Here is a 121,381-nt window from a genome sequence, read left to right on the forward strand (position 1 = left end):
TCCCCCCCACTTTTCGAGGAGGGGGGATGGCCTGTACAAACATCCCCCCCCCCCCCCACTTTTTACGAAAGAAATGAAAAAAAAAATCACAAGAGATAATTGTTTTATTGGTGAAAATTCTTCCTGAAATACCGCTTAACAAATAAAACAATATTATTGAATAATAAAATGCAAATAAAGAGCCAGTTCACCATTTCCAAACGAAATACTTATGTCCTTATTATAACATTGAAGAGAAACTCCCGTTTCTTCCAATTCATCAATGTCGGGGTCTATGGGAAGGGATCAAGATGGAATGTCAATTCTTTTTTAATGTAATCTCTAATAAAACCATTAAACCATCATGAGGTAAAAAAGATAATAATATTCGAGGGGTATTTGCCATATGGACATACAGTGGCGTAACTACGGGGGGGGGGGGGGGACATGGGGGGCACGTGCCCCCCCCCCCCCATCGGCTGACCAAAAAAAAAACGGGGAAAAGGGGAAAAGGAGAAAAGAGGGAGAAAGGAAGAGAAGCGTATAGTGGGAAAGAAGAAAATATTATTCATTATAATGTTATATTATAATTATGTTATGTTACATTACATAAGAAACATTTTTATCATGACTTCATGAAACATAATTTGCCCAGGGCCTGGTGCTTGCATTGTCTGTTAACGAGATAAATATTCTGTTGTACTGAAACATCCCGTTTTCAAGTCAATATAAACCAAATATATTTCCTAGCACTTGAGTTATCATTGTTTTATGAAGTGACATATGCTTCTTTTTCATGACTCAAAAAGTGATTGCCCCATGTTAAGGTCTTCGTATATATGAAACATTTTACTGTCCGTGATTACGTTCGCTATAGTGGATTGGTGAGATATGTCTGCTCTTCATGAATTCCTTTAATCGGTCCTTAAAATGTCCTTTCTTCTGATCTGAATATCAAAAATTTTCAGCTCGCGCTTCGCGCTCGCATCATTTGGATATTGAAATACGTATGGTCCTAGTTTAATAATTCCCACAAAGAAACCTTAGAATGCCCCACTTCAGGTCTGAATTATCTAAATGTTCAGCTCGCGCTTCGCGCTCGCAATATTTTATTAGTGAGATGCGTATGATAATCATGATTGCAAAGACTACAAAAAGTGTTTCATGTGTTCAGATGTAATTCTTATAAACCGGCAAGCGCTTGGCACTCGCATTAGATGACTATGGTGAGATATGCATACTCTTAATGGATTCCTAAAATATATTCCTCAAAATCTCGCTGTTTGGGGTCAAAATATACGAAAACTTCAGCTCGCGCTTCGCGCTCGTATTGTTTAGCGAGACGGTACCTATCATGATTACACAAATTTGATTATAATGTCTCTTTTTAGGTGTGAATATTAAAAAAATTCAGCTCGCGCTTCGCGCTCGCATTATTTGATCAGTGAGATGCATATCCGTTTAATGACATTGTCCAGAAAATGTCTCTATTAGGTCAGTATAACTGGCAACTGAGTGCGCTCACTCGGTGATTCAAACATTTTGCTGGTGCCCCCCTCCCCAATGCCGTGACTCACGGTACGCCACTGTGGACATATCAATGACAATTCCTTGCATATCTAAAAACATGATTGCAAAAAAAAGCCAAAATATTTCAGTCATCCCCCCCACCCATCAACACGGATTTACGCCAGTGACCTGGCGTGTGCCTAGCGTGTAGTCATAGGGCATATAAGTGGATCCGGCACCAACTCCTCATCACTTCTCCTCCAGCCCTCGAAAGAACCACCTCGGAAGATGGATGATCCTGACACTCAATTGAAATATAAAATTGCAATTCTCCAACATCAGCATAACCTAATGGCACTGACTATTCACCAACTACAAGTCTCCAGAAGGAGAAAGGAAAACAAGTCAACGAAGATACTGGGTCTGACCCTGGATCGGAAGGAGAAGACAGTTTGGCTTGTAATAATAATAATAATAATAATAATAATATGCAACATTTATATAGCGCTTAATACAAACGATCGGATGATCGGGCGCTCGAGCATTAAAGGAATTCCTTCCTACCGGGTACCCATGTATGATCAACTTCTTGTAGAACTCCGTAACGAAGACCAGGCAGCCTTCAAAAATTGTATGCGAATGCCACCAGAGATGTTCGACGAACTGCTACCAAGAGGTGGCCCGAGTGTCACCAAACAGAATACAACCTACAGAGATGCCCTCGATCCTGGCCTGAAGCTTGCTCTCATCCTTCGACATCTTGCGTCTGGGACCAAGTATCGCTCAATGTCCTATGGATGGAGAATCCCTCACAATACTATACCCCTGCTCATCCCAGAAGTGTGCCAGACCATCATCGAAGAGTACAAGGGTGAGATGATGAAGTGTCCCACCACTCCCGATGAGTGGCGTGCCATATATCTGACCAGTTCATTGAGAAGTGGAACTTCCCCCATACCTGTGGTGCACTCGATGGAAAGCATGTCAGCTGCAATTGTCCTCCAAACAGTGGTTCTCTTTAATATAACTACACAGGATTCTACTCCGTTGTCCTCATGGCGCTCGTGGATGCTGATTATCGCTTCATCTGGGTAGACATTGGTGGTATGGGATCGGCATCAGACGCTCAGATCTACAATGCTTCTGAGCTGAGATAATGTGTTGAAGATGGCAGTTTAGGCCTCCCGGATCCCGATCCTCTTCCCAACGACAACCAGGATGTACCATACTTTTTCGTCGGCTACAATGCATTCGCTCTACGTCCTAATAATTATGAAGCCGTACAGTCTTAGAGGTATGACGCAGTCGCAGCGCATTTTCAATTATCGGCTTTCCCGAGCCAGAAGGGTTGTCGAAAATGCCTTCGGCATTCTGTCTAGCAGGTTTCAAGTTCTCCTGACCACGATGCAGCAGCAGCCAGCTACCGTCAAGCTCATTGTCATCATCCTCCACAACTAGATGAGGACAAGGTACCCAGGTGTGCAGAACCAGCAGCTTGACCGTGCCGAGAACCTTGGTCATGACTAGGTCCCAGGAGCATGGAGATCAGGCCTTAACATGCAAGACACCATCTCTGTCGCTGGCAGCAATACCTCCAGCAGGGAAGGAAAAAAGCAGAGGAATCTTATCAAGCACTGGGTCAACTCCAAAGCCGGTGCCGTTCCATGGCAGGACAGAATGATATAGACAACATTTATGTGAACAGTTCGGGCAGCTATAATTATACAGAGATTGTGATTGGATGATGGTTGATTAATGCTTTGTACTATTTCATTCCATTCTTTATATACTGTTTATTTGACAAGCATTCACTTGCAAACATACATAATTATACACACGCACACACACACCCTCTCGCTAACAACGCAAATACATTTGAACACAAATCCACACACACTTTTCTCCTACATGTGTCTATTCTGAGCTTTTTTCATATTTCCCTTTCTTTACTTTTTGACTCTTATTTGTAAAGTATTAAAAATATTATGTCTAGTGATAATATTCAAATCTGCCGGCAACTTTTTTTTCAAAAAATAACTTGTGTTTTCCCTGCCTGATAAATTGACACTGATTTAAACATAAAATATTTTCAAACTATTTTTCTTTGGTAGTGTAAGTAACATAATATATTTTCTTAATAACATAGTATTATTTCTACAAATGTATACATTGGTTTATATATTTTTTTAATGGAAGTTTTCGGTCGCGGGCTGCGCGTTGAACGCGCAGTGCATGCGCTAGCCCAGCGCTAGCCATTCGTTCAACACGCTCGCAATACGTGATGCATTCGTTGGGAGGTTTTGTATATGCGCTCTGTGTACGGTCAATATGCGCCCAGTATACGCGCAGCGCGTTAGCAATATGTTATGTATTCGATGCAAGTTCGCTAGCCTTTCAGAAATTCTGACAGGAGTTGAGCGCACAACGACGCACTGGTCCTATTTTCCAATTTTAAATGCGTGGGTCGTGCGTCGGGCTATATGTGACCGGGCCTTTACGGATAACAAAAAGCTAAGAATAATTCAAAATAAAATTGTGAGATACATAAATGTTTTAGGACCAAGAGCACATGTCGGATGTAAAGAACTTGAAAATGCAGGATTACTTCATGTAGATCACAGATCACAACAATTAGTATTACACCACGTGCATAAAATATTCTATTCGGATACATTAGATCATTATATAGCAAATAATTTCACCCGTGTATCAAATATCCATAGGTACGGTACTCGAAATAGTAATTTTAATTTTGTATTACCAAAACGTGAAGGACATATAGGGAACACTTTTTATTATAATGGCATCCAATCTTGGAATGCTCTTCCCAATCAAGTAAAAGCAGTTAAAATATTTTCTCAATTTAAGAGTGCATTAAAGAAGCACCTAAAACTGGAAGCTACCCGAGAGCAATATGACCAGTAAAAATCAAACATTTTGTACAGGTGGTTTCTAGTATTGTAGATAATGTAGGGTATGTTGAAATATAATCTTGTTTCATATATTAGGAGGATTGTTGTTTGCTTCAGATGTTTGCATATTTTTTGACTGATGGATATGTATTTCATTATTATTGTTTTAAAACCATATTCCAGTACTTGTCGTAGTTTATACTTTTCGTTACAATATGTTAATGTTTTATACTAACTATAGGACCCCATTGGAAATAAGCCTTTCGGCTTTCATGGGCTATCCTGTCAAGGTATTCTTCAATTTTATTGTAATCTCCTGTGATATTCTTGACGACTAAAATCAATCAATCAATCAATCAAGTACGACAGTGCAGCAAGAAAGGATCAAACCTGTCCCTGTATAGAAAAGTGTAAATACTTATTCAACAAATAGATGAAAAACTGTCTAGAATTGGTGTACAGATCTTTTTTTTACTTAACAGGGAAAATGAACGAAACTTTTTTTTCAAAGCTCGCAATCGTTGATGTTCCATATTCCCAACAACTGTAGTTGGTTATACATTTTTTGATTGTATGATTACGCTGTTTTTGAAGATTCTAGACTCAGCAAATATACGCCTATACCTCTTTTTATAGCGACTGATCCATCATTGGTTGCTATTTTAATGTTACCTTGATTCGTTTCGATAATCTTTACATTTATGTATGTACGTGTATTGTAGATAGAATATATTATAGCAAACTGAAAGTGCATCTCAATGTTCTTTTGGGCGTTCAAATGAACTTTTGAAGAAAAAAAAACATTTTTTGTGCATTATAATTTCTGTTCGGCTGTTGGTTATCTTTTGTAGAGTTTACGACCAAGACCCTGATACATTTGAAGGATGTCTATGGGGACTGTTTCAGAAGAGGAAAGGTGGTCCAGATCAACCCTACAGAGAAGACAGTCAGTCTGGAAGATGGCATCAAGATCTCCTATGATTACCTGATCATAGCCACCGGAAGCAGTAATCCGTTCCCAGGAAAGATCACCGATGACACGTCCAACCAAGAATGCCATGATCTCTACAAAGATGCATTTGAGAAGGTACGCACCCCTTTCCCTATACCCACACCCCCCAAAACAAAAATTGAAACGGGGGGGAAAAAAAAGCAGGGGAAAAGGTGAATTTATTTGTATCCATGTGTCAATCAAAATTTGTCCTTAGAACAATGTGAATAATTATTCATTCACACCGATCGCTACCGTAGCAAGAATAACCACGGTTGGGAGATTCATATTTATAATAAACAAAAAGGGCTTGCCATATTCCAGTGCTTGCAATTACACACTGGTCATCTTTCTAAAGGGTAGGGCATAATGGATCAATAATACAATTAATACAAATGAGGGAACGGTTAAGCGACCGAAATAATTCCAAAGGGATTTCTCCCCGGATTTTTCTATTCAACTTTCCGTTAATTTCCGTTGTAAAAATGTGCAATAAAATTATAGATTTTTAAAGTAATCTGGACCATCCCCTCCCCGTTAGATACGGCCAGAAATCATTAAATGAATAATAATTCAAAAGTTGAGTGGGCAGTAACATATTTATTTCATATTCATTTGTGTATAGGTTAAAGCAGCTCAGAGGATCACCGTCATAGGTGGAGGAGCGAGTGGTGTGGAGCTCGCTGGTGAGATTGCTACTGACTTTCCCGAGAAAGATGTCACTTTGATCCACTCCAGAGATACCTTACTTGAAACAGCCGTGAGTCTGAAGCTTAGAAATATGGTGAAGAAGCAGCTTCTTGATCTGAAAGTCAATCTCGTCATGGGTAAGCGTTGAAGGTTTCTGTTTCATTTTTAGTTGGACGGTTGAAATTGCAATCATGATTAGTGTCTAGTGTCTCGTATACAGTGACTGCACAAAAGGGGGAGGAGCCCCCAGTTAGAATCGCCCCCCCCCCCCAAAAAAAAAAAAAAAAAAAAAAAAAAAAAAAAAACTGAAAACTGAAAAAAAAATATACAGTAAATGCTATCATAATCATCCTAATCAAGCTGTTAAGTGCTCCAAAACAGCATATTCACTCTTCAAATTTGATAATGTTCTCATCCAGTCACTGTTAGTTCCCAACAATATTAGTCACTAACAAATCTTTCCGGCCATTATATAAAAATCCAAATTTTGCTCGCGCTTCGCGCTCACAGTGACTGTTGATCTGTTCAATAGGATATCATGTGGCGTAACAATCCAGTGTTGTAGTAAAAAAGCACAAATTATTCTTCTCGTGATTCGATTTTCCATAATTTGTTTTTAGCGAGATACGCATTCTGCATGTTCGTAAGTTTAGAAAAAAGTGCTAAATTTTAAAAATTTTCAGCTCGCGCTCGCATCAATTGTTTTGTTAGATACACATTCTATTCATGATAACAAAGCTTAAATAACGTAAAGTTATCATCTCGGGATATATTTTTTTTAGCTCGCGCTTCGCGCTCGCATTATTTATTTGGTGAGATACAGTCTTTACGAGTCACTGCAAACATCCCTTAACAGGTTCGTTTTCTAGTCAGTATGACCTAAGAAAAAAGAATTAGCTCGCGCTTTGCGCTCGATTTTGTGAAATGCGTAGAAAAAATATGTGTCCACATTTGCCCCCTCCAAATGTTCTCTAAATATAAGGTTTAATCTGAGAAATTTGAATTCGCACCGGTCTCAGATGACCATCTCAGGTTTATCATTATTTGTTTGGTTGTTTTTACAAAGTTCGAAAGGGAATGGGAACCGTCATCGCGGACCACGCTGCTCGTTATTATGATACATACAGCTAGAACATACTCAGACCTTAAAAACTTACTTACCACATGGCCGTACACGGATTTCCTGGATACAGTACATGTAAAATTTCCGATGAAACTCAAAAGCGAGAAACCTAAACGACCGAACTAGTCATTTGGGCGCATTTGTATTTTCTTAAGTGAAATTGAAACATTTTGTGCACACTTTTAGTGAATTTTGTATTAAAAAAACCCTGTAAAAATATGTAAGTTTAAACATTCTGGATAGTAATTGCCCCTCCCCACTGCGTGTACGGCAATGACTTTCCTATTTATATTCTTAATGTATACTTATTTTTAAATAGGCGAGAAGGTATTAGACCTTGCTGAAATACCCACAGACCTATCAGGAGGATTTCGTGAAGTTAAGACTGATAAAGGAACGGTTGTACCTGCTGACCTTGTCTTCATCTGTATTGGGATGACTGTTAACAAGATGGCATACGCCGACAGTTTAGGTAATGTTAGAGCACTCAAGCCGGTGCGCGGGAATTGGAGACGATCGAGGATTGAAAAGGAAGAATAATACAATAATACTTAAATATATTATGTTAAAACGATTCAGTCGTGGTTAAATTTTAAGGAGGAAATAATTTTCACCAAAGACAATATTCATCCACTCTGTAACGTTTTTCATGTAACCCCACCCCCCCCCCATCCCCCGACCTCCATGCCACAGGCTTACGACGATAAGAGTCACTGGCGTAAAACCAAGCAGTGAAGCTATTGTCCAGGGGCGAACTATTGTTTCAACCCCTTGAATTATATGACGTCATTGATTTACGCCAATGAAAAGTGGATAAAAAGGCCCTTCGTCGAAATAATTGAATTTTGAAAATTTCATTTCTATTCCCAATTCAAGACGTGGTGACGATTTTATATCTCAATCACAGGCAGATCCAGGGGGGGCACAGTCGGCCGTGCCCCTTTTGAGAGGCACAATTAAAATTTGTAATGTAAAAATACCGTTAGAACAGAAGTGTGCCCCCCCCCCCTTTCGAAAGTGAAGACTTTTTTTTTTTGGGGGGGGGGGCTTGTCAAATTTTTCTTGGACGCAATCCCCTCTTAATTTTTGGCTGAAAACCTTTTTTTTTGCTTGTCAAATTTTTCCTCGGGAAAATGTGCCCCCCTTTTCGAAAAATGCTGGATCCGCCCCTGATCTCGATATAACATTGGTGAGGAGAATAAGAAAGGGAAATAATCAGGGTTTGAGAATCTTTTGTACCTTTACGACTGACAATTATTTTAACGATTACTGTTTTTGTTGGTTTGGTTCAAGCTTTCGGGTATGTTGGCCTAGAATTATCGGAGGCCAGTCCTATGACAATTTATTATGTACATGCCAAAGTTAAGTTGCATTACCATACAAAGGAAAGGCCCTGTAGATGTATATTTTTCTAACAAAGTTTGTATTTTTTGGTTCAAATTTCCAGCCAGTGCAATGGATGAACGAGGTGCGCTTCGCGTGAATCCGTACTTTCAAGTTGAAGGGTATGATGACATCTTTGCGATAGGAGACTGCTGTACAGCAAACCTCCAGAAGATGGCTAATAAAGCTAAGGCACATGGTGAATCAATTGCAAGAAATATACCAATGAATGCTGATGGCAAAGCAATGAAACCTTACAAATCACGTGAGTACCGATTTCATTATGTATCAGCACTTATGACTTTCCAAAAAATTGTCAATTTTTCTCGTTTTAGCATAGCATTCTTTTCCTTGCCTTTTGCTTTTCAAAGGATAATAGGAAAAGGGAATAGAGCTGAATTTATAGAGACAGAAAAATATATAGGTTTTATTTTATCTTTGTGAAAATAGAAATCTAATTTGAAAACTTATTCATCGTGCTTTACTCATTCAGTATTATGGTAAATGGTACCAATGGTAGATTGGTACCATTTACAATAATGACATAATAGGTAGATACCAATTGGTACCAATCATCATGATCATATCATTGCTCTGATTTATAAATATCGTACTGTTTTTTTTTTTAATAGAAAATAATGAATATTTTAGGAAGTTTCTCGTTCCATGACTTCGAAGCAAAGCAAGAAGCTAACAATTTTTCTGGGTTTGCAAACATGAAATCCGAGCAAACAATGAAACGAATTCATCAATGCAGATGCAATTTTTGGATTTTAATCAAAACGAAGAACCTTGCCGTTTGTAAATCGTTTCATATACCGTTCCCTTCTTGAAAGAACACAGTATCACACCCTGTGTTCACAGTGTGTCCACCAAGGGCACTGTGTGACGAATGTGATTCAAAGCTAAAGCTAAAGTGAAAAAGATTTCACACTGTGAAAGGTTGGGGCTGAAGCCCCCAGCCCCCCCCCCCCTCTTCCGCGGCCCCTTGAGTTATTCCAAAATATTTCGTTTTTAAATTGATGTACTGTATATTGATGGCTCTATCCTTTATCCCTCCGTTCCATCTATATTTTTCTCCTATTTTCATCAATAGCCGGTGTCATATACGCTGTCTCTGTTGGTCGCAATAAGGGAGCAATCCAACTCGGCAACACTGTCATCGGCTCTTGGTTTGTCAAGCGAATGAAAGGCAAGGATATGTTTGCGAGTAGGCTATGGAATGAGGTTGGATTAACTGTTCCCAAATTATAAATTTATATATAATTTAAGTGTATATCAGTGTAAAATATTATATAATGCACTATGTATATATACGGTTTGATTTAGTGTCTTTTGGAAGATACAGGCAAAATATTCTGCAAAAACTGAAGTTTCCCTTCCATCGGTTTTATTCACTTTGCAGTTGATCATGACTCTACCGCAGATATTCAATTGGCATTTTCCATGAAAGTATCGTTAGAATTAATCACGGAGGGATGTGGAATCATCCTCACATTTCAATAAAAGTAGACAATAGTTTGTTTAGAGCCATTAAAAACAGCATCCCTTTGATCATGTCGATAGCATAGTTGAGGCCCGAACTACTTCGATGATGATAGCATCATGTTGGCGTAATCGTTTGTGAACGTGCATCTTCATTATAAGAAAGCAATAATTTATAGTTTAATTATCAATCACTTCAAAAAGCCATAATATTTTGTGAAAACAATGACAAGGCACGGTAGATATACAGAAGTGACAGTAAAGTGATCTACCAGATAGAAATAGAAGTGTTTTATTCTTATTTCGTAATTAACAGTTCCAAACGAATTACTATAATTATACAAAGCTCAAATTAGTTTAAATATGATGTACGTCATGCATAAGTTTTGCTTATACACTGTATTACTTAGTCTACAATTTATTACTGAAATATTATATTTAACGATCAAAATGATTGAACATTTCATTATTTTGATCCCTTATGGTAAGAAATTATATTATAAGTATTGTGTTACATAGCACAGCTGGCACATTCATATATATAAAAAATATATATTTATTTGCCAGAGAGTGGAGGAAATATTGAAAGACATTTAATTTTTGTATGTTCTATTGTATTTTATTCTTACATCTGCATTATCGTCTAGGCCTATGAGGCATTTTATTGGTGTTGTGTTTGAATATTGCTCCTCGTGGGCGGTAGTTTGTAAAACATTAAGCTTTTCAAGAGTTTCATACAGGGTAGCTATTGTCAAGACCTTAGATTATTCCAAAGAAATATTTATAAGTTGCCGAGATTCAAAAGGTGAATTTATTGAACTATTTTCAGGAGCTAACATAATGATAACATAACAGCAAGAAAGCAGAGTTTCCCGTACAATATTCTATGGATACTGTAAGTTCCATCATGGCCCATCATATTTAAAAAGGTATATTATTTTGTGGTGTCCAGTTTGTGAATGTGGTTGTTCCTGAGATCATGTTCTATTTTGTTAATTGACTTTGTTACGTGTTTCTTTTCTAATTTAGTGAAAAATAAATGTGATCCGGGTAAGAGAATGCGATTTTTATTTCACATTACCTTATATTCTAGACTTTATTTTCAAAACGGATTTTAAATGACTTCTTATTTATTGTGTATTCTTTTGTTCCCAATATACCCCTTTTGGGAAAAAAAAAGTATGAATTATTACTCAAGAAGCAATGACATCCTTGACCTGTTAATTGACTGTATATTCCAACCTGTCTCACAAGCAGGATGACTTTAACATGATTATTGTTTTTTTAGTAACCACAATCCAGGTTACCACGACCATGCAGACTTGTGGTAAAGTAGAAGATATTAAATACGATCAAGCACTTGTTGCTGAAAATGAAACGGTTTAAAGTAACCTTCGACTGGAAGATCAAAGCAGCATGGCCATATACACGGGCAACACAGGCCAAGCTGTTTTGAATGTATAAATACTTAGGACATTACAGGGTATAGGACCTATTAGTCAAACCTAATGGTTTTGTTTGAAAAAAAAATCCATCAATAAATGGCAAACAAGTTGAAGTGAAATGGTCAGTGCTTAATCAGTGATTATTTACAAAGTGTTTTGTTTTCAAGGGAGACGCGAAAATAATTGCGAATCGAAAGGCGAGAATGCCGAAATAATGGCAAAGTTCAAATTTCTAGCGGCAATCGCGTCCTAAGTACACAACGTTTGTGCAGTTCGTGCGTGTGAAGCATTGATAAACTACAGACTGGCATCATACAAGAACAGGTGACCAAAAAGAGAATGTGAATTTTCAGTGAAATAAAATATATCTATAATTATATTCTTATTCTATTCGCAAGTCCTGTCCAGTCAATGGTACGATCGCATCAACTTCGGGACTCTTGAAAAACTTTCTTAATATCGCTAGGAATTTAAGAATTAATTCCAACTGGTGGCATTGAATTTGAACTTGATCGAAGCTCACCAACACACAAACCGCGCACACTTAAAATGGTGGGCAACATACTGTCCACTGTGTTGGGTAATGTATGTTGGTAAAAACTATATATATTCTGGGCAATTATTATCCAATTGAGCAAGTTTATTACCCAATTATTAGTTTTTATTACCCAATTTGGACAGATTTTATCCAATACTTGTGTGGACAGTATGTTGCCCAGTGATGGTTACAAAATTTGGCCTTTTTTGTCCAACCTTTTTAAGAGTGTGAAGGTGACTAACATTGAATTGACCAAATTCATGACCTAATTTTGAATAAAATTTTCAATCCCTTCTGAAATTTCCGATATTTAAATGTATAAATGAAGGGATTCACGCACATATTGAGAAAGGCAATATAGACGGTAAATGAAAACAACTCGCCATTGAAGTCCAAAGCCCCGCCCAAGTTGAAATACAAGTAAGTGACTTGATTTGGTGCCCAGCAGACAGCGTATGTCACGCAGACGATAAAAAACGTTTTAATGACGTTTTTACGCGCCTTTTCTCGATAGTTTGGTGCAACTGGCTGATCACCGGCGTTGTTTCCGTTGTTGACAGTGCTTTCTGCAGTGGCCGATGGCATAGTCGTCGAGTGGTTGATGTCCGCGATTCGTAGACGAAGTGACTTTCCGATATTGATGTACACAAATGCCATAACAGCTATCGGTAAGAGGAATTCAACGGTGAATGTCAGGCAACCGGTAAACTTCTGGACGACGGTGCTGGCGTAGTGAATATTGCATTGACCGTCATCATATCGGTTGGCCGCAGCCCAGTGACCTTCGTAACCGAAGCCTATGATCCAAGGAGAAACAGCCACGACAGCGGCAAGACGGTAGCTGAATTTGCTACGGTAGACAACGGGGTGGATGACAGCCAAATAGCGCTCAATCGACATCATCACAAGATTATAGGTGGATGAGATGATTGTACCCCAGAACAAATAGCCAGAATTCCAGATGGAACAGACGAACCTCCCAGACCATTCACGATTTGGCAAAGGTAGTGGTGGAGCGATGTAATTCGCAAAGAGGAAAAGCGAAGCAATCATGTCCAGGATGGATTGGTTAACGATGAAGAGGTTGGTAATGTTGCGAAGTTCTTTCACCGAGATCAACACGATGAGAACCAAAGAATTCCCTACTACTCCAACAGACCCTAAAAAAGAGTACACCACGGTCGATACGATCTTCAAAGTGCTCGTCCCCGCGATCGTAGAATTCATTGCCGCATCCATGATGCATTCATCTGATCCAAATCACGCCCGTTATGGATTCGCAGTATTAGCTGATCGATGTATTACTTTTAAAAAATTATCTTCAGATCAGCTTACTGACGAGTGGCTTCGTAATCTGTATATATATAGGGAGATATTTGGCTCCTATATTCCCGATTTGAGATTGATATCAACACAAACCCCCAACAAGATTGTCAAAAAAGTAAACTGTGAATTCGGTTTTCTTGGAGTTGTAGAATAGCAAGCAAATCGAATTTTGTTAAATTATAAATAGAACGAGGAAAGTGGAAGAAAGTCGGAGGTTGTCTTTTTACCACGCTTTTATCAATACCTCTCACTGTAGGTAGTCAATAGATTTCATATCAATAGAACTATCAATGCGAATGCAGAGCTTAAAGATTTGGTATGAACATTATCTTTCATTGGGAGACTTTCTCCCAAATAAAGTAACCCTTTATTTTCTCACGTCATTGTCCCCATTCGATACTCCGATCGTCTCTCCAGTCAATACTCCTTTATTATTTTGTATTTTTTAAACGAGAGCCTCCATTTCCCCCTACCATCAGTCGACTTACGAATTGCGTATATCCGTCAGAAAACCAGTTAAATTGATATTTGATATGAAATTTACCATGAGAAGCCTTGATAGACGTCGAGCTCAATTCAACATCCTTCGTTCAACATTAAGAACACATTTCGTGTTCGACTGTAACTGGTGGATGATTCACTCATAATTAAATTGAAGGGCCTTGTGTTGATCTATATAAAAAACAACTATTATCATATGTAGTGCCCTTGTCCCCGCCCCCTACTTCATCATCACACTACGAAAGATGTTCTATATACTTTGAAGGAACTACTAAATGCAATTTATGAAGGTACATGAAGAGTAAAAATATCAACCTATTGATTTCCCCTCGCCTACTAAATACATTACCACTATGTAATTGCAATTGGTAATTTCGATCATTCGATTTTCTAAATTGAGCTCGAAATAATTATTTCTTTCTAATATACAGTGCGTATCAAAAAAAAGTTTACACTTTGTAAAATTATTCATTTGTAATATCCTGAAGATTTTTCCACATTTTAACACTGGTACAGATCCATTTAAGCAAATGGCGATATAACTGGTGAAAAATATTTCCACTTGAGTAAGCACAACTTACTTTTGAAAAGTTAGTGAAAAATGATTTGCGCAGAACTTTGAAATAGTTATGCGAATAAAGGAAGACCTTAATCATGAAGAACACATGGAATTTAGATAGTAAAATTGATTTGAAGATATCTGTTACCTTTTTAAACTTTTTTCCTTGCCCAAAACACTTCGAAGAGTGGATTGTGCCCCACCATACCCCCAGGCTCCTAGGCCATCGTGACGATATTTGCGTTACACTGAACTGTGATTTACATGACATGGCTTAGGCTTGATTTTCATTTTGTTAATCATTGTCAAGCTTGGGAAAAGTGTGGAGAAACAAGTATTAAATGAAAAATGAAATGTAAACCCTCTTTAAATGATAAAAACTTAGTGAAAAATGGAGATGTCTGATATAAACTTTTGAAAGTAAAAAAGGGGCCTAAGCTTTCGATCCTAGCGGAATCTTCGTCGGAGGCAAAATGACAAACATATAAAGTGGAACAACCATAATATAGACCACAAACAAGCTACAGCAACACTAGAAACAATGAGACAAAAGGGGCATTAGTGAGTAGAGAAGACCAATCAGGTTAGTGAAGGGGATGAAAGAAAAGGAGTAGGCAGACACAAAGGGAAGTGTAAGTAAGGCCAAGAGGCCTATGTATATGTATCTAAAAGTGATAATATGTATATAAATATATCCAAAAAAGAAATGTATATGAAAAAATATAAATAAATACACATATGGTGTAACTGATATTGTAATCCGCTAGTTGTGACGGAAAAAAAAACCATAAGACTATACAGTAGGAAAAAAATAAAATAAAAATAAATAAATAAACTTTTGTTTAGGTTCAGTTATGTCCTCAGATCCAGCTGGCACAAAAATGGTAAAGGTTGTGCTTACTAAGTGTTGAAATTTGGGTGGCAAAATTGTTACAAAATGCTTGAATGTATCCGTTTTATTTTAATCGACTAAAAGTGCAAGGGAAATGAATGAGAAATGTCTCGCAGGGTAAGTTTGATTTCGCAATTTCCCCTTGACACAGCGTGAAAACGAGCATTTCTGCGCAAACAGATTTCTGCGAGCTTTAATACAAAAATGGACAGTGCTCACTCAAGTGTAACATTCTGTCAAAACTTTAACTTTTATTGGATAGCTAAGACCCAAATCCAAGAATATATGTGAAAAAATTACCCACATGTATATAGTTTTAATTCCCATGGCTTTTTCAAAGTGTAAACTTTTTTTGATACGCACTGTACAGGGGCCGCGGAACGGTTTTCAAAGTGTGAGGGGGGGGGGCTAAGCCAAAAGTGGGGGGGGGGGTTGACCATGCAAAAAATCACAATCATAATATGGTCATTTTTCAGTTTTTTGTAAACTGTTTTTGAAAAACAGTGGGGGCTGAAGCCTCCCCCCCCCCCCGGCTTCAGCGGCCCCTGATATAGGCAAGAGTTATGGGGCGTTCTTACAAAACAGCGGTCAATATTGAAAAACAAGATATTGCAAGATATTCTTTATATCCAATATTTCAAATATTCATTCCATTTTCTTTTTATGTTGCTTGTTTCATTAAAGAATAAAGTCGAAAGGAACGTTTAAAAATGTAACGAAAATATTGCTCTGAGCGTATTTCACCAACTTTGATTATTTTCATTTAAGTTTCATTTTCTTTACTTTCCCACCAACAAACACTGACGCAAACTGACTGATAACAAGTCATGTAAAACAAACGTAATATCTTTGATTGGTCTGAGTTTGGTTGTAAAATTGAGGGACTTCGTAAGCAATTTCGTTATAACATAAATATAAGATAACAAAAGTTTTAACATAAATTTGAACTGGCGACATAATTTCTTTTAAATCATATTGAAATTTTAGGGAAGAGAAAATTTATGCATATTAGGCAAATGATTTTGACAAGTAATAAAAGATTTATCGCTGCCGTAAAAAAGTGCTTGATTGTCGCTAATTTTGATTTTATTACAAAGAAAAAAGATTCTCGGCAAGAGTGCATGGGGAAAAAAAATCCGCCTTCATTCTAAAAGGGGGTGGCGAAGAGGAAAGACGCTAATGGCTCTACTAATCGTAGGTTACTAACTGTACCACTTTGAACCAAGGGGGCACACATGCTTCCCCACGATCCATTAAAGGTAATAATCAAGAGAAGGGGGTGGTCTGGTATATACCGCAACCCTATTCCTTATTGTATACCCTACAGTTATCAATTCACTTAAAAATAGATATCCACGCTGGCTGCGTCACGTGGGGGCATGGACCGACGTCTGTCCTTCAGATTTCGCCAAGAAAAAAATAGGGAAAAAAGAGGAAGGTGAAGTAAAAGGAATTAAGGGGGACGAAATGGAAGAAAAAAGACAAGAGTATCAAAGAGGTCATGGCATGTCATGACACACGCTATATAGGGGAAGGGGGCATTTAGGCTGCGGTCCCGCCACCACTATCTGGTGCCGCCCCTGAATTTCCCACTTTTGATTAATTGTGACATGGAGGTCATCATATTCGTCATCATGCAAGTCGATTTTACGTTTGATTTATTTGATAAATTTACCCAATCATTATTTGTAAAGTCATTTTTTTTTTCACTGAGGACCTAATGTAAAAGAATCAAATGTGAAAACTGTAATCCACCAATCTAAATTAGCCAGGGCTTATTCATGTATGAAAATCGTAACAATTTGCACTGGCGTTTTTATATTCCCGACCTTTCGTTGGAGAACGCGAACGCTTATTTGCGACGGTAGTTGATTTTGGAAGAGACTTTTGGGCCCGTCGTCATGGTCGTAAAACTCTGTCCTGCAATGCAAATTGTGTGACATGAGATTTTTTTTCGTTTCGCATCTGGAACGGAAACATTCAATCTGCGTTTCGTGTGCAAAATTCTGGTTGCTACTATGGTAACAGCGATATTATCCGATTTAGGACGACTTTCCAAAGCCACATTTGGTTCCTCCCAGAGCTCGAGAGGCGTTTCCGTTTTACACCCTGGCGAAGGCATTTTCCGCAAAAATAGCCACAAAGCGACTAGTGAAGAGTCTACACACGTCGCTGGTTGCAGCGTGCGACACACCACCGCATGCAATCAGATCCAGAGCACAGAGTTCCTCGGCATTTCATGTACAGAGAGCAGTCATATGAGTGAAATCCGAACATGCTTTTGCAGTTACGTTTTTTTTAATGAAAGTTAATGACAGACAAAATCAAAATAAACAGATACCTATAATAGAAAGACAAATTGAAGTTTGATGGATTGATACACATAGATGCCGAAAGATAGATATATAGAAGACTGATAAATAGATAGAGACATAGATAGATAGATAGATAGATAGATAGATAGAAATAGAGAGTGAGAGAAAGACATGCAGAGAGATGGATGAATATAGATAGATGGGGGAGAGAACTTGAGAGAGGGGGAGAGAGATGTTATAGATAGATAGATAGATGTATGGACGGATAAAGAGAGATAGAGAAAGAGAGAAAAAAGACAGATGGATAGATAGATAGAGAGAGGGGGAGAGAGAGAGCATTAGAGAGATAGATAGATGTTATATAGATAGGTAAAGAATGAGAGAGACATAGAAGATAGACAAATTAAAAGATAGATAGATAGATAGATAATGTAGTTACATAAATAGAGAGAAATGCAGACAGACAGATAGATAGATAGATAGATAGATAGAGGGGGAGAGAGAGAGATGAATTTGAGAGATAGGTAGATGTTAGATAGATAGATAGATAAAGAGGGAGAGAGACAGAGAAGATTAACAGATAGATAGATACTGTAGTTACATAGATAAATAGAAGATAGATAGATAGATGGGGAGAGAACTTGAGAGATGGAGAGATGTTAAAGATAGATAGATATATATATGGACGGAAAAAGAGAAAGAGATAAAAAAAAAAGACAGACAGATGGATAGATAGATAGATAGAGGGGGAGAGAGGAGATAGATAGATAGATAGATATAAGATAAAGAATGAGAGAGACAGAGAAGATAGACAAATTAACACATAGATAGATATTGTAGTTACATAGATAGATAGATAGATAGATAGAGGGAGAGAGAGAGAGATAGATAGAAAATTTGAGAGATAGATAGATAAAGAATGAGAGAGACAGAGAAAAAAAGACAGACAGATTGATAGATAGATAGATATATAGATACTGTAGTTACATAGATAGATAAATAGATAGAAGATAGATAGATGGGGGAGAGAACTTGAGAGATGGAGAGATATGTTATAGATAGATAGATATATGGACGGAAAAAAGAGAAAGAGAGGAGAGAACAAAAGACAGACAGATGGATAGATAGATAGATAGAGGGAGATATCTAGAGAATTTGAGAGATAGATGTTCTGCGGATATCTTCGGTGCGGACTTTTGGATCGCGCGCCCAGCTGATTATGTAAACAAACGTAGACGTAGACTCTTCACTAGTCGCTTTGTGGCTATTTTTGCGGAAAATGCCTTCGCCAGGGTGTAAAACGGAAACGCGCGCCCGGGGGCCCACTTCCATTGAAGAGTGGATACCAGGCGCGACCACGCGTAAAAAGGGAAAGAGTGGGCAAGTACGTTACGTATAGGCCTATGTAACGTTATAAGGGTGTCAAAAACGATGTTTAAAATACTGAAAAGGAGGATATGTTTTCAATACTTGTAGGGTTTCACAAGCTAAATACTTGTTAAGAGATGCATTTTCATAATCTGGAAAAGCCTTGCTTCCCTTGTTTAGGGCGCTTTTCGAAACCGCATGGTCGTGCCTGGTATCCACACATCAATGGAAGTGGTCCCCTCGGGAATTCGAATCTAATCCCCCATTTATGGGGAAAGTAAAACATAATGCCCATTACATTGTGTGCTAGAGGCATATCGTTTGTGTAGGAGTAAACAAAAGAAATTTCGGCTGGTACGTGTTCAGACCAAGGTAACTCCTTGTTCAGACGTATACATGCTGTGTACATAATCAACGCATGCGAAATGGTTTCTGCTGGAGAGGTGATGTGACCCATTGAATCAATTGCCAGAGATCCACCAATAATCCACATTAAATGCAATATCGATTCGATGGACTGTAATGATCTATATCTAAGCCTTAATTCAGAAACTTTTTCCTCACTCAATATGTACTCGATTTGTTTGAAAAACCACTTTCTTATCCATGTCATAATCTATTGTAGGTCCTGCATTTCGAATATCTCCAGCCATCAGTCGTAATGTACATCATGCATGTATGGTGCGGGTGTCGCGGGAAAGAATTTTGCACACGAAAAGCAGATCTGTATAGGGCCTGTAACCCCCTGTAACACAAAGCTTAGCATTGATTGTAGAGCAGTTTTCTACGTTTGATTCTATTGACTATAATGTACAATCAATCTAAAAAATCAAGTGTATGATTAAGAGTTAAATTTTGTGTTAGGGGACCCTAATATTAGCGTCCGTGAGGTTTGCGAAAGGCCCCAATTAACCCGTTCACGACGGAGCTCATGCCATAAACTTTGGGCGTCCCCAAGAGCCGTACGTAGATCCATGGGTCGAGGAGACGAGTAAGTAGGCTAACATCTGGCGGGGGAAAAAAACTCGAAAGCGAAAGAGTGCCGAAGTCACCCAGCTTAATTATCCTGATGGCACTTCTTCATATTCGATAGTGAAATTAGATGATTTTGGTTTACAATTTTAATGAATTTTTATAAAACATTCAGCATAAAAACGGTGTAAGCTTTCACTGCCCCCGCCCCTACCAACGCAGAGTACGCTGGCATTGAAGAAATCTTGCCACATACATATCTTTTTTAATTCAAAAGTATTTTGTAATGATCCTGCAAAAAAACACACAAAAAGTGCATGTTTCAAGTTACCCGTGATTCTCGGTATGTCTTTTTTTTTCTCCAAAAATAAGAAAAATAGGATTTCAGGCTTGAACAGTAGGATAAAAAGGAATAAATTAAAGAATGTGATTTTTTTGGCACAATTACGGTTGGCAGCTCTAGCCGAGTCATGATATTACAATAATCCAGGGATGCTAGCTGAATTCAGACTCATTGGGCATGTTGGGCAGTCGGTCATGTATGGTTTTTAATAGTCTGCAGGCACAGACCGCGATTGGAACTTTGATCAACAAGTGTGCCTCCACGCAAAGACTAGCACATACGAGCTAGAGAGCCTCGATCCAGTACACAAGGCATGAGTAGGCTGCACATCCAGACCCTTAACTCGAGTGAAGGGTTTGCCCAGCAGACTAGGATTTGACATTTGACCTCTGTGGTAGTGGTGACACTCGTGACAGTATAGTCAAAGGCTAGCTATAAATAATTTAAAGATGAAAATGAAAGAAAAAAATAGTGGCCCAGTGACACCTTCAGACTCGAACCGCGGCCATCGATCACCAAAGAGGGAAAAGATAAATAGAATAAAAAGGATTGGGTCTCACTATGTTGAACGGGCTGCAAGCCGCCGCCTATTCACAGGCGCTATCCCACTACTGCTCCACACGGGGACTTTTGCCTGCTGCGTTTCCGCCCTGGGCCAGTACGTCCCTCCTTAGACGACCTGGTTGCCCGATCTTCCGATCAAGTAACCATATCGATGCCGAGCTTAGCGCGGACGCCCGATCGCCATAGAACGACGACATACAGGACTCCCGCTCTCAAACGATCCACCAACCCCGACCTCCAAGTAGCTGGATTACAGGCGCACGCCACAACGCCCGGTCGAAGTAAAAGAGTCAAAATAGCGATATATCAGTGTTAAATGAATATGCATGATCTGGATGTAATTATTCAGGTTTGATAATACGGCAGCTATTTTCCTGTATGATGCGGTAAGAGTTTCACAGAGTTGTACAACTGACAATAGGTTGTAATAAAAGCAGCTTTATAGAAAATATTGGTGAAGGTTTGAGAAAATCCATCAGAAAATAATTAATTTATAAATGTTAACATTTTAATTATCATGGGACGTCATATGCGAGCAGCTCCCCCATAGGCATAGTGCCTACATAAATTTCATGAATTAATTTTTTTGTATTCTTGTAGAAAACAGCTGTGATGTGTCTCAGGAGCGGCTGGGGGGAAGCACGCGTAAAACTTTTGGAAAAAACTTGAAAGCGAGGGAGCGAAGCAACGGAGCTTATCACTGATTAGACCAAAAGCTTCAGTCTCTGTATTTTGGTTGTTCCGCTGAACTACGTTGGCTCCTTGAAATGTCAGAAATTGTTAAGGAAATCCCCAGAAACGACGGTTATTCCTGTCTAATCACTGATGTGCTTTTGCATTTGTGAAATTTATGGATTTCGTGCATACATTTGCAGGAAAACAATGTGAGTTTTCATTTTTTTTTTTTTTTTTTTTTTTTTTTTTGGGGGGGGGGGGGCTCCCCCGCTGCGTGCGGCCATGACCCTAAAACAAAGAAGAAATGACTTATCTACCCCACTCACATGACTCGTGAAACTTAAGGCACTTAGGATTATTTTCACGAGTTTTTTCATTCATTATGCACTTGCAGAAGGAATTAAGCAGACTGGCGCTTAAAGAAACCGCGGGCGCTCCTCGAGCACAAAAAAGTGGTTTTTCAGGACAACTTATCTGATATGAAGAACAGGCACCTATGAGAAGGGAAAGGGGCACTCGTTAACACACGGTACTTCGCAATTGAAAGGGGCACAGACTCACGTTCGTGAGGGCACTTTTCATGGGTGAAAAGGGTCACTGATACGAGAAAGGGCACCTAAAAGATGGCAACAGGCCCCGCAACAGGCTCACAGGGCACTAGCTTGCTAACAGCATAAAACGGATCCTTCTCACCGCAGGTGAAAGGGGCACAGGACGTTCGTGAGGGGCACTTGTCATGGGTGAAAAGGGGCACTGATTCGAGAAAGGGCACTTACAAGAAGGCAATGAAGCTCTTGACATAAAACGGGCCCTTCTCAGGTGAAAGTGACACAGAACACGTACTTTGTGAGGGTGATTTTTTGTTAAAATTTGGCACTTATGCGAAATTTGCCACTTACAGACTTGCTAACATGGGTTGAGTCAGGTGAAAAGGGCACAGAACACGTACGTCCGTGAGGGGCATTTTTTTTTTTTTTTGGGGGGGGGGATTGGCACTTATACGAGAAACGGCAATTGGTAACACCCAAAACGGGTCCTCTAATTCCGATGAAAAGGGCACAGTACACGTTCGTGAGGGGGCATTTTCTTGAGTAAAAAAGGGCACTTTTCAGGTTTTGCCAGCCGTTACCAAGTATCATTTTGTTTCACTAACTGACCAACCTGCTCTCTAGTTTTATCACTCGGAAGCCCCCCCCCCCCCCCCAAAAAAAAAAGAAACATGTACAAATGTTTCATTCCCGATGCATGCACAATAATGATTCTTCAATCGCTCCTTTCTGAAAAAAAAGGAAGAGAAAACATGCACAAAATTTCTATTCCATAGGCCTATTGTTTCAATTCAGTTCAATTCAATAGAAACGTAATTGGCTTACATGAAACAAAGTGCACACAATATTAGTAAGAATTTCTTGTACCAACATGACCAATTGGCAAGTGCGAGATCAGGCAAGGACTTTCAACTGCTGCAACTTTGTAATTATAGCATGATGGCAACTAACATGGTAACAGATATCAGCAGCCAATAATCAAGGTTTCTATGGTAGTTGCCATAATTTCAAATTTACAACAGTTGCAAGTCCTATATGAAACGGAGTCATGCAGCTTAATATAGCATATAGTCCTGACGTGCAGACCATATGTGTTTCCGTAACTGATATTAAAGTCCAAAATCCTTCATTGAATTCTCAGCTGCACTGTCTGAGGACCGTCTATCTTAATTGGCCCTTCATTTTCAAAAACTCAATTTTTAATACCTCAGTCACATTTCCTCTCCGGCGGCCGTACGGCGAGTCGAAAATAACCATTTTATTCATTGGTATTCAAACAACCTTATGTAGCTGGACAAAATAACTTTAAAAACGTGTGTCGATTCGCCGTACGGCCACCGCGTGGCGGCGTGCCGTAGGGGAAATGTGACTGAGCTGTACGGTTCAGCTTCAGGGCCATCAAAACCGAGTGCACCCCCCGGCCCCCCCTCCCCCCCCCCCCCCCCCCGCCGTACTGCACTGGTGCGATCTGCTTGTATGTGACGTCACAAATAAAAAAAAATCACTCTCCACTTTTTTCGGCTTTTGATAAAACTAACTCAATGTCAGGGTGAACTCGACCCCCGTTAATATGATATTTTATCTGACATGTCCGGATGTTTTATCCGACATTTACCACAATCAAAACCAAGGATAGTTGTCGGCGTGGCGGCGTGCCGTAGGGGAAATGTGACTGAGCTGTACGGTTCAGCTTCAGGGCCATCAAAACCGAGTGCACCCCCCGGCCCCCCCGCCGTACTGCACTGGTGCGATCTGCTTGTATGTGACGTCACAAATAAAAAAAAATCACTCTCCACTTTTTTCGGCTTTTGATAAAACTAACTCAATGTCAGGGTGAACTCGACCCCCGTTAATATGATATTTTATCTGACATGTCCGGATGTTTTATCCGACATTTACCACAATCAAAACCAAGGATAATTGTCAGATCCAACTCCAAGATCCCTATAATATAGATCCGACAACTTGGGCCCGTTGCATAAAACTTTTTACCTGAGAAAACTCAGGTTGTTTTTACCGGAGTTTTTGCCCTGTGTTAAAGTCAATGGCAGAAATCAGACTTACCTTAGTTTTCAGTTTTTACCAGAGTTTTCTCAGGTAAAAAGTTTTCATAATCCTTGCTAACCGTGAGAGAAAATGTCTGCCGTATGCTAACTAAATTTGCATAATTAGTTTTATCTTTTTTTTTTGAGTATTACAAATATTGGTTTGAGGTTGCAATTGTTTAATATTACCTGTAAATACTAAATTTTGGTGAAAATCATTTTTATTTAATGTTTCAAAAAAATTAGAATAATAAAATTTAGCACTTTAATTTCATTGCTAAGTTATATTTCGCCGCATATCGGGTCTGGTCGATCGGAAGTTAAGTATCGGTAGTTCGAGTATCTAAATCCGTGAGATCTAACTTCACAACTACGGAAATTTTTTGTTTTACCCATGTTTCCCAGCTTGTAAGTATGTTTTTTTTTTGTTATAAACGTCAGTATCAATGTCTTACAGGATTTTATAATTACTTTCGAATTATGTAATGAGGACTAGGACTAGCTAGAAAGGTAGGGATTGATTTATTGAATTGAGCTGAGCCGGAGCCTGAGGCCGTCACCTGTGGGAATTCGGTCCCATACCTTGTGAATCGTGTCGTGTTTATAATTATAGAGCTAGACCCACTCTCACCCGGTCAGGAAGCGGGCCGGAGCCCGCCCATGGGTTCATATCAGCTCGCGTGCGAAGGAATAACAGTCATATTCACGCGACACACACGACACATCCAAAATATACTGGGCTTTTGCCCACATAAAATATCACGCATAATCTGGTATTTCACATTCTGCTAGGCCTATGTCTATGTCATGAGTATGAGTATGACTATGTATGACACTTACCGAATCATTTGATTTACTCATCCTTCCGTGACTTCTCCTTGAAGTTGAACTTAGTTAGTTTCTTTTTAAAAATATGTAGGCCTAGGCCTATATATTTTCTTGATCTTTAGTGAAGATTTCATGGAGATAAAAATTGGTTAGTGTGGATATCAATTTTCTCCTAAAGAGGGCGCGCGATTTATATTCATATCAAAGACACGACAAGGCACGCGAGGGAAAGACTAGGCACCTAGCCTACACTATTTTACACGCAAATCGACGCAAGGGCAAGGGCAGGCATTACGCGAAGTCCGTAAAGTGTCCAATCTTTTCATTGTATAGACTATAGACTTTGGTATACCGTATTATTGACGTTCGTTAAAGCTTGTACTGCTGGTTTTGTTCCAGGCATGTGTATTTTTTTCAATTTTTTTTTATTAGTCATCGTTTTAAATTAATTGCAAAAAAGTGTTTAATATCATCGCCAATAGTAATCTTGAATTTTGCTCTTTTTATAATGAAATTATTTCAAAATCATATGTATAATTTTGTTATGTATTGCTACTTACCGGAAAGAGCCCCGGTGCGTAGCGAGAAGGAGTTTCGGCAAATATTACTTCAGCAATGAAGCGATGTTTGCCGACTACTTCGAAATCCAGGGTCAAACACGGTCCCTTGTATTAGTGTGAGTGGCCGGAGCCCAGGCCAGGACTCGACCGTGCAAAACGAGGGAGACACTGGGGTAGATTGGGGTCTCAATAGTAATCTTAATAAAATGTGGAAACAGAAATTATGCACTTACCACGATTACCGTATATGGTCCTATGGATAAAGGTCTATCATTACTGACATTAGCGAGTTCGATGAAACGGCAGTTTCGTAATTTATATCTGTTTGTACACGAAAACTGATGTTGCAAACATTGATAAAACTTTCTAATTGATCTTTTACCTTTCTAAAGACATCTATGTGTAGAGGAAAAGTTTCTTGTTCTTTTGATACCGTTTATTTGACTAGTATAATCTCTGGAAAAGTGGAAAATTCTGAGTTTTGAAATCCATTGACTTCGGAACACTACGCGATCGTGTATTCATTGGAGGCCGCCATTTTGTTAAAATTTCTGACTGACCTCTGCACTCTGATACTACTTCTGGGGCACTAAACTTGCAGAAGGCCATTGTCGGCGGTGATTATACGCTGCGGGAGATTCTAAGCTTTCATTTGATACCAAGATTGTTGAGGTTTAGACTAGAGCATTTTTCCTGGTGTTCAAAGCCAGAGAACAATAAGTCTTATTTTTTGTCTATATTTTCAGGTATTTTCTTGATGAAAAACATGTAAAAAGAGCATTAGGGAGGGGGAGAAACCTAGTACATGAAGTACATGTAGAAACCCATATTTTCTGAAAGTTTGAAGTTTTCTGAATGAATTAATGGTATACAATGTTAATGCATTCATACAATTGCATGGAATCGCATACGCTTGAAAAAAAAAGCACACATGGAAAATGGGGAATCTCGTCGACCTCGTTTTTACTCATTACGTAATAATTATATTAGTGCTGCCACCAAACGGATATCCGAACGGTTTCCGCCCGCGTGGACGGATAACGGTTTTCATTTTTCGGGTTCGGGTATCCGTGGACACTGATTCACCACTTTCCTGTCACAAAAACTCATTTAATTTAGTAAGACTCACCAACAAAATTTATAAGTTTTAGTCGCCAATATGATCGCCAATATCAATTAATCTTCTACGGTAATATATTCCCGCTGAAAACCATCGTTTTTTATATCAGTTTTGAAACATGACCTTATATCAGTTTTGGAGCATGACCGTCCGTGAATGGAGTAAAGTTCCGTTCTGACAACGATGGCGATTTTACTATGGTGTCACTTGAGATCGTTTTTCTTTCCCGTCTTATGTTTTGATGATTTCAAATGCGTAACTCATCGTATATTAAACTTTAAACGATAGTTGTTAGAATGAAGGGATTAAATCATTAAAGTAGATTGAACATTTAAACAGCGTTATTTTTAAGTTAAAAGTATGGAGGAAAACTTGAGAACGTATTTCCCTCCTATCAAAATATCCTTGACTGGCAAGAAGTTGACCTACATGTACATGTAGAAATAAATTCTAAAATGCCTGTTAATCGAGGCATCTGTTCAGCTCACCAACTCAATTTCATTTTGACTTCTGTTTTAATGTGTACTGTCAATTATTATGATACTGATTTACTGATTGATAATGGCGGACTTTGTGATGAATGATAATGAGAGTGAAACTGAAATAAATGACGATGATGATGAGTGATGGCTAGTGAAAATGATTATCAAGATTGGTGAAGATGATAGCGATGAATAATGATGAGAATTATGAAAGAATGATAATTGTCAATTGAAAATCTCTTTCATGAATTAATATTTAATATATAAATTACAAAACACACATTTTCCTTTATTTCAGTTTAAATGGCATATCCACTATAAATTTTGATATCCATCATCACGTAAACAACAATACTTAAAATCGTGTCAGAAAGGTTTATGATGTGCGCCTGCTGAGTATGTGGTCGGTTGTGAATCGACGTGTTTTGCAGTAAAACTTTCTGGTGATGAATGTAAGTGATTAGTTACTGTTACTGTGATTAAATCTTGTCTTGAATCTTTGTTAGAAGTGTGATTATGTTTCAGAAGTTCAGAAATGAGAAGCTGGGCTATAATTTGGGGAATGGGGAGAAACCCGACATGAAAATGAAAATATTCCAAGTACGATCCCATTTGAAGGTGTAGCGAGTGTAATGTGACCAAATATATATCGGACGATTTGCTCCAGACACGTCCAGACAGGACAGCACGTGCATGAGCTGAATGATGTAGGCCTGTCTGGTTTTAGACTTTTAGTAATAGTAGACTCGCACTTACATAACAGAGACCGAAGCTTTTGGTCTAGTGTGGAAGTATCGACAGCGATAACGATATCCAGTCACATTGTCTACGCTGTGAATGGTCTTGGTTCTTGATCGGATCGCTCCAGTATCGATCGAAAATTATCGAGACTCACCAATTTCATGCACATTCACGCGACGCTCCGGAAATCAATTGACTTTGTGCATGTTGCGATAGATTCTACAAACGGCAACGAACACGATGCAATATCGACACTAGCTAGCAGTGAATGCGATGTTATCTGTTCTATACAGTTTGCCACTGTGCATGTAGATCTAAAGTGTACGTGCATGCATGAAATATTTACATGTACAATGAGATTATGAGAACAAACTCCATGCTCATATATTGTACCTTTTTTCCTCCTTCTATATGCAGGGGATTACATAAAAACTTCATCTGAGAAAAAAAGAAGGAAGATGTCAGAGGAAAGTGAGGTGAAACAAGAACAGGTCCCTCCCTCTGATAGTTTATCGGTAGCATCGACCTCAAGCTCCACATCAAGTGAGACATCTTCATTTACCACAGTAACAACAACTGCATCCACAGCAGCTGCTCCAGGGAGTTCTGAACCCACTACGGTAACATCAAGCACTGATTCAACAACATCAACGACAGTAACATCGACACAAAATCAACCCAGCCCTTCAGCTGGGCTTATCATCACAAGGAGTGGTAAGCTTTGTAACATTATAATATGAACTTCATTTGCTCTTCGGTGTATTAAAGGGAAATTCAAATGAATTGTAATTTTGTTCTGATTTTTCAGATTATAAAGGAAAAGTTTGGAGGACAGATAACTGTAAATGAAAGTTTGATAGTAATAACCTTTAAAAAAATTGTAATCACTACTGTATCTTAAGCCCAGTGCACCACACTGCTGCGATGCAACTTCAGTAAGATCCAATTGCAACAATCCCATCTCAGTGCAATCGCATTGCGGGCCAGCGCACAGCAAATTGGCCTTGACGTCGTCATCTAGGACAAATCTGATTTGCTGAAAATGGCAAATTCACAGAAAAATCGCAGAAAGATTTGATATGTAAAATGTCTGAGATTTGGTCTGCAAAAGCGGGTCACAGTTGCACATTTTACATGTAGGATTGTGCAGAGTATGTGATTTTGTTGCAATCTGATCTTGGTGCAGTCACATCGCACAGTGTTCGCTGGGCTTTAGGAATCATTTAATATTGTGATTTAGGGTAGCGACTGCTCAGATTTGTTTTTGATTTACCAAATGACTGAAATATCATATTTTCAGTTTTTCCAATGCATTATTTATATAATTATGTCACATTAAATACATGTAGGAGAATGCCAACATGAGTGTTCTGCCCCCTTTAAGAAAATCCTTGGTTTACAGGGATTAATTTTATAAAAATTTACTTAAAAAATACTATTCATTTCGTTAACATAGGATAGAAAGCCTTTTACACAGTATGTATGTTTTTTTTATATTACTGCTTTTGGAGAGGAAAATCTCATTTTCAAAACGGCCATAACTTCACCAGCACCCCCTAAATTTAACATTCCTACTTTCTTATTCCTTGTCTCATTTCTTTCAAATACTCCCGATTGATTTTTTTTTTTAAAGTTGAAATGCACTTGAGGTGTGAAGAAAGGATTAAGAAATTTATATTAGAGTGATGTTTATAGTTCAGATACAATGTATGTACCCGACTTGTTTTTTTGGAATGCTGATGTTGTGTGGTCAGTAAAGTTACATGTATATGTCCATGTACTGTATGTTAAACCTAACCAGGAAGATGGTCTCTCCTTGTTTCCTTCCCTTGTCATCCCTACAAAAACTCCTTTTCTTCTCACTCCTCATTCTTCTCTCCTCTCTTCTCTTTTTTCTCTTCTCCCCTCCCTCTCTCTGTCTCTTTTCATCTCTCTCCTCCCCTGTGGTGCACATTATCATTAATTATTTTCTCCAATAAGTAAATTTCAGTTTAAATCTTTCAATTTCATGTTCCACTCTGATTTTAAATAATATTCCCTTTAAAATTCTGGAGTAAAAACATTCTTGTAATGAGAAGTCTATTTGTCCTTTCTAGCAATTGTTCACAACCTTAGACCTCACAAACCGAGGAGCTACAGGTTTTTAACAAGAAAGCAGCGGAGCTCCAAGAAACGAATGCTGAAGGAGGACAGCCAGTTGAGAAAGACCACCAGTCTAGGACTAAAGTATACAACTTTGAAATCCTATAGTCATCTAGGATTGCCAAGCGCCATCAAGTGGCGATCCCCTCCTAGATTCCCACCCTCTACTGATTTGATAGTCTTGGTTGTTGGAGGAAAACGTCTATCACGTAGGGACTTCTTGGAGTTGTAACTTGCTGGCTGTTTTGTTTCAGAATTTGTTTTCCTTTTATTCTGACATTCGTTTTTAAGTATGTTAACTTGAATTTATATCCGTTTGTATGTGCTTGGCTACCGTTTTTGTAGGTGGTTTCATCCAATGTTAATTGAGAGACTTTCTTCATGAAATGTTTCATGAACAGGTTACATCTGTATTTCCTATATTAACTAACAACAATTATTAAGATGAAAAATAACTTGTTCTATTTCAAAAGTTACACATTGCATGACATTGTTTATCTTGACCACCATTTTTGTCTGAGAAAACGATTGCTCTGTTTCAGCCTACAATCCTATTTGTAAATGTAATAAGTTTTAACATTTGAAATCTTGCTTGTAATATTATATTCCGATAATCTTTTTTTTTAATCATTGTTTGCATGCAGAATTGAATTTTTCTGGATTCGTTATTTAAAGGAATATTCTGAATGTTTCTGTTTTTATTATTTATTTTGATGACATACTGATATTTGGTTTCAAATAGCAAAGTTAGAAACAGTGTTCTTCACTGGAAATGAATTATGTAGTGTCAAGGAGAAGGGGAATGAAAAGAAGAAGGAGGTGGAGGAGGAGGAGGAGAAGAAGGAGAAGGAGGAGGAGGAGAAGGAGGAAGAGAAGGGGGGGGGGGGAGGGAGGGAGAAAGAAGGAGTTGAAGTTAAAAAGAAAAATGATGAGATGTGTTGTTTTTAAGTACAGAGCTATATATGTAATTTTTGCATGTAGAATTTCTTTCTGTCCATGTTCAATCGTTTGTTGCATTTAGAGAAAGCAGAGTATAATTTGTTAAGAAAGTACTCTTTTGGTTTACTTTAATGTAATCTAGTTATTAATGAATTGTAGTGTGATTTCTAATTTAAAGCCTTGCTCTGCTTAACATTAATATACAACCTATTTAAAAATTCAAATTTGAATATATATGGTGAGGAATGGCATTATTTTTTAGTAGGCTTATATTACTCAAATGTGTACTTTTGTCTTTCATAGCTACCATAAAACCAGATGTAACCCTGCTACCAGACTCTGAAGAAGGCATGGATACTACCAAATCAGAAGCATCCTCCATTACTAAAACTACACCGAGCTCTGGGTCACTTACAAGGACCTCATCCCGTGAACCTTCTGTGCCAACACCAACCATGAAGACGAGAACCAGTGGGTTAGGAGGAGGTAATGGTGCCTCAAACCCCAGTTCATCTGCACCAAGCACTCCCACCATGAAGACCAGACATTCCAACAGGGTGACAACCCCAAAGTCTCTTGGTAACACAACCAGTTTGACCGTTGGTGGGAGGGCAATGTCCACTCCAAGTACACCGGTCACCCTGCAGTCTCAAGAGGATAGTCTGATTAAACGCCGAAGCTCGTCGAGATCAATCAAGAGGAAGAAGTTTGATGATGAGCTCGTGGAGAGCAGTCTGGTGAAGTCAACCCGTGGTGGCAAGGTTCCCCCATCACCTTTGACACCAGGGTCGATGCCATCCACAACCACTCAGCATCATTCACCAACACCATCCAAACCATCACCTGAACCACAGAGTACACCCAAGCCTCAACCAGCACCTCCATCACCGCAGCCTGTAAAAGAAGAAGTAGTGAAGGTGGTGGAGGAAAAGAAGGTAGAAAATTTGAGTATTCCGGAGACAAGTTGTTTTGCACAAATTTCATAGAAGGCTAAAATTACTCTTGATTTATATGACATCTAAATATTCCATTAATTAGAATTCTATGTTTGAAAATAATCCTTAAACACGAAATGTTCTTTAGAGAGCCGGGTCTAAAAATATTTGCACCAGCAACCACCATCGCCGGATGACCACCGATGGACAGTCGGGTTTGACTCGGGCCTGTCAAGATTATGATTTTGCAGGACATGAATTTTGTCATCATAAGCCTTTAGTAAATTATATTCTGAGTTGTAATTAATCTTTGAAAATCTCATGTCTATAAATTTTAATTTCATGGAGTTGTTCATCATTATTTCTTCATAACCAGTGTACTTCTTTCTCTTTTTGGCTGTTCACAGGAAAAAGCTCCACCAAAGGCAGTAGAAATGAGTAAGCCATCCCCTCCACCACCACCACCTCCCAAGAAAACAGAAGTCCATGTCCCCAAGAAGCCCAAAATAGAGACAGCTGTAACCCCTAAACCTAAACCTACACCCTCAGCACCAAGACAGTCGAAGACAGAGACATTACGCCCAGCTCCAGAGAAAAGGAAGGGAAAAGCACTTGTAAGTACAGAATTCTCAACATAGACATCAAACTCTTGGTTTCTTTTCTGACTTTTTATAAATTTAGTATGAGATATCTGTTTACAACATGCAGCAAATTTTTTTTTTCTTTGGACTATTTTTTTTTAACACCACGTGACATGTGTACACCTTGGCCATAGAAAACTATTTTGGAACATTAAAAGTTTGTCACTATTAAAACACGCAATGACAAGACATGGATCGTGTGGTCTAGTGGTTAGAGCATTGGACTCCTAATCGCCAGGTCGTGAGTTTGAATCCCCATTCTGCCATTGTCTCCTCTTTGATAAAAAAGGCCCAAGAGTAATATCTGTCGTCTATAAGGTCAGCCGCTATGACTGATTAAACCTAGACTAAAATGTTTCCTAGGTAATTGGTTAACAGCTTTGCGTTTATCAGCAAAACTGCTGTCCTGCCGAGTTCCTACGGGAGTTACCATAAACAGAAACGGATTACAACAAGATACAATTTGCTGAGATGTAGGATGACAATACTGCATTCAATTAAATGCATTTTAATTTTTTTAAACTACATGGCTGCATATTTGTTGTATTAATCCATAGGTTGGATCGATAACCAAGTGTGACAGTGAGCTGGGTAGGAATCAAGAATCTACCCCCACGCACTTACGTTCCTCACGCAAATATTGCGCTCGCAAATTTGAGGCAGCTGCGAGGAAGGCTCGCGCAGGCCGTGTACTAATGAATGAGGGAAAAAAAGATTGTTCAAACTCCATGAAGGTAGGATAATGAGCGCAAGAATCTCATGCTGAGCTGTGCTACATGTATTTGCCAATTTGCGTAATGTCGTAACAGTAATAAAAAAACGATAAAAAACGAGTACTATTTTGGATATTTTATTTGCAAATCTAATTATCCATTTTAACAGATTGAGAACATCTACAAGATGGCGACTTCCATGGCTTTGTTGAAGGCGGTGTAAACTTTCAATAAAATGTCTTTTCATTCTCATTCAAAGTGTAATGTTGGGCTTTCTTTGTAATGAATGACCCATAGACACTGTTATTTAAGTATATTCTGCATTTGAATTTTTATAGCAGAAATTTATAAGGACAATAGCCAGTCCCCCCCCCCCCCCGTTATTTTTTTCCCCCTGACAACAATATGTTGGCAGAGGCGAGATTGGAATACCTGAGAATATAGTCATCGGGAAAGATAACATTTAAAATTATACATATGAAGTTGGAAATATGATCATTGATAACTTGAGGTAGACTGATATTATTTAGGTTTGAATTGTGTGTGCCAGAAAATTATACGTTCAGATGGAAATTCAGTTGATATGTATTGAAAGAGATACTAGGAAATTATGAATATGCCGATCAGTGTAAGTCATTATCCTGTGTAAAGCTTTAACATTTTACTGAAAAAAATATAATGTATTTCAATTCAATACATTCTTGTAATTCAAGCATTTCACCCTTCTACAATTTATTTTTTTCTTCCAGCCTTCCAAATCCAGTTCATCAAAGTCCAGTCGCTCCAAGAAAACAAAGTCCATAGTCCCTTTAGCTAGAGAGACCAGCCGTTGGACAGCTGAAGATGATTTAGCATTGATCACTGCTATCCATCAGGTACTGTATGCCACTTTCGTTTTTTGTATGGAATATTCAAAATGTTTATATGAACTATTTCTCATACTCAACTCTTGATTTTTCTCATTTTAAAAAGAAAAATCACCTATCAATATCAGTCGACTAGAGTATGTATTGAAATCCTGTCCGTTCTCACTCTTTATTTAAGGAAAAAAAACTTCACCAATTCTGATTGAATTAAATCCACTAGCATAAATTGCATTTTGCAGATTTTTCACCACCCTTGCACTTAATTTTATTAAATATTAAACTCTGCATTTTATTACACTAGTATGCACTGATAGACATGTTCAATCTTGGGATTTTCTTTTTAACTCAAACATCTGATCCCAAGCTATATGGCCATTGTTCACTCTCTGATCAAAGAAAATGGATTAATCAAATGAAGTGAAATTATATTAGGTCAAGTATTCTTTATAAACTTGCAGTAGCATCCAATGCCATTAAAAATAAGGAGCCGTAGATACTTAATAATTAGATATCATAGTTTATTGGGATAGTTTTATACTTTAGCACATTCACTATAATCCACATGGAATAGTGTAACCAGGAAGTCAATTTGAAGACAGAGGGAAAAAAACTCTATAAACCTCCATAATGGGACATTACCCAGGATATAATGTTCATTGTTGGGTGGTATGAGTCATGGCATCTCAATGAATGAAGACACCAGGGCCAAGTTCAAAGATAATCCCTGTTCTTTATTTCCATTGTACGTTTTTTATCTGATTTCAAAGTTTTGGTGAGAAATAGAAGCCTTTACAACTATTTGTATAGGTTAAAGTAATAAAAAACATGAATGACACTGGCTGGCTCAGTAACCAAAGTAGAAAACGTTGGTTGATAAAGGTCAGAGAAATGTATTTAGAAAAATAAGTTTTGCTGAAATACGCACAATATTATACACTGTACCCTTACAAATTTTGCATCATTGCAAAGTAATACTCTCCACCCCAAATAACATTTTTCAAAGATAAATTTAGACACATTTGACTCTAGCAAATGTTTTTGTTGGCCATGGGTATGAATCACTTTTGAAAACGCAAATGTGATATGCAGAAAAAAAAATTCCTTCTTTTAAACCTGAAAAACTACTGTTCAAAATTGTTTGAAGACAGCTGTTATCTTTGTCATGATTCTATGATTGCCTTATTCAATTGTGGCCTGCTCCCAGTTTAGACATGGATTTTGTACACCTTGTGTTGATGTATATCCTGCGTCAAACTCTACAGCGTGTTGTGTATAGTGTCATGTCTCTTGAATATGGCAGGGAATAATTTCCTGGTATTGCATCGCGATTTACTCCACATTATTTAATGATTGCAACACAAAATTTCCCTTTTTGAAGCAATTTTTTTTTTTTACATAAGACTGAACAGAAGCAGAAATGCTAATCAAATTTGAGAAGAAAAAATTATTCCTTGTGAGGGAGGATCAACTTTGATGACAAATTTCTCAAATGCTTTTCCATAGTCATGTCAGTAACTGAGTCCAAAGGTTAACTCTGGTTTAGTCCCTGCTGAGTAGATTTACCTCACATTCACAGCAATTGCCCTTTGCCGCTCCCTTTAATTTGATGATTCAATGCATCTTTCATCCTCAAACCAACCCTCCCCATAGATTGTAATTTTTGTTGTCATTTTGATTTGTATTTCTGTGGCCAATGAAATGATTTTTATCCAATTATTGTTACAGACCAATGATCTTGAGCAGGTTTTTCAGGGTGTGAAGTTCTCTCATCGATTCTCCATGAAAGAGCTAGAGGAGAGGTGGTATGCGTTGCTCTATGATCCTATAGCATCCAAGTGAGTATCAAACCCTTTCTGCCTCGTGTGAAATAGAAAAACAAAGGAAAATTCACATTTGGAAATACTTTAAAAGATGGATTTTTAGACTGATTCAAAGTTTCTATTTTGCTATAAATCTAAGTGACTATTTAACCATTCTGCTTCTCATAAATTTTTTTTTTTTAGAATTTCATGTATTCAAATTTGGAAATTCTCTGAAAGATTGATTTGAGACCATTTCAAATCAACTATACAAGCTCGACTGATCGCTGGATATGATCCATGCATGCATGGTAAATTCCTGGATCACATATCCTGTGGTGAAGAACTCCCAGGAGGGAAAGACTTGCTAAAGGACACTTTACCAATGTACAGTAGCAACCCTATAATGGGGGCATGTTCCTTGTTGTCAGAGAAGTTGTCCTTCCGGAGAATAGTTCTAGAACTTATAGGTTATCATCTGTCTGCTGTAGTACAGAACGTTTCCAATCAGTCTTTAAAAATAAGAATGGTTTGAGCAAAGTTTGATTTGTGAGTAAATGCTTTTTGAATGCCCCACTCTCTATTTCTCTCTTCCTCTTTATCTTACTCTTTCCCCTTTTTTCTTTCACTGCTTTCCCTCTTTCTTGATGATAATAGAGCTTCCCAAACAGCCATGAGGTTACTAAATCCAGACATTAAGATTGCTATCATGTCGCAAGCTCTCTACTCAGAAGAGGAAGAAAAGGTTGTCGGAACTATTACTTCAGTAAGTTGTATTCTTGCCTTTTCTCAAGTTTAAACAAAACAATATTCTAGAAGTCCTTATGTTTTAATAAGTACAAAAGTATAATGCAATGTCCAATGAAAGTGGTCGGCAGAGGAATTGTTATTGTCTTGTCTGGGTTTTTTTAATACTAATTTTCAGTTCTTGTTTTTAGTCTAGATGCATGGAACTAGCAATTATTTTGCAATTTAAAGAAGATAGTATCTGGAAACATATGAGGACTGCTTGTTATTATCAAACGTGATGTCCATAATGTAGTAAGTGGAGGTGCCGTGGCTGAGTGGTCTATGGCACTTGGCTATACACAGAAAGTCTGAGGTTCAATCGCTGGCCGCGGCACAAGTATGCCCGTGAGCAAGGTATTTAATCAACAATGCTATTTTATCCTGCATTCAAATAAATAAAAATGCTATACACATTCTTGGTAACTAGGTGTGCACTTGTGTTTATTAAAAAAAAATGGATGTACATAATGTTATGATCAATTAATTTCTCCCCAACTTTCTTTCTCTCTTCCTGTTTGTCTACTCTGTCTTTCTTTCTCTCTGTCTCCCTATTTCTATTTCATACTATCTGTCTCTGCGTCTCCCTTTTTCTCTCTGCCACAGACCTCCCTACCTACCGTGGACACATTCCAGGAACTCATCAACAAGAATGGTACAATCTTCAATCCAATGAGAATGGCTAAAGGTCTACAGACACATTGGATGACAATGAAACAGTATCACTTGCTTCCAGACCAAACAGGTGAAATACCCTGGACATTGTAGATTAATATGGGGAGTTTTTCATGAAGCAATTGATTTTCATTAACTAGTTTGTTCTCAGCCAATCAGATGAAAGGATTTCAGGAGCTTATGATAATTGACAATGAAAGTCACTGGCAATGGATTTCATGAAATACTCCACTGACGTGTAAACCAATGCTTTGCATACATAGAACGGTGTGTTGGCTCAGTTGGTAGAGCGTCCATCTCACAACGGGGAGGTCTTGAGTTCAAACCCCGGCTACATCAGACCAAATTACGTTAATAAAAGATGGGAGTTGCTACTACCCTGTTTGGTGTTCAATGATTAAAGGGATAGAGCCTCGTCGATCTGGCACTGCACAGCGACTGCCGGGCCCACGATCAATTGGGCAAAGCAAATTTTTAGAATATTTCATTTTGTGTCTATTTCGAACAATAAAATATGGATTTTCATTCATTTTTTCATATATTTCCACTATTCATGATGAATGTTCACAAGTTATCACATTTTACATTTGTGATTTGGTGTTTCATGTAGTCATTCATAAAATGCAACATAGGAATAGGCTAAAATGGAATTTGTTGATGTTGGACTCAGAAAAGTAGCAAAAAGAAATGAATAAGCTCATACAGTGTCAGTGTGACACTCATGCATCTAATATGCAGTTTGACTAGTAAGGAGGTCGTTATTATGAAATTGTCATCTTTTCTAGGATAAGATATTTAGAAGAGGGATACATTTATTGACCAAGCTAAGATAATGCTGTAAAATATGAAGATGAGTATTTGCACATTCTTGGCATTGTCAGTATATGTGATGAACCCTCAAAAGTTGCCTGGTCAATATGGGTGGAATGTGGCCACTGTAAAATAATTCTGCTGCTAGTTTCTTTATTTCATTCCTCTGGTTTTTTGTTCTTGTTTTTTTTTTATATAGTTCAACCAATGCCCAGAGGTGACCATGTATTAAACTTCTCTGATGCTGAAGACATGATGGACGACTCGCAACTACAGTGAGTAAAAGAAAATTGCAATTTTATTTATATTACCGTCTACCTGGTGCTAAATAGGGCAATCTCGAAAGATTTGTTGTAATGGCCTGTGTGGGGGGGGGGGTGGTAAGACAACCCTCTCCCACTGGTTACTGTACGAAATTGACAATTTCTAGGGACAAAAGGATGAATAAAAACTTGTAAATTCACAAAACCAATAAAGCAACCTGAGATTAGATGTTTGAAGGTAGTACAATTACCATAGTATCAGATATTTAAGGGAGTTGGGTGATAAGTAGTACAGCCACATTAAGCCTTGTTCAGATATGGTCAGACAAAACTCAGCAACATTTTTTCAGGGTGACAGTTATGGTGAGATAATCTCCTCACTCATGATAATAAATGTGCACTTTATGCTTCAAAAGTGATCCAAAACTTTGCTGACATATTTGTGACATAAGGAAGCAATTTTAATGCCGTGAGCTACAGCATAGGATGTCATGATTTTATTATGTTTTCGTGAATTTGTCAAGTGCAACTCTATACAGAATAATTTGCACTAAATTATGAAAAAGAAATTGATTGGTACTCAGTATTTGCTGCCTTGTGACAATAGTATGGTTACTTGCCTCTGCAATTTTTTTACGTCTCACATCCCATTGACTTTGTACATAAATAGTGGTTGCTGAGGTTTGAAGTGAATGAGCCTGTAGTGTCTTCTTTTGTTTTGTATTTCATTTTAGCATCCTTTAGCATTTCAAATTTGCACATGTATCTGAATTTAATTCAATGGAAATCCATCCCCTTAGTTTTGAAATGGTATGAACTTCAAGGGTGCAAATAAGTACATTTTTATTGCATAATGTAATACATGTAGATTTCTGCTTACATAAATTATTTCTATTTCACTTGAAACAGAGATCCAAGGGATGAAATCTTGGAGCATGGTGAGTATTTTATTTGAATTTGAAGTTTGATTTGAAGAAACTGAAAAGTATCATTGACATGAAGTAAAAGTAACTAAAATATTTGCATCTGAATGGCAAAAAGCAAATTTGTCGATGAAAACCACTGACAAGGTGCTTCATGAATGACCCCCCCCCCCCTAGTCATATTGTAAGCTACTTTTTGTTTGATACATTTGACTGAATGTGAAGAATTTATGTAGATTTTTTTAACTAGAGCCTTTATTACAAAATAAGAACACAAGAATTATTTTCTTTGTTGATAATGATATGTAGACTACAAATTACTCTCATATTTTACTCTTTAGATTAGAAAGCGATTTTACTGACATATCTTTAGCTCATCATTACTTGCTATTAAACTTATGTTATAATTGTGTTACTTGCAAATCATTGATTCAATTCCATCTGTTTTAATTGAGAAAAATGCCTGTTAAAAGAGGCCTATTATTTACTCGTCAATATGTGTTTAAACTGCTACTTACAAATCATCATTCATTTTATTGTTCTTTTGATTTATAGAGCTTGCAGCCTTTGACAGGAGGCAGAAAAGACAAATCAGACATCTTGAAGATGAGATTCCCAAATGGCAGGTCCTGGTTGAAAATGTCACAGGTATGATCAATCTTTTTTAATTCGAATTATTTTACTTTTTCCAGTCTGAAAAATCAGGGAATTTGATTTAAAAAATAACTCAAATCAGGGAAAAATGCCTTAAATGAGGGAAAATCAGGGAATTTTGATTTGCCCAAAAGTTGAAAGCACGATAGTCAGTCAGACTCTGTTATGTTTTGTTGCTTATCAAATCAACATCCATTGAATGACTGGTTATGGGGTATGGAGGATGGCTGTATGGGGAGAAGGGAGGCCATTATCATACCTGTCTAATAGCACTAATTAGTTTTACATTATTGTTTTTATACTGAAAATAAATGTAATTCACTGCAAAAACTTTTAAAAACATGCAAAATTGGGAATGGGTTTGAATAATTATCAGGGAATTTTAAACTTTATCAGGGAAAAATCAGGGAATTTTGTTTTCTTGAAAAGCTGGGAACCCTGAAATGGCAATCCCCTGTTTATTGGAGACCTGTAGATGGGACCTGAGCATGGACAGGAATATGCAGAAGCATGACATGCTTGCTCTGTTTCTATGATTCTGTTCTATAAGATTTGAATTTTTAATTTGATTATTGTGAGAAGCTCAAATTTAAAATTCCAGTAGTATTGTTGTTTTATTAGCATCACATTTTTCTGCTGACATTTGTTTCATTAGAACTTTGAAATGGATGCCTAATGTCTGACCCATTGTCTTTCATGTACATGTAGTATCGCTCCGATCATATTTGAGTTTGTGACTTAGGATTTATTGCAAGAAACTCGCAATTGATTGAAAACCAAATTTAGGTTTTGATATCTTAAGACTTACATGGGCCCCGTTGCATAAAAGTTACCATTATGGTAACTTTGCCATTCAATGGTAACTCGTCTGGAATCCTTGATTTTGATTGGTTGGTGATCAACGTTACCATGGTAGTTACCATTGGATGGCAAAGTTACCATAATAGTAAATTTTATGCAACAGGGCCCTGTACTAATTAGACTTGTACCTCAATTCAACAAAGTGAACACAATAACACTTTTCTCTCATCTTTATTTTCTGAAATGCATAGACATATTTACATTATTTGGTATTTTTTATATAAAAACTTACTATTGTTTTAAGTATTGCAATTTCATGTGATTGGAAATTTGCTTTTGATTGTTGGTCTACTTTGCAAAATACAAAGGTTTAATTGATGAGCTGTAACTGCAATTGATGCATCAATTACAATTTTGCAATGGATACTTCTAGTTCATTGCAAATAGTGTCTAGCTATTTTAGTTGTATGCTGTTGGGTTGTATATTGGGAGCGTTGTGGTCCAGTGGATTAGTCTCCGGACTTTGAAACAGAGGGTCATGGGTTCAAATCCCAGCCATGGCATAGTTTCCTTCAGCAAGAAATGTATCCACATTGTGCTGCACTCAACCCAGGTGAAGTGAATGGGTACCTGGCAGGAATTTATTCCTTGAAATGCCGAGCGCTGGAAGCTAGCTGCTTGAGCTACAGCCGGGGTAATAATATCTAAGTCCTTTGGAAGCGCATAGAGATCTCATGGGCTTTACCTTTTCATACAGTTATCCACTTTAGATAATTTTCATATCTTGAAATCTTTTGATTTTTTTTTGTTTTGTACTTGTAGGAATGCCATCCCAGGAGTTTGATAGTCAAACTTTAGCTGTTCTTAGAGGACGTCTGGTCAGGTACCTAATGAGGTCTAAGGAGGTAAGTTATCTTGTTCCATCATAACAGACATATCATTCAATTGCATTTTGGGATTGCAAATGGCATTATTTAAAATCACATTTACTTAATTAAAAAGGTTAATTATTGTTGCATTTATAATTTTAATTTTGTGTATTTTTTAAAGCAGATTTCAAACCAAATTTGATAAAATCATCACCCAAGCTTTTGTATTGATTGATGAAAATATGTGTGAATTCATTCCAATAGAAGTGAAATAATCTCTGAGTAATTAGCAAAACAAGCTTGGCAGTCGTTTGATCTTTTTCTATGAAATAGAAATACATATACCCATTTGTTCTTATCTGTGTTGGTGATTTTCAGTGTACTTCATTTTAGTTTAGACTGCATCATATTCACAGCAATGTGGAGTATGTAATCTAAGCCAGAACCTTGACCCATATTCATGCTAACGATTATGAAATCAAAATTTTGATCACTGCCATTACTCAAGTTTAACTTTGAATACAATGGATTTTTTTTTTTGGGGGGGGGGTGTTCCATCAGTTGTGCAGTCTACTCTTAAAAGGATACTATGGCTTTAAATTTCATCTTTAGCAATGAATAGATACAAGATATTTATTTATTTATACAAGATACAAGATATTTATCTTCGCAAACATGATTACAAAGAAATTCGTTTTCCACTGGTGTAATATTACATTAGACATGCATGAACAAAATAAAACAAAGAAACAAATAAGTTACTCAGGTATGAAGCAGATACAATAAAACATTTACAAAAGTTTGAGTCGTCCAGAATACTTATCATAATTATTATCATTCAAATATTGTAATAATTATTAACATTATTATTATTATCATCACTACTATTACTTTTATGTGATTATTATTATTATCATGAAACTTTCCGGGATATCAGTACATCAGTGTCATCATTTCGCTGGGAACAGAAGTTTATTTTGAATTTAATTTGTGGATAGAGTCGGGTATGAATGAATTTCTAAAACGGGATAGGCGGGTTGGAGTGGGACAAAGTCTTATGCCAGAACGATAGAATGAGTAGTAATGATTGAGTGGATGAGAAGTGTCTTTCATGATTGAGCTGACTTTTCCTAGTTTCATCTTGTCCTCTTTTGAGAGATTGCCAAATACACATAACACATTGAAGAGAAGGACACTTTTAATGACTACTTAAAGAGAAGAGACTGTTAATTTATCTATTACTGGATTAAAGACAAAGCGTCACAACCAATTTAAATAGCATCAGCTCAATCAAGTTGACATTGTGTATATTGTATAGTAGCGTTATTAAGGTGAAACATTTCCATCTCAGTCACTCATAAGTACCCTTGTTTAAATTTTTCAGATCACAATTGGTAGATCAAGCAAAGACAACACCATAGACGTAGATCTTTCTCTAGAGGGGCCAGCATGGAAGGTCTCTCGGAAACAAGGAATCATCAAACTCAGAAACAACGGGGAATTCTATCTAGCTAACGAGGGCAAGAGGGCCGTTCACATCGATGGGAAACCGGTGCTCAAAGGACAGAAGTGGAAACTCACCAATAACTCAGTAGTAGAGGTAAAGACATCAATCATGATTGATTCCTTGTTTAGACTGATGTTCAAGGGGAAGGGCAGTCCCTCTCTATCTTTTATCCGTATTTGACTGACCATTAGCACCTGTGACTCTTTAAGCCATGAGTAATATCCACATTTTGCATGTTGGGGTCGTGCAGAGCTATAATTGCTATATCCATGCACTCCATTACTCACGCACATATTTTCATTGAAAACAACTGTACCTCACAATTTCGCGCCCGAGGTCGCTCTCTCAAAATCTTCATTTCTGAACACCTTTAGTAGCGTGAGCGTGAAGAGAATTTCCATGACTGTTCACATTACACAATTAGAGTAGAATTTTCCCGGCATACTTTGGAAGCCATGCAGTTTGTAAATGAAACTGAGAAAAGTCTTTTAAAATAGAGGTTGATTGTTGTCTGAAAACAATCTATGTTGGAATATTTGTCCTGATTATTTCAACCCATTGATATAAATGGTGCCTTTAGGATTTTTAGGTCAGTTTATCATTAAGCAATCTAGGCTACCTTTAATCTTATTAAGGATAGTGGGGGTATGGCGTATTCCTCCTGTATGTATATGGCAAAGCGAATGTAAAGTGCAATGTGCCAACTCTAGAATTTGTGAAAGCATTTTATGAAAGGCATGTTTTAAGCTCACTTCAGGCTTTTATGGAACAAGGAAACTTGAATAATTACTTTTCGAGTAATAAAGACAGTAAGCTATATGTGACGTTATTAAAATAGATTCTTTTTTTGGTGGTAAACATCACCTGTTACTGGGTAAACACCGAGTAATATCTATTTAACCATGAGAGTAGAGCAGTTTGGTTGGCCCTTGATAGATGGAAGCTACCTACCCCAAAGCCAACATAGAGGGACACTCACAAGAAGTCTCCAAACCCAGTGCCAATTCACCCTAGCACCTATCTTCAGTTGGCTTTAGATAAGTTATCTTCCCTTGTACAGGGGCAAAATTCAGATAGTTTGAGAGCTTACAAATCAATCAAGCCTCAGCTTCTGAATTGTATCTTTGATATAGATATTGATCATATTTCTAATTTATATTTTTGCAGATTGCTGGATTAAGGTTCATCTTTCTTGTCAACCAAGATGTAATCAGCACATTAAGAACAGAACCAATGGCCGTCAAATGATCGCCTAGCTCACGTTGCAGAGATGGAGGAGAATTGTATCCTTAAGATATACCACACCTTGCTACATGAAACTCATAACAATGCTAATATTCCCTGCAATAACAGAAAGAAACAGGTGTCATGTTTACCAAATTTGCATTGATAGATGTTTGTATTGTAACCTACTGTGCTTTACTTTGGCTGTTTGGTGTAGAAATTACGACCTTGTTAACTTTGCCATTGTAGTATTTTTATTGGCTGCTAAGCCCTGTAACCATGGGAAAGTTACCATAGTTGTAAATTCTTTATGAAAATGGGCCCCTGGGTGAAATTAACATTGGTTTCTTTGAAGACATCAATTGCCTTTGACATCATCATATTGTATGTGGGGGTGACATGGCCAAGTGGTTATGACTCTCGTCATGCTATCAGAGGGACTTGAGTGAGGTTATTGTTTACTTTTTATTGATAGTTTTTAAAGTTTATTAAAAACACTCAAGAATAAACTTGGGAATACATTTACATCAAATTTGGAGGGGGGGTCGTGTATACATTTTCTTAATGGTATTGCCTCAGAGTTTGAATTAAACCTTAGTTAAGAATGTGGCCTATGATGTTAGTATAAACACCATGAAACCACTTATGAAGTAATCTGGCTTGCCATATCACATGCACAAATAATGTTTTACTTGAATTATTTTGCGAATTTGATCATTGTTCTGATCAGTGTTTGTCATTTCATCATTTTTCTACCAACTTTGTCAATATTTAAAGAATATTTGATCTTGTGAATCACAATTATTCTAGCTGTGGAAAATAATCAGAATAAATGAAAGTCTTATTTGATTATTAAAAAACATAGAATGATCACTTTCATTGCAGAAGGTGGTCATTAAATTCACATTTGACTGTTCAGGTTATGATATAAAATATGAGATACTAAATTGAGTTAAAACAGTTTTATTCATTCTGTACAATTTTCTATTCAATTCTCTCTGTCTCTATGCGAGTATCTCTCTTTTCCCCCTGCCTTTGTGTCTCTTCATTTCTAAGTCTCTCTCTTCCCCCTTCTCTCTCTATCATATCGACTTTTTTCTCGTTTTTTTAATTTCTCTTCCTCATCTTATGTCATTTTGTCAAATTTCTGGTGTTCATATTTATATCTTGTATTTCTCACTCTGTCCTATTTTCATGCCAATCACCCCCTGAGTGATCCCAGCAATCCCATCTAGCCTTTCAATGTTAACCAAATGCTGCCTTTTGCTGTGGTAGAATTGTTATTTGTAAGAGAATGCGACAATTTTCAATCATGTTCCAGACTTTTTCTTGTGTGTATCCAGTATTCGAAATGCCTTCTCATATTTGGCATATTTGATATCAAGTACAGTGTTTGGCGTTAGTGTCTAGATTGTGAATCAGATTGAGCTCCAAATCCAAAGTATTATAGCTCAACAATGAGTAGTGTTGATAAAACACCAGCTTTGCCTCTCGTTTGGTGTTGTATTGTGTTCAATGTTGTGACTGATGTCTGCTTTTCCCATTCACTTACACTAGCATTAAACACTGTACTTGAATTATCATGTTCAGTGATTTTACTGTTTGTAAATTGTATATTTGACATTTTGAGATATTGTTTCAATTGAAATAAAACATGTTGACATGTTACCTTTTTCAAAATTCTTTTTGTCCATGTAAGAATTCTTTTAGACTTTTTAATATTTAGTATCTACATGATACCATTTTAGGATTCTTAGTTTAGACAAAAAGATCACTGGGCATATTGATAAAATATAGTTTTATTGGAAGAAAATCTGTGCAACAGCAAAATGTACACATGTATATATTGCATCGGTAAATCACTCCCAGTGATTCACTCAACACATTTACTATAGAATAAGGCTGAGAGAGTTCAAAATATACTAATTATAAAGAACAGTTAGGTTTAACGTAATCCATGGTTGGGCTGTGTACAATAACAGAAGTACAGCTTAAAGAATAAAGATAAGTCAATTTAAATGAGATTTTATGAATAAAAAAATCAAGATACAAGAGCAGTCTATTTCAGGAATTTGGATACATGCCTTTGCTCCCTTACAAGAATTATTACCTTTAAAATGATGAGAGATAAATCTGATATACACATTACTGAGATAAGAAAATACCACCCAAGTAATTTGTTCTAAAATATATGATTTGATCAGTATTTTTATGAATACCCCTACCTCCTGATAATCAGTGACAACACCTGAATGAAAAGAGGAGATTCATCAGTTGTTAATTCTTATTTTGAAAGAGATGGATCAAAATAGAAGGGCTAACATTAACAAATCAATTTTGATTGGTACCTAATGCAAATTTTGCAGTCTTTTGAGTTCACATGCAGATGAAATAACATCAGCCAATGGGGCTTTATCTTCATACACAGATGAAGATTATGGCCCTTAGCTTCTTTGTAAGATACATTTTGATGGTTTAGGCAAAGTTTGCATCAAGGAATAGAGATACCACAGTTGTACCAACTGACTATAATCTTGCCAGTCCAAGTATTCATGCCACCTCCTATATCACCAAACGTGACGCCTTGTCCCCAGTGGCTGCGATAGTATCCTGGTATGAAAATAAAAACAGATAATTATTTATAGAATATTTATAATCAATTCCTTATGATCTTACTAAAAACAAATTTTTCTTCTGAGTACATTATATGAATAATTATACTATCACAGTACATCTCTCCATTCTGTAAGAATTAAGGTAAATCTCCCCATCAATCTCCTTGATCACATAGATCATATTGCCCTTCCCACCTCCTACCCCCCCCCCCATTTTTTTTCTTACCCTCTCTCTCTCTCTCCCCCCCCTCCCCTCCCCATTCTTCTCTTCCCCCACCCTTCTCTACTAAAGAGTACTCCCCAATTCTGTCCCTCTTCCTCTTTTTTTAATCTCTCTTCATTATCTTGTCGCTCTTTCTCCTCTTCACTTTCTTAATCATTTTCTTATTTCCCACTCCCTCTCAACTCTCCCTCTTCTCTCGGCCTTCCTGATGTGCTCCCCCTCTATTCTTTCTTTGTCCTTTATCACATCTTTAACCCCCTTCTAGTTTTCCTACCTTTTCCCTCCACTTTTCCCTTCCTCTGTCAACCACCCCCATTCCCCTTCCTTTCTTCCCATCCATTCTCTCCTTTATCTACCTGATATTGCTGGCATGATCATCCAGTCCTGTGATGTCCTAACTAGACTTTGGTTTTGTGGATTCCCTCCAACAAACTCACAGTGATCCTCCCCTCCTCCACTCTGATCACCAATGTTCCTGTACCACAAATAAAGAAAGTGAAATAAGATCAGCCGGTTTGGTATTTTAAAGAATATTTTGGAGACTCTCAGATACTGACTGTTTTCCTGGATGTATCCACTTTCTACCTATTTGAGCTCTATATACACAATGTCTCACAAGATTAAGAAAATGATCATTAATGAATATATGATTTATCCAAACCAAATCGCAAATATTAATTAATAAATGACTCGTATTTGTAGAGCTTATATCCACTTCTTTCATTTACTGTAATGGTTATGCATTTCATATTTTAGTGAATAAAATAGATTCAGGAAAGTGTACCAAAGAAAGGTCATTTTACGGACAGTATCTGAATTTTGTCTTTTTTCTGCTCTTTGATACAACTTCATCAACAATATGATGCATGAATCAGTTAAAATGAGCAAGGAATAACACATTTCTGTTTTGTTTAATTTAATGCGATGATTTTCAAAATTTTATGTAGCAATTTTTTTTTCAATGGCTGTCTGCTGTCTTTTAAAGCCAACAAAAATGCATGGCTGATTATCAACAAAATATAGTCATAGAATCAACATACTGGAACGTTCCCTGAGGATCGTCAGCCAGGAAGATCTTGTAATGATACGGTGTCCTGCACAGCACAACCCCGACATATCGGACATTATAGAAGTCGGAATCTTCCGGTCCACCCAATTTTTTGACGTACTGATCGCCATGGCAAGCAGAGAATGAGGCATCGTAACAGAATTCTTGTCGCGTCCATTCCGTGCGGGATATGGTGGATTCCACTGAGGATGGAAAAAAAGTAATAATTCACCAAAACATTTTATTTGTATTTGTAGGTGTGACGAGATAATAATAGGCTTAAGTCTGGGGAGAGACTAGAAAAAAGGTGAACAACGGACTGGTACAATCGGAGTCGTCATGTATATATGTTTGTATATAAACTGTTTTAAACGATTTGACATGGCGTGGCTTGTTGCTTATTCATGAGTGCATGTCTGAATGGAGATTCAGGAGGTTTACGTTGGAGTTAATTGTCCAGGACAGGTAACAGTAACTGAGTAAGAGCTTGTATGGACCAGCAAACGTAACAGTAGGATTTTGTATTCATACATTCTGGAGGGCATTATTCTCCTGGACAAAATGAGATTATTGCAATGACTGTGTTAACTAAAATATTCATGAGACCAAATTAGCAACAATCACCAAATATTAAACCATTTATATGTTCTTTCTGTAAACATCTGGGTGGTATTTTGTAAAGCTGGAAAGAATCATGTTTTGATGGGAACTATCATAAATGATATGGAAATGGCAGATATAGGGTTGAGATTTTAATTGTAGCCTTGATATTGTATGTTTATATTGATTTGAAAAGACCAGCTGAAACTTTCATTTGACCACTGAAAGAGTCAGATTTTTCTTTTGAATTTTATTTAATTGAAATGGATGTTGGATCACGGCCCAATATATACCAAATTTGTTGAAGCTGCTTTGTAAGTAAGCGTTAGACATCTATTTGTAAATAGTAGAGGGCGAACTGGTATATGATTGGTGCTAGCATGTTGGAGGTTATTCATTACTTCACTAAACAGGACAGAAACCTTCATGACCTGAGTCTGAGAACAGTTGCATGTGACGCACTCCACATTCTTAGTTTTTTATGATTCATACAGAATGTTTTATGATCAGAGCCAATGCCACGACCTATAAGGGTAATTTGAGTGCAGGGGAATTTGCCAGTTTTGTATTTGGGTACTGTTTGGGATTTGATTCCCATTGTTCTCAGACTCGGTGTCCAGAACTTTGCCATCCTGCTTTGTAAAAGTCCAGTCTCTTTAAAGCCGAACTTTCCATCATACCTCTTGCCATTGGAATAAGTGGTAACGGAAGTCCCATTGAATCAACAATCGGAGGTTCTCCCGGAACAGTCAGAACCCATCTGTCAGCCCGTTGGGTACCTGAGAAAGACCCAACTTCACCATAGGTGTTCTGGACATACTTGAGGAACTCTGCAGTGTGTAGGACGCCATCACCGTCAGTGCCATACCCGAAGGGGATGCGACTGACTGTCACAACCGTAATGTTTGTGTGGGAGAGTGAGTCGACTTCAACGCTACTCAGGTCAAGATAGTAACCAGTCTGTAGATTGAAATGAAAGCTAGAGGGGTAATGAGAGGCACACACATAGCACAGATATGCTCTCTTTTTATCCATGGTTTCAAATTTTACTTGGAACATTGTTAGTATGCAGTCCGGACTGGGCTCTATTATCAATCCCTCTAATTTAGATTATTAATCATTTCAGATCAGAGTTGCAATCTATTACATTGTGCCATTTTTAAATATACTCTTCAGAATAAGAGATCTGACATTCGCGGTTCTCAAATAGGCCTACTGCTTACTTCCTGATGTTTAAAGAAAACTGAACCTACTCATTCTCACTGAATTGAATTCAATTGAAAGAATAACCAAATATCTTACCAACACAAATTTATCAACAACGATGCCTTCATCGATAGAGACAATCCACCGGACAGGTTCATACGAACTAAACACGATAGTGATCGGGCCCTGATCTCCTCCAGTAACTCGAACGTGAACATCACCAGGAGAAGCTGGTCTGGTGTGAACGGGACCTTCATAGACACTGATGACATGCACGTTAGATTCAGGGTTTCCTTCACACGCGTAGGTATCTGCTGTCCTCGAGTCATCTCGGAATGTTGCCGTTGCTAAGGCATAGGAGTTGTTGCGATAGATGCGGCATGGACCTACAATCGCTGGATTATATTGAAAAAAAATGAGGTGACGAATATCAAGGTGATTGTACAATATTTAGTTTAAGAAGAAAGCAGACTCCAGCGTCTACATACATGATACAATGGCTTTCCTTTCAATCGCCTTGTACAATATACATATTTATTTTTGTTAGAATATATGACTAACAATAGCTTCCACAAGGATGAAAAAATGGTACATGTACGAAAGTAAGGAACAGAAGTAAGACAGAAGGAAACGGAGAAAGAAAGAAAATGCATGAAAGAGTAAAATAAGGCTAGAAAGAATCAGAGAAAAAATAAAAGGAAAACAGAAGTGAAAAATGTTAAATGAATTGAGAGAGAAAATTGCAACAATCAGAGATGAAGAGAAAAAGAAAAGAAAGAAATATACGATTTAACAAATAGATGTTTAACACCACTAAACTCATTTTCAAATTCATACGAGTTCAATGCTGAATAAAGTGAGTTTGTATCATATTAGAAAATACATATTTACGTAGGCATGATATCCTTGAATAGTTAGGAGAATCACATATACAGTATCCTCCATGGCAACGAGCGAGGCTACTGACATGCCAACACATATTATGACGGCATGGGACGGCATCCTCTTGGATAGGAGCTCTCGTAGTCGACGGTCTCGTCTCGGTGACCACTGGGATGTTTGTCGTTGTTGAAGCGATCGTTGACGGCGGTGTGGTGGATGTCGGGACGGCATCGGGACAGTCGAAAGCTTCGATGCGTTCTGGTGAGAGATGTAGTATTGGGTATATTGTTTAGGAAATTTATCGGATTTATTTCGCTGTTCTTAAGAATAACCACATGAGATAAGTATTCCACTGTATGATGTATAGCTATGGACGTTATGGGCGTCTTAATAGTAATCTTGAATGAACAGATGAGCACTGACATGGATTAAGTTGATATAAATGACGTAATCGTGCAGATATTGAAATGAAAGTATATCGGAACGACTTTTTCATACAGTCCATATAGAGCCCATTCCCATCCTGCATTAAGAGACTTACAATATTGCATTGCTTCCAAAGTGCATTTTGTATGTACTTTATAAAGTCACCAGAAATAATCAAATGGAATTTAAAAAAATTGTTTTGACACCAAAATTGTCGAAGACCATCATATATTCTAATAATTTAAAAAAAACTATGATTCACAGTATAGGAAAAGACTAAAAGAACTTTGTACTAAAATGTTGATTTCCTACCATAAAGACCAAACATTTCTTCATCTCTTCTATCGAGTTCTTCTTGGAGGTATTCAATGGCACGCTGTTGCTCCTGGTTTAAAAGACGAAGATTGTTGGATTCTTTGATCGAGGCACGAAGGTCTTCACCTAACTCGAATGAAGATTCTAAATGATAAAATGTTGGGATGAAACGGGGAAGAAATGTGTTATTGGGTTATATGCTGATAATACATGTAACGTGAATAGACATTGAGGGGGGGGGGCAAGGGCACATGCCACCAATTTTTGTACAAGACGAATATAGAGTGATTAAAATAGGGCATTTACTTCTCTTTCTTGTTTTTTTTGGGGGGGATATGGAGTTATGAACCTTTTTTTATTCGTTGCTTGTCGATTTGGGGGGAAAATTTATTTTTAATGATTGAAATTAAACATCACACTTCACATAATTAGCAGAGGAACATATTGCATTCAGAATGCCTTTGACATTCATGATATTTCCCAGTGGCCTTATATTTGTTAAATAAACGAAAAAATAATTGGGAACATATTAACCTTCACATGTCTGCATATCCTGCTGTACGAGATCCATGATCCACTGTCTGAAACGATGCACCCTTGTATATACTCCAGGGTATCCTGGACGGGCACAGCCTACTCCCCAGCTCACTATACCGAGAAGATACCATCGGTTGTTATCCTGGGTAAAAACATCACAAATTAAATAATTGTAACATATTCATATTGGATGTATACAGTAGAAGAAAATATAAAGAGAGAGAAAAGAAAAAAAACGATCGCCCGCCTATGACCACGATAAGCTAAACACCAAATCAACTTAGAATATCAGAATCATATGAATCAGTAAAGAGAATTCTGTAAGGCACTGAAGAGCAGGAAATCCTTAACGGCGAATAAAATATCAAGTAACTTCTTTTTCCATCATTATTCTGGTGATGTATAACCGAGCGAATATGCCTACTAATTTCGATAGAATGTTTTTTAAGTAACTAAAGTTTGCACATTTTTATGAGAATAACAGAGTTTGAATTTTAGATCTGTCGCGAGGAAAAAAAACCCCCACAAAATGATATAAAAATTATCCCGATGACAACTGTTACCTTGGTAACAAAGGGACCACCGCTATCTCCTTGGCAGGCATCACGCTCATCTGCCTTGCGCCCTCCATCTGCGCAGAACATGTTATTCGTGATGATGTCAATATGGCTTCTGCCACAGTCCTGCATACTGGCGATCGTCAAACGGACCTTCAAATTGATTTAAAAAATGTAATTTTGCATGTGATTAAAAAAAATAGTCTGATTTAAAGAAAAAAAATCAATGTAGAATACGTGTATTCTTTATTTGTCAAGTTGCGTTTAGACGAATACCTACCTAACATTTGAATAAGATAATCCGAAACAGACTAATCATTATATATATATATATATATATAAATAGATGTCTATTCTAAATCGAGTTAATAAGTTTTCAAAACGTGAAAACTAGATCTAGCGCCTTTTCATATAAATAAAACCAATTTATCAGATGCGATTCATTCAAAAGAAAAAAAAAATGGGAGAGAAACAGATTGGTGAATTACAGATGGTGATTCCACGACTTCACGAGACATTTTTTTTTTCTTCGCTTCTTCAGATATTTTTGATAATTCAGAGGCGCCTCATCAGACCCGCCCCTCTCATCAGGGTATAATTCTAATTTATATGTAAAAAGTCAAAATGATATCAGTTCGCCATATTCTGCAGGATTGGTAATGAAATATTTGACAAAATTGAAACTATACCCTCTGTCAGAATGAACAGTGTTAGATCTTACCCTCCTGAGGTATCGAGAGTAATCACCGGCTTCTTCAGTATTACCCCATCCAGTAACAAAACCTCTGGTACCCGCTTTCAAAAGTTCTTCAGCTCTCAGCTCACTAGGCAAACAAACTGAACAAAATTATATTAATGATAAACTTCAACTATTGTTATCATTGAGGGTGTACTGTAGGGGTGGAAAGGGTGAACACTTTCATATAAAGACTTGAGATTTCATGGTTAATGCATATAATATCAGCCATTTTCAACCCGACATTTCAACCCAACAGGAACTAAAAAACTAAACGAAACTCGACAGTTATAAACTCACGTGGAATGATGTAATCGGTATACGTAACCGGCTGCTGGAGTTTGATGAGAGCAATGTCTGAGTCATATGTCTGTTCGTTGAAGTTTGGATGCTTGATGATCTGTTCAGCTCGGAACGTCCGTTCGTTGTTAGAGATACTCTCAATATCATGCTCACCAAGTCGAATCTGATGAGGAAAATCAGGAAACAACCAGGGGCATTGATCCAGGTTTCGGAGAAGGGGGGAGGCGGGGGAAAAATTGGAAAACAAATTTTCCAAAAAAAATTGCGCGCTCTCTTTTGGCCAAATTGCGTCCGCGTAGCTCGCCGAAAAAAAATTACAATTTGTATAAAATAGTATTTTCATGACAAGTTAAATGGTTTAATAGAACTTTCCCATTTTTAAAAAATACATTTGCAATGCATATTATTAATTGTTCCAAGTTTTCAAAATTACGGGGACAAATCGATATGTTCCACCCCCCCTCCCCTCTCTGCTAAAGTTGGGGTAATAATAGTAACGCTTTTTATCCTCTGGCAAAGAACCACTATTCATCCAGGTAATATTATCATCATCATCGTCGTCATCATTATTAAAGTTATACAGTTCAAAATCACTAGGTATTTAATCATCAATATTCAGCTACAGTTCGAAGTACATGAAGATTCAGATATCATATGAGACGATGATTATAAAATAATTTAGAAGTATCAGATTGAGATTCGGAGTGAAGTTAAATTAATATTCGATGGACGTCTAAGTCTTGAAGTCAGTCAGTCTATCTGGATGAGTGTTGGTCTAGTATTCTATCGTTGAATTCTATTCCAATAATCAAGAAGTCTTATTTATATCATTAGTTTTGGGGGTGTAACGATTTAAGGTGGGAGTGATCTAAACTTGATCTGATTGGTCTACAGGTAACTGTCTATCAAACTTTCTCTGGTATAAGGGGTGTGGTGATGCTCTGTGCAAGTGACTTGGGCTGGAAGTATGAGTCATACTTCTTCCTTGAAGTTAGCTGACGTCACTGAGGGTTGGTCTTTTTATGGTCAAGGTTTAGGAGTTAAATGGTATTGGGGGTTTAGGAATTCTTAGATGACATTGGGAGAGTTTGTAAACAAGTGAAGGTGAATGACTGAAAAGATAACAGGAAGTTAGATACATACTACATAACAGAAAGACACAACACAACTTTTCGTAAGGTGCCGTCGTCACACCAACGAAACCGACCGATCATACGTCATTAAAAAAACGTTTTTATAAGTTTGATTGGTCTGTGGTCGGTTTCTTCGGTGTGACAACAAGTGGATAATGAGGTGGCCTTAACCACCTCCTTAGCCACCGCATTATCGTGTCGTTACGAGTTGCGACCCGATTTTGAATAAAACGTAATAAAATTTGAGGTAATATTGAGACATGGAACATCTTATTGTGCATAGTTCTAAATCATCGTTCAAATACTCAAAGTTAAAATATGAGTCTATGCTGCAATCCTTATTAGAATAAAAGTGAATTGAATATGTAGTCGTAATGTCGTCATATCAATCGTACGATTCGCTACGATTTAAAACCAATTTGGTCTTTAAAATAAATGTCTGCAATCATCCATATTTGTTATATTAGTATTCTTACAGCTAATTTGAACCTCAAATAAAAAGATTAAAAGGTAATTTTCATTTACATTTTCAGAAAAAGAGCAAAATGCGATATGTCCTAAAATCGGATCGTGGATCAGTCGTTAGGTGTGCGGTGGCCTTAATCACTTACCTCAAATTCATCAATTGAAAGACCAGAGAGGGAGAAACAATGTGATGCAGTCACTACCCATCTTCGGTTGAGTAAGACACCCCCACAGAGTGGTTTACCTTCATTGGTGTTCCATAGCAGAACTGTCCAAGGAGACTGACCCTCGTTGGAGACCTTGCCACCAACTACTTTCCCTCGGACTCTACAGTAACCACACTGAACTGAAGAAAGAAATTTGAAGCAGATGAGTTGTAAGACCTTTCTCGATTCTTTTCTTGAGAATAATCAAACTTTCAAATCTTTTCTGCAAATCCCTTGCTATTTAAGGTCATAATAATGTTGAAGTTTTCTAAATTTTCCAGAATATGCCCGGATACCTTTCAAATTCTTCATAAAACTTGGTCCACTAGTTTTATTTTCCAACTTTTTTTCTGGAATGTGCCAAAACACCTACAGATGTTACGATAACGATGATGGCGAGTGTGTGATTGTGACAATGATGAACGTTGGTCCTGTTTTGTAACAAGCACAACATTTATAACCGAATCCCTTGCGTTTTCGGCCCAAAAGTTACAATTTTCCTTACTTTCTGAAAAACACCGAAACGACCATCAAATGGCAAATCGGGATTAATCATGAAATTCCACGAGAGTGGACATTCAATTGAACAGATTTAAAAATGCAAGCATTGCCACTTTGTACTTGTTATTTTCTTGAGCTAAGTCCTTCTTATTCATGTCATTAAAGAAAAAAGTGAGTTTTTTCCATTTGCATTTCGACTTTTTTTAATGCAATTTTCTCGATTTCCTGAATATGCCAAAGCACCCTTTTGTCATTATCCTAATGAGGAGTATGGCCAAATTTCCAGAAATAGCTTGACTCCCTACCACTAGTGCCAAATGTGACAGCCTTCTTTATTTTCCTTAATATGAATAACATAATTATATGAATACCAAATAGAATTGATTTATTTCAGCTGAGCTTGCCTAACATCAAAAGAAGGGCAATAGATTCTTAGAACATGAAAACATTTAAGAATCGACATAGTATTAACGAATTCAATATTGGCCATTTTATATTAAGAATGATTTCAGTGATATTCCGATGTGTCGAAATTCCCCTTGGAAAATACGAGAGAGAGAGAATTTTTTTTATATAGTCATGAGTTCATCCGTTGCCATTTTGGCAAAAAGTTGCAATTTTGTACAATTTGTTTTCTGAACGAAATGACACTAGAGAAAGAGAGGATATGCCTAGAGGAATACCATGGTTCATCATGCATATGTGTAAAGGTTTATTAGTCACTTAACTTTCTAAATCTACTCACATGCGCTATTACTGTCTACATCTGAATCAGTTGGTGGTGCTATGTCAAGCCAGAATCGATGTGTGATGATCTGAGAATCTTGCGTGAGGATAAGACAGGAATACATGCCTCGATCCCATAGTTCGGAGTTCAAAATCACCATACCTTCCTTTTGATCGAGAAATATACGACCATCTCTGATAAAGCGAGAGAGAGAGAGAGAGAGAGAAAGAGAGAGAAAGAGAGGGGTGGGGGAGGGGGGAATGGAGGATGGAAGAGACCAACCAAAACTTTATTTTACGAAACATTCATAATTATTAACGGAGCCGATGACATAAGAAGGGTTAGATGAAAAAGGAAACAATCTTAATAATCTCGTCAGTCTCTTCACTGGTTCCAGATTAAAAATATTGTCTTTTTTTTTTCAGGCTTTCTTGTATTTTGATTATAGACGAACTACTGATTTTCATCTAGTTTTCCTGACCGCACGAGTCTCCGTCCGTCATCTTCAGCAAGTCAACGTCTTTCGTCTTTTACATTTTGTTTTCTCTTTGTTGTGTCTAGATAATACGTATCAAGTGTAATTTGAATGTTACATAATATATCTTCTCGTAGTATTACGGTGATATAATTTACAAGTAGCGGAGTGGCCCTTGGGATTTTTATTTGTTAGGCAACTCTTTAAAATATCTTCTGTGTAGTCCTGCATAATCCAAGTCCCATTTGTAACTATTCATATTTCACTTAACTGCTCAGATAGAACATGTAAAATCATTATCATTTGAGAACATTTTACCTTTATTTATGAACGAGAAAATATGTGCAAAGCATATAGCAAATGTCCCAGTTTATACAGAGTCGTTTTGTCGGACGGACGTAAATGTTGTCTTTTTAAATGGGCTCATTTATTCATATTTCATAGACTAATTTAAGATGATATCACATGAAATACCTGTAAGCATCAGTAATCTGTACGACGTCGTTATCTTTATTCCAACTGATCAAGATGGCTACTCCATCAGGCGGTTCACAGTCGAGTAAAACATCATCACCAGCTGATGCGGTGATGTTGCGAATATCTGGATCACTTACTACAAAGCCAAAACACAGAACATGAATATTACTCTCAATTTAATTCATATATTCATTCATTCATTCATTAAAATAAACAATTATTTTCTTCAATTTTATAAAAATATAATTTTTCGACATTAGCTCATTAAGAACAAATAGTATAAAAGATTATCGATTAAACAATGCGTTAAAAATAGAATGCCTAACACCTCCTACAGCAAAAGCTTTGTTACGGGATTTATGCCTGATTCATTTTATTCTTATCAGCATAAAAACAATACACCAGACAATGTATGAGACAATTAAAAATTTGAAATAATTTAGGGTAATTAATCACTCTCTTCTTAGGAATGCTGAATCTTGGTTGAGGAAAAACTCTTTTGAAGTCGGCGTTCAGTGGTGAACAAACTGTATGCGATGTATACTGGGGTTGGCACTAGACTTTTTCTTTCTCAATGAAAACAAAAATTAAGGAGTACTAGTATATTATATATATTTACATGACCCAAGAATTTATGTCAATAATCTACGGTTTATATTTCATCGCTTGAAAATTGGCTTCCAACTGCCCCCCTCACTCCTCGGTACTGTCACGGGCACCGTCCCTGTATGCCACAACCGGGTTGACTCTTTCCTTCCTATATGCAAACAATTGCCATATCATTATACAAATCCATTATACTTTATGACTTCCTTTGTTTGTATGTTTGCCCTGTCTGTCTTAAAGTGTGTAATAAAATCTGATATTAAATAATCTAATTTCAAACATTGATAAGGCCTTTATCTCCGGTCTCCATTTTATTGCTCTTTTCACATTTATTTTAAAGTTCCCATCCCACAAAGACTTTAACTTTATCTTTATGAAAAAAAATGAATTAACTTTATACTATATATTGAAAATTGAAAATAATGTTTAGCTAAATGGAAAACCAAGTGGGTATAATACAGAAGAAAACACTACTAAACAACATCATTTAGTGAATTCGTAGTTGAATAAATAACAATAAGTTGAAAAATACATAATGGATGTATAAATTTATGATAAAGCAATAAATCGATAATGAAATAGATAATAAGCAAATAAATGGACATAATTAAATAATGTCGAGATTGATGAGCCTTATGCTAAAGTATTTCAATCAACTTACACTGTGCCTGAGAAATTGACGATAACCAGCATATCACCACGAAGACGACCGGTGTAACCCAGGAGTGCATGGTGACGACTTGATTTAAAAAAATATATACAGAAACTTTAATGACTTTGTAATAAGATTTTATATTGATTTTTTTAAGAAAAACATGTTGCTTTGTTTTGACTCATTATCGAACTGAATTTTCATCGTATAGGCCTACACCTGCTGCTGCTACTACTATTTCTACTACTACTACTACTACTACTACTACTACTACTACTACTACTACTACTACTACTACTACTACTACTACCAATACTACTACTACTACCAATACTACTACTACTACTACTACTACTACTACTACTATACTACTACTACTACTTCTACTGAAGATAATGATACTCTTTTCATGCTACTTCTTTCACCTCTACAGCATCTACCATAACAACCACTATAACCCTGCCCCAAACTCCCATTTGATGCAATACAAATTGGACGTCAAATTTTATAAATGAAGGATTGCATATAACATGCAATATATCATCTATTTTGTACAGAAATTAAACTGGAAACAAATTTGTAATATCATTAAAGCAAATAATAGTTGCGTTCTGTTTCTATTGTAACCCTTGTAGAGTGGTGACGAAACAAAATGTAATCACTTCTAGTACTAGTATATTATTATGATTAGGCCTATTGTCGTCTAAATCCATCAGAGAAATTTAACTCTTCGCCTGCCAACGTCGCAAAGTGACAAATAGACAGCAATTTGTATCTCAAGTTAAGAGTTAAAGGAATATTTCAACTTACCAAGGTTTGTCTTCTCCAATATTCGTCTTTATCGGTAGTAATAACTTGTGAACATTCACATTGCGTCCTAGCGGCAAGACAATGCATTTGGTTCGGTTTGTTCAAATTATTTCCTTTACATGTACAGCCTGTCTAAACAAATTAACGACATCTCAAATTTTTACTCATAGGCTTATAACATGGCATCCTCTCTTATTGCCCATGTCCGTGATATCAATTCTCCGATAACGGGATTCATGTCATTGATATGCCGTAAATATGTATATTTTATTTGACTTAAAAGTTTGAAATATGTTTTATTTTTATTTTGATTAATTAATTTAACCTTTATGCTAAAATCACTACCTGGCTGTCAACTGAGATATGAGTTTAAGAATGAATTAAACCGAACAGGCTGACCTATACAGCACAGAAAGCCTCTATCCTCATATTATCTTTAAATAGGCATATTTCCCTCTACGAATAAGAACATGGAAACTGTACCAACTCCTACTACGATTGCTACCGTTATACACTGTTATATTTAGATAATACGTACAGTTTCAAATGACTTTTATTGTCTTCTCTATTTTGATACTTTTCCCATTCAGAATAGCCCATTGTGCGTTTTGCTGTAAATATTGAACAAACCCATTCTTATCAAAACGGCTATTCCTTTCTTTGGCGACTCAAGTCAGAAACAAATTATTTTCTTTCTCCCCATAAAGACATTTGATTCCATGTCGGGAAGTCGTATTGAAATGTTATATAGCGGAATGACATAGCTTGCCACTCATCCGAATCGATAAAACTCATTTGGTAAACAAAAGCAAATATACAAACAATAGAATAGAAATGCATTCCTGCTCTAGCTGTCTCTCTTTATATTTTTTATTTGGACAGAGTGTACTGGTATTCTCTCATACTCTTTCAAACACCGGAAGTGGACAAGGAAGATGGGAAGGAAATGCTCTTAGAGTTTGAACTCGAGACCAGAAAATACAAACAGACGGTGGATTGGGACCCGTTGGGTAGATCACGTACCTTCAGTCCGTTCTTTGAACTTAAAAAGAATTCGATTACTCTTCCACGAAAAACTACTTTCACTTTAGCGAATTTAAGTTTGGTCAAAAATTGAAACAGTCGTGTGAACACAGTATCAGATAAATGCTGGATGTAAGAATATTAGTGCACTTGCTCTCACTTCCATGATATATTTCTATAGAGAGCAAATCAGAAAGCATGTTAGATATGTGCTATTCACAATATATACACAATAAATCCTTTTGGATTACTACGGATTGACTCTCGGACACTTTCATAGTAATAAATTTGTAAAAAATAAAGGAAATTTAATAGGTCTTTCTTTCAAATTTAAAGCATAGTGAGATAAGAGAGATTATTATTTCAATTTATTCAACCCGCTATTCTTGCTATCGCTACCCTCTCTACGACTCCATCCATATCACTTTCTTTCCACTGTTCGATTGTTATTTTGCCGGTTATCATGGTTATTAGGTTGTACCTGAATATGAAATAACCAGACAATACACATGTTGCTTTTCAGACTGCTTACCCTATATTACCAATGATATTATCAATATTGTAGTGTTTATTCTGTCTTGACTTGATATCAGGATATAAAAAAAATAAAAGGACAATGATTTGAGGCGGACTGCAATTTATTCCAAGAATATACGAGACTATTTCATGTTATCGGTTATGAGCTTGGAGGCTCCCGCCATTTGTGATATTTTTTTTCTCTTCTACATGCACAGTGCTACATTTAGGTAAATATCATTCCTGCCTAGCTTAAGTATACAATCTTCACTTTCAAAACTATCTTGATAAAACAAATTATAAGGAGTATTTATCAGGAAATCATGATTGTGTTTCATCATACTCAGTACTGATCATACTTATTGTTTATATTGTTTATATGAACTTTAGAAAACGATAACATTGTATTCTGACGAGAGGAATTTAGACATTTTTATTACGAAAATCTAATTTTGTGACAGATTTTAGCATAAAATCATCTTTGACTATCTCATTCCTTGTCTTTTCTTTTCTTGGTCGTGATTTTTTTTTTTTTTTGGGGGGGGGGTGGGGGTGGGGGGCAAGTGCCCTTAAACCCCCACCATCTGTGCGCCAGTGCTAAACATTACAAACCAATTACAAACTTATATGAATAAAATAGCATTCAATATTCAATCCCACTATTGTAGACCGGTGATGAACCGTCTCTTCATTTAATGACGCACCATCTCTGCCATATTCGACAAAAATCGTCAGCATCCAATTGTTCAATGGATCAAACCATGTTCAATGTCTCAAATTCCATACATCACCATTTTACATTTTTTCGGTCTTTCCATCGATGAAAACGAAGAGTTGACGATCTCCCGCTGTAGTCGACCTCGCTGAACATTCCACAAGCTTCAACAATGAGGAGAATGGTGAGCTGGGGTGCATCCTGCCATAAACTGTGTGCCATCTAAAACTAAATATCGGCCAGAAAAAAAAAACTCTACTTTTTGGTTCTAAGAATAGTCATCAATAAATTATTAATTATCCAACAAACTATTTCTTTAACGCTCCAACTATGGTTCTATACCTTGCAGTGGCGTAATGAGCTAAACAAAAATTTAGGTAGCTATATATGGCGTATCACGTAAAATAAAATAAAAAATGCGATCGAGAAAAAATGTTGGCATATTTATTACAAAAAATCAAATTTTGTGATAGACATGATAGAGTTTGACACAATATTCAGAAAATGATTTATTTCACCCTTCTCTCTTTCATTTTCCCCTTTTTCATGGTCGTGATTTTTTTTTTTTTTTTTTTTTTTGGGGGGGGAAGAGCCCACTCATTCAATGAACAAGGTTATGATATAACCTTGTTATCAGTTATATCTCCATGTGTGGCAAAATAAGGATGGCAATGTTTGGCTTATTTTCTCTTTTTCTTTGGGACAAATGCTTGATTTTTTTTTACACTGACAGTTTCCATTACACCTATTCGTCATACAACTTGGCCCTTAAGTAAATTTGATTCTTTAAATTATTTTTTTCTTAATTAAAAATAGAGATAAAAAATGAAAATTTTCTTGCCATATTATTTTCCATCAATAGAGGGCGTACACAAAAATATGCCCAAAATTCAAGTTTTTGAGCGCTCTAGTGAATACAAAAATTATTCCCAAGTTACTAATGAAAAATAAATTGCAACTGTACGGATTTAGTAATTTTGGTCACAAAAGTGCTATTTTAATCATTTTTTAAGGTGTGTGCTCTGTACAGCATTGGCATGCCATAGTCCAACCTGTAGATTCCCCACAGGCATCTGTACGCCACTGATTGCTTGAAATGCAGACAACAGAGTTTTCTCAAAAGTTCAAAAGACACCAAGGTTTAACCAATATCATCATAATTATTACCTGTTCATTAATAATCATACATTCACTAATAAGAAGTTTTTTATCTCAATTTATTGTTTCATTTACATGTCTTTCCTTTCTTTATCTAAATAAGATAAAACGCTCCAAAATCAACTCACCACTCCAGTATTGCTGAATTACTACTGAAGATGCTATTCTACAATAAATGAAATACTCTGTCACAGACAGGTTCTTCTGCTTTCAAACTTGATAATTTTTGATGATATAAAACTCGAAAAATTATGAAGAAATTAATCTGATGATTTCTTCAGAGAACCCATGCTCATGGTACGTCCATCTGCTCTATAACAAGCTAGCTGTGTGGGTTTGCGCTGACCAAGTACACTTTTCTACATGTTCAGTGGATCATGAAGCAACGTGGTCAAACCTAATTTGCATATTTGCATTGAAAAATCTCAAACACAAAAGCCTATCCTGTGCTGAATGCATTTCAAATAGCTCTGGCATTAAAGACTATTAAAGACTCAATAAACAAGACCTCTTTCACACTGGAAAATTGAACATTCTCCAACACTAATCACATTCATTTTCACGCCCTCTGACATAAGAGAAACTATAGACAAGACCTCTTTCACATAATATAGGAAATCAAACCTCATTTCTCAGCACTAATTTTATTTCACAATCATTCACCACCAATGGCACAAAACCAAGTCTTTGATTTTATCTATTTTATTTGTCTTAATCTGGAATAAGAGTACACAAGAAGAAAATGCAAGTTTAATTCCACTTTGATAAATATATATTTTTCAGAACATAATTATGTAAACATCGTTTTCAATCATAACAATTAATTTTTAAGTTCGCAGTAACTAGCGTTACTCTATGATAATTGTAAATGTGAAATAATGCATACGTCAATATTAAATCAATTTCCTTTCTATTTTCTTAAACCATTAACAATATGCTAAAGCTTCAAACAAGATTTTTAATAGGAACATTATAAATGCATCAACGTATTTCCAAAACATGAATTTCTGAGCACACCCAAACAAAGTAATGAGGCTGTAATACTTTCAGAGCTTTATAATATGATAAAATGCATAGTTCTAGCATAAAAAAATGATAATTTATCAGATTTATATTTTTTTCATGTTTATTGGGAACTATTTTTTAAGTCTTTGAAACCTCTTGTTTAGTACACTTTTCCTTCATGATTTCAAGCTTGTAAGATTATATTTTGGTTTTCCTGCTAGTTTTGTATACATGTTATGGTATGATTTGAATATAGTTATGTGAATAATCTGGACTGAACTGAAATCCTTTTTAGAGTTGGGTGGTACACATGAAATATTAGCTCTAAACAGAGAGAGTTGTGGCGGTACATCAGTTTAGATTGGACATATTATTTCGAAATGAATATGCTCTTAACCCTACACAGGGTAAACTTAAACATTATTCGAGGAAGTAGTTTAATGAGCCAATAAATTTGAAGTGGCCAGGCATGGCGTATGAGGCGAAAATTCCAAAAGGCTTCTCGCGAGCGAAGCGAGCAAGGAAAAATCCGAATTTATCTAATTTATCTAATCTAATTTTATGATAGATTCTAATATAGTGTTGGGAAATTAATATGATATTTCACCCCTTTCCTATTATCTTTTTATTACTGGACGTGAACAATATTCGGGGTCCATGGTCCATCCCAAGCTCCCATCTGTACGCCAGTGATTGATGGCAATTTAATGTGTCAATTCGATATACAACTTTAACCTACAGTGCATAGTGAACATAAAACATTAAATTTTGCATCAGTATCAGTTATTTTTACAATAAAATGCAGATTTGCTAGTGTACTTTGAAGTTGAAGATGAAACTGTATTACCCCTAAAATACACATACAAAGACAATATTGTTGATGTGCAAACAAGAAAACAATATAGTTGGTAAAAGGGTGCCACAAAATAACAATAGCTGCTCATCGGGTGTGGCACCCTGTACGCAATTATGTATAACTCTTCCAAATATATGGATTCATGCTTACAAGGCTATTATCTAAGGACTTCATTCGATATACTGACAACTAATTCAGTTACTTTAGCAATGTAAAACCCATCGAACAAATTTTTCATGATATAGAACATGAGGTAAATCGTAGATTCTTATTTTTTTATTTAGCAGAAGTATGGGACTTTGGACACAAAATCAATTTTTATATAAAAATTGGAAAGGTGGAACAATTTCCAACGTCACCAGTACCATTCACCATAAACTAATATAACTCTGGTATATATTCTAGAACAATGAAACTTCACAGCATTATATGGTTTAAAACAAATTAAAGTTTTGAATAAGCTGTTTGTACTATGAAATAATACGATTAACTACTGAAAACTAGTAAGAGTGCCACCATTATTAGGTGCCAAGTTTATGATGTTCTCTTGCCATCGTGCGGTTGTATTTAGCGGTACATGCCAAGTCGTGATTTTGGCACCGATCAACGTTTGATTTTTTTTCTTCAAAATTAGTTGTGAATATCGGTGAGGTACTCATCATGTTTATTATACTCAGGTAAAACATCAGGTTCACATAAAACCATACTTAGTTTCAAGTCAATTTTCTCATGCTGGAATGCAGTATGGTGGAATCTGAATTTGGTGCCAAGCGTTATCTCTTCGAGTGCGTGATACATATACATTTTAGACCTAGACCTACTATTTACAATTACTTAAGCAGTCACAGATGATTAATGAATGGTTTAGTGCATACTAAAAAAAGAAAAGAAAATGAAACATAGAAAAAGATGACGATAGCGAACAAAATGCTATGAGTGTAAGAGATGAGGGACAAGGGAAAGACAGAAAGAGAGAGAGAGGGGGGGGGGGAGGGGTAGGGATAAATGACGAAAAAGTGATTATATGAAAATGAATTGAGTCAAGTATAAAGACTTAAGAACGTATTTTCAATCATATGATGGACGACTAAGTCACCCAGCTCAGGCTTTATTTTCTGCAGATTCACTGGTTGAGAGGGTGTTATTGGACGAAAGTGTATTCGATAACGTGCCGTTGTTAGCCGCTCCTGGCTTGGGTTTGTTTCCTGTATCTTGCTCGAAGATGGATGACCGTCCCTGGGCATCCCTGACGAACAATCCTTTCACAGCGACCCGAAACTGGGGGAACCTTGCCGCGTAGATGATAGGGTTCGCGCAGGAGTTGTAAAACGCCAGGACATTAAGGATGCGATAGAAAGGACTAAAGAAGTAGGTAGAGGACACGAGGCCGACATTGAGGCCGAAGAAGACAGTCTGGTTCGGCCCCCAGGTGACGATGTAGATGACAATGACAATAGCCATTAGCTTGAGGACACGGTTCCGAGCCACGATATGAAACGAGGCATTGCTCTGGGAGTTGCCTTTGTTGGATTTGAAGCGCAGTGATTGCTTCTGGAGCTCCCGAGCGATAAGAACCTGGGTGATAAGCATGGTGAGTGCTGGGATGGCGAGACGAGTGGCAAAGACAAAACAACCGAAAACAACCTGCCCCTCGACTGTAGGAAACTTGAGAACACATCGTTGGCTAACGACGTCGACGCGGAACATGATGAAGCCTGATATAGGAATGAGTACGGCAAGGAGCCACACGCAGATGACGATGTAGGAGACGAGACGGCGGTTGACGATACGGTTGAATCGAAGCGGATAGACCACCGCAAAGAATCTATCGAAGGATATCGTCATCAGGGTATAGATTGACGCACTTACAGCAGTCCATCTGAAGAAAGCTGACCAGACCAGCTTACAGTAGAAGTTACCAAGGCTCGTGTTAGGTACACGGGTCGCTTGAGGTCGAGGAATCAGGAGAAGCGAAGTTAAGAAGTCGGCGATAGCTAAATTACCAACTAAGATATCGGTAGATCGACTTGTTGATCGACGCTGAAAGGTGACGATGATGACGAGAAGGTTCCCGACGAGGCCAACGATCGCAGAGACTAGCTGGAGAATCGTCCACCAGGGCCATGCGAGAGTGGACCATACCCAAACCTGCTCTGTTTCTGTGGGTGCGATGGTGGAAGTTTCTCCAAAGTCAGAAACTGTAGTTAACATCGCCTCATCACAGAAGGACAGATCACCGGGCTGTAGAGTCACAGTCTGATGATAGAAAGATGTCACGTTCTCAGCCATTGACAGCTTTGCGACAGTGGCCAGTGTAGCTACAATAATAACACTCTTCATTGTTGGTTTATCCATGATTCCGTAGGACTGTTTACCACTTCCAGCTGGAAATAAGATTTGATATATACAGGCAATTGTGACAGCTGTGATAAAAAGGAAAGTATAAAAAGTTGGTAATTGTTTCGTAAGGAATAAGATGCTTTTCTGCTTATTATCAAATTATTTGTCCTTTGAATAAATCATTATGGCCTACATATTCTTTACATTAAACAATATTAAAACATGCACAGAGTTCAGTTTTGATCGGAAATTTGACATACGTGTTGCTTTTACATTTGATTAAAAGGAGATCCTACTTCGCGAATAAACCCCGAAAAATTCGACGAAGACACTAAAATCCAAAGATCCAAAATATAACTACAACATGCATAGCTTCCATACACACTTACGTACTACTTATCAAAATTTCAAATTTTAGAAGAGACAAGCATGATCAGAAATAATCCAAAAGCCGACACCCTTCTACATTTTCGATGAAATTAGAATGCACCAATTGGACAATCGGCTTTCACTATTTAATTCATAACTGAAAGTGTATTCTTATAAGACATAATGACTTTTAAAATCATATATCGCTTTTCATTTAATGATGAACAAATTGCTTTAAAAACAAAATACTTTATAAATATAGTCTTATTTTACTTACCGAAGGAGAGTAAAGAGAACACACGAGAAGGTCTCAGAACGATGCTGATGCTTATCAAGGTTTCTCTTTTTTAAAGTGTCTTCGAGATATCCTAGAGGCATATTAATTGTACCAAGTTTCAAATCGTATCTATATAAGATACGCATGCGCGTAAAATACAGATGAAAACCCCACAACCCACACCGCTTTTATAAAGTAATATACTTAAAAGACACAACCTGCATGAAATATTTTACTTTTCTTGATCCTGCTAATACTGAGAGTAGTCAAGGATATGTCAAAATCATATCATGTGACTTATACAAGTAAGCCATCTTCCAAGTTATGCTTTTATTAATACCATCACAGAGAACATATATTTCTCACTCGGCCATTTCTTTAATAAAAAACGAAGAATATTGTGTTCTTTTTATCTGGTACCGTTTTTGAGCGACTTGCATGAAAGATCTAAAATGTAGGTGAAGCAAAAAGTATTTTGACGTGTCGAAAATAAGTTGAATCGCAGGGCGATGAATGGTATACCAAAAATCGATATCACTTAACCTATTTTTATTTCGATTTCCGGCTCTGTTCTGACGGGGATGCGGAGGATGGGAATGACAGATGCTCTAATGTAGATGGCCATGAAGCAAAATTTTATCACTATCATCATATTCTCAGTCATTATGACTATCATCTTCTTCTTTTTTTCTTCCTCCTCCTCTTCTTCTTTTTCTTCTTCTTCTTCCTCTTCTTCTTCTTCTTTTTTTCTCTTCTTCTTCCTCTTCTTCTCCTTCCTCCTCCTCTTTTTCTTTTTCTTCTTTTTCTTTCTCTACTTCTTCACAGATCATTATCACTACCCAAACCACTTTCAACACCGTCCTCATAATATTGATCATCATACATTTCATCATAATCATCACCATCATCATCATCCTCATCATCATCCTCAGTATCCTCCTCCTCCTCATCATCATCATCATAATACATTTTAAGTTGCAGCATCAGGATGGTCGTTGGTATTGTTTCAAAAGGTTGAATAATTACTCCGATTTCAGATGTAGTGAAGATTGGACATAAACTTACATTTACATGAAATGAATACAATAAACCCAAATAAATAAATAAAAAGACGATTTAACAAATGTTTCTACAATCTACAGGGAATCAATAGAGCCAAAACTATAATTGACTATATCAAATACTTTTTTTTTACAAATTTTTACTTCTTTTACAAATTGTATTTACCACCTTTTAGTTTGGGAAGATATATTGCAGTAGCTTTGCCGAATTATAAGATGATCTGGATATCAACTTTGAAGTTAGACCAATTCTGTTCAAGGAAAAAAGTCCACTAATGTTATCATAAACCGAATACTTTACCATACTTGCCATCAACCAATGTGCATTAATGCTGATCTATATACTTTCATGCAAAAAAATACGACATTGCGACCTTTTAAAATAAACAAATTCATCTTTATCGAGGGACATGAATACTGACTATGTGCAGATGTACGGTAATTTCCTCCGGGAACTGAATCTTGTTTGATATCCCTGAGGAACAGCTTACTTTTTATTTTTTAAAAAAAGTATTTTGAATGACATTTTTCGAAAGCTCGAGAAATTGAAGATGAACAGTAAAGGTCGTAAAGATTTTTGAAAATCATACTCTGATAAAGATGGAGAAATATTTTTATTGTGGTTCAATGGGAATGAAAGTAGGAATAACCCTGAATGAAGGAACATACGTTTTTTAGTCAGATGTGAAGTTGAGGTGAAAGAAATAAAGAAAGGGAGGTCAATAAACATTGATAGTAAAAGATAGTGAGAGGATAAATCTATGTAGATATATATGTATGAGATGAACAGAAAGGAAATGAAGGAGAAAGAGAGAGGGGGAGGGAGAGAAAAAGAGGATACGAACTGGAAAACAAATAAAAATTCTTATAAATAAAATCTATAAGGGATTACATCATGTAAGCTTGTTCGATCAGTGATTATTAAAATTTTCAAATGAAAGAAAGAAAAGAGAGAAGAGATCGATGACATATTAGCAGAGAGATTTAAAGATAGAGTGATTAACATATTGTTGAAAAATCTAGGAAAAACTCTAACATCTAAAATGAAATAGAGACTGAAAAGGTATGAATTTTTGACAATCCAATATATGGGTGAATCTGACAGAAAGAAGAAGACATACAGTGTAAAAAGAATGTCATAGGGAGAGGGAGAGAGAAACAGAAAGAAAAAAGAAAGAAAGAAAGAAATAGGGAAAGAGAAAGAAAGAAAGAAAGAAAGAAAGAAAGAAAGAAAGAAAGAAAGAAAGAAAGAAAGAAAGAAAGAAAGAAAGAAAGAAAGAAAGAAAGAAAGAAAGAAAGAAAGAAAGAAAGAAGATAGAAGAAAGAAAGAAAGAAAGAAAGAAAGAGAGAGGGGGAGTCATTTAAGATGCGAACAAAATAATGCTGATGGAAAACTCGATTATCACTCGTATTTCCCTTCGGTTCTTCAAAAATCAAGGACGAACAAAAAAACCTGCACGAGGAAGGAGACATATCACAATCTTACTTAGATGTGAAATTTCTTTTTAAAAACATTTCCTGGAGTTAAACCTGATAAGATTCTTTGCAATCGATACCCAGTAGTCAGTGTGAGATTACATGCATTGTTATTCGCTAACACCCATGTATTGATTTTTAAGAGGTTGTAAGAATCGATGAACATTTTATTCAACCACTCTTTCTGTTGTTCTATCTCTTCCTTGCTGTCGTAATAGAAATGCGATTCTTGTACTTGATACTTGCATTTCTACTTGAGTGAAATGCCACATTTACACTGCCAAGGATAGCGGGTTTGTTCTTCATATTGAATGATCATCGCTTCTCTTGTCATAAGAAATGTTGGTATCCCAATAATAACACAATCATCACAATCGTTGCCATCGTCGTTCAATTGGTGGTGGTGCTCATCATCCTCATCTGCATCCCCAGTGGTATTTTTATCATCATCATCACCATCATCATCATCATCATCACTAACTGCCAAGATCACCATTACACATCATCAACATCGTCATCATCATCATCATCGCCGTAATCATTATCACCATCATCATCATCAGTATTGATATCGTCAAGTATTTATCATTATCACAATCTCATTTCACCTCCACCACCACCATCATCGTTGATTATTATTTTTTATCATTGGTTTGAATAAAGATTATTCTGGTCGATATGACATTCGATTGATAGTTTTCCGCATTAATTGACAACAGTACAAAATAAAATAATATATAAAAACATTGTAATCTTTAGTCTATGTGATATATATATAACCCTATATGATAAAAAAATTAATCTACGCATTTCCGATGAATTAGCTTGGAAATATTCGATCCCTTCAAGTGTTGAAACATTGAAATCAATTCATGCAAATAACAAAATTTCACTTACAAAATGGAAACAATATGAACGCATTGAAAAGCTCACACGTTGACTAAATATATGGAATGGGAACGGCCTTTACATTATCAATGTCATTTCTTGTGAACTTGATGTTCCATACACTCAAACTTGCAGCTCAAAGTGCTAAGTAGTACACAAACCTTGCACTTATTTCCTTCACTTTCCTCGCCATTGCAACTTTGGTCCAATTTGCTGGCCACTTATCATTATCACCGGCTTGTGCGTGTGTTTGTTTATGCTTCTCGCATTCTTTAAAATACATGTATTAGAACAGCACACAGGTTCTGTTGTGAGAGGAATAAATATCGGAATAAATGTGACCAATCATAAATTTGTTTTATCATTAGATAATACTACGCATGTACTGTTGCAAACATGTTTGCTTCTTGATTTTTCAAGAAGCGATAGTGGCGACACTGTGTATGACATTTCACCCCACCTGCAGGGCAGAGCAGAAAAACTTTAATTAATCATGAGCCAATCAAGCAATTAACCAAAATCAATTAAATCACTCATGTCAAAGACGACACCAGAATAAAAGCTTACCTTTTGATTTTTGGGACTGTTTTCAAGTAATCACATTATCTATTTAACCAGTCTCTTTTGACCTATTTCTTACAGAACACCTCCAGTCAAGTTTATCAATGTATTTTCATCTGTTTCTGATCGTTTGCAGCTTATACAATCCAACACACACCCACACCCTCACACATAGCAATGGACAGACCCCTGACACACACTCTGATACATACCCACACACTCAATCACGAAAATAAAATCATCAACTGTGTATTTTAACGTTTTTCTTTTTGAAATACCGTTCAAACCATAGAACATAATCAACACAAACTTAACATTTTGAGGCAATTATGCATGTTATCTTTATATTTTATTTGTTTATATATATAACATCGATATTTCCGGGATGATTGTTATTGCACGTAATGTCCTTTAAATTATCAACATGCTATACATATCCAGCGTAATAACAACTAGGCATATATACTCCCACATATAGACGGAGGCAGATTGCAATGGTGCTGAAAAAAGTAAAGTTCAAAGATAAAATTCTTCACGTCTGTCTGAAATGTTCAAGGGTCCGGGTATCCGTCGACTATTTGAACCGAGACGGATACATGTCTGTAAGCGGGGGATATATTGATTTATGATGTCACCGTTTATTGGATGGTGAAGAGAGCCCTGAAGCCAGTACGGGTAACTGAACTATCGGTAGTGAACTTGAGGTAGAAAGCATTGGTGAAAGACCTCATCGTCCTTGGGGTCTCGGATCCACACAGCTTAGCACGGAGGGGACCGGTAGCATCAACACCTTCGTAGATCTGCAGTATGGGAGATATTGAGAGGATAGATTAATAGGTCAAAGGAACTAATGGTAAAAATGATGAATCGAAATCATACATATACTAATTTTGGTGTTTATGGTATCTGTGTTATTGCTCAATTTATTTTTTGGTCATGTACTAAGGATTTGTGTTACAAATTAAAGAGCTACGATTTATTCAAATCAAACTATAGGTGCGATTATGCTAGAATTCCATTTGTGACGAAATAAATCAAGATCAATTGCAATTTCCAACTGATTTCAATCTGCCTCAGATCTTTGTATGATTTATACACTGTCAGTAGACTATATTTAAGATGAACTCCTGGCTGTATTTTAAGCCGACCTGGGGAGTGTTTCATCAACATTTTCATCCGACAAGTTGTCAGATCTGACATCTTTCTCTGATGTTGATTGGCTGAGAGGTACTGATACTATGGTAACTGTCGGATAAAATGGGACTTGTCGGATAAAACGTCCGACAAGTCCTTTCATGAAACGCCCCCCCCCCCCTGAACAACGCAAAGACGTCTTGCAATTTTTGTTCGTGACATTTCATACTTTGTTGTTATATTTTGCTTCTGGATGATATAATGGATAATTTAAAGAAATTACATCAATCACATGCAAATCGGAAACCCATTCGACAGTGGACCGGTGTTCCGAACCCCGTAAACCCAACAAAGAACGATTAGGAAGATGATTACGACTGTAGGATCTTACCTCGAGGGCATCAAAGTTGCATGAGGAATGGTCTTCAACATCGAAATCGGTGAAGCTGAGAGTGACAGTCTCGTTGCTCTTACCCTGGAGGGTGAAGGTGCACTCGTCGCTGTTATCGTAGTAGTCTGGGAAGTTTGGTGATTTCACAATACCGGAAGGCCTGGTCAGTATGTCTCCGCAACCTAGAGAACGTTTATGCGAAATATGAATTATGTCGTAGTTGCATAACTACATTGCCCGAGCCCATCCAACTTATATCGATTTTTAAAGGTTCAACGATAAAGCTGATCTCTTTGCCTAGTTCACAAGAATGTAATTTATGTTAATCAACATAAAGGAAAAGAAAAGAGTTGCTGCTACTTCTGACTCTAGACTCAGGACATTTGAATTTGGATCCAGCTTAATAGTGAGTTCACACTTAATATAAAATGCTTTTATATCTTACTTCATAGAAATTTACAGTAAAAGCTATAGAGGTGTAAAGGTACCAGCTTAATCTTAGCGTTGGGGCATCAATAAAGGGCATATTCACACTGCCATCGGGAAACAATTCTACTGCAATATATGTGAGCAATGCCCGTCAATGTGATTATATCTACCGCTAAAATGTCGACAAAATAAAGATAAGACATTAAATAGATTTATGGCGTATGGGGAAAATTTGTAAGAAGTCATTTGTCTCGTGTTAATACAAAAATAAATAATAAATTTCAGAAAATAATTTGTGTCACCCTTTTCTTTCTCTTTCTCCTTTTTTCTTGGTCGCGTTTTTTTTTTCGTTTTTTTTTTTTTTTTGGGGGGGGGGGTCCATGGCCCAAAAGCCCCCATCTGTGCGCCAGTGGTTCAAACATCAACGGATAGACAGAATTAAGCTACTGTACTCACGGCCAGGAGTTGGGAGAACTGGTGCTTCCCTCATGGTGAAAGCTCCAGAGAATCCGCTGTAGGTGACGGAACTGTCAGAAGTGAACTTCATGTAGAGACTGCTACCACTGCTGGTGACGGTACCTGGACTGTTACTACCGCAATATTCTCCAATAAGAGGGGCGGAAGAGTCAGCGCCATCGTAGATCTGAATCACCGGGAAATCAGAATTACAAAAAGTTTGTTATTTGTACAAAGTAATGATGGTGCTATCAGGTTTGGCAAAAATAGTCACGATAAGATTCTGATGCCGAATTTGAACCTCTTGACGCCACTGAAATTCTTTTCGGAAGTTGGTCAAACTATCCATCAAGACCACATCGACGAACAAATACCAATAATTGGAAAAGATGCTAAATTTGGGAATCATATCATGATTATTTGATAAATGAAATATGAATAGTAATTTCGTTTCCCGTATAACAACAGAAGAAGCTCATATTAATCATAACACCGTTGTCTACTATCAGTACAACCATGGTCCATCACTGGGCAATATTGCACATATTCTTTGTCAGTAATTTGGAATAGCGAATTCAATACTTGTGATCGGCTGCATGTTATTAGAGTGCCAAGATAAAACATCGACGAATGACTTACGAAAACGGAATCGTAGGAGCAGGTTGATGAACTCTCTAGTTCGAAGTTGTTGAAAGTAAGAGAGATGACTTCGCCCTCAGCAGCGGTAAAGTCAAAGTCGCAATCTGCATTGTTGTCGTAGGAAGATGGGTAGTTGGGGCTGGCGAAGACACCCGAGGTAGCGTTGAAGAAACCGCCGCAGGCTGTAAGATGAGATAGATGTAATTGAAACTCACATTGTCAACATTTTTCATGTTCACGAAAACATAAATGACATTGAAGTTAATGAGGTAAATCAAAGGCAATATGTCACAGCTTCCTTGATTATGATTAAACACAGTCTTAAACAAATCATATTATCCCGAAATCAAAATTTAGATCATCATGATTATGAATGCATTTATCTGGTACAACATTCATACCACAAATTGGCAATTGTATTTTCAAAGTAGAGAGTAACTTATGAGGCCTCTAAATATTCCTGTTGTCAGAAATATCAAGAGAATATCGCAATTGTCACAATATACTTCACTTTAAATGTTTATGTAAGTAAAGGTTTAAGAGTAATCACAGTGCACAAGTCTATGGAACTCACGGGACGACATTGCCTCTTGGACGACAAAATATGCGTTTCCTTGAAAAATGTATACTGATTCGTTTGTTACGATTGCACAGTAGTCAAGTAGTAAATTCTGTAAACTTCTGTAAATTTCAACTCAATTCAGTTGAGTGGAATTGAATAAAACTAAGAAATTGGATTGTGCCCGAGGTTTATCAAGAATCAGGGCCTGGTTTCACATAAGAGCTGAGATTAATTGGATCAATCATAGAACTTTGTAAGACGCGGCCCAGGCCTGACTGACTCTGAATTAGAAGAGAAAGACTGTGAACTTACTTGGGTCAGCTGGGTCGGTTGGGTCAGATGGATCTTCTGGGTCTGGCACCTCTCCACCCCCATTACCCTCACCCATGTAGAGGAGAAGGTTGGGGGATCCGAAGCCAGGATCAGAGACAACACCGGAGATGGACTTGGTAAGGATCTCGTAGGTAACCTCGGCAGGGGTAATGGTTCCGTTGATTCCAAGAACGATGGCTGCGGCACCTGTCATCAATCAAAACCAAAAGAAGATGAAATTTCTATTGATTTTCTTTCCTTCTGATACATTTCTTACCCTCATCACGATTCAACACCCGCATTATACTTATGTTATGGTGCAACTGTGGTCTTCCGTAATGGAACGATTACACAAATTACACGAATTACATCTATAAGCGTAGCATAACCTTTCATTATCAATCCATTCATTCATTTGTCCATCAATTTACCTCTCCATTTATTTTTCCATGTTGAACGTGATTTAAAAGACATTTGTGTAGTAAGGGCTTCAAGTACATGGGAGCAGATTGAAATGAAATCTAGAGAGGTTGCAATCAACCTCCGAACCGAAAGTACAATAGTTTATTTGGAGAAATGAAGCCTACACCATTTTCGCAAATGATAGTCTGTAATTGCATTCAAGGAGTTCCTTACCAGCAACGTGTGGGCAGGCCATGGAGGTACCGCTGATGGTGTTTGAGGCAGTAGAGCCTCCGATCCAGGCAGAAGTGATGGAAACTCCTGGGGCGAAGATATCCACACAGGTACCATAGTTGGAGAAGTAAGCACGGTCATCACTGCTGTCGGTGGCTCCTACGGTGATGGCCTTAGGAGAAAGAGAACGGAAAGAGGGGTAGATTGATGCTCCAAGCTTTCAAAATTTAAAGCAATTATTAGGCCCATAATTTGCCAAATGTAATATAATTAGTGCTTACATCTTTCATGAAAATATTTGTTTTTTAAGCACTCTCTTAAACCGTACATCATAATTGGTGACTTATTTACGACACCGGTAATGCTAGAATGCAGGCCATATGTTTTTTTGTGACGTGTGATTGCCCATATTACCGTTGGCTAAATTTTTCATGTTCAGGTGCATTATGTAATGTATACTGATAATCGTTGAATCAGGATTTGGGATAGCGAATAACCAAATAACACGAACAGATTCATCCAAAAGTTGCAAAACGTAAATAGTATAGGCCTATCCTTGGATGTTGGGGGACACTTGAAATGAACTTGTGAATAAAAGGATCTAATAAAATCGAACTTTACATACCTCAACGGCACGAGCAGGAGAGTAGTCGCATGCATCGTCGTCGTCATTTCCTGCAGCTACAGCAACAGTGATTCCGGCATCGATCATGACTTGGATAGCGTCATCGACGGTAGTACTAGCTCCACCACCAAGGGACATGGAGGCAACTGAAGGACCGTTGGCGTTCTCAGCAACCCATTCGCAACCTCAATATAAAAAAATAAAGAATAGTAGATCAGATGTCTTTTATCAACGGGGGATCCGACATTGATTATAAGATGACTTGTATGAAAGTAGAGGAACTAGAAAAGCAGACCGGTTAAATTTTGACATTTTTGATGGATTAAACGACCAAGCCATCTCTTCTCCAGAGTTTTTCCTTTGTTCCTCTTGTATATAGCCCAATTACAGGTTATTCATGTTTTCACACTTGCAAAATAAAAGGGGTTATGAAAACTACGTCACCCCGACCTGAGGCGAGGCCCCCGTGGAAAGATCATTATTTCAAGACGTAAGGCTCCTTTTTTAGTATTATAAAACTCACCAGCTACAACACCAGACCATGATCCGGATCCCATGCAGTTCAATACACGGACTCCGAAGATGTTTGCTGCCTTGGCGACACCGTAGTCGGTACCAGCGACGGTTCCAGCGCAGTGAGTTCCGTGACCGTTGCAGTCGGCACCCTACAATCATTGCCGAAAAAATGATTTGAAAATTATTATCCCAAATGATTCCATTTATTATTTTATTCTATCTACTTATATCATGTATATCGTATCGTCTCATATGCTTTTAAGTTTGGATTTTTCTACTCAGATTTAGGGCCCGTATCATAAAGAATAATTTTAGATGCCATGCTTACTAGGATTCATGATCAGCAGCCAAACAAAATCAAGGTTTCCATAAGGGTTACCATAATCGTTAGTCTGAATGAAACGAAACGGGAACCTTAAGATTAGATAGTCACCCATTGCCTTTTTTGTTGAGATTATGCAACATGGCGTATATTTCGAGATTTTAAGTATTCTTGACGACCGGCAAGTGAGAAAGGTATACCCCTTTTAAAACACCACGGTTAATATGTCGAGGAATATTATTGAATCTTAACATTAGAAGAGGATAAGACAATATATTAGAAAAAAATGGCAACATCCAATTTTATTAACCGCGTAGGCATGACCTGATGCTGATGCAAAGACCTAACTCTCCTAGGCATATTTATGTTCTCCAATCACTTGTTCGACCTCTGGAAATACAAGAGAGAAACTTACAGTGCCTCCGAAGGCATCGAAACCGAGGGCAGAGCGACCTTGGTAGTCGACGTGGTTGATGTTGATACCAGTATCGATGACGTAGACATCGACGCCATTGCCATCACCGATTGGTGTGTAAACGTCATCGAGTGGGAGGCTGAGCTGATCAATACGATCGAGACCCCATGAGGCGACGGAGCTAGCTTCCACTACACCATCCTCTTCGATGTACTCAACGGCATCAGACTTTCGCAGCTGCAGAAGGGAAAGAGAAGGGAAATTATGTTTGAAGTTGCGAAAATGGACTTTGAACGTTTATTAAGTTTAACAGATCCCCATGTCAGTTGGAGGTATGGTTTTAAGTCATGCAAAATAGGCAGGAAAGTGCACACACTCTTCGAAATGTTAGTTGCCAAGAATGTGGATGCATATTTTTGTCAATTGACAATATAATTCCCCCAAATTGATGGTCCAAAGTTAACTGTAGATGGGATTTCTGGTTTGACAAAAGATGCATCAGTGGAATTTATAAAGGCGAAAATCAGATTTTAAGTAAACTGTACATTACACTGTTTCTTGTAATACATATGTCCATGGGAGAGGGCTAGCCAGATGCGATCAAACAAGAATTAATTCAACTGATATTTCCCCCACGTCTTCTGAAAATAGGCAAGTAATTATAGTTTTCAATCCTATCCCCCAGACTGAGGCTGGTAAAGAGGAAAGAAGGATAGTGTGAAGGAGAGAACGCGAGATGTAGAGACAGAGAAATAAGAGAAAGGAAAGGGATGAGAGAGGGAAGGGAAATATGAAAGATGGAGATAGAACTTACCCTTTCGACGAGACGGTCGGAGAGCTGAGCAGCGAATCCTGGGAAGACGGTCTTAAATTTGTAAAGGATCTTAGCATCACCGAGGGATGCAATGCTGGTATCGATGCTGTATCCCTCCTGAGGATTTTTAGAGATACATACAGATATAATGATTATTAAATATTGATATTTGGTGCGAGAAAGTAAAATACACTTTGATTCATTTTAATTAACCCACAAAATGTGGATGTGGGCTCAAAGTGATTTTGTGAGCACAAACCATTCCGCAACTAAAACAGTTATTAAACAGATAATCTTAAATTCAATTCGAATATACATCTGCCTTTGTCTGGAGGGTGTGAAAATAGTGTATCTTTAGTGTGTAGGAGCCATGGCCATTACAAATGCTTTTAAAGTATGAGGTCACCCTGAAATCAAGTAGGTTTTGAAAAGAGGAATAAAGATAATGAATTTTTGACGAATACCCATAAAGGAATAACAAAGCAGCTATTTTTAAATGTCTTTATTTTGTGACGTCACATGCGAGCAGCTGGCCCACACGAGATTCCATGAATATATCTACATTACATAACATTCTGGAGAACTGCTCGCATTTGCCGTCACAGAATTCAAATTTTGAAGATCCATAAATCTGTTTTTTTTTTATTGGGGGGGGGGGTGGGGGCAAGCCTTCATTACTGTTTATTTGACATTTCTGCCTTTATTGAAACAACAACTTTCTGTTTTTACTAAAAAACCAACTCAACGAGAGGGCGACCTTTCCCTCGAACTAAAAGGACAAATGGTACCAACCTTCAGCTTGACGATGTAACGTCCAGGGATGCGATTCCTTTGGGTGAGAAGGGGTGCCAATCTGGCGGATGCCGCCACGGCAAGAAGCAGTACGATGAATGCCCTCATTTTCTGGAAGAGATTTTAGATGAAAAAGAAAGTTTAGTGTCTTCACTCCAAACAACTCCTCCACTTGAAAACAGGGAAGTATGGGGCGAAGGCTAAAATTACACTCGTTTTGATTGGACGACCCCCATTCTGGATACGCCGATTAACTTACCAATACTTTTTTTGGTGCGCTCAAGAATATTAAAAATAAAACTGAAAAACTTTTGGATCTTATAACTGGTCACGGAAAAGCGTATCTTTCTATTCCTATGACATATGTTAGAAACATTCTCGTTTGAAAATGTAACAGCAATATTGCAAAATCAAATACTCTTAAAAAATACAATTTCATTGATACATTCTGCATCTGTAATACAACAGACACGTTTTCTAAAAAGTGGTAGAACCTCAATTTACTAATAACTTCAAAATAGTTCACTTTTGTAGTCATCTCAAATTAATGAAGAAAAAATATATATTAAACAATTATCTGAAACGGTATGAGCTGCGCTGGTGGTTGAGCTTACCAATACTACCGTCGAGTGTAGGACCAAAAATGAAATGATGGATAGCTGTGATTAACTCCCATTTTTATAGAAAATTCTAAATAACCTATTTTAAATAGAAGGTGAAGCAGATGGCTAATTTCTCTAAGTTTATTTCCAATTTTAATTCTTTTGATGTATTGTCTTCTTTCTTGTCTCTACGTTCCCTTTGTTCAGAACGTTTCTTAGCGGATTAATTTGTAGCTTTTAATTATCTTCAATAGCTTTAACTGATAAGCCCCGGTTATGTGTGCGTTGCGGTATTAGACTGAAGGAAATAAGACAATGATAGTTTCTTACACAAAAAGGGCATGGCTATGTCAGAAAAGCCGATGACACGACATGTATTTTAATTTCAAGATTGACCAGGAATAGTTTGATTTCTCCGTCAAAATATATCCTGATGCACATTGTGCGAACTTCTTTGTGCTAAACTATCAATCAGTAATACTGCACGAAGGTTATTACATAAATCTATAGTCTTGGGAAGTATTCCAGATGACTGCATTGATAATCTACTAAAAAGATATCAATTAAGATAACCAAAGATAATGATTAGATACTAAATCAAATTGATGACGTACATGTTTATAGGGGAAGGGGTGACTATTGTACACGATAAAGGGTAACAGTTTTTCTATCAACACATAAATATGGGAATGCATAAAATTGAAACTTGGATCTATATTTCTAGCTATATATCAAGAAGGTAGAGTCCTATACAAAACTGTAAGCTTAAAATAATGACCTGACCAGTAGGTAGATAAAGCAGAAGATGAAAAGTTGATGAAAAAATGATCATAAACGCGAAAAAAATGAAATCAAGTTCAAATCAAGGGTCAAATTAATCAAGTCATTTCAGCTAGAAACCCTTTCAAATCAAGTGAAGTAGTGAGGCAGGCTGAGAATTAGCAGATATTGCGGTATTAGACTGAAGGAAATAAGACAATGATAGTTTCTTACACAAAAAGGGCATGGCTATGTCAGAAAAGCCGATGACACGACATGTATTTTAATTTCAAGATTGACCAGGAATAGTTTGATTTCTCCGTCAAAATATATCCTGATGCACATTGTGCGAACTTCTTTGTGCTAAACTATCAATCAGTAATACTGCACGAATGTTATTACATAAATCTATAGTCTTGGGAAGTATTCCAGATGACTGCATTGATAATCTACTAAAAAGATATCAATTAAGATAACCAAAGATAATGATTAGATACTAAATCAAATTGATGACGTACATGTTTATAGGGGAAGGGGTGACTATTGTACACGATAAAGGGTAACAGTTTTTCTATCAACACATAAATATGGGAATGCATAAAATTGAAACTTGGATCTATATTTCTAGCTATATATCAAGAAGGTAGAGTCCTATACAAAACTGTAAGCTTAAAATAATGACCTGACAAGTAGGTAGATAAAGCAGAAGATGAAAAGTTGATGAAAAAATGATCATAAACGCGAACAAAATGAAATCAAGTTCAAATCAAGGGTCAAATTAATCAAGTCATTTCAGCTAGAAACCCTTTCAAATCAAGTGAAGTAGTGAGGCAGGCTGAGAATTAGCAGATATAGGACCCCCCCCCCATTTTTTTTTAATTGGAGGGGGGGGGGTTCATTTTCATTATTTGTTTTGCGTGTCACATTTTTGTTTTCATGTTTAGAAAACGTGCCATTTCTATTTGTTTTATTGTGTTCCCCTCCACCCCTCCTCCTGCGGTTAATCTTGGCCCAACCCTGAAACATTATAGTGCACCATTTTGCAAAAATTAGCGTCAAGCAATAAAATCGATCAAGAAAGGAATCAATTTTGCGTGCAGAAAGTACATGTATAATCGGCCAGATAATAAAGACAATTACATATTTTAAAAAATACAATGTTGAGAAGAGCAGTACGATGAAATAAACCTCTGCATACATGTACTTCAATTCGTGCATTTTCTTGTAAGCAGCACTGCTCCAAACCCTGACTCGTATGCCAGAGCTTAAAGCAATTTCAAAACTTATTATTTGATTATAATGACATTATTTTAAAAAAAAGTCCTTATTCGTGTAACCCAGTATTATAATTAATTTTGTTTGGTTTCCTCAGAAATGTTACACGAACTATTTCCCCCTCTTAATCCACCGACCGCTACTGACGTAATTCTCTCAATTATTATACAATCTAATATTGAACTTGGTGACCCACTGTTGATAACACTGAATTGTGAGGTACATAACAGGTATAAAAGGAAAACACACAATTCATTTTTTCCATATGTCTATTATTCATTCTATTCCAGTGCCAAGAAGACTATTGTGGTAAGAAAAGTTGATATTTTCATCCCATATGTTAGTAATTTTCGTACTCAATAATCATCTCCACATGTCACTTCACGTTGTAAAACGTTAAGTAAATACATGTAGAAGCAAATATTTAGGGCTTTCCCTCGTCCGTCTCTTAAATATTTAAATGGTACCAAAAGAGAGTGTGATTTGGGTTTGTCGAATATATGAGCAACTTGCTACAAGTATGTTGTGTTGTTTTCGTATTTTTTTTTCGATAAATCTCTTTTAGTTCAATTAATGAGGCCGGCACAATTTTAGTTTTTCAGGAGATCGCTTACTGACATTTATGGGTAGATTGCAGAAATCTTTCCAAAGAAATATCGGTCTTAAAGGGGAAGGCAAAACTGAGATATGAAAGATGTTTCCACATCATTTTATCGGTACATACACTACCTGCTCTAAATGACAGCTAGCTTTTGAAAATGTGTTCCATTTTTGCAGCAAGTTGTACTGATGTGTGTGTGTGTGTGTGTGTGTGTGTGTTGTCATTACAATCTATCATAAGCAAAGATTATTGATTGATTGATTGATTTTATTCGTCAAGAATATCACAGGATATAAGATACAATAAGTGCGAAGAATACCTTGACAGGATAACCCATGAAAGCAGAGTGGCTTACTTCTTGCAGTAGGTCCATGCTTCCAATGGAGTCTTATGATAGTAAAAAACATTATTGTAACAACTGTAATAACCTCCACAAGTACAAGAATATGGTAAAAAAGGAAATAATTATCAATCAAATAATTTGCGAAAACCTGAAGCAAACAACAATAATTTCAACGTACCCTATATCATCTGCAATACTGAAAACCAAATGTACAAAATGTTTGTTGTTTTACTGGTAATGCTGTTCTCTATACAGTGCGTCCCACAAAAAACGAAACCGAGATTTATCGATGATTTATCATAATTTAATCATAAATACAATAAACAATTGACCTACCATTGTAAAGCTTAGAATCTCCTCTTTCATCTGAAATTACTTAGATTGTTTCTCGTTCACGCATGAGTGAGCAAAAACAATTTGAAGAGGGGATACAAAAAAGTCATTTGGCGGGCTGTATCTGGGTTTCAAAAAGATAACCACATTTTTAAAAAGTTCAATATCTGCCCTTTAATTTGATACCTCAATTACAGAAAATGGTCAAGAAATAACAAATTTCTGGTTATTTGAAATAAGGCTTGAATTTCAATAATTTCATAAAATCAAGAGGTTCTACAGGCTAGCGTTCAAACACACTTGACACTCCGTTTTGTTGACGATCAGCCATGCATTAAGTCTTTTGTTAACCATGCGATAGCTTCTGTGGGAAACCGGTGAAAACACGTTTATTTAATGAAATTATGGAAATACAAGCATTGTTTCGAGGGAACATAACTTTTTTACTTCTTGACCATTCGTTGTGATTAAGGTATCAAATAAAAGAGCAGATATTGAACTTTTTAGGCATGTGATTTTCTTTTTGAAATTCAGATACCCCAGGCCAAATGAGTTTTTGGTATCCTTTCTTCAAATTGTTTTTGCTCACTCATGCGTGAATGGAGATTAATCTAAGTAATATCAGATAAAAGTAGAGATTCTAAGCTTTACACTGGTAGGTCATTTGTCTATTGTATTTGTGATTAAGTTATGATAGATCATCGCTTTACCTTTTTTCTGGGACGCACTGTATAGTAGATTCAAGTTTTAGGAATTTCTTTAGTTCACTCTTAAAGTGCGAAAAAATTGTAACAGTTTTTAACTTGATTAGGAAGATAATTCCAAAATCGGATGCCATTGTAATAAAAAGTGTTCCCGATATGACCTTCACGGTTCGGTAATACAAAATTAAAATTACTATTTCTAGTATCATACCTTTTGATAATCGAAACACGTCAAAATTATTGGCTGTGTAATGATTTATTGTATCCGAAATATTTTATTCACGTGCATGGTGCAATACTATTTGTTTAGCTCTTTGATCTACATGGAGGAATCCTGCATTTTCAAGTTCATTACATCCGACGTGTTTTCTTGGGCCTAAAACATTTATGAATCTTACGATCTTATTCTGAATTATTATCTGAACCTTTAACTCAGGGTTGAAAGTATACCAATTATTAAATAATTATTAAATAAATAAAGTGAAATTCACATAGCAAAATGCCGAAATCTTCATCAAAATTGGATGACAAACAATAAAGTTATTGAATTTTGAAATTTAGCAATAGTTTGTGAAACTAGTTATATGCACGTCATCATTAATATGTATTTGTTGGGCTGATGACGTCACATCCCCAATTTTCTTTTTATTATACATGAAATCATAATTGTTTCATTTTTTCATGCGTGTGTGAATAATGTGTTTCCTTTATAATGGAATATGTTGAAGCAATTAATATCTCATGCACTAAATCAGTTGTCCATCTAATTTGTTTCCGTTCTTGGTAGAATTTTTTTGAATAAACCTAATTTCAAATAATAGAATAAAAATAACAAGTGGGGATATGCCATAATCAATTTGCTCATAGAATAGTCATAAAGACATGCCTAGAACTGTTTCACCGGAATAATGCAAATCTTTAAAATGCCATAATTTTGTTAGTCCTTGTCCGATTGGATCAAATATTCAGTGTTTTGTTTGTCCGATTTTTCTTTATCTGTTCAAATCATATTATTTTGAACTAGAATGCATCCCATTAAGGGATTGTACTGTAATATATAGTGGAAGTTATGTATCAAATTAAGACACAATGTATCTCAACATGAACAATGTCTTTAATATGTAAGTTTTAATGATATTTCAAAGAGCGTATTTTGGGCCGAAAACATGAACACATTATCGCTCATGCCCCATTTTATAACATAATTTTTTACAAAAATTTCTTGTTAATGCTTTCGAACTCAGTGGCGTACCTTGGGTCACAGCATGGGGGGGGGGGGGGGCACCAACAAAAAATTTGAGTCACTTATTGGTCGTTGAGAAGTGCGCTCAATTGCCAGGTATGCTGACCTAGTAGAAACATTTTAAGGCCTGTGCCATTAAACGGATATGTATCTCATAATGCGAGAGCGAAACGCGAGCTGAATTTTTTGTTTAGATATTCAGACCTAAAAAAGGATATTATAAACATTTTTTGTAATCGTGATACATACCTGTCTCACTATACAAACAGTGCGAGCGCGAGATGAAATATTTGTATATATTGACCCCAAACATGGTCATGAAGAGCATACATATCTCATTATCTCACCATAGTGCTGATTTTGTTAGAAATACAACGAAACTCATGAAACACTTATTGTAGTCATTGTAATTATGAACATGGTATGCATCTCAAATAATGCGAGCGCGAAGCGCGAGCTGAAAATTTCTGAAATTCAGACACGAAGAGGGGCATTCTAATGCTTGTTTTTAAGAATTCATTAAGACCATACGTATTTCATTAACCAAATGATGGGAGCGCGAAACGCGAGCTGAATTTTTTTATATTCAGACCAGAAAAAATGGGCATTTAAGGACTATTTGTGGGAATTCATAAAGGGCAGAAATATATCACAAATCCACTAAGGCGAACGTAAGCGGACTGGAAATGTTTTGTATTCAGACCTTAAACGGGGCAATCGCTTTTAGTAGTCATGAAAAAAAAGCATATTTCACGACAAAAATCAATAACAGCTAGAAGTGTGAGGATATATTTGGTGTATATTGACGTGAAAACGGGATCTTTGGTAGTACAACAGGATTGATTGAACAGACAATGCGAACACCAGGAAAGATGAACACATAGGCCCTAAGCAATGTTTCATAAAGTTATGAAAAAATCTGATGAAATATAGTATAATATAATATTAAAACTTCCAATAATTTATTCTCCTCCAATTCCTTTTTTTTTGGTACTTTTCCCTCTTTTTTCTTCTTTTCTTCTGTTTTTTTTTGCCAGCCGATGGGGGGGGGGGGGGGGGGCACGTGCCCCATGTCCTCCCGTAGCTACGCCACTGTTCGAATTTATACACTAATTAATAATTATTAATGGCTAAAATATCAGAAAAGTTGAATAACTTACATTGCCTTGATCATGCTGATAAAACAAAAAAACCACAAAATCACATTGTTTCAGAGTAATTCCTTATCATTGTAGGTAGACATGAGGACATTCATCGTACTTCTTCTTGCCGTGGCGGCATCCGCCAGATTGGCACCCCTTCTCACCCAAAGGAATCGCATTCCAGGACGTTACATCGTCAAGCTGAAGGTTGGTACCTTTCGTACACTTAATTGTACAATATATTCACCCAGAACATAATATGTGTCATTAATGTGTCATTACGAAAGTTTTGTAACTATTATTAAGTCGAAATAATTTGTATTACTATATCAGAAGGTGCGTTGAAAATGACAAAGGAATTATAATGGTCAACCATGCGGACCGAGATGCGACATTTAAACGCAGTTGCCTGCAGCATCATTCGGGAATTTGGCGATAGTTAAACGGATATTCCTGAATTAACCTCCCTTGACAACATTTATACAGATTGAGTTGAAAACAATCCATTCAGTAATCATGATCAGGTCAGAAACAAGAACATGAATATTTTATTCATTTTGCTTGCGTACGTTGTGTTGTCCTCCTGTCTTAAGGCCTTGCTGAACTTGGATAAATTTAACAATGGGCAAGTAAACAATCTATATCATTTTTTGCTGTAAATGATCTGCTTATAATACCATTTAATCATTTATCCTAATAATATTATTTTGGGGGCCTTAACAGAGCGGAGAGAAAGCTGAAGACATGATCTCTACCTTGAGCGGAGTGAACGTCCTTTACAAGTACAAGACTGTTTTCTCTGGATTCGCTGCACAGCTTTCTGATCGCATGGTCCAGAAGGTAATATAATCATCCAGGCTATCTGTTCATACATCAGCATCAATAATTTAAGCATATGTATGTTTCGTAATATGGGTGTTTATGGTATTGAACTTCTGAAACGAGGTTTAATAAAATTTAACCGGAGTTTACTTTTCACTGTTTATATTAAACAGTTTTATCGATAACACTGAAAGAGACGTGACCAATCCTATATTCATACCAAACTAACCCGACGTTAACCAGCCGATGCTTTGCCATTCAAAATAGCCTTATAGCTTTGATCGGTATGGATTTGGTTTCCTCGCGATGACTGTATCATTAGCCCGAACTAGGAACCTCTTAATCAATGTGAAACTTCACCATGAAAGGCTCCATCGCCTGATTATGAACAAGGGTCAAGGGATGAAAGCTTCGTTTAGTTTGGTTTTACTCACGGTAAAAAAATACAGGATATAAATTAAACAATGTTTAAAAAGGATAATTAGATAAATGAATGTTATACATAAATTGAAATAAATTATATTCAATTATTCAATATTTAGAATGATCCACTTCAGAGTAGCTATAAAAGTTAGTTTCTTCTTTCTCGGGATCCTTGGGATTTCGATAATTAGATATACATCATTTATGATCTAAACAACACAAAGGTTTTCGCTTGTTTCTTTTGTCGCTCCGTTGGCATGAACAGCTCCGTGAGTCCCCTGCTGTGGAGTATATCGAAGAGGATGGCGTTGTCTTCGCCAACTCAGTGGAGTCCTGGGGTCTTGATCGTGTTGACCAGCTCAGTCTCCCACTTGATGACGTTTACACACCAATCGGTGATGGCAATGGCGTCGATGTCTACGTCATCGATACCGGTATCAATGAAGGTCATGTAGACTTTGGCGGAAGGGCGTTCATCGGATATGACGCTCTTGGCGGATCGGTGAGAATACCTTGCTCGATTTGCTTCTATTTTTTTTCGCACACTTTTTGATGGGTTGGTTGATGAGTAATACGATTGCAAAGTATTATGCTATTCCTCAGTTTTTTACACTTATGGAAAACATTATCCAAAGCTATTTTGGATTGATGTACTTCTTCACAGACATACACATACGTATCACGCATTTGATGCTGCGATCTAGCATATCAATACATCGAAACGTTGATAAAAAATACATGTTTGTCTAATTTGGTCTTAAAAATACCTTCTGCTTTAAGAGCCTACTCGGATAATCATGTAAAAGTTCTCCGCAAAGTAAGTCTACCAAAGGGAAAGAGTTCCATTTGCGACAGCCACCTTAGCTAACCCTAACCTTACCCCAAACCCTTTATATATATATATATATATATATATATATAATTTTTTTCACTTTGGGTAGCTGTCGCAAGAGGAACTCTTCCCTACCAGAGTTCAACAGCCGCTATCTTTCTTTTAGTTTACTCTCTTTATGTGATAAAACGAACATCAAACTCATTTTTGACAGGGTGACGACTGCAACGGTCACGGAACTCATTGCTCTGGAACAGTAGCCGGAACCCTCTATGGTGTCGCTAAAGCATCCAATGTGTATGGTGTTCGTGTTCTTGGCTGTCTTGGCTCTGGATCATGGGCCGGTGTGGTCGATGGTAAGGTCGTGTCTTTAAAGAATAGAACTTCAACCTGAAACTCAACAAGGCTACTACTGGCTTCGCACAAACACACAATAAGCAGCTTCAAAAGTATTTGTAACACTCAACCGGTCGTTGTTCCACGCGTTAGGCAATATAATGGCTATAGCCCACTTTCAATCTCTAGTCTTGTCTGCAAAATTCGTGGTGTCAAGATACCTTTAGCAGTGTCATTAGTATAGGCCCTATTGTCATGATGTTCAACTGCTGCCTTAAACTATGAGGCGCCGAATGTACCAATATTATATAGAACAATTATTTGTTATATAATCATTATTTATTAAATAATAACTATTATTTATATATAATTCACATTTTATTTGTAAATAACTACTATTATATAAAATATCATTTCTAATTATTTATATATAATTCCAAGTAATACTTCATTATTTGTAAATAATAATAGTTCGACATTCCATTATTTATAAATAATGATTATTTGTTTTTCATTATTTATAAATAATGATTATTTGTTTTTCATTATTTATAAATAATGATTATTTGTTTTTCATTATTTATAAATAATGATTATTTGTTTTTCATTATTTATAAATAATTTGTTGAGTTTTTCATTATTTATAAATAATGATTATTTGTTTTTCATTATTTATAAATAATTTGTTGAGTTTTCCATTATTTATAAATAATGATTATTTGTTAAATAATGAAAACGTCTACTTCATTATTTATAAATAATTTTTTCGAGTGCACCATTATTCTCATTATTTATAAATAATCATTATTTAATGTTCGAGTTTTCCATTATTTATAAATAAAGATTATTTGTTAAATAATGAAATATCTACTTCATTATTTATAAATAATAATTTTGTTTCAATATCCCATTATTTATAAATAATCATTATTTATAAACAATTTTTACAGTTTGCCATTATATACAAATAATCATTATTTATATACAAATAACCATTATTTATTAAATAATGCCATTATTTATTAAATAATGCCATTATTTATTAAATAATGCCATTATTTATTAAATAATGCCATTATTTATTAAATAAAGGAAAACTCGCTATAACATGCAAATGTGGGACCGCCCATGATATGAATATTCATGATGCGATTTCCTTTTTCGTGATTTTTCTTCACAAATTTTTGTCCATTTCCTCTTCATAATGACATTTCTTGAAGCAATTTTCTAGGGATATGGTCTGATTGTAATATTCTTCATTTTCTATATAACTTCGTCTTCGTAGAAATATCAAAAAGTGTAATTTTGTACGATTTTTCCTACAGTTCACAATCCCCATAGGCGCGCGTGTATCGTAGGGACAACCGGTGAATCGATCGAAATACTACGTTGGTTGGTCCCCGGAAGTGGCGGGCAGAATTTAGCCCGAATCCTCGATGGAAGTCGATCAAGTGCATATGAGCTGAGAGAGTGAAATATCAGTGTACTTGTACAGGCCCTTCTACTTTTTATAAATATTTCTTGTTGCTTTTTTTGTTAAGTTAATTTTTCCTGGTGTAGAGATAAGTTTCAGTTCTAATAATGCACTTCAAATACATTTTGGAGTGTCTGTTTGAGGCGTTTGGGGCGATTTCATGCACCCTGGCCCCAAAATGCTCGCAACGACAATACGGGGGCATGATGACCCCTAAATTTTTAAAAACTTATTTTTCTATTGAAAATTATCACAAAATTCACCAAAAGTGTGCACGAAAGCCTTCGTATTTCACTTTTAAAACTCCAAAAAGTGCCCAAATGACAAGCTTGGTCGCTTCGCTGTGTCGCTTTCAACTTGAGAACGTTTACGCGCGTCTGCTTGGCCCCCCCCCCCCTCCTCCGAAAGAAATTCTGTATACGGCCATGCTCTAAAGAGCCTGGCACATTGATTTATGTATACTTCATTTTCATTAATTTTATCTCATTATCATCATTATCTTACGCAGAATTTTTTCCGGGAGGGGGGGTGGGGGGAGCAGGACACGCGTAAACTTTCTCATAAAAATCTTGAAAGCGAGACAGCCACGGGACCAAGCCCAAATGACAAGCTTGGTCGCTTCGCTGTCTCGCTTTCAACTTGAGAACGTTTACGCGCGTCTGCCCCCACCCCCCGAAAGAAATTCTGTGAACGGCCATGCTCAAAAGAGCATATGGCACATTGATTTATATGTACTTTTCATTTTCATTATTTTTATCACATTATCATCATGGCCTTACACAGAATTTTTACCGGGGGGGGGGGGGGGGGAGCAGCTAGGACGCGCGTAGTAAAGTTTCTCAAAAAAATCTTGAAAGCGAGACAGCGACGCGACCAAGCTCAAATGACAAGCTTGGTCGCTTCGCTTTTTCAAGATTTTTATGAGAAAGTTTACGCGTGTCCTGCTCCCCCCACCCCCCCTCCCGGAAAAAATTCTGCGTAAGATAATGATGATAATGAGATAAAATTAATGAAAATGAAGTATACATAAATCAATGTGCCAGGCTCTTTAGAGCATGGCCGTATACAGAATTTCTTTCGGAGGAGGGGGGGGGGGGAAGCAGACGCGTAAACGTTCTCAAGTTGAAAGCGACACAGCGAAGCGACCAAGCTTGTCATTTGGGCACTTTTTGGAGTTTTAAAAGTGAAATACGAAGGCTTTCGTGCACACTTTTGGTGAATTTTGTGATAATTTTCAATATAGAAAAATAAGTTTTTTTAAATTTAGGGGTCATCATGCCCCCGTATTGTCGTTGCGAGCATTTTGGGGCCAGGGTGCATGAAATCGCCCCAAACGCCTCAAACAGACACTCCAAAATGTATTTGAAGTGCATTATTAGAACTGAAACTTATCTCTACACCAGGAAAAATTAACTTAACAAAAAAAGCAACAAGAAATATTTATAAAAAGTAGAAGGGCCTGTACAAGTACACTGATATTTCACTCTCTCAGCTCATATGCACTTGATCGACTTCCATCGAGGATTCGGGCTAAATTCTGCCCGCCACTTCCGGGGACCAACCAACGTAGTATTTCGATCGATTCACCGGTTGTCCCTACGATACACGCGCGCCTATGGGGATTGTGAACTGTAGGAAAAATCGTATAAAATTACACTTTTTGATATTTCTACGAAGACGAAGTTATATAGAAAATGAAGAATATTACAATCAGACCATATCCCTAGAAAATTGCTTCAAGAAATGTCATTATGAAGAGGAAATGGACAAAAATTTGTGAAGAAAAATCACGAAAAAGGAAATCGCATCATGAATATTCATATCATGGGCGGTCCCACATTTGCATGTTATAGCGAGTTTTCCTTTATTTAATAAATAATGGCATTATTTAATAAATAATGGCATTATTTAATAAATAATGGTTATTTGTATATAAATAATGATTATTTGTATATAATGGCAAACTGTAAAAATTGTTTATAAATAATGATTATTTATAAATAATGGGATATTGAAACAAAATTATTATTTATAAATAATGAAGTAGATATTTCATTATTTAACAAATAATCTTTATTTATAAATAATGGAAAACTCGAACATTAAATAATGATTATTTATAAATAATGAGAATAATGGTGCACTCGAAAAAATTATTTATAAATAATGAAGTAGACGTTTTCATTATTTAACAAATAATCATTATTTATAAATAATGGAAAACTCAACAAATTATTTATAAATAATGAAAAACAAATAATCATTATTTATAAATAATGAAAAACTCAACAAATTATTTATAAATAATGAAAAACAAATAATCATTATTTATAAATAATGAAAAACAAATAATCATTATTTATAAATAATGAAAAACAAATAATCATTATTTATAAATAATGAAAAACAAATAATCATTATTTATAAATAATGGAATGTCGAACTATTATTATTTACAAATAATGAAGTATTACTTGGAATTATATATAAATAATTAGAAATGATATTTTATATAATAGTAGTTATTTACAAATAAAATGTGAATTATATATAAATAATAGTTATTATTTAATAAATAATGATTATATAACAAATAATTGTTCTATATAATATTGGTACATTCGGCGCCTCATATTAAACACAATAGCTGTTGTAGTTAACATCGTCCCAGATTATGTAGACAATGCATTTTGTAAATGCTTCTGCTAGTCTTGAACGAATTTTAGATCACTCTGCCGATTAACGAGCACCCGTGACAGAATGGATACAAGGACGATGCCATGGAAACAGAACACTTTACATAAGCATCGATAATGATCAATTCAAAACTGGGGAAACTTAATGAAGATGTTTGGCCGTAGGCCTATTCATTTTGAGTTGATGCATTGAGATACACTCAAATTTCACTCGAAACGGAACTTGGATGAAGGTTGTCCAATTGTAGAAGAGCGGTCTGTCGTCGTACCCTCTCACGTCCCTGGCCATACGCACTTCATTGATTTTTTATTCTTATTTTTTGCTTTCTGCACTAGGTTGTGAATGGGTTGCTGACAACCATGACGGTCCCTCTGTTGCCTCCATGTCCCTTGGTGGTGGATCTAGCCAGATTGTCGACGATGCCGTTCAATACATGGTGGACGCAGGTATCACAGTCGCAGTAGCCGCAGGAAACGATAACAGCGATGCTTGCAACACCTCACCTGCTCGTTCAGCAACAGTAAGTACCCAATTATCCGCCTGTCTATTTCTACATGCATCAATCATGAAAAACATGGATAAAAATTGTCATGTTTCAGTTTAGGGTTGCAACAAAGGGACCATAGACAAAATACTTTACATTGATAAAGACTTCAAATAGCATTATGGCGGCAGATATCTTTGTGAGCCAATTATCGGTCGTTAATGGTGATATCTGGGTCCAGACTAAATTTATAGACGTAGTTTCAATAACTGTCATCAGTTTTCTATTATAAAACCATCGCATATAGGCTATCACTGTCGGAGCAACAGATAGTACCGATACCCGTGCAACCTTCTCCAACTACGGTCCTTGTGTTGATATCTTCGCTCCAGGAGTAGCCATTACTTCCACCTGGATCCGTAGTGATGACGCCATCAACACCATTAGTGGTACCTCTATGGCCTGCCCACATGTAGCTGGTAAGTTTTTTTCACTGTCGTTGGTAACACTAAGTCATTTATGCATGCAACAGATAGATTTATGTCAGCATCAGTGGTAACTAGCTTTATGTGGTATGATATGCTTTTTATGAGCAGTAACTATATGGTGGCCATATAGGCACGCCTCTTTCAAGATGACTGAAGCCTATATCTTGCCCTCAAGGATCGATCATTATTTGTGGTAACGCTTTTCATCTTAAAGCTGGTAGACTTCTGATATATCAATGGCTGGTGTATTTTGTATTCTCCACAATTTTTTCAGGTCGGTTACGTTTATAGCAGGTTTTATCACCATACCTCGATGGCTTGCTAAGTACAGATGGGTCAGCTTACTATCCTCTATGTTCCGTTTCAGGACAAGATTTCCCACATATCGAACTTGGAAACATTAATAATACCCTAAAATATCCATTGTGTCAAAAATACCCTTTTTTCAAATACTAAATATGCTAGCGGGCTATGGCAAAATGTGGTCATAAAGATCTTATTGTTCATGTGCACTTTCAAAAAAATGTTATTGCACAGTGGCGACCGCACAGAAGCGTTGTTAATTAGCTTAACAGAACGCTAACAGTAGGGCCAGTCACACCTTTTACGGGAGACCACCGCTATACGCATTGTTTTCACTAACAGAGCACTAAAAGTAGGCCTACCGGTATCAGTAAACTCACAGAAGCTTAGCCGCCGAATTCCTAATAATCTAACAATAAAATGCTTAGCAGAAGCTAACAGTGGCGCTAATGTTAACACAAATCACTAACAGTGCCAAGGGCACCAATAGTGACGATGTTTGTGAATAATTTATCTCTTTAAAACTTGTCTACCTTTCTTATACTAAGTAATTTAAAATATACCTCAACCGAATTAAAGGGGTATTCTGGGCCCAACAATATATGAATAAATTAAGTAAAATTAGATGAGCAAATTGGTGAAAATTTCATCAAAATCTTATAAAAAAATAACAAAATTCTTGAATATTAAAAATTAAACACTTTTTTTGCAACTGATATTACTGAGCAGCATGTGGCCATGAATATGCAATAAATGGAACGATAATGCCATATCCTCTAGCTCTTTCCCCTTTTTCTGATTTTATTGAAATGAACTCATAATTGTCTCAAATGTGTGTATGTCGCCCGAGTAACAAAATGATAATCTTTGAAGCAATATTCTGTGTGGACAAAATTTAAATAAACCTATTTTTGTATGATACAACAGACCCTCATTGCATTCCAATTTTTATCGATTTGTCAGTGTTTTGTTTGTCTCACTTTGCTGTTCAAACCGTATTGTTTTCTTCAGCATGGAGCACCCCTTTAGAAATATAGGTATATAGCGGGGGATGCTGATTAGTGCCAAGATATATGATCCTTTTCAAATATTTTTTGTATGCCTCAAGTATTTTTGTAGGCCTATATGATAATGAATTACATTCCTTTACCCTTTCCTAGACAAGATTTTAAACTTGTAGGATGTGCAAATAATCATAACTAAATCTAAGTTAAATCTAGATCACTACGCACAAATTATAGATTTTGCCTTACTCTAATCCCCTAACAACAGCTTTCTGTGCCTTCTGTGCGGTAATTCTACCCATGTTGTTAGGAGCTGATTTGTTAATGGATAATACTATACAGATTGTGATGTCAAGCGTTGATCTCAGATCTAAATAATGCATTATAGCCATCGCGGTGAGATTACCGGTTGTAACAGGGCCCTTTGTTAGCGCAGTGTTAGTGAAATTTTACGCTAACAGCGTTTCTGTGCGGCCGATGCAGCTAGGTCTACATCCTGGTCTAGATCCAGCTCTTTAAGATTCAATAAAAGTGTTTTGTAGTATGATCCTTTGTTCCTTCTGTTACCGTCGAATTTTTTGCGCTTTGCTCTAATAAAAAAAATCCTTCAGAACCTTACACCATTTTCTATTAAATCTGATTGAAATCATTTCAGGTGCTGCTGCTATTATGATTGGTATGGACCCTAACATGTCCCCCAGTGAAGTTAAAGATGCCATGCAACTGAAATCCATCGCCGATGCTGTCATTGACCCCAGAACAGGATCACCAAACCTCCTGCTTTACGTTGGTGAAGGAAGCGGGGGTGGCTTCATCCCTGAGCCTTACGTCCCAGTAGGTAAGACGTACACATTACTCTTCATTTATTTACGGATCTAATAATTTAGCCTGCCGGCCGCGGGAAACGTACCACGCTACCGGTATTCCAATGTCAAAATTAATTTGATATTTAGCACCCCGGTCCATCCACAAATTACATATACAGGGGGTGGGTGAGTCATTAAGACAAAGGACACCTGTTTTTAAATTAACAAACTAAATTGTTAATCTAAATTGTAAATCTATTACAATGATTTTTTTAACCATTGAATAAAATTTTTAAAAAAATAGCAAAGATAGCAATGAATACATAGTGTGTTTAAAACAACATTTAATAGCATTTTCCGATCACTCCAATCCCTTGTATATATTTTGATTGATTTTTGATTTTTTTGTTGTAAATTTTATAGTGGAATTTGATGTAAATGATTTGTATGTTGAAGATTTATCAATAAAAACATAAAAAAAAAAAAAAAAAAAAAATTTAATAGCATTATTTGTAATTCATCGATTAAACCTGTAAGTGGGAAATATGTTATTTTGGCATATTTGGCTCTCTAAGGCTGCGGTGGCTACTTCAACGTGTCTGGTGGTAGCTTTGCTAGCCCTAACTATCCAGACCAGTACGACGATGGATCAAACTGTGACTTTATCTTCAAGGCCCCAGAAGGCGAGGTCGTCATCGTAACCTTCAACGATTTCGATCTTGAAGACGGCGCTGGATGTCAATACGATGTCCTTCAGGTAGGGATATGGTTTATTTTACCCAAAGTCCTCATCTCACATTTATTTAGACGAATTAGACAGAATTCATCGCATATAGGCGTCTGTAGTTTCTTGGTTCACTCATGATCTTTGGTTCTATTTTCATGTGTTCATACATTTGTATTTCTTTGACCTTATCACAATAAAGACAACTTTATGTGATAATAATACTAAAAAATGATGACGATTATCTTTACAATGTTTTATATTTCTATTTAGCGCCATGGACCTGACAAAACTTCTCGAAGGGTTTTACCGAAACATGTAAATGACAAACCCTATTCATACTACAGATTGAACCATCATGACTCTGCCATGGTATTGAGCAATACCTTATTCACTTTAACAATATCACCATTACGTTTTCGTAATTATGTGTTTCCCCTGTAGATCTACGATGGACCAAGTGCATCAGCAACTCTTCTTGGAGAGTACTGTGGAACAGACAGTCCAGGAATCGTAAGTAGCAGCGGTAAAGACATGTTTATCAGATTCACCTCAGACTCTTCCATTACTCGCACTGGATTTTCAGCGGTCTACCGATTTGGCATTCCACCCTCACCTCCTGAAACCGGAGGTAAGCAATTTGAAAATGATTAATAAGTATTAGACCAAAGGTCAACATTTGTGTTAAACATCAGGGGCCCATTGCAGGAAGAGTTGCATTTAATTAAACGCATGACATAAAATCAAGTGCAAGTCAGATGCGAATGCACGGTCATGATTGGTTGAAAATCAAGCTATGTTTGATCGCAACTCTTTCTGCAAGGGACCCCAGGGCTCCGTCTTACAAACAGTTACAATTGACCCGATCAATCTCAATGATATGGAAATCCAACAATGTCGTATTTTATGTACAGGACATTTGCACAATCTCTCGAGTTTACAAAGAGAATCACACTGAATCTTCAAGAGAATGATGAATGTATGAATATACATTATATCTAGAAAATATTTTGAACAAATTTGCATTTTAGATTTTGACGTTGCATGGCCGCCCATGATCGGATCAATCGCACCTCTTTGTAAGACAGGACGGACCCTGCAATCTTTACATTCCTGAATGCAAATTTGAATTCTTTCACATAGCTCTATGTCCTCTGTTAGCATTTAGTCACGATGCTGGCCGGTTTGTGATACGAAGGGTTGCAATCCACTGAATCAAATAGACTTCAAACAATCCCTAAATGTGCAATAGGTGAGAGATTATACAAATAATGTTTCAGGGGCGGCGGAGCGAAATTAAAAGTGCGGGGGCACACGAAAAAGGGCACCTTTTCTTTCGAAAAGGGCACTATCTTAAAACAAAGAAAAATAATAGTTATCTACAGTGGCGGAATCAGCCAAAAACTTCGAGGGGGCTAGATAAAAAAAGGAGCACTGATTCGAGAAAGGGCATATACAAGAAGGCAAGGGGGCTCACACTTGCTCACACATAAAACGGGTACTCATGTGAAAAGGGCACAGTTGTCAATGGTACGAGAAATGACACTTGCTAACTCTTAAAACGGGTCGATCTCAGCTTAAAGGGGCACAGAACACGTTCGTGAGGGTGCATTTTTTTGGTAAAAATTGGCACTTGTACGAGAAAGGGCACTTGGTAACACCTAAAACCAGTCTTCAGGTGAAAGGGGCACATAACACGTTCGAGAGGGGGCATTCTTTGGTTAAAAAAAATTGGCACTTATACGAGAAAGGGCACTTGGTAACACCCAACGCGGGTCCTCCTCAGGTTAAAGGGACACAGTAAACGTTCGTTAGGGGGCATTTTTCTTGCGTAAAAAGGGCAATTTTTCAGTGCTTCAAAAAGTGGGGATGGGCACTGTGCCCCCCTCCCAGGATCGCCGCCCGTGTTATGTTATGATCCCAGAATCCTAAGTCAAGTCACCTACACCACAACAGTGTATCATCATCAAAGGGCCTCTCAGTTGTCTACATCACCAGTCCAAACGATTGGCTAATGTGAACCAATAACCTCGAATCAGGAGGTTGAAGACTTAAAACAAAGATTGTCACAGGGGCACATTAAAAAAAAAAAATCCAACTCGATGATTACTGAATTCAGTAATGACCAAAATGGGAGAACCATGCGGTTGCCAAATATGTATACATTTAGTATAGATAAGGGCTTACAAAATCACTTTCTACGTGTTCTAAAGCATAAATGATTTTTTTTTTTCAGATTGCGGTCATACTTTCACAGGAAAGAATGGACTCTTCTCATCTCCTAACTATCCAAGTAACTATGGTAACAATGAAGACTGTGGTTTCCTCATCCAGGGAGAAGTAGGAGAGGTTGTCTCATTGGCCTTTGATGACTTTGAGCTCGAGCAACATACTACATGTGGTTATGACTCCGTTGATGTAAGCTTTGCTGTTTTGTATTGAATTTTAGAGTTTACTAAACATAATATAAAAAGAAAGTCCGGCCCCTAATTCGAATTGGTATAACGTTTCAACGAAACAATAATAAGCTACAATACGAAACAACATTATTACAAATGACAGTGTAGACATAAAATCGATCCATAAAGTTATGTCTGACTTATCACTCGTTAACGAAAAAATTTCACCCTTTTCAAAGTTCACACAGACGTTAATCAATAAAGTTAAAAGGTTTTGTCAACTTTATCCAGAAGGAGGTAACTTTTTATATAATGTTCACTGAGGCTGATCTATCCACCTTTTTGTTTTATATACTCGGATAATACTGTAATAAATGTGTCATTTATCTCGTCTACCACTGGGTTGATCTTGATCTTCCTTAATTACATGACACGTAAGATAAATGATCTGACAAAATCTATAATTTGTTGACCAGTTATTGTATTTTAGTATTTATACGTTATTGTTTCCTTCAATATCTGATCGATTGGTTTATTCAGATACCAAATCTTTGATAAAATACATGAGACAATGCTGTGCCCAATATTTTTATTCATCAGAACCAAAACTCAATATTTCGTATATTTAAACTTTTTATCAATACAATTTATTTCCATTCTATGATATTTTGATTTTATTGGCTTATCCCCTGATTAATTCAACTATGCACCTTTTCTAGCTTTACTACATTTAATTCTTACATGAACGTAAGGCGTATCATTCGGTTTTATATCCAACGTCGCCATTCACTGCTTCATCCAAATTCTTTCAAGAGAATAACATCAATTAATTTTCTTCTTCTGACTAGGTCCATGACGGTGATATGAATGGTCCTATCTTGGACAAGCTTTGCGGACTCAATCTTCCAGGCGTGGTTACATCCACACAAAGTTCGATGTATGTCAGGTTTACAAGTGATAGCTCGGTTACTCGAAGGGGATTCTCAGCGACATACGCAATCCTGTAATCTAAAATGGTATTCAATAGTATTGCATAAATATATCAAAGGTATTTGTCTGTTCTAGGGGAGGGGGTGGGTGTCAAAATTGAGCTATAATGTCAAGAAACTCATTAATATATTGCAGTTACCCAGATAAAATTGAAATCAATAAATGTGCAATGACAAACAGATTCTCATTTCTCACTTGATTTATTTTCGTAGCAATTAAGGTTTGGGAGTGGTAGCGATTCACTGATGGCTTCAGCAATGTATGTGGGTGTGTGTGTGTGTGTGTGCGAGAGAGAGGGGGTACAATGCGTGTGTTTGTGATCGGTGTGGGTGTGCGTGTGTCGGTGATCGCGCGCGCTTGTATAGACATTTGCCACGTTTTCGGAGGACAGGGCACATAGAAAAATTCATGGGAACGCTGGTCCTTCAAAGCCTTGCTATTGTCATCGAAAGTCGAACAATAGAGCCTGATTCCGTCGACCTTTTGAGAATGTGCAAACGTGTGTGTGTGTGTGCGAGACAGAAGAGGAGGGAGGGAGGGGATGGAGAAGAAAAGCATCATTTCACCATTCAGCAGTAACTTATATAAAGGTATTCACGGTATACAAGCTGATGGTCACCAAGTTAGCACGGGGTCACTCTCTGTACTACCCTTACGCGTCTACTCAAACAAAAGCCCTAAACTGCGTATTACGTGAAGTAGCATTTGTACCCTTAAATCGAAAATCATACCATATAAATGGCATTAACCCGGCCTCAAAATAAGTGACACGAAACCCTCGACGTCTGAAAAAGCTGGAATGGAAATGCCCCCGATTTAAGGAAGATGTTGGCGAAGACAAAGGCTTAAAACAGACGCTTTTGGTCCTCTTTTTTCTGGATGAGTATGTGCAAATTGTAAATTACTACTGGGGTATTGCGATCCTTAGCAATGATACAATCATGAGCTTCTTGAATTTGTTGTTTGCGTGTCTCACTGTTGTTAGAGCTCAATTGTCATTGAAGAGTCGAACTTATGCCAGGGCCCTATAAACATGATGAAGGTCATTTTGGTTACAAACATTTTTCCATCTTTACACATCTTCCAGAATATCTAGGGTGCTGCCCGGGGTGCTGCCTATGGAGAATAATAAAATAATACACGCAGCACCCCCCAAAAAATTTGAGCACCGGCCGCTTCCCAGGGCCACGATTTTATGCCTTTTACTTCCAGTATTCCCGCAAATTTGTCATGACCTGCTTTACCATCTCTTTTCTCCTCTTCATCGTCCACTACTTCCTCCAGATCAATTGCTATGTGCTTCATTCATTTCTTGCCTCATATACCTCTGTCTCGTTCTCCTAATCGCAGTACGCTTTTTACCCCTCTCCCCTCATCACTTTCACAATCATGATCTCCATGTGGGCGCCACATTCTCCGTTCTTAGACAGGTTTTCCACCTCAAAAACGGAATCAAACATGGCAGAATAAGGATTTGAACTTTTTAATTCGTGCGTTACTCTATTTATAAAAAAACCAACAATTGCTTAATTTTTGTACGTTCTCCATACGATCACATTGGAAACATAATCACCAGTGAATTTTCGATTAATAGGAAAAAATAAATGCCTAGTCATGAAAGCACTCTCTATAATTTCAGCAATCGAGTTCTTCATTTTAAGAAGTTTATTGTCAATGTTTTAAAAGCAATATATCCTTCTGACCTCCTGGAGCCTGTTGAATACGACTTAGTATTACGTTAACATACCATCCATTGGTATCATTTCCATGGTAACGACACTCAAGATCAAATAAAAACCAGGTATTCTAGACTGCATGGCAAACTTAAAACAAAAGTACCTGTTAGATGTCTAATGATTGACGTTCCTGTTGTATTTAAAATACAATCAAGGAAGTAATGTCTCTTCACTAAATCCGGAAATATCAAAATGGGAATAATTCCTTGACATAATATGCCAAGAATTATTCCCATTTTGATATTATTTCTTGTATAGGCCTATATTTCATTCGATTTGTTCAGAATGATCTTATCATTTTCCGGGTAATCTTTCAATATCAGAATTTTGTGTGGTTAACAACATAATAGCAGCAGCATTTGAAATAAAGTCAAAAGATAAGCTCGAAGATTTCGAAAGAATGTTCAAAGAGTTCAATGAATATTCCTTGGGCAGCCCTTTTAAACGAATTTTCGCCCACAGGGCTTTGTCAAAATAACCAAACTAATACTGTTTAAGTAAAACTGCACATTCATATCAAAACATATATCAATAAAATATTACTCATCATGATAATGATAATGCTGTTATGATCGAGTCGGGCCATGTCTACACCCTTACTGGGTGGTGGCGAGTGCCTTGAATCCTGACCTAGTAATTGAATTGTCGCTGATAAACCTCACATACATGGAGTTCTTGGTGGAAGTTATTGGTGTAGGGATCGTGTTTCCACACACTTTTTCAAGGTAAGGACCATGCATATCACCATCATGAACCTGTTTGGAAGAAAAAAGGGAAATCTAAAACAATGTTTCAGATAACCGATTAAAGGCCTACGCCAATAGCTCGTCAGTTGGAAGATAAAAACAAAAGTAATTTCCTCTGAATTTCTTAAACTATCAGTTCTTTCTTTTCTAGATGAATGATTAAAAACGATAGGCAAAGTATTATTGCTAGTTAGTTATAGGAAGGGAATTAAGATCAGCCTCGATTTTACTCTTACACTTTACTCTTTACACTTAGTAAGGCGGCGCCCATGCAGAGAGATCACATATCGATATAGATATACCACTGACAAATCAGCGTGCATGATATTGTATTGAACGAGGAAAAATGCCCACCGCTGGATTTCTGTTAGATTGGTTTTTAATAAACATAAACTAAATCTAGCGATTTGCAACTCTTCAAAAGATTATGGGCAGATGGAGCCAAGATTTAAAACAGGAAAGAGAGAGTTACAAAGGAACGAGATACCTCTACTGCATCTGCACTGCATGAAACATGATCTTCTATATCGATGTCGTCGAAAGATAGAGTGATAGTCTGACCGACAGGGGCGTGGATAGTGAAAGAACAATCAGCATTGTTTCCGTATGTATCAGGGTAGTTGGGCGACGTCAAGAGACTTGTTGCAGAGCTGATAGTACTACCACAAACTGGAAATGTGGAAGAAAATAGGGGACGGGGCAAGGAATAGGAAATAGGAAGGGGGAGGGGCAAGGAATAGGGAATAGGAAGGGGAAGGAGAATGTGCATACTTATAGTTCGAGGTCATAAAGGAATTTGAAGAGAGGTAGGATGATAAGAATATTCAGCATAGACAGAGCAAGAGAGAGTGTGGGTATGAAGAATAGACAGGCAAATAGGTAAGAAATAAACAAAATGAAAATGAAAAGATGAAGACGAAAAAAATTAATATTGAAGAGACAGGAGGGGGCGTGAGAGAGGGAGTTAAACAGTGATATTCAACATTTCATCTTTATACTGTCGCACGTAATATACATCAATATTTGAATTTTTTTCCTTTTGAATGTGCTTAATCGTACTGAATGTCGTGTTTTTTGTTAATCTATCGACGAAATCACATTTGAATGGTGGTATTTCAGGTGTGCATTTCAGTAGCTGCATATTACCACACTTTAGGTAGTGTAGATGTAATAAGTACATTTCTTAACGTATTTCTATTAAAATTATTCTTACACACATTATTGTTACACACCTCCGATCTCTAAAGTTTGGTAGGACGCAGAGAAGCCTCTCTTCTATGAGGCGCCGAATGTACCAATATTATATAGAACAATTATTTGTTATATAATCATTATTTATTAAATAATAACTATTATTTATATATAATTTACATTTTATTTGTAAATAACTACTATTATATAAAATATCATTTCTAATTATTTATATATAATTCCAAGTAATACTTCATTATTTGTAAATAATAATAGTTCGACATTCCATTATTTATAAATAATGATTATTTGTTTTTCATTATTTATAAATAATGATTATTTGTTTTTCATTATTTATAAATAATGATTATTTGTTTTTCATTATTTATAAATAATGATTATTTGTTTTTCATTATTTATATATAATGATTATTTGTTTTTCATTATTTACAAATAATGATTATTTGTTTTTCATTATTTATAAATAATGATTATTTGTTTTTCATTATTTATAAATAATGATTATTTGTTTTTCATTATTTACAAATAATGATTATTTGTTTTTCATTATTTATAAATAATGATTATTTGTTTTTCATTATTTATAAATAATTTGTTGAGTTTTCCATTATTTATAAATAATGATTATTTGTTAAATAATGAAAACGTCTACTTCATTATTTATAAATAATTTTTTCGAGTGCACCATTATTCTCATTATTTATAAATAATCATTATTTAATGTTCGAGTTTTCCATTATTTATAAATAAAGATTATTTGTTAAATAATGCCATTATTTATTAAATAATGCCATTATTTATTAAATAATGCCATTATTTATTAAATAATGGAAAACTCGCTATAACATGCAAATGTGGGACCGCCCATGATATGAATATTCATGATGCGATTTCCTTTTTCGTGATTTTTCTTCACAAATTTTTGTCCATTTCCTCTTCATAATGACATTTCTTGAAGCAATTTTCTAGGGATATGGTCTGATTGTAATATTCTTCATTTTCTATATAACTTCGTCTTCGTAGAAATATCAAAAAGTGTAATTTTATACGATTTTTCCTACAGTTCACAATCCCCATAGGCGCGCGTGTACGGTAGGGACAACCGGTGAATCGACGGAGTGCTCTTCATCGAAATACTACGTTGGTTGGTCCCCGGAAGTGGCGGGCGGAATTTAGCCCGAATCCTCGATGGAAGTCGATCAAGTGCATATGAGCTGAGAGAGTGAAATATCAGTGTACTTGTACAGGCCCTTCTACTTTTTATAAATATTTCTTGTTGCTTTTTTGGTTAAGTTAATTTTTCCTGGTGTAGAGATAAGTTTCAGTTCTAATAATGCACTTCAAATACATTTTGGAGTGTCTGTTTGAGGCGTTTGGGGCGATTTCACCCTGGCCCCAAAATGCTCGCAACGACAATACGGGGGCATGATGACCCCTAATTTTTTAAAAACTTATTTTTCTATTGAAAATTATCACAAAATTCACCAAAAGTGTGCACGAAAGCCTTCGTATTTCACTTTTAAAACTCCAAAAAGTGCCCAAATGACAAGCTTGGTCGCTTCGCTGTGTCGCTTTCAACTTGAGAACGTTTACGCGTCTGCTTCCCCCCCCCCCCCCCCCTCCTCCGAAAGAAATTCTGTATACGGCCATGCTCTAAAGAGCCTGGCACATTGATTTATGTATACTTCATTTTCATTATTTTTATCTCATTATCATCATGGCCTTACGCAGAATTTTTTCCGGGGGGGGGGGGGGTGGGGGGAGCAGGACGCGCGTAAACTTTCTCATAAAAATCTTGAGAAAGCGAAGCGACCAAGCTTGTCATTTGAGCTTGGTCGCGTCGCTGTCTCGCTTTCAAGATTTTTTTGAGAAACTTTACGCGCGTCCTAGCTGCCCCCCCCCCCCCCCGGTAAAAATTCTGTGTAAGGCCATGATGATAATGTGATAAAAATAATGAAAATGAAGTATACATAAATCAATGTGCCAGGCTCTTTAGAGCATGGCCGTATACAGAATTTCTTTCGGAGGAGGGGGGGGGGGAAGCAGCCCTGATAGCAGACACGGTCGTAATGACGTCATTAACTGATCGTAAAGTGGTAATACTCGTCATGTCGTCGTATTTATGACGTTCTTACGACGTCATTTTGACGACTTAGAATGGCAACTTTCATTTGCATTTTTATTTGACCAGATTATGACGTGATTTCGACGTCATTTACTGACCAATTTACGACAAGTAAATTTGCTCGCTTATAATGACCAGATTATGACGTGATTACGACGCCATTTACTGACCAATTTACGACAAGTAAATTTGCTTTCTTATATGACCAGATTATTACGTGATTACGACGTCATTTATCGACCAATCTGCAACAAATGAATTTGCATTTTTATATGACCACATTATGACGTGATTATGACATCATTTATTTACCAAACAACGACAAAGAAATTTGCGTTTTCATATGACCACATTACGACGTGATTATGACATCAAATTTTACCAATCAACGACGAGGAAATTTAGCCACATACTATTTTGCCATTTTTTCAACCTTGCCATGTTAGCAGGGCTATTTCTACTTATAAAAGGAAAAGTAAAACTAAAAAAAAATAGTACAGATTTTTTTTTATTTTAGGTAAAGTATGTAATTCTTCAAAGAAAAAAGTTTCAAAAGCAGTGGCAAAAATAATCATTTCTTAACTGGTTGCCAACCAAACCAAACAAGAGGAAGCTTTATATGTCAAAGAAGTTTGTATCTGTTTTAAAACTTTTTTTTTCGCAAGTGGTGTCATGCCCCGGTGTCATGCAAACCCCCTATCTAGTTAGCTCACCCCCCCCCCCCATGCACGCCCCCCGGGCTCACCCCCTATAAAAAATTCATGATCCTCAGAATTAATTCGCCGCCGCCGGGCGTCGAGCCTGCGCATGCGCGCTGCACTGCATGCAACTTAACTGGCGCAGTCTAGTCGCAACCATTTAATTTGAAAAAGGAAAGTGCCCGTTTTTCGCCGTTAAATGTTGCAGCCTAATTTTGGATCGAGAATTAAGTGCGACGAAGATGGCCGTTAATAATAGTTCTACTACTTTAAGAACACGATTCAGATTTGGATAACGACTTCGAAGGCATTCGCAGGAGACCACACAGTAAGTTAGATAACCATCTTCTAAGATTTTCTTTTCGGAGCGCGGCTTGCCTTTGGCTTTAGATTTCGTGCACTGACACTGCCCGGCCGGGGTGGCTGCCCCGAGCGCCGGCATGCTGAATAGGACAGGCTGCGCTGGTCACGTACGTTCACCGACTATAGGCTATGTATCAACCATAGAGATGTATACTAACTACGCTAGAGTGCGGAGTCGCCATAGGCGCGCGTACTTAACGTCTGTGATTGTGTGGAGCGTGGCGGCCATTGCTCGATAGGTATAGATTCGCAAAAGTACCCGGATGTACCCATAGCTCGTGCGTTGTAACGCTGTGAAAAGGGGTGCCGTCTCCGGCCTTTTTCTTGAAGAAAAGAACACAACCTCATAAAAATCGAAAATATGAATGACAAATTGCATTTCAATACACTATTAGAGTGATTACATGGGGATTATGCTATTAATTTGGCATTTTAAAAACCTGATTTCTCGGGATGAAATTCTAAATAATTTGCATTTACCTGTCCGTTTATAGGCCTGTAATAGATAACAATGTTGATATACTATCATATAAACAATCATATAAAAATAAAAACATACAGCGGACATTAATAGAAAGATTGACAATTAATTCAAAAGACTGCAGTGAATTAGCCCTTCTCTGGATTTCCCTACCTTTAACTGCATCGTCCTCCTTCCATCCTTCCCACATTTACGTCCTTTGATTCTATGTTTATGTTGGATATAATTTTGTAATTTCTATATAGGCCTACATGATATGTAACTTGCTTTAATTTGTATGAAATATAGGCCTATCATTTTTATATATTAAGTTGTACAATATTTCTGTATAAGTTAGTGTTTTGATCTACATGCGCTATTAAAGGGCATCTCATTGTTGTTCTTGGTGAGCCTCCCGTTACACCATCAATGTTGAAATTTGTGTTATTTGGTGAACGTGCTGATTTTGTTCTTATAGAAACATAATGAATTCCCCAAAATCTGCAGGCCTATATGGCCCGAAAATAAAATATTGATTTAAAATGTCGAGAATATAGCCTAATTTGTTCAAACTTTTCAAAAATGACAGTTTTAATTCCCTTCACTTTAAGTTAGATTTGTTTTAATTCGCTTTTTAGGGGCCGTGTGTGCAATTAAAATAACAAACACACCTAAGCAAATTCGCTTTAACATACTGATCAAAATAAAATACAGGGGGCGCGACCGGACCCCTCCCTGAAATGAAAATGAACATTACACATAATAAATGATTGTGATTTTATGCACCCCATCACTTTCAAAATCATTCCGCGACGCCGTAATTAACATAATATAATAATTTTGTTCATCCATGGAAATCTTATTTAAAAAAAACTGATCGAATAACCAAACTCAGGTCCATAGGCCAGCAAATGACATTAAAGGAAGAAAACTAGAAAATCAAATTCAGTTATACTTTTAAAATGAAAAACAAAACTGGATATTCAAAACGCGTGTTTATCTGTTTATATGTTAGGCCGGTGCCAGTGCTTACAAATATTTGCCATAAAGTTCATTTATTCAAGCGACACAGACACAGTTAATTAACACAATTTCAAGGCAGGTATCAAATTTGAGATTAAATTAGGATTTTTAATATCTTATTCCAAGTATTGTCACTTTTGCAATATTATTGTTTCATAATTATGTTTGGTTTTAGTACTCACAATTTTGCAACGGTTTTCATAATTATGATAAGTTTGCATTGATGTCTTTCATGATATTAGTTTTATACACTCTTGCAGTAGTAATAATATTCTTTATAGTATAATACAAATTATATATCATAATCCCGCCCCTTTTCTTCTCTCCTTCTCCCCCTTCTTCCCCTCCTTATTATTCTATCCTTGATTTGTTCACATGATATTGGTCCAATCATTATAGGATCAGAAACAACGGCGATAAACAAAATATTTCAGCCAGTTTGCCGATCAGCATATTTTCAGCCGGGGAGAATCAAGTCTATACTTTCCAGAAAATCAAAGTAAAATTGTTTTGCGCATTGTGATTTGTTTACTCTCCGAAGTTTTAAAATGTTTGCAAGGCAATAACACTGTACATAAACATCCAACCCCCCATTAGGCCTCCTGTACATTGCAAAATTGTACGACTGCATGCGCGCATTTGATATGCAAATTTTGCTGTCAACAAACTTTTCTATACATTGATCGCAAGTAAGAAAGTATACTTTTATATACATATTTATAAATATGATGGGATGGTTGCCAGCAAAGGAAATCTAAATCATCAAGTTTTAACTGAATCAATGCGTAAATCATTTCCAAATATCAATAAAAAGTCATTTTATGATTCGCGAGTTTTTGTGATGTTGGTTTACATCAGCGTGTAAGACATGGGGAAAAGGGATCGAGTTATTATAGGCCCTATTGTGTAGATATATATGGAAAATGAATTATAACAATTATCTAAAGTGAAGAAATAGATTATCAGCAATCAGCATAATAGTAATTAGGAAACTATGAACTATAAAAATACAATCGTGGTTTTTTTTTCGATACAGCGTCTCAGATGCATCAGACACTGTGATATGGCCTATGAATTTTCTTAGGTTAATGTACATCAAATCATATTAAAACACATTAAATTTATTTATCAGGACCTAGGCCTAAATGTTATTTTTGATATTCATCTCTTCCAAATCATTAGAAAATAGAAGTCATATTAATGTATCGAAATTTTACCTAAGCAAAAACAATTGGGACTTTAAATCGTTTGCCTGTATTATAGCTGTATCGGCCTATATTATGCGCTATAGATAGGCCTATATAGGCCTTTTGACCTCAGTTTTGCTAGATTTTTGTTGTATTTGAACTTTAATCCAGTGCAATATTTACAATTTTGCTTTTCCATATGCTTTCGTGCTCATATGTCATCAATTTGTCATGTTCTGTGCTCATCCGTGTACATGCCCCATAGGTACTGTACGCTCATGGCAGGCTGCGAATACCTATCGAGCAATGGCGGACGGTCTCCACGTAATCACAGCGATTTGACGAAGTACGCCCTCTAGCGTTACTAGTATACATCTCTATGGTATCAACTCAGTGGAGCCCGCCATTATAAAAGCCCTCTCGCGGTAGGTCGCCTAACAATCTTGTTAGCGACGCCTACGAGCATCTTCTTGCTCACTCTCCAAAATGTCTGCGATATTAAAATCCTAAAAACTAATGAAATCGTTTAAATTTAGTAAGACTATGAATGTTTATCATTTATATTGACTATCGGTGTATCAACCTATATCGAAATTATAAGCAAGTGTGTGTAAGAAGGCGATTTACCAGTCATTTTGATGAGTGATACAATATGCCAAAATTTATGAAAATATAGCGTAAATTTTATATAGCATTTCAAAAATCCTTATTTTCAATATCCCCATAATTTTTTGTTGTTTTAAAAAATATCTTATTAGGCCTACATTAACTAGAATTTTCCAGACCTGATAACGTTGGTAGCTTATTTTCTCCATCATTCATAAGAAAATTTCAGGCCTTCAAAATCGGGTTATTTTTTGTTATATTTCTAAAAGAAAATAGTTAGATTCGAACAACTATACCATTGTTCTCCCGAAGAAGGGTTATCATCACATAAATTTGTGTATATCATACATAACATTAAATATTACGAGTGTAGCAATCAATGTTGGATAACATTTTTCACGATGAGTTACGTAATGAACAGACAAATCAAGTTCATTCTTAGCACACGAGCCGCAGAATGCAAAATTTTAGCGTGTGCAGACGGGGCTGATCGCCCGGGCTGTCCGTTCAGATTATCCAGTCCGATACTGGAGTCAGGTGGTATATTTCACGTACCTTTTCCCCTCGCGATGACCACTGTGCAGTTTTAGTGTTTTATTTCGATACTCAGTCTATGAAATTCATACTTTACCGATGTCTAAAAATACTTGGAATATACCTGACACATAAATTATTTCATTTTCGGTGATTATTATTTCTTTCCTTAATTACAAAAAGTCAAACTGATGTCAAGAATGTGTAACATTGACTGTATAGTTAAAAATATAGGTTTGGGAAATATCGTGTTAAGTTTGTCCAATGTCATCAGCATCTCGGTATATGTTAAACAGAAAATATAAAACAACTATATGTTTTGTAAATTCCACGACCGCCTTTACCATTATGGAACATATGAAGCCAACCTGCATGACCGCCGGGGGGGGGGGGGGGGGTACTCAAATTATTTGTTAAAATGAAAGTAGTATCAATATTTATAGACCTTCAATATGCCTATTACCAGGCTCTTGTGATTATAAATTATAATCATGGTGAGTTGGGGGAGTAAAAGGGTTGGATGAAATAGATTGCATGGGGAGGGGTCGAGGCCGAGAGAAAAAAAGAATTAAGGGGCCAAAAGGAGATTGCAGGCCGGTAGAATGACAGAGGGTCAAATATTAATAGGGCAAGCTTTATTTGAGAGCTTGACCATAACAGGAGGGAAGGAAAAATACAAGACAGTGGAAATTTAAATAGGGAGAGCTGATCTTTGAGATATATAATGGCACGAAAGCAAAAACAAAGAAAGAGAGAACAGGGAGATAAAGGAGGAGGAGAAGCCCTTGCAATTAAAATGTATCAAACACACTTGGCTGGGGCGGCAGTGAGCACGGTGAGATGATTACCCCCCCCCCCCCCTCCCTCTACCACCTCGTCAGTCTCAGTAGCAGAGAAAGGGGACTAATGATTGACTTTTTGTGATTCATGCAGGTCGAAAGAAATGATAATTCTCAAAAATGAAATCATTCATGTGTCAGGTATATTAGAGCATTTTTAGATATCGGTAAACTATTCATTTCACAGATTAAGTATCAACATTAAGCACTATAAAACTGGACAGTGGTCATCGTGGAATATACCACCCGAAACCAGCATGACCAGTATGGGACTAGATAATCCCGTCCGACACACTAGGGATCAGCCCCGTCTGCGCACGCTAAAATTTATCATTCTGCGGCTCGCGTGCCAAGAATGAACTTGATTTTTTCTCTTCATTACAAAACTCATCGTGAAAAAGATTATCTAACATGGATTACTACACTCCTAAAATGAATTGATATGTATCATTTACACAACAATACGAGATGATAACCCTCATTCGGGCGTACAGTTGGTATAGTAGTTCGAATCTAACAATTTTCTGTTAGAAATATAACAATAATTAACCTGATTTTGAAGGTCTGGCATTTCCTCATAAAGCCGAGAAACAGTAATCTATTAACGTTATCAGGTCGGGAAAATTCTGGTAAATGTAATAAGATATTTTTTTAAACAACAAAAAATTATGGGGATATTGAAAATAAGGATTTTGAAATGCTATATAAAATTTACGCTATATTTTCATAAATTTTTGCACTTTGCATCACTCATCAAAATGACTGATAATTCGTAATATAACAGGCAATTGCCATTAAATTCGGTATGAGTTTGTACACCGATAGTCAGTGTAAATGATAAACATTCATAGCCTTACTAAATTTGAATAATTCCATCAGTTTGTAGGATTTTAATATCGCAGACATTATGGAGATTGAGCCAAACGATGCTAACAGGCGTTGCTAACAGGGTTGCTAGGCCCGAAAATCCGATTAAGCTCCGCCCACTTTTTACACTGAGTTGGAGGGATTAACGTACGTGTGGTGGGCTCAGGGCCCAAGTCTGCACAGACACAGTGCACACTTTAAGGTAAATGCCAGTTGTGGTAACGATATCAAAATGAGTTCGTACAGAATCCAATGAAATGACCACCAAAGTGTCTGTCTATGACTATATTTATAAATAGTATACCGTATGTGCCAAAGGATTCTGGAAGAAATTGTGTAATTGCTGCGAAATAAGCAAAAAAAGCACAGGATTCGGGTCAATTCGAGCCCGGGCCGACATTAATCAGAGCAATAAAAAATAACTGTCCCACGTGCTCTTATCTGTGTTGGTGATCTTCAGTTTGAACATTTTTCAGTGTAGATTTCAAGATTTCACAAAGTTCAGTTTATGTAACTGTACCAGATCTAGTACATGTATGGTGAGACTACCACATATCGACCACCTCTTTTGAAACCGACCACCTTGCGCGCGTTAAAATAATTGCGTATTACAAACGATACGCGCGGGAGAGTAGGCGCAGTGTCCATAGAAACGGTATGAATCACTCCTAGTACCAATGAGGTCCAACATTACATGTATGGACCTCATAGGCGACATCAGTAGTATTTTTGGTTAGAAATCTCTGAGAACAGGATATTTATATATTATATCACAAGTACAAGCTATATTCCTTTCTCTTATTTAAATTATAATTTTATAGTGTAAATGCATCGTTAGCAACAACAAAAAATGAAAGAAATGAAGGGGAACTTACATTTTCACGGCTTTTTCCTGATTTTCTGGGCAGCTGCTCTTCTCTTCTGACTCGCGATCGAAGCTGATATGAAGATCACGTGATTCTCGTTCTCGTCAGCTGATCGGTTGGTTATTCTTTTCGTCAGACGTTAATAATATATATTTTATAATGCTAGCATTCATCGCTAATTTAGGTGAAAGAGATTGAAGTTAAACAGCGCCAGGTCGGAATCATAATTATTTTGGAAGAGTGTATTTATACACTCGATCTCATACCTAACGTAGACGGCGCTATTCAACAAATGCACAATCTTCAATATAAAAAATAAAACAGAAAGAACGCCTTGAACACAGGCCAAAATGCCTAACGATTTCTCCGCGGCATTAACAACTATCGTAAAGGGCGCTCCATTTATCAATAAAGATGGATGCTAAGCTGTCTATGGCGACAAAATTTGCCACAAATATTTACGAAGAATTGTGAGAAATGGTCTGAAAATGCAACAAAAGAACCGGTGAGTACCGATTAAACATTATCAATTTATTTAATAGAACATATTTAATGACTACAATGTAACAATTTCTAGATAATATTGCTTAGTTCTAAGCTAGGGCGGCCCAAATGCGCGTGAGTGGAGTCCCAGTTTATTAGCATGGGTAAGTATTGGGGTGTCGCCTAGAGTGGTATGAATCGATTTTACGAGAAAAAAAGAAGCAACAAAAAGTAAAAATTTAGTAGAATTAATCAAAATTGTATTGACCAGACCCAAACCCCGCTGAAACACCAAGAAATCCGATAGGAAACGGCTTTAGAACAAATATCCGTCGTCAATCGTCGAATCATGTGCCGGAGCTCGCAGTGGAAGTAGAGACGATCATTTAGCGTGTTTACATCATAGAACTGATTTGGAAGAGTAAAAATATTTCGCCACCGCGACAAGAATCGGCCGTAAACTTAGTGTATCGCGGGTGGTCGGTTTCAAAAGACGGGTGCAAATGAGCAAATGTAAAATCGTCGTATTCATTTTTCGTCGATATATACGCGGATTGAATCAGAGTCGCCGAGCGAAACATGGGAATCTGATCTGCTCAATTTTCTGCACAAATGAGACGAAAACTGGGTAAAATTGATGAATATTTTCGCAGATACGATGCTTAGAAGATTAGGTGGTCGATAAGGGGTACTTCCAACCATACTATGTAGATCCTCGATGATATACCGTACTGACAATTTTTTTAATCCTAAATCTACCGGGGTATTTTGATTCTTGTTATTCCTGGGGGGGGGGGGGTATTATTGCCCCCCCCCCCCTTATAAGATCTCGGCCGTGGATTGCACGATCACAACGAAAATTTGCATGATGGTAGAGAATGACGTAATCTACGTAGTTGCATTGGTAAATTTCACTGAATTCATATTTTTTATTTTATATATGAATTAATTATGCTAATTTATTCATGAGATCATACTTTTTGCTCTGATTCACTAAATAAAGCTCCTAGAATGCTATTTTTTGGGTGAAAATATTCTTTATAGCATTCCTAACAATTGTGAATGAAAAAAAATCTGGTACCGAGACCGATTTCTTATGTATTTTATTTTTTTTTAAATCATGTATTTCTTTGTTTTTTTACATTTTGTTTTTTATTGTATTTTCGATGGAAATCGTTCTAGACTTAATTCTAATCATAAACAAGGCAAAATTAATTAAGTTTAATCAGTAAAAGTAGAAATAATGATAAATTTATGAATTTTGGCTAAATACACAATTTGCATTGGATTTGTACATGAAATCATGTTTATGAGCAATTTTGGGTCTGACATGCACTTACATAATGTTGCGTAATGTCGTAACCGCGTACCCGGGCGTCACAAATTTGGTCTCAAAATTTGCGCGAGACTTGAAAGTAAAAAGTCAGTGAGCGGCGCGATCAAAATTTTTTGCGCGACAGCGTAGTGATGAAATTTGTTGGGGGGGGGGGTCAAATTGACCCCCCCCCAGTTTAATAAGGGTTAAGGCCGTCTCATGAAATGCCCTATATTCATTATTTTTCTACCAAAAGCACCATTTTGAGTAAGATTTTTAATGAATAGATCTGTTTGACATTTCAGGAGAAAGAGAGGGAGACACAAAACCACCTGTCTCGGTGTCACACATGAGGAGTTGAGGAGGAGATGAAGTCAGTGAATATGACCTGGCCTGGGGGAGTTTCCAGAAGAAGGCCCAGAATCGCTGGATGCCAGGAGTGGAGATCCTTCGTTGCTGCCCTACATGATAGGAGGCATCGGGCAGTAGGTAAGTTAGAAGGCTATTTCAGATGTAAAGCCTTTTTTTTGGGGGGGGGGGATCATTGGGAATCTCTATTATCAGAATCACGCAGATTTGGGTGTGCACAAACTCGGGGCACCTTATAATCTGTTAATGGTCCTGACTATACTTCGAGGACTCTGTGATATTTTTTCATTGTATTTTCATTCACGGAGCCTAGACAAGTCTCTGTTGCATGTAGAACTTTGTACACTAAGATGGATTTCCCTAGAAAATCCACCCTTCCCACAATAATTTTGGGGCAAACATTTAATTTGTCCAATTTGTAAGCTTTTGTACTCTAAATGCATACAAAGGCTTTAAAAATGTTAATTGATGGAAGGTAAAAATTTTGAAGGATCACTTTCTTACAATTCCCACGCTATATAACGCAATGACATGAACTTTAACTCGAGTGACGTACGTATGCAAGAAATACAGAATTGGTGCACATGCATAGCTGATTGATTCATTGTGCTAGTACTGGTACTAGATCGGTTTGGACGTTCTAATTTCAATGACAAGTTTAGATGGTAAATTGGCGCTAATAAAATTTTGCATTGGTCGATCTCGCGATGCCAGAAAACTAATTCCACCTCAAAATTTGTCAGATTTTTTTTGCAAAATATATATTTAATTGATCCTTGACCTGAATTTAAGCCAAATCAGGCATAGGGAATGGCTGTATTTCAGCCTCGAAGTTCGAATTCTCGGTCCTGACAGTCCTGGTTACCCCATAACCATTTAAAACACATAAAAAAGGCATGAATTAAAATTGTAATTATAAAAAAATAATATGTTTTATGTGTCAAATAAATTGATTCTAAAATTTCCTTCCTTATACAGAGATGGTTAAAGGTCTTGAGGGCATCATGCCCCCCCCCCCCCCCGACTTGACTTAACATGTTAATATTTGAAGTATAAAATATGTAACAAACCCCACATCGTTTTTTAATCATTTAAAATAAATTTAAAATAGTTTTTAATGAAGATTAATAAATAGTTTATGTAGAAAAAGTTTTTATGTTTCTCCTCTTCTGTTATTTTTGCAGATGCTGTAATTTGAAACGGAAGGTGTCCTGCCAATAAATTTTCATCCCACCTGAACTGCCTTGCCTGCCTGCACCCAGTCATCTGTTCCTGAGCATTTTCATTTTCCTCTATTTTTCATCATCGTTTGTTTCGGCCTGTATGAAGTGAATTTCACATTGATTGGTGGAGCTGCTAAGTTGGCATTACAGGGCCACGCCGGGGTATGATCCTTTGGGTTGAACATCATGACTGCTAGTTGGTCGGCAAAGGTGATGGGATCGATCAATGTCACATGGAGTAAGATCGATACCAATCTGCTTTGCTACATTTCGAACAATCTCATACGGATACGGATATTATTGCGACAGGAGTACTGCTCGATGTGGTCAAGCCTATTTGACAAAGCATTATGGTGTTAGTCATGTTATCAGAAACCGATTTTTCAAAATCACGGAGTTGCTTCAATTTATTATCGATAGATATTTCAAGAACATGTAGACTAGTGAGCTTTTCATCAAGAATTTCATGCAATTTATTTTCGCGCTTATCCATGTCATCATTGAGTTTTTGTCTCTCGCGTTCCATTGCCACGGCCACCGCTCTTTGAACGACTGTATCAATATGATCTAGGTATGCTGGGCTTTGTTTAGATCCAGTTAATGATGAAGCAGAGGATTGTGTACATGCGTTAGCCGAGTGCAAGCGGCCTCTTGATCTGGTGGATATCTTAGACATGTTAGAGATTATGTAATGATATAATTGAAAAGTGGGATGGGCTGTGCATCTGCCAACTCACCAGTCAACCAATTAGAGACGGCCTTCCAAAGTGACACAGCACGAAAATATCAATATGGGACTGGTCTAGTCAACACATACATGTAGATCCTGAAAAAACCATGGAGACCGCAGACGCAAAATGACTTCCATACATAAAGATATGATGCACAATCTCCAGTGGGTTCAAAACACTGAACACATGCTATGCTGATACACAGACTATCATAAGAACTTTATCAAGCAAAGGAAATCTGGTATGAAATCTCTCAGCTCACATAAAAAGCCTACGTAGCTACATGTAGGGAAGAAAATGCGTAATTGCTGAGAAATGAGCAAAATAAGCATGTAATTATATCAAATGTCAGGTATTTTTCGAATCGATTATAATACACTGTCCCACATATGCTTTTCTGTGTTTACAGCGATCATCAGAATTATCGATTTTAAGTTTAAAAATTCATGATTTTACAAAGATACAAGTTTACATTAATGTACCAGATGTAGATTATGTACAATATATTGACAATTCTCGCTACCCCAAATAGCGATTTCGCCGAGATCCGGGAAAATCCCTGTAACGTGCATTGCATTATGGGATAGCTTTTTCGGTATTACAACTTCCTGTTCGGAAGTCCAACGCACTGTTTTGCCATTTAGATCAACAGTGCCGTCATGCACAACAACACAACGTAGCTTTCGCTCGGAAAGTTCGTGATCACAACCCTCTCTTTCACTAACAGTTTTACAGCCTTTTCTGCTAAAGTCACTAATTCTGCCTGACGCTTTCCATTGCACGGTATTCATCTGTCAGTTAAGATTTTTTTAAGTTCCGAAACTGATTTTTATCCATTTTGTGGTCGACGAAAAATTGAACGAAATGAATGCTGAATATATTTAGTGTCTAGTTGAATACGATCGTGATGTCAGGCCGGTCGCTAAATGCAAAATTTTAAGATATTCATTATTTGTTTGATTTTTTTATAACCAAATAAAAACATGAATAAAAATTATACTCACGTGAAATATATTTTTTATTTTTATTTATAATTCAAATGGAATCAAAACTGACCAAATGTAATAAAAAGTATTATACTCTGTACATATTACGCTGATTGGCATCGATTTCAGCGTGGTGGAAAACTCAGTATCGCGAACCTTGCGCGAGCATGACTCTAAACCGGAAGTGGTGATGACGACCCGACGGAGTGAAAATTATCTCGTCTCGCGCATTATGAGATTTTTGTTCCTATTTGGGGTAGCGAGAATTAACTTTGATTTTATAGATTTTCTCAAGAAATAATTGTTTGCTGCAACTACTGTCTATTCCTTCTAAGTGATAGTGTAATACAACAGTTCCACAAACTATTTTCATCAGACTTATTGATGCATGATTCTTTCACCCAAATGCAAGCTTCCATAAATCCTGAAAACTTTGCAACTCAGGTATTTTTTTTTTTACATACAGTATATTTTTTCCTACATTACATAGTTGCCTTAAGTTAATAGCGCACCTCTAGTAGTAACTATCTTAAAATGAGTTCGAACAGAATCCAACAGAATTACCAGCAAAGTGTATGTATATATAAAAGATGTGTGCCAAAAAGCTCGGGAAGAAAATGTGTAATTGCTGAGAAATGAGCAAAATAAGCATGTAATTCTATCAAATGTCGGGTATTTTTCAAATCAATCATAATACACTGTCCTGTCCCACATATGCTTTTCTGTGTTAGTGATCATCAGAATTATTGATTTTAAGATCAAAATTCATGATTTTACAAAGATACAAGTTTACATTAATTTACCAGGGCCCCGTCTTACAAAGAGTTATGATTGATCCGATCAATCGCAACTATGGACGGTCAGCAACGTTAACATCTATTAAGCATGTTTGTTCAAAATATTTTCTAGCTATGATGTATGTTCATGCATTCATTGTTTTCTCAAAAATTCGCTGCGTTTCTCTTTGCATACAAAGGACATTGTGCAAATTTTTCGTAGAAAAATATTATGACACTGATGGATTTCCATAGAGTTATGATTGATCGGATCAATCGTAACTCTTTGTAAGACAGGGCCCAGGGGTCCGTTGCAGAAAGAGTTGCTCTTAAACGCAAGTAAAAAAATCAATCGCAAGTCCCAAATGCGCGCTGTTGATTGGTTGAAAATCAAGTTGCGCATGATTTTTAGAGTTGCGATTGATTGCAACTCTTTCTGCAACGGGTCCCAGATCTAGATTATGTACAATATTTTGACAATTAACCTTAATTTAAAAGACTTTCCGAAGAAATAATTGTTTGCTGCAACTACTGTCTTTTACCCCTGGCCCTAAGTGATAGTGTAATACAACCCAAACATTTCATAAGAATTAATGTACATGTATGATTCTTTCACCCAAATGCGAGCTTCCATAAATCCTGAAACTATTCCAACTCGGGTATTTTTTTTTTACATACAGTATATTTTTACCTACATTACATAGTTGTCTAAAGTTGAAGGTATATTTAATTACAATTTCAACGAAAAAGCTTTATTCTTGGAGATCATTATGCCTCTGTTATGTATTAATGTGTATTTATACATGATGTACAATTGTATGTATTGCCTTGGTATAACAAACATTGTAATTTCATTCCTTTGACCCTAATACTGCATTTTCATAGAAAAGTGTTTTTTTTTCAATCTATTTAGAGTTTTCAACATTTTGTATTCCTTTTTTTTTTTGCTGGTAATATGTTATGCAACTTTTATTTATTAATAGAATATTTGCCACGATTTCGTAATTGAAATGCGTACATGTATTTGATTTCGTTTTCCATTTTTGTATATATTCTTTTTCGGGGGGGGGGGGGGGTCATGTTCTTGAGACCGAGACAAGTTATGCAAGGCCCTGGCATGGAGGATCATTATATTGTTACTGGGAATGCTGGACATTGTCTGACCACCTCAGTATTCACCAAATATAGATAATCCTCAATGACAAGGTCTTTGAAGTGATGTG

The 121,381-nt window shown here is 36.7% G+C and overlaps 7 protein-coding genes and 3 long non-coding RNA genes across 11 annotated transcripts; 4 read left to right on the forward strand and 6 right to left on the reverse strand.

Annotated features, from left to right (window-relative positions):
• The first annotated feature begins 4,402 nt into the window (after nt 1–4,402).
• On the forward strand, nt 4,403–11,636 carry LOC129264392 (ferroptosis suppressor protein 1-like). The gene is made up of 6 exons (XM_064098390.1): nt 4,403–4,409; nt 5,252–5,487; nt 6,017–6,218; nt 7,524–7,676; nt 8,652–8,852; nt 9,684–11,636. The coding sequence occupies exons 1-6, from the start codon at nt 4,403–4,405 to the stop codon at nt 9,839–9,841; spliced, it is 957 nt and encodes a 318-aa protein (XP_063954460.1). The 3' UTR covers nt 9,842–11,636.
• LOC129263958 (histamine H4 receptor-like) lies at nt 10,142–13,294 on the reverse strand. The gene is made up of 2 exons (XM_054901876.2): nt 12,557–13,294; nt 10,142–10,222 (listed from the first exon to the last, which is right to left on the reverse strand). Exons 1-2 carry the CDS (start codon nt 13,292–13,294, stop codon nt 10,142–10,144), a joined length of 819 nt encoding a protein of 272 aa, XP_054757851.2.
• Nucleotides 13,295–24,457: 11,163 nt separating this feature from the next.
• LOC129258398 (microspherule protein 1-like) lies at nt 24,458–45,752 on the forward strand. 2 transcript variants are annotated; one of them, XM_054896681.2, is made up of 14 exons: nt 24,458–24,571; nt 28,312–28,608; nt 31,279–31,910; nt 32,318–32,524; nt 34,014–34,139; nt 35,856–35,965; nt 36,587–36,695; nt 37,322–37,460; nt 38,400–38,475; nt 39,373–39,401; nt 39,942–40,034; nt 41,664–41,746; nt 43,095–43,310; nt 44,385–45,752. In XM_054896681.2, the coding sequence occupies exons 2-14, from the start codon at nt 28,353–28,355 to the stop codon at nt 44,463–44,465; spliced, it is 2,157 nt and encodes a 718-aa protein (XP_054752656.2). In that variant the 5' UTR covers nt 24,458–24,571; nt 28,312–28,352; the 3' UTR covers nt 44,466–45,752. The 2 variants fall into 2 exon arrangements, with proteins under 2 accessions (XP_054752656.2, XP_063953421.1); XM_064097351.1 differs by having other exon boundaries at nt 24,503–24,575.
• Nucleotides 45,753–46,222: 470 nt separating this feature from the next.
• LOC129258410 (uncharacterized) lies at nt 46,223–60,353 on the reverse strand. Its single transcript, XM_054896691.2, has 16 exons — nt 59,942–60,353; nt 59,141–59,218; nt 57,871–58,009; nt 56,940–57,115; nt 55,634–55,833; nt 53,887–54,052; nt 53,572–53,687; nt 52,857–53,003; nt 52,291–52,435; nt 51,754–51,900; nt 51,025–51,273; nt 50,230–50,528; nt 49,608–49,887; nt 48,320–48,530; nt 47,636–47,754; nt 46,223–47,051 (listed from the first exon to the last, which is right to left on the reverse strand). Exons 2-16 carry the CDS (start codon nt 59,208–59,210, stop codon nt 46,933–46,935), a joined length of 2,583 nt encoding a protein of 860 aa, XP_054752666.2. The 5' UTR covers nt 59,211–59,218; nt 59,942–60,353; the 3' UTR covers nt 46,223–46,932.
• Nucleotides 60,354–62,027: 1,674 nt separating this feature from the next.
• Nucleotides 62,028–63,700, reverse strand: LOC135153632 (uncharacterized). The gene is made up of 2 exons (XR_010293112.1): nt 63,482–63,700; nt 62,028–62,423 (listed from the first exon to the last, which is right to left on the reverse strand). It is a non-coding gene; the product is annotated as an uncharacterized LOC135153632 (long non-coding RNA).
• Nucleotides 63,701–66,315: 2,615 nt separating this feature from the next.
• LOC129264490 (allatostatin-A receptor-like) lies at nt 66,316–67,569 on the reverse strand. Its single transcript, XM_054902408.2, has one exon. The coding sequence runs from the start codon at nt 67,567–67,569 to the stop codon at nt 66,316–66,318; it is 1,254 nt and encodes a 417-aa protein (XP_054758383.1).
• A 4,944-nt stretch (nt 67,570–72,513) lies between these two features.
• On the reverse strand, nt 72,514–81,041 carry LOC129258433 (extracellular serine proteinase-like). Its single transcript, XM_054896709.2, has 12 exons — nt 80,844–81,041; nt 80,230–80,340; nt 79,438–79,554; nt 78,624–78,860; nt 77,894–78,035; nt 77,371–77,555; nt 76,746–76,917; nt 76,110–76,316; nt 75,236–75,417; nt 74,597–74,783; nt 73,712–73,893; nt 72,514–72,986 (listed from the first exon to the last, which is right to left on the reverse strand). The coding sequence occupies exons 2-12, from the start codon at nt 80,335–80,337 to the stop codon at nt 72,825–72,827; spliced, it is 1,881 nt and encodes a 626-aa protein (XP_054752684.2). The 5' UTR covers nt 80,338–80,340; nt 80,844–81,041; the 3' UTR covers nt 72,514–72,824.
• A 1,999-nt stretch (nt 81,042–83,040) lies between these two features.
• Nucleotides 83,041–101,194, forward strand: LOC129258443 (extracellular serine proteinase-like). Its single transcript, XM_054896719.2, has 12 exons — nt 83,041–83,174; nt 87,325–87,438; nt 87,955–88,071; nt 88,742–88,978; nt 89,523–89,664; nt 94,151–94,335; nt 94,607–94,778; nt 96,750–96,932; nt 97,476–97,657; nt 98,069–98,255; nt 99,861–100,042; nt 100,872–101,194. Exons 2-12 carry the CDS (start codon nt 87,331–87,333, stop codon nt 101,028–101,030), a joined length of 1,854 nt encoding a protein of 617 aa, XP_054752694.1. The 5' UTR covers nt 83,041–83,174; nt 87,325–87,330; the 3' UTR covers nt 101,031–101,194.
• Nucleotides 101,195–102,481: 1,287 nt separating this feature from the next.
• On the reverse strand, nt 102,482–104,806 carry LOC135155577 (uncharacterized). Its single transcript, XR_010294704.1, has 3 exons — nt 104,728–104,806; nt 103,983–104,164; nt 102,482–103,504 (listed from the first exon to the last, which is right to left on the reverse strand). It is a non-coding gene; the product is annotated as an uncharacterized LOC135155577 (long non-coding RNA).
• A 2,886-nt stretch (nt 104,807–107,692) lies between these two features.
• LOC135153634 (uncharacterized) lies at nt 107,693–119,841 on the forward strand. The gene is made up of 3 exons (XR_010293113.1): nt 107,693–107,858; nt 116,379–116,562; nt 117,627–119,841. It is a non-coding gene; the product is annotated as an uncharacterized LOC135153634 (long non-coding RNA).
• Nucleotides 119,842–121,381: the final 1,540 nt, after the last annotated feature.

The sequence above is a fragment of the Lytechinus pictus genome, chromosome 1 (assembly GCF_037042905.1).
Source record: "Lytechinus pictus isolate F3 Inbred chromosome 1, Lp3.0, whole genome shotgun sequence".
Lineage (NCBI taxonomy): Eukaryota > Metazoa > Echinodermata > Echinoidea > Temnopleuroida > Toxopneustidae > Lytechinus > Lytechinus pictus.

Coding starts and splice junctions, on each gene's coding strand:
- LOC129263958 (XM_054901876.2), bottom strand. CDS start 13,294: ATGGATGCGGCAATGAATTCTACGATCGCGGGGACGAGCACTTTGAAG. Junction 10,223..12,556: donor CACCAAACTATCGAGAAAAG/GCGCGTAAAAAC, acceptor CTTATAATGAAG/ATGCACGTTCACAAACGATT.
- LOC129258398 (XM_054896681.2), top strand. CDS start 28,353: ATGTCAGAGGAAAGTGAGGTGAAACAAGAACAGGTCCCTCCCTCTGAT. Junction 31,911..32,317: donor AGGTGGTGGAGGAAAAGAAG/GTAGAAAATTTG, acceptor GGCTGTTCACAG/GAAAAAGCTCCACCAAAGGC. Junction 36,696..37,321: donor TTGTCGGAACTATTACTTCA/GTAAGTTGTATT, acceptor TCTCTGCCACAG/ACCTCCCTACCTACCGTGGA.
- LOC129258443 (XM_054896719.2), top strand. CDS start 87,331: ATGAGGACATTCATCGTACTTCTTCTTGCCGTGGCGGCATCCGCCAGA. Junction 88,072..88,741: donor CTGATCGCATGGTCCAGAAG/GTAATATAATCA, acceptor TGGCATGAACAG/CTCCGTGAGTCCCCTGCTGT. Junction 88,979..89,522: donor ATGACGCTCTTGGCGGATCG/GTGAGAATACCT, acceptor CATTTTTGACAG/GGTGACGACTGCAACGGTCA.
- LOC129264392 (XM_064098390.1), top strand. Junction 5,488..6,016: donor ACAAAGATGCATTTGAGAAG/GTACGCACCCCT, acceptor ATTTGTGTATAG/GTTAAAGCAGCTCAGAGGAT. Junction 6,219..7,523: donor GAAAGTCAATCTCGTCATGG/GTAAGCGTTGAA, acceptor ATTTTTAAATAG/GCGAGAAGGTATTAGACCTT.
- LOC129258433 (XM_054896709.2), bottom strand. CDS start 80,337: ATGAGGGCATTCATCGTACTGCTTCTTGCCGTGGCGGCATCCGCCAGA. Junction 79,555..80,229: donor GTTACATCGTCAAGCTGAAG/GTTGGTACCATT, acceptor AAAAATCCTCAG/GAGGGATACAGCATCGATAC. Junction 74,784..75,235: donor GCTCCTACGATTCCGTTTTC/GTAAGTCATTCG, acceptor CCGGTGATTCAG/ATCTACGATGGCGCTGACTC.
- LOC129264490 (XM_054902408.2), bottom strand. CDS start 67,569: ATGGATAAACCAACAATGAAGAGTGTTATTATTGTAGCTACACTGGCC.
- LOC129258410 (XM_054896691.2), bottom strand. CDS start 59,210: ATGCACTCCTGGGTTACACCGGTCGTCTTCGTGGTGATATGCTGGTTA. Junction 54,053..55,633: donor TTTCAATTGATGAATTTGAG/GTAAGTGATTAA, acceptor TTTCCTCATCAG/ATTCGACTTGGTGAGCATGA. Junction 51,274..51,753: donor AGAAATGTTTGGTCTTTATG/GTAGGAAATCAA, acceptor ATCTCTCACCAG/AACGCATCGAAGCTTTCGAC.